The 113631-nt window shown below is 35.7% G+C and overlaps 11 protein-coding genes and 4 long non-coding RNA genes across 21 annotated transcripts; 7 read left to right on the top strand and 8 right to left on the bottom strand.

The window, feature by feature from the left end:
* The first annotated feature begins 2476 nt into the window (after window positions 1-2476).
* Window positions 2477-15129, top strand: e (nonribosomal peptide synthetase ebony). Of its 3 annotated transcripts, none has more exons than XM_069041730.1 (11): window positions 2477-2635; window positions 10065-10203; window positions 10251-10751; window positions 10799-11088; window positions 11138-11348; window positions 11398-11949; window positions 13869-14081; window positions 14131-14266; window positions 14316-14579; window positions 14631-14814; window positions 14864-15129. In XM_069041730.1, exons 2-11 carry the CDS (start codon window positions 10074-10076, stop codon window positions 15005-15007), a joined length of 2625 nt encoding a protein of 874 aa, XP_068897831.1. In that variant the 5' UTR covers window positions 2477-2635; window positions 10065-10073; the 3' UTR covers window positions 15008-15129. The 3 variants fall into 3 exon arrangements, with proteins under 3 accessions (XP_068897831.1, XP_068897832.1, XP_068897833.1); XM_069041731.1 differs by having other exon boundaries at window positions 2515-2604; XM_069041732.1 differs by lacking the exon at window positions 2477-2635 and having other exon boundaries at window positions 10251-10535; window positions 10587-10751.
* Window positions 15130-16326: 1197 nt separating this feature from the next.
* LOC138127034 (uncharacterized) lies at window positions 16327-17411 on the bottom strand. Its single transcript, XR_011158072.1, has 2 exons — window positions 17025-17411; window positions 16327-16371 (listed from the first exon to the last, which is right to left on the bottom strand). It is a non-coding gene; the product is annotated as an uncharacterized lncRNA (long non-coding RNA).
* A 14637-nt stretch (window positions 17412-32048) lies between these two features.
* Nelf-A (Negative elongation factor A) lies at window positions 32049-34500 on the bottom strand. Of its 3 annotated transcripts, none has more exons than XM_069043526.1 (7): window positions 34265-34500; window positions 33864-34118; window positions 33635-33812; window positions 33392-33583; window positions 33188-33334; window positions 32640-32956; window positions 32049-32589 (listed from the first exon to the last, which is right to left on the bottom strand). In XM_069043526.1, exons 1-7 carry the CDS (start codon window positions 34472-34474, stop codon window positions 32263-32265), a joined length of 1626 nt encoding a protein of 541 aa, XP_068899627.1. In that variant the 5' UTR covers window positions 34475-34500; the 3' UTR covers window positions 32049-32262. The 3 variants fall into 3 exon arrangements, with proteins under 3 accessions (XP_068899627.1, XP_068899625.1, XP_068899626.1); XM_069043524.1 differs by having other exon boundaries at window positions 32640-32974; window positions 34265-34499; XM_069043525.1 differs by having other exon boundaries at window positions 32640-32974; window positions 33392-33571; window positions 34265-34499.
* Window positions 34501-36195: 1695 nt separating this feature from the next.
* Vps13B (vacuolar protein sorting 13B) lies at window positions 36196-50562 on the bottom strand. The gene is made up of 30 exons (XM_069043523.1): window positions 50363-50562; window positions 50206-50311; window positions 49983-50160; window positions 49838-49928; window positions 49608-49789; window positions 49348-49558; window positions 49161-49297; window positions 48720-49109; window positions 48429-48669; window positions 48056-48371; window positions 47662-48004; window positions 47477-47614; window positions 47207-47426; window positions 46981-47159; window positions 46764-46933; window positions 46586-46715; window positions 46045-46206; window positions 44520-45990; window positions 44142-44469; window positions 43922-44089; window positions 40430-42848; window positions 40116-40377; window positions 39690-40062; window positions 39479-39640; window positions 39049-39432; window positions 38462-38998; window positions 38162-38413; window positions 37522-38111; window positions 37104-37473; window positions 36196-37056 (listed from the first exon to the last, which is right to left on the bottom strand). Exons 2-30 carry the CDS (start codon window positions 50290-50292, stop codon window positions 36292-36294), a joined length of 11256 nt encoding a protein of 3751 aa, XP_068899624.1. The 5' UTR covers window positions 50293-50311; window positions 50363-50562; the 3' UTR covers window positions 36196-36291.
* A 977-nt stretch (window positions 50563-51539) lies between these two features.
* Window positions 51540-52878, top strand: LOC138125716 (ribosome biogenesis protein BRX1 homolog). The gene is made up of 4 exons (XM_069041168.1): window positions 51540-51789; window positions 51844-52120; window positions 52173-52456; window positions 52510-52878. Exons 1-4 carry the CDS (start codon window positions 51682-51684, stop codon window positions 52834-52836), a joined length of 996 nt encoding a protein of 331 aa, XP_068897269.1. The 5' UTR covers window positions 51540-51681; the 3' UTR covers window positions 52837-52878.
* Ctl1 (choline transporter-like protein 1) lies at window positions 52839-56324 on the bottom strand. The gene is made up of 10 exons (XM_069041167.1): window positions 56077-56324; window positions 55644-56026; window positions 55428-55594; window positions 55147-55376; window positions 54925-55092; window positions 54728-54872; window positions 54256-54541; window positions 54043-54205; window positions 53773-53994; window positions 52839-53722 (listed from the first exon to the last, which is right to left on the bottom strand). Exons 1-10 carry the CDS (start codon window positions 56182-56184, stop codon window positions 53588-53590), a joined length of 2007 nt encoding a protein of 668 aa, XP_068897268.1. The 5' UTR covers window positions 56185-56324; the 3' UTR covers window positions 52839-53587.
* Window positions 56325-56384: 60 nt separating this feature from the next.
* MED19 (mediator complex subunit 19) lies at window positions 56385-57431 on the top strand. Its single transcript, XM_069041169.1, has 3 exons — window positions 56385-56676; window positions 56732-56988; window positions 57040-57431. The coding sequence occupies exons 1-3, from the start codon at window positions 56496-56498 to the stop codon at window positions 57313-57315; spliced, it is 714 nt and encodes a 237-aa protein (XP_068897270.1). The 5' UTR covers window positions 56385-56495; the 3' UTR covers window positions 57316-57431.
* A 518-nt stretch (window positions 57432-57949) lies between these two features.
* On the top strand, window positions 57950-62976 carry LOC138125639 (RNA-binding protein cabeza-like). Of its 2 annotated transcripts, none has more exons than XM_069041071.1 (9): window positions 57950-58091; window positions 58332-58520; window positions 58729-58833; window positions 58887-58944; window positions 59589-59617; window positions 61507-61631; window positions 61847-62120; window positions 62352-62685; window positions 62744-62976. In XM_069041071.1, exons 1-9 carry the CDS (start codon window positions 58082-58084, stop codon window positions 62784-62786), a joined length of 1167 nt encoding a protein of 388 aa, XP_068897172.1. In that variant the 5' UTR covers window positions 57950-58081; the 3' UTR covers window positions 62787-62976. The 2 variants fall into 2 exon arrangements, with proteins under 2 accessions (XP_068897172.1, XP_068897171.1); XM_069041070.1 differs by having other exon boundaries at window positions 58726-58833.
* An 8598-nt stretch (window positions 62977-71574) lies between these two features.
* Window positions 71575-73113, top strand: LOC138125933 (short-chain dehydrogenase/reductase family 16C member 6-like). The gene is made up of 6 exons (XM_069041497.1): window positions 71575-71814; window positions 71876-72038; window positions 72090-72244; window positions 72295-72472; window positions 72523-72893; window positions 72950-73113. The coding sequence occupies exons 1-6, from the start codon at window positions 71804-71806 to the stop codon at window positions 73020-73022; spliced, it is 951 nt and encodes a 316-aa protein (XP_068897598.1). The 5' UTR covers window positions 71575-71803; the 3' UTR covers window positions 73023-73113.
* A 126-nt stretch (window positions 73114-73239) lies between these two features.
* On the top strand, window positions 73240-76984 carry LOC138125932 (sterol O-acyltransferase 1-like). Its single transcript, XM_069041496.1, has 6 exons — window positions 73240-73479; window positions 73531-73701; window positions 73751-73899; window positions 73953-74086; window positions 75920-76354; window positions 76407-76984. The coding sequence occupies exons 1-6, from the start codon at window positions 73454-73456 to the stop codon at window positions 76839-76841; spliced, it is 1350 nt and encodes a 449-aa protein (XP_068897597.1). The 5' UTR covers window positions 73240-73453; the 3' UTR covers window positions 76842-76984.
* A 4447-nt stretch (window positions 76985-81431) lies between these two features.
* LOC138125934 (23 kDa integral membrane protein-like) lies at window positions 81432-83948 on the bottom strand. Its single transcript, XM_069041498.1, has 6 exons — window positions 83625-83948; window positions 83388-83573; window positions 83158-83331; window positions 82924-83106; window positions 82834-82871; window positions 81432-82781 (listed from the first exon to the last, which is right to left on the bottom strand). The coding sequence occupies exons 1-6, from the start codon at window positions 83682-83684 to the stop codon at window positions 82739-82741; spliced, it is 684 nt and encodes a 227-aa protein (XP_068897599.1). The 5' UTR covers window positions 83685-83948; the 3' UTR covers window positions 81432-82738.
* A 1400-nt stretch (window positions 83949-85348) lies between these two features.
* LOC138126203 (uncharacterized) lies at window positions 85349-88635 on the bottom strand. The gene is made up of 3 exons (XR_011157686.1): window positions 87749-88635; window positions 85503-85767; window positions 85349-85412 (listed from the first exon to the last, which is right to left on the bottom strand). It is a non-coding gene; the product is annotated as an uncharacterized lncRNA (long non-coding RNA).
* A 596-nt stretch (window positions 88636-89231) lies between these two features.
* LOC138126204 (uncharacterized) lies at window positions 89232-91702 on the top strand. Its single transcript, XR_011157687.1, has 2 exons — window positions 89232-89595; window positions 89652-91702. It is a non-coding gene; the product is annotated as an uncharacterized lncRNA (long non-coding RNA).
* On the bottom strand, window positions 91468-94225 carry LOC138126202 (23 kDa integral membrane protein-like). 2 transcript variants are annotated; one of them, XM_069041921.1, is made up of 5 exons: window positions 93970-94225; window positions 93572-93697; window positions 93325-93519; window positions 93244-93270; window positions 91468-91701 (listed from the first exon to the last, which is right to left on the bottom strand). In XM_069041921.1, the coding sequence occupies exons 1-5, from the start codon at window positions 94063-94065 to the stop codon at window positions 91633-91635; spliced, it is 513 nt and encodes a 170-aa protein (XP_068898022.1). In that variant the 5' UTR covers window positions 94066-94225; the 3' UTR covers window positions 91468-91632. The 2 variants fall into 2 exon arrangements, with proteins under 2 accessions (XP_068898022.1, XP_068898021.1); XM_069041920.1 differs by having other exon boundaries at window positions 93572-93919; window positions 93970-94211.
* Window positions 94226-100971: 6746 nt separating this feature from the next.
* Window positions 100972-102486, bottom strand: LOC138126867 (uncharacterized). Its single transcript, XR_011157995.1, has 5 exons — window positions 102276-102486; window positions 102026-102211; window positions 101788-101973; window positions 101533-101721; window positions 100972-101136 (listed from the first exon to the last, which is right to left on the bottom strand). It is a non-coding gene; the product is annotated as an uncharacterized lncRNA (long non-coding RNA).
* Window positions 102487-113631: the final 11145 nt, after the last annotated feature.

The raw sequence follows: 113631 nt of genomic DNA, 5'->3' as shown, positions 1-113631 counted from the left end.
TAGGAATTAGTTTGCTTCTATCAATTTAGATATGTAATACAAAAATTTTGCTGGACTTTTTGGGATTCTCAAAAGAACTTAATTTTTTTGTACATGCATTTCAATAACACCTGCAGTCTCACAGGTTAGATTAAGACTTAAGTGTACTTCGACAGATTTGATGAACGATGTTCTGACTTCTGTTGTTAAAAATTAATAATTACTGAGTCCAGTCGGAAAATTTTTAACCCAATTTATAAAGAAGCTGCAAAGAAAAAGGCGATTTTGTCGTTATTTTCACATTCTATTTTGAAGGACTGCAAAGTTGGCGTTGAAGAGTCGATTATGAACGCATCACTCGTCAGTCTGCACAGTAAAAACAGAAACAACGCAAAACGTGAGGTTAGACTTAAACAGTTGATCCGTGATTTGTAATCCGTGGCGCGTTCACAATTGACTCTTCAACGCCTACTTTAAGGATAAATTTAAATGAACACCCGATACAAGTTATGTACTGTAGGGACACTTCCAATGGGTCCACTAAAATTTTATTGCGCTTAAAAGTTAAAAACCCCCCGATTCTATACACCATTGATACCATTGATACCATAATGACTCATAAAATTTTATTGGGTACAATGGAAGTGTTCCTACTATATGCTACTGATCAACAGTAAACATGTTTTCTAGGCGCAATAAGTTCAGGTTAACACGTTCCTGATAATTACAAATATAATAACAAAAAATAATTATAACCTGTAATTTTGAAGATACAATTTCACTCGCACTCACAATTAGCACAATTGTATGGAACCATGCTAATTCTAGGTAAGATTCAACTTTGTTTATTATATTAGATAATTTAATTCATGTATAAAAAATCCCATAAGCCGCGATGCATTTGTCACTTTGACATCGGATAAAGCTAGCCCTAACTTTGCATCTGGATAAAATGTGCTTAAACTTCCATGGCAAACTTTTTCGAACCTGATTATTGTTTGTTGTTATGATAACGAACCAACAATCTTAAACATTGACAGTGCAAAATGGTCAATTCAATTTTTCCTAATTACCTACTGTTGCGAGCAATAAATTTTGGTCATCAATGTCATTTCAAAATTTGGTTAGATTGTCACAAATTTAAAAAATTTCCCTGCCTGATTATGCGCATGTCAACAAAGTGTCAAAAAAAAAAAGAGAAAAAAATGACAATTAATGTCATACAACATGATGATAGACTGTTTTACAATGGAACATTTTCGATTGCGTCAAAGAATGACCTTGACGACCAAAATTTATTGCTCGCGACTGTACCTATTATTATTGTTCATGAAATTATCTCATCGAATTACGCTCGAGGTTTTTTCGTCCAGGATAAAATTTCATTTTTTAAACTCTAATTTGGTTTCTTTTTGATAAATTGACTCCACAAACCACCAGATAAAAAAACTCGTCCTTCGGACTCGTTTTTTTATTGAGTGGTTTGTGTACCAAGCAACCAAATTATCGGAAAAAAATTCAATTTTATCCGGACAAAAAAGACCTCTCGTGTAATTACAGTCGAAAAACAATCACTCCTTCCTAGAGTGAAAAATGTCGAAAATAGTCCTTTAGTTGAACCGACTGTTATTTCCTCTGCATACACGTAAGGTTGTATAAAAATCCTGTCAAGGCCATGGATTGGGAAGATCCAGCTTGGAACTACTTCAGAACCAAAGTTCTAAGGGTTGGCGAGGTCAAAATAAAGGAAGATGTGTTTTTTGCATATCTTTGACGTAGTACTCGTGAATCGAGGAATTCATAAAAAAAATCTAAACTAGACCTAATTACATATGTATTTTTTAACTTTAATTCATAAACTCAAAGTACTTAGTTAAAAAAACAAACAAAAAATCGCTTTCATTAAAGAAACAAATTCAAAGTTAAAATTTGCCGACAAGTCTCTTCAAATCGTATCACAATTCCCAATTATTTGTTAATACATATTCAGTAATACCTAGACCTCGGCATTTTAATATTTTGTGTATCACATGTTGATGCATGTTGAACAGAGAAAATATTTAGAAGGAATATAATAAGGAACGCAGCGCAGATATTATCTCATCTTTCGACGTCCGTAAAAACCACGGAGAACCGTTTCGCCTTTTATGAACAACAGAACTAAAGAAATTTTTTTTTCATCAACCGCAAGAGCCAACTAAACGAGGTTCGGTTCAGTTTTGAAAGCTGCCTCACGTTTGACACGTGCGAATGTGCCCAACAAGTCGAGAAAGTCCAACAAAATGATTGATTAAGATGCAGATTGACGCAAACGAGGCGAACCCGCGGATTTTCCATCCGCGGTGGTGGGTCAAAAACCGGAAGGTGTCCCACGAGTGTGACTTCCCAGTACTGAATGAACACGAACGTAAACAGAAGTCGCATACTGGTGTGGGTTTTTACTATAGAGGGGGACTACACTATATTTATTTAAAATTAAATTGCCTTCCCCCTCTAGTTCCCGTTAAACAATAACCATCTCTTTTTAACGTATGTACAACTTGCATTTATATATTTTGCACATGATCGCCGGCTCTTTTAGTTGACTTTACGACCGTCAATCAACTTGATCGATTCGGTGTTTTGGTGAGTGTCGGATAAGGAACAAAACGAGAAGGTGAGGAGAGCGAGATTTTCAATTTTTGGGCGTGAAAAAAATCGTTCATCTCGCGGATTAATTACGGAAAACGGTGCACAAAGCGTGACCAAGAGGCTTTATAATTGCCGTTGATGTAGGTAAAGGTTAGACGGATTGCGGCATGATTGCTCCTGTATATTGCTTTAAATTACGCGACTCTGATTTGCATACTTTTTAGTTTAATCCCAACGCAGAATGTCATTTCGATAATGAACTAATTTAAATCAACAGATTTTGTTCGCTCGCCTTCCGTTCCGCATTAGTACGGCCCTTTACATGTCGCAGATTAAATTTTAATTAAAGTTAATGTGTTTGGTGGAGTTATAAACAAAATCATTGGCACACCGACTTTTTCTTACAAAATAAATCTCTTAGCCTTTGAATTGAAGGTAAATATCCTGAGGAGCTGTTGCACAATTATTTAAATAAAAATATTTCAATGCTCGATAACATTGAAGTTTATGGAATTATGTATGGAGCAATTCAATTTTTTTCAATAACCTCTGCAAGTAAAAGTATTCTAGATTTCACTGTAATTATAATTGTCTCTGGACGCTATTGATTTTTTCCGTAAGGACAAGGGGCACTAAAGAGAATAAAGCTCGTGTGTTGGCACATTTTACTGTTACTTTACGTTTACGAAATAAACCGTGATGGCAGAATGTCACTCCACTTTTATTAGCTATTAAATCGAAATCGATGGAAAATGTGTCTTTTTATTGCAGCGACGTCGTGAAATGAATTATAATGTCAGTTTGATATAGGTAATTTAACATTAACATTCCCTAATTTCGTGGTATACGGGGTGGGCGCAGCGCGAAGCGTCACCCACATTTGTCACTCGAAATCGCACAATTCATTAAAGAGGTTATAGATGATGAGTTTTAATTAATATTTGAAAGAACGTAATGATTTGCGAACGTGTAATTAACGCAATAACGTCACTGCGGAATTTGGCAAAAATTTAATTATCTTTAATCACTTGATACGTTGGAATGTTTTTACAAGACCGCCAACATAAACGGGAAAAGCGTCAAAGGTACAGTCGTGAACTGAAGTAGCGGCTGAAAGTGCTGAAATAAAAATGGAACTTCACTCTAAATCGATCAGTCTAATTATTTTCCTTCTACTGTCATATTTCATTCTGGTTCGATTGGTTCAACCGTTAATTTATTGACTAATTTTATCGTAACCAATTATGTTCTTATGAACTTTTTTACACCAAATGCAAATTCCATAGAAGTAGCACAACGTGTTTTTTATGTTACAAAAATTCTATTTATAAGCTCGTCAATTTTTTTTTTTTATTTGAAAATTTTGTTTTAAACTACATTTTATATTAAGTACAATTGACAGCTGTCACTGATAGAAGGTTTGAAATTTGCACACATATATTTCCAGAATGATCTCAGACAGTTGCTTATATAGTGACTACATATCGGGTGTTCATTTAAATTTCCGGTCAAAGTTGAGGTTGAAGAGTCGATTGTGAACGCACTACGGATTACGGACCACAGATCAGCTGTTTAAATCTTACGTTTTAACACGAGTGGTGCGTTCACAATGGACTCTTCAACGCCAACTTTGACAGGAAATTTAAATGAACACCCGATACTTGGTTTATTTTATCATAACATTCAAACTATAAATAGTCTGCTTCAACAAAAAAGTACATCACAGTAAGTCCTAAATTACAATATATAATATTTGTTTATTTTGCGAGTCATCCTTACTATTATTAAAAATCAAACTATGTATTGTTACTTTTGATATTAGCGCCAATACTGCGCCGACCTACCTTTAAAAAGTGTGTCATTACTACGATAAAGTAAACTATACATCAGTCTAGGTGTAAATAGATTCCATTTTTAGAATTTGCAAGAAAAATTTAATAATCTTATCGATTTGTTGTAGATTTATGTACATTGTTTTTTTTTATTCTTTGACGGCGGTACTGGTACGGAAATAGTTTCAATCACTTAGTTGCAAATAGATACAAATTAGAATCATGTTGTTGTAATAAATGCCAATTTATTATAATTTACTATGACAGACAAACAATAAAAACAGCCACCGTTTAATTTAATACATTGTATCTTATTTTAACTTTAACTTAAAAATGCCAATTTGTAATTGATTACTAATTATTAATTATTATTAATTACATAAAATTTAGTAAAACATATTTCACAGTTGCATATAAAAAAGTGACAATTTGTTGAAATAAAAATTTTGATATAAGATAATATGCTAGTATATACAGTGCGTTCGTAAAGTTCGGAATAAATTCGATAAAATTGTAAGTATTAATTTTTGAGAAAAATCCTCGAAGAGGTCAACTTTGTTTTTAAATAGTGCATGTTGTACAGTACGTTATTTAAGTTGACAGCTTGCCGTCTCCTAATAATGACGTCATCAATAATTTTTTTAAATGACAACCCTCACTTTTTTCATTTTTTTCTGGTATACCTTCTTAGTACTTAAACGACTATTGAAAAAAATTGATACCTTACATAACAATTTTTTTGAGAAAATGACAAATTTTACTTAAAAAATTGAACTTAATTTTTAATGTAAAAATTTTAATTGACCTCAAACAAAATCAAACAAACATCTCAGGTTAACAATAAAATTTAACGCAAATGTTGAAATTGCCTCCCGCCAACTATTTGACACTCACCGACACTTTGTACACTGCGCTCAATAATGTCAGGGCTTATTTGTTCCGTTTCAGTGCGAATTCTCTACCGCAAATCGTTCTAAATTGTTTGGTCTATTAAAATAAACCTTTCATTGTAACTAAATCTATTAAAAAAAAAAAAAATTAAATTTTTTGAAGTAAAATTTGTCATTTTCTCAAAAAAATTATTATGTAAGGTGTCAATTTTTTTCATTGATCGTTTAGCTAGTACGAAGGCGTGCCAGAAAAATTAGAAAAAAATGGGGGTTGTCATTTTAAAAAAATATTGATGACGTCATTATTAGGAGATGACAAGCTGTCAATATAAGCAAAGTACTGAAGAATATGCACTTTTTAAAAACAAAGTTGACCTGTTAAAGGATCTTTCTCAGAAATTAATACTTACGGTTTTATCGAAATTATTCCGAACTTTACGAACGCACTGTATAATATTTTTGTTGTGAGAAAATGTGTTGAGTTGTGATCAGAACAGAAAGTAGTGAAATATTAAATCCAGTTGAAATAGATTGAATTATTAAAGATTTAAAGAAGCAAGTGACTCCACTCGACAGATTATGTCAAGAATCTATCACAGTTTTCTTGTGAATGATATGCAAATTATGAACTAAATGCTAAGAAAAGGGTTCAAAGAGTAAGTGGTAAAAGTGGAAAACTCTTGGTACTGAGGCAGATCTAAGAATAAGAAGAATAGAAAAAAAAATAGAAACATTATGAACATAATCTTCAAGTAGTCGTATCATATTAGAATGTAAATGAATCTGATTGATGAAAAATATTTAGAACGATATCATAATATCGAGTGAGTAAATTAATCCTCAAAGTTGGTGTTGAGGAGTCGATTGTAAACGTACCACTCGTCAGTCTGCAGAGTAATAACACAAACAACGCAATAAGTGAGGTTAGGTGATCTGTAATCCGTGATGCGTTCACAATCGACTCTTCAACGCCTACTTTGAGGATAAAAAAAACACCCGATACATACATAATACAGAATGATCAACAAGTAAACAAATCAAGAGTGCTACCTGATCTTTTGTTTCATCGAAATGTCTGTCTTAGCTCTATCGTATGTATATTTGCTATAAACATCGTTTTATTGGTTGCCTCCGTCTCGAAAAATCTATTATTAATTAATTCATTCATTATAGTAGTTTATTTTAAAGAGTTCGTGTGTAAATTGGGCTTTTTTCGGCATAAGTGGGCCAGTTTAAAACGCCAGTGGAAACGACCGTTTTAAAGGCCCAATTTACACATGAACGAGTTGAATACAACGTTTTTTTGTTAGACGAGTCCTTTAAAGGTTCCAAATCGATTAAAATCTTTAAAATTAGCTTGACGTTTCGTTTTGACAAGTTGACATTTATTAAAATTCGTGAAAATTCTCAAATTTTGACAGTGCCGAACAAAAATTAATAATTAATGCTTTATCTTCAATGGTAAAACTGATTTTACCACTTTTTCTGGGATCATTGTTGTTTACAAATACAGGAAATGTCGATAAACTTTGCCGAAATCGAAAACTTTTTTTCAAAGTTAACAGCAACACCGTTGCTTTAAAACTAACGTTTCTTTGACATTTCACCGAACAATCTGCATACCAGTGGCGTCGTGTTAGGCAATAAAACTGGTAAATTACCCATTTTTACGATTGTAAACTGTTGCTCTTCTTTATTTTATAAATTTTCTCCATTATCAGATAATAATAAAATGCACAATTATAATTCCAACTTTTAAAATTCATGAGGTTTAGTTTATTACAAAGTAGCGTTTGAGTCCACACGTCCATGCATTGAACGCTTATTTGCATAGGATTCCACTACGACATGACCGATAATTTGCAACGCTTGCTCTGGTTTGTTTTCTTTTTGATCACTTTGTACATGATACACCTGATGCCGTGTCATCCAAAAGGACTAAACATTTTCTGGTTTAAATAATCGAAAGACTCATGATCTTATTATAATATTGTATGGAACAAAATACCACATAGTTTAGTGGAGTTCTTAGCGTTAGCAATAAATAAAAAGAATCTAATGCAGATTATTAAATGTGTACAATTTTCTCTTCTCTACAGGGTGTTTTCGAAGTTGAGGCGTTCCTTTTAACATGTGATAGTATGCGTTGTTCTAAAGAATTTTAGCCAAAATCACCTTAGTAAAATGTGTACGGCAATGAAGATACAATAAGTGAATTTTTTTGAAATTTTTGAAACCGGTCCTGCTCAAATTTGCGCTGATTTGTTAGAAATTGGAATTGGCAAAAAAAAAATCAAATGAGCATGGACGTGAATCAAAACTACTGCCAGAGTTGTCATCTGATTAGTCGAAATGGCTTTATTATTAGGAAAATAATGAGCTCACAGATACGTTGCAAATGCATGGGCAATGTTATCACGTTATCAGAATGCATCTGCAGCGTCCAGACAGTATTGCAAAGCGATTTCCGGAAAGACACCATTCTGGGCCAGGTTAGTTATTACTTATTAATCTAGTACAGCGGAGAAATGGACAGGACCGGACTTAAAATTTTAGAAAACAATAAATATATACAATCAATTATCTCCGTTAATACAAACATTTTACTAAGAAGATTTAGGCTAAAATTCTTAAGAATAATGTGTAGTACCTCGTGTTACAAGGAACGCGTCAACTTCGAGAACACCCTGTATATTACACTTTAAATTAGAATAATATTGCTAAAAACGTTTTGCTTTTTTTCTTTGATTTTTTAATACTGAGGTCAACAAGTTTTCGTGTCTAAATAAAAATCTGATGAAGAGTGCTCTCAGAACGAAAAACCATATTACGTTATATTTAGCTAACTGCCAAACCACTACAACTTTGATCTTGCGTGAATTGCGAAAATAATGTTCTGTCATAAATCCTTCGATCTTAAATAATAATATAGTCCAAGTTTATGAAACGAGTCGCGAAGCGCGAGCTTTTTTATAAAGTACGAATGGAATAAACGTCTTATGAAACGAGTTTTTTTATACTATTTTAAAAAATGAAACACTTGTCGACTTTGGATATTCGCGCGTATTGGCTGACGCTGCCGGAATCCTCTAGATCTAGAGTCTAGACTTTGCTAGAGGATTCTGACAGAGTCTGGCAGTACCACATGATAACCCTAAATTGTACTATCGCCACAGATTACTTATATCTATTATAGTATAAGTAATCTGTGCTATCGCTGTTACAGAACCGCTCTAAGCTGTTACGATACTGTTTTTGGTATCGTAACAGCTTTATTACGAACGCAAAATAGAAAAACTATTTTGCATTATTAGATATCAGTTATTAAAAGAAAAAAACTGGTTTTTAATAAACGCAGAGTACCTACAAAATGCAAAATAAAGACATTTGGAGGTTAAACTTGACAAAGACAGGTTTCTGCAAGCCGCAACATACAAGACATAAATAGAATTTGGAACAATGCACTTTTGATGAGATTTTTATTTAGTATGATAAATTTTAAACGCCAAAAATGATCTTTTTTTCCTCAGTGGGGCAATTTTGACCAACATAGCGGACAAGCTTGAACAAAACATAAAAAAAAAACAATGTTTAAATCAATTAATTGAATGCACATACAGCCACATCCATTATTCATACATCCGATGTCTCATAAAAATACACTACATATTGTGAATTAACTATCGTTAACTTAAAAGAACAATTGTATGAATGAAATGAATGAAATGAAAATATCGTGCGTTCATTTAAATTTATCCTCAAAGTTGGCCCTGAAGAGTCGATTGTGAATGCACCACTCGTGTAAAAACTTAAAACAGCTGATCCCTGATCCGTAATCCGTATAGTGCGTTCACAATCGACTCTTCAACGGCAACTTGGAGGATAAATTTTAATGAACGCACGATATGAAATAAGGCAGAAGAAAGTTTTTATTTAATCTTTAACTTTTCAATTTTTTCTTTTAACAAATTCTATAGTGCAATTTCAGATACAAAAATGGCGAAACTTTGTCATGCTATTCTGTTATGTGATGATTTTAGGCCGGCAATTATAATTCTAGTTTATCCTTGATTTGTCTCTAAAGTATCTGCGAAAATTATATGTTCCATAAATAAAGCGAGTTTTGTTAATCTTGAACTTTAATCTTTAAAGGCGATTCACCCTGTACACAACATCGCTTATGTAACTGATGAAAAAATTTCGTTCAGAGTTTACTCAGTAATTACGCTAAATGTGTGTTTTAGCAAGTTTTTTGCGTAAAACAGCAATTTAAAGAGTGAAGTCGGCGCACCAGGTGGCACGTAAACCTTTAGAAAAACCTTTAACACGCTACGGATACAAGAAAAATGATTTCAAACATAATGCGGCTACAATTATGTAATTAATTATAAAATCAGCTGCGATAGATAATTATCATTGTAATGTAGATCTATTACCTTCAATTCTTTCACACGACGAACTAAAATATATTGAGCAGTTATTATTTCACCACTTCATTATACTTTTTTATTGTTACTGTTCGTATATGTTATCAAGGTTTTTATTCCAACCTTCTATAATACATTCTCAAAACTGAAATCTGGTATTAACATTACTAATGTATTTGCCTTGAATTATACCGCAATAAATTACAGAATTTGTCTTGCTTCTGTTAATAATTTCCTCATTTAATTAAAATGATATTGCACAATTCGATAATTATCTGGCGTTTACAAATTTAATTTATTTGCAGAAGAGAACAATGGGTTCCCTGCCCCAGTTATCAATATTGAAGGGACCAACGAGACCGTTGGTTCCGAACTCGATAAGTCGAATTTTCGAAAAAGTGGCGGCGACCTCGGCGACCAACAACATAGCCCTCATCTTCGAAGGTAACACCTCTTTTATTCAATTTTCGTTTCTTAATCCCGAGTTTTAGAAAATGGCCGAGTCAGCCAGCTCTCCTATCTGCAAGTGGACCAAATAACGAACAGATTAGCGCGAACAATCGTCGAGACAATAAAAGCCAAAAATTTAAAACCGAATTCGGACGGCGATTATATCGTGGCCGTTAACATGCACCCTTCTGATCACTTAATCCTAGTTCTGTTGGCAATTTGGAAAGCGGGGGCCGCTTATTTACCCCTGGATCACTCTTTTCCAGCGTCAAGAATCGACCACATAATCCAAGAGTCGCAACCTGTCATCGTTATTTATGACGAAGGTAAATCCAGCAATCTCGCGTTTCGGCGTAAATTTTTATTTCTCCTAACAGATACGAAAGACTTCTTGGAAACTCCCAAATTAGCATGCGAACATCTGCTCAGCACGAGTGATAACAAATCCGACAAGTGTTTGGAAGAAAAGGAGAGACTGCACCATTTGAAAGACGACCTTGCCATAGTTCTGTACACGTCGGGAAGCACGGGAATCCCCAAAGGTGACGACTGAAAACCGAATAATGTTTGCATTAATGCATGATTTCAGGCGTAAGAATTCCGCATAAAATTATACTGAACAGGCTGCAGTGGCAATTCAAGACTTTCCCGTACTCCTCCAGCGAAAAGTTCTGCGTTTTCAAAACTGCCCTCACGTTTGTCGACAGCGTTTCAGAAATTTGGGGACCGCTGGTGAACGGGCTTTCGGTACTAGTGGTACCAAAAAATGTCACACTCGATCCAGAAAAGCTCGTCGAAAATCTGGATCGCCACAGAGTCGAGAGACTGGTTTTAGTACCTTCGCTGTTGCGGTCATTGTTGATGTGTCTGAAGCTCAAGGTACTGACTCAAAAGTGCAAATAATCAGAAGTGATGTTTGTTTTTTTAGAAAAATACGTCTTTATTGAAATCGTTGAAGTTGTGGGTTTGTTCGGGGGAAACCCTCACCTCGTCCCTGGCCGAGGAATTTTTCGAGTACTTCCCCGAAAACGAGTACAAGTTGTGCAACTTCTACGGAAGCACCGAGATCATGGGCGACGTCACTTTCTACACAATTTCCAGAGTCGAGCAGCTGAAAAACGAGCTCACCGTCCCCATAGGTGCTGTCAAAATTCGAGACGAAACAAAATTGTTACGTGTTTGTTTTAGGCATCCCTGTGGACAACACGATTATTTATTTGTTGGATTCGGAGTTGCGGCCTGTGAAAGCGGGCGACATAGGCGAGCTGTTTGTCAGCGGTGCCAACCTAGCCTCTGGGTACGTGAACGGCCGCGACAAAGACAAATTCCTGAACAACCAGCTCGCCATCGACCCCGTCTTTTCCAAATTGTACCGGACCGGCGACTTTGCGCGCCTCGAGAAAGGGTGTTTGTTGTACGAGGGCCGCACCGACTCTCAGGTGAAAATTCGCGGCCACAGGGTCGACCTGTCGGAGGTCGAGAAGGCCGTCAGCGCCGTCGAAGGAGTGGAAAAGGCGGTCGTCCTCTGTTACCAGCCGGGCGAGATGAATCAGGCGCTTTTGGCATTTGTGAAAAGCGGAGCTTTGATGAACGAAAATCAAATAGAGAACATTTTGAGGAATAAGCTGACTTCGTACATGGTCCCGCAAGTTATATTAGTTGAAAGCATTCCTTTGTTGGTTAATGGGAAAATCGATAGGCAAGCCTTGCTGAAGAGTTATGAAAATACGAACAACAATGGTGCGTAAATGTTTTCATTTTAATATATTTTTATGGGTCGTAAAATTAGTTTTAGTTTTTCTTTGTAAACATTTTTCACAAAAAAGTGGATTACGTCTATAAATTTTTTTTTTATGAAAGACACTTCCATAAAAAATATGTATTTTACACCTTCAACGTGATATGAAAAAACTCGACCCTTTTAGAATGTTTCTGCTTTTTTATTTTTCGCCAGACTATTAATTTTGCCTTTTCAAAAACGAAACAACTTTGCTTTGCTCCTGATTTTTCAACATTTTACACCGAAAGGATTTAACATTAGTATAAAATTAAAACTTAAAATTTCTCAGCGTTTAAAATTTTTTTCTAATATACAGGTGTTCGATATATCTTTTTTAATTTGAATATTAGTTTTAATTTATTTTAATATACAGTGTGAACATAAAATTTGGAACAAAATTCATAATAACGTTATGCGATTTTAAGAAAATCGCTCGGACAGGTCGATTTTATTTCGAAAAATGCCATCCTGTGACGTATAATTTGTTTAAGTGACGTCATGAGTTTTTGCGCAATAACGTCACCATCAATTTTTTTAAATGACAACCCCCATTTTTTCTTCTATTTTTGATAGACCTTCCTACTACTTAAACGATGAATGAAAAAAATTGGTATGAACCTTACATAAAAATTTTTTTTGAGAAAATGGCAAATTTTATTTTAAAAAATTAATTTAATTTTTAATGTAAAATTTTTAATTGACCTTAAACAAATACAAACAACCGTCTAAGGTTAACACTAAAGTTTAACGCAAATGTTGAAATTATTCCCTGCCAACCATTTGGCACTTACCGACACTTTGTACACTGCGCTCAATAATGTCAGGACTTTTCGTTCCATTTTAGAGCGAATTCGCTGCAGTATCTCTTCTAAATTACATTAAAAATTAAATCAAATTTTTAAAATAAAAATTGACAATTTCTCAAAAAAAATTGTTATGTAAGGTACCAATTTTTTTTATTCATCGTTTAGGTAGTAGGAAGGTCTATCAGAAAGAGATGAAAAAAGTGCGGGTTGCCATTTAAAAAAATTAGTGATGACGTAATTGCGCAAAACCCAATGACGTCTTTTAAACAAGTTGTACGTCACAGCTAACCTAAACTTTATAAACAAACATATTTCTGTTTTTTTTTTCTTTACAATGTTTTACATTAAAAATAGAATAACCAACGATTCCTATTCTCGAAACAAATATCTAAGGGACCCATTATTGAAAACAAACATGTTCAGTCATGTGCCAGTTAAACAAAACAAATGCTATTCGTGTCAAACGGCGGGAAATTCAAACTTTACATTGTTCAAAATGGTTTATTTTTGTCAACGCCTACTCAGCCTAGGTTTTCATTTGAATCCATGCTATAGTATAATTCAGAATAAGTGGCATCGCGGTAGGTGTTGTTGATTCGCTAAAGCGAGCTTTATGTTATGTCAAAAAATTTTGCAAACATGTGAAACCGTCCATACTTTATTCTGAGGTTATGCGTTACATAATTTTGACAAGGTTTTCGCCCACAGCAGGGATACCCCCAGAAAAATAATACACTTTTCATAAATGAAAGAAGGAAATTCCAAACAAGAAAATAAACACAAAACTATTCCATTGATAATATCAAGGCCAAATTAAAAGCGAAGGTTACCAACACCATTGAAACTAGGGTATTATTAGCAAGGGTCTTGCTGCCAACGTAAATTTGAATTTCCAACGCCTACCGCGATGCCACTTACTCTGAATTATAATATAGACAGTAACGTGGTATTTGTAAAGATAAACTTGTTTAGCCGGAAATAGTCTTTGTTGTCTTCTGTACTTTTCGAAATTTAATTTTCTTTTGTACCACATGAAAATAAAGGAATCAGTGTAAAAACAGATCTTTTTGTAGATGATTCTTGTTACGAAATCGACATCGACTACTCTGGGGTGAAACCGAGCCAGATGGAGGCGGCGAAAGTCCTCTTCGACACCGTGGCCTCGGTCTTGAACAGATCGGCTCGCTCGGCGATCTCCCCGGAAGCCAACTTCTACGAAATCGGAGGAAACTCCCTCAACTCCATTTACACCATCACCAAATTGAACGACGAAGGCTACCACATAAGTAACTAGAACAGCCTGAAAGAATTGCGGAGTTTAAGTGTCCCTTTTAGGTATCAGCGACTTCTTGTCGGCCATCGACTTGCGCGAGGTCCTTGAACGGATGACCTCCTCGACCAAGATCCAGAGCGCTGCGCCACGGTTCACCGCCGAGCTGCTCAAGAACGAGCACAAAGCTGCCGTCGTAGAGTAAGCAACGAGAATTGTTCCTCCGATTCCACTAACCGGTGCGTTTCAGCATCATAACGACCAGTTTTTACCAGAAAGCCGACTTGGAGCAGTGGCTGATGCCGGACATATTAGAGTCGGACTACGACGAGCTCATAGATGCTCTTTGGGAGCCGTTGGTCGAGAAAGGTCTGAGTTTCGTTACCAAATCCGATTCCGGGAAGATAATCAGCGTGGGGCTGAATTTCGACGCGCGGGATGAGCCCGATGTACAAATTACTTCTAAATTGACTGTGATATTTGATTTCCTCGAGAGCGTGGAAGGTCCCGTCAGGTGAAACACCTCAGCCATAAATCCGAATTGTTCTATTGTTATGTTTTATAGGGATGAGCGCTTGCCGGCGGGCAAAGGGAAGATTCTGCACTCGTTCATGATGGGCACTCATTCAACTTTATCGCCCAAAGAGAACGTCGCTGTTATGCAATTTATGGAGGATGAGGTGCTCAGGCTGGCCACTGAAAGACACTTCGAGGGGATATTTACGACCAATACCAGCCCTCTGACACAGGTAAGAAATATTTTTACTTGTTTTCGATGATTTTATCGAGAGATTTCAGCAACTGGGGACCGATGTCTATCATTACCAAACTTTGCTTGATTATCAAGTTAATCAATATGTCGCTTCCGATAAAACAAAGCCGTTTGGCTTGGCGCCCGATTCTCAGCGAGCGATTGTTCAATGGAAGCCCATCTCTGCCTAAACACTATAACTGTACCTACTTAAGTATTTATTGTAAGCACTCGTGATTATCAACTTCTTATGTTACCTATTATGTTAGAATAGCGTTAGTGTAAATAAAGGCGATTAGTTTAGCAATTCAAATGATAGCCAAGTTATTTTCCGGATCACGTTCGCAAAAAACTGACTGTACAAACACGTTTAAACCTTTCCACCTTTGAAAAGTTTATTTACAACATTATAGACTCCTTACCGCAATCATTTCCACATTGGTAAACAAAAGCATTAGAGGGGATATTCTCTGTTTATTACATTAGACCGAGGTGTTACTCCGATTCGATGTTTCCAAAGTTTGTTATTTTATGCAGCTTCGACTTTAAAAATAAACAAGAGGAAAGCTACAAAGTCTGAGCCTCCAGCTCGCAATGGTGGCGGAGACATAAAGCTTTATGGAATCTAGAGCAATATTTTGAAGGAAAGAACAAATATGTTTGTCGACTACCAGAGCAACAAAAAAAGATTACGAATCGTGTGAACTCCAATATGGAAATGAAACAGAAATAAGACAGTCGCACACTTGGAATAATTTTTTTCAATAATAAACAATCTCGTTTTTTGACGTTATTAAATTTTCGTCGTAGAATGGAATTTATTTTCGCATTTCCTTTATCCTGTCTTTCAGGAAATTTAGATTCCTTTAGATTTCCGTGTCCGTCATTTGCTCTGTGAGGGTGAAACGTCAAAGCAACAGATCGATTTGGTGCTGACGAACAATAACGAACCATCACTTTCGAATTCAGTTATTTATACGCTTTCAATAAAGTAGCGTCAGACATTTTGAAGAAAATATCAAATATTGCGCTTGACGTCTGTAAAAAGTTTCACAATGATCAATAACTGGATAACAGGATCTGTAAAAAAATTGCCGGAAGGTTTAATAAAATCTGTTGCTGCTTTCACAAAAATATACATCGGCTCTTCCATTGACAAATTTGCTCTGCATTCACAAATCATCACTTTTCAGAAAACTTGTAAAACATAAATCGTTTAAATGTAATCTTCTAATACGAACAAAAATAAATACTTATTGTCAGTGTCACGAGGCACACCACAGTAATTCAAAGTAACTAAGATGAGTAGAACCTACCGAAGGAGTTATTATTAAATTCAAAAGAAAACGATTAAAGTGTAAAATACAAAATACTCAAAGTTGGAACAAAATAGCTGTTTGTGTATTAAGAGCGCAAAGTGATACATTGTCGATTGAGAGATTGTTGCCGCGAGACGCAGGAAATCGACAATGTACGCTCGCAACACACACAAGATTTTTTCTACAATCGCAACTATGACTACTACATATTATTTTATTTGGACCAAATCAATGTACTATCGGTGGACATTAAAATCTGGGACATCCAAAATTTGTTCATTGTGTATCAGACTTTTGAATTGTCACTCTAAATAAAAATTATCATTAAAGAACTGAACTTTAACTTAATGTTTCTGACACATGTCATCTCATTAGTATGTCATAATTTTTATAACCTTATTTGTAAAAAGCCAAATTTACACGATATATATGTTTGCTTTTTGACTTTATACAAATTTGATGTTTGTCCCAGTTTTTTATGTCCACCGATAGTACATACAGTCTGTTTTTTAATCAAAGAACCACAACACCGCAATTTACACCTAAAATAGAGCTGACAACATTGTACACTTTTGACCTAGGGTGAAAAATCTCATCATATAGAAATTGAGGTTATTAGAGATATTAGAAGCGCAGCATGTTAATAAAGTTAACAATAACTAATAACAACTAACTTGAAAGTTTAATAAATGTCTTACTTTGCGAGGCATTTTTAATAACACGTTCAAATTTTAGATGCGAGTTTGCGTACTTTCAAGGACATTAAAAGTGACAGGCGTTGGCTGGTATAGCCAACAGATATCATTAAATTTCCTAAATTTAGTAAAATTTTATATTTGCAAACCTAAATCAACAGGTCGTGGTTATTTGATTAAAAAACAAACTATACATAATACCTTCTTAAAATCAGAAACTAATTATTCACAATATTGACATTAAAAGTACAATAATTACGGTTTTTGAAAAGTAATCCATGCTCTGGAAGTGTGCATTCTGGTTCTTTTGCTGCACTTACAATTTCGGGAGGTGTACACGAAAACGCTTCCTCAACAGTTTCTCTTCCTTCTACAGGCTTTTGAGCAATGTTTTTTGTAAAAACACAAAGAACACCGACACAAACTGACACAACACTTCTTTCTGTTTATTCGTTGTCACTAGTTACAATAATCACTGGATATCTGATTTTAACAAAAAATTCGAAGAGCGAGCGTTTTGTACATTTTTTCGCGCGTGAGCGACAAAGTGACAGTCATCGGAAAACGTCAACTTTGCGTTGTCAAATGCAAGTGCAAAGACCTACTTTCTACATCGATTGTAGAAAAAAGTAGATTTTATTTCTTAACAGAGAAATGTGCTGCTCGTAAAAATTCTGCATTATTTACGCAAACTTTAAAAATTTTGGTATGTGCTTTTCTATTTAGTTTCATAATAATTATTATCTTTGTTAAACTTAAGATACAAAACGTTGACATTTTAATATTCACTTCAGATATTCGAAATGATTGTTGTCGCTGGAAATAGTAGTTTATTCAACGAGTTCGTGTGTAATTTGGGATTTTTTTGCATTTGCAGTTGCAGTTTAAAACTCGAGTGAAACGAGAGTTTTAAAGGTCCACGAGTGCTAAAAAAGCTCAATTTACACAAGAACGAGTTGAATACAAGGTTTTTTTGTTCAACGAGCCCCTTAAAGGCTTCAAATCGCTGAAAATGTTTAAAATTAGCTTGACGTTTCGTTTTGACAAGTTGTCAATTTATCAAAATCCGTTCACACAGGCGAAAATTCTCAAATTCTGACAGTGTCGAACAAAAAACAGATTTTTTTTAATGACTAATTTACTTTTTATTGTCGAAAAAAGTTCAACACAACACTTTCTTCCAGAAAAACTAAAATTATTAACTTCTTACATTATATCGGGTGTGAATTTAAATGTACCACTCGTAAGTCTGCAGAGAAAAAGCACAAACAATGCAAAAAGTGAGGTTAGATTTAAACAGCTGATGCGTGATCCGTTATGCGTGGTGTGTTCACAATCGACTCTTCAACGCCTGCTTTGAGGATAAATTTAAATGAACACCCTATATGTATTTATTATTACGTATTTACCTACTGTAAAATCTTTTGGAATTTTAAAGTAAATATCAAAAAATTCATCAAAATTATAGTTTTTAAATTTAAAACAAGATGATAAAAATGAAAATCAGTCTCATTTTGAACTAGCAGAGAAAGATTTCAATTTTGCAACAAATTACTAACAATAACAATATTGTTGTTTTTCCGATAAATCGAAAAACATAATCATAACAGAATAATTTAACTAATTGTGTAACATAATAGGGAAAAGTTTAATCTTTTGAAAATGTGAAATCAAATATCGTAAAGAGAAGGAGCCACATACTTAATACAAAAAAATACCTAATTCAAATTATTTAGGCCCAGTTTCTGGAAACAATTTTATTGGGCCAGTTAATTAACTCTCCCATAATTGCAAAAATCATGTAATGTGATTGGTGACTTTCTAGCGTTTCTATAGCAACGTTTGATTTAACCGGTCGTTAAGTTATCGGGCCGTTCCAGAAACCGAGCATTAATACAGAATACAATTTTAAATTAATTTTTTTAACGTCCGTGAAAAAAAGTTTTTTCATTCGTTTGCGTTCATAAAATATGTGATTTTTGAATCGGTCAAGAAGCGTTAAAAAAAGTGCCATGGCGGTTCATTTTTGCACGCATTTTGCGTTAAAAAAAGTGCCGTAGCGTGTCATTTTTTAACGCAATAATAAAATTTTTCATAATTAGTAGTTTTTTTGGCATGAGTGGGCCACACAGGAGAAAATTTTCAAATTTTGAGTGTCGAAAAAATTGTTATCTAAACTTACGGGCGCCAAAAAAATTTTGTATGCAACTCGTTAGTAAAGTATCCTTTTTACTCGGCGGATTTGCGCACTCGCGTTGTTCGAGCGGCAAATTTTCCTTCTCGTAAAAAAAAGTATTACTTTACTCACTTGTTGCATAAATAACTAGTAGTTAACCGGAAATAACTGGGATTAGTTTTTAAAATTTGAAACAAGATATTGTAGGCTACGTTATTTATGCTTGAATATTTTATATCCCTAATAAATTATGTTACACATTCATCGCATTTTGCATTGTCTTTTGACGCAAATGCCATCATAACATGTCAAATCTGAATTATTTAACTTAGAAACTTAATAGCTGCAACGCACTGTGTCTTGGTACATCGAAACAAACACTTTTTGATGGGTTTAAGTGATATCAAGGGTGAGGTCATATTAAATATCGTTCCAGGAAGGGGAACAAAACGCATCACCGTGAGTCTTCGTGACCACAAAATCGTCAAACAGCGCCCCCATGCGTAAGAGGACTTCTTTAAGAAAATTGGCTCAGGAAAGCGGAATAGTGCGAAAACGTGTTCGCAAGATTGTCAGTCAAGAACTGAGATTTAGACTTTCCAGAGTTCAGTTGTTCACTGAAACACACTTATGCGTTTGGAAAAATATGGCATGTTATTGCCCCGAACTTAGTAACAAATCTTATTTACTGGTAAAAACTTTTGTATTAATAAGAGGATAAAAAACAAGGACTTTCTTCACGTGTCAATGGAGTTAAAGGTCATCTATCCACCTAAGTTGACGCGGCTTGTTTTGTGTTCTATTTACGTCTGGCCTGAGCTAATAAAAATGATGGACAATGGGCAGCTTTCAATGTAAGAAAGTGAAAAATAAAATAAAGAAGATTTTTTTTAAATGTCCCCTTGGCGACAACGTGTTGCTCCGTTAAGTATCTGTCACAATAGTGTTAATGGTAATGTTAATGTTACTGTTAGTCAGTTACTCGTGGTCCACTCATGCCAAAAAGCCCAATTTACACACGAACTCGTTAAATAAACTACTAATTACTTTCTGTTTACATTTTCCAAAACCTCGCTAATGAATCTACCTACAATCCACTTCTTATTGGACAACCTTTTTCTCTGTAATTTCTAATTACATTTTGATTTTGATTTTGTAAAATTACATCCTATGATGCAATTTGTTTCTATACTCCATTCTTTATCTTGGTGAGTGGTCGATGCGATCAAGCAAGCCATGGGTAGCTTTGTAAGTTTTACTTTTTCCACCAAATTTGTGTGTCGTGTAAATCAAATATTAACTGTCATCGCTGTCATTCAGATTCAGAATCTTCGTCAAGCATTCATGTCCAAATCTCGCGATCTTATGTCGCGAAATGTAAATATACAGGGCAAGTCACATAAGGGTTATTTCCGAATTTATTTTGTACGCAACCAAAAATACTAATGACGCTGACTATTTGATACCATTTATAATGTGATTTAATTTAGTAATCAATGTAGGTATGTAATTTGGCTAAAAATGTCACAATGACGTTTTCCTGTTCTGATTAATGAAATCAAAAATTAAATTCATCAACTGTCATTTTGACATTTTTAGCCAAATTACATACCTACGTGGATTACTAAATAAAATCACATTATAAATGGTATCAAGTGGTCAGCGTAATTAGTATTCTTGGTTGCGTACAAAATAAATTCAGAAATAAACCTTATGTGACTTGCCCTGTATAAGCCGTACACATCGATTCTTAAATTTAACCGTTCCCGATATGAAAATTATCGGCGTCCGTCGTCGGTCAGTCCGACCGAACATTATTCCCGTCCCGTGCCGGGCAATATTGCAAAGAAGTGTGTGAGAAATTAACCAGATTCTTAAACCATAAACCGGACCAAACTTGACCGTAAAGTGTGTGGCCGGTCTAGAACATTTTGAAATTCCCAAGCAAGTTATTAAAATTTTAGAAAACGATGCGATAGGAAGATGACACGTTTGAGGTTATGTCTCGGTCGTCTCGGTGCATATCGTGCATATGAATGATGAATAATTTAACCCGGAAAATAATAAATAGAAAGAGTTTGCGGGGTCTCTGTAAGTACATTATTGTAATATTTGAATATTTTTCAACAACTACCAACGCACTTTTCCAGTGGAACTTAAAAAATCCCTAAATTCAACTTGACGGCTGAAAATTTCCCAAACACTAAGATAAAGAATGGAGTAATATTGACTCAATTTGCAAAAAACCACTTTGCCTTTGCAACAGCACTTTTATGGCATCAGTCATTTGAAATTCCTTTAAAACTGTACTTATATGGAAAATATTCAATCCAAACTATGAGTTTCTGGTACCTTTGTGCCTTTGTTTGGTTTAAAAATATTGAAAAAACGCTGTTGCAAATGACAAGTGGTTTTTTGCAACTTGAGTCAACTTTATAATTAGCAATTCTTCTCCTTTGACAAAAATTTTAATTTGATACAATGTTATGTTGTAAGTTAAGTTACTAAAATCAAATACATAAATTACACTTTTGCCTGTTTTAATAAATAGTTAATTTCGATACAGGTGTCTCAAAAATGGCGCCCAATCTCTTAAGTGGTGAAGATATTTGAAGAGTAGAGTTAAATTTCGTTGTCAATTTTTTTTTCTTTGCCTAGTTACCAAATTATACAGAGTTTAAAGAAAGCAAATGTGGCAACATCGGATGGTATGCACAATCAACTAAACCAATTCTCCTTTGAGGTTAGTGTTGCAGCTGTTGTTATTTTAGCGTATTTTGGTCATTACTCTAAAAAGAGGGACTTCCGTGTTGTTCCACTACTCAAAGAGGTCTTGGAAAAATTAAAACAGTAAAGAAATTTATAATTCACCTGTAAAATTTGTTAATAAAGGAGATACATCTCTTTGAAATCAGTATATTTAAGAACACGTTTTACAAAATCTATTGTTCCGATCAAACTTTTGTATTGAGATTTACCTTACCAGACCTCTATTCTTTAAGACCCTTAGGAGATTGGACGCCATTTTTGAGACACCCTGTATAAGTGTGATCACAAAAACTAAAGTCCATTCATTTTGTATTGAACTTTTCAAGGTCAAATAATTTTATTTTTTGGCTCTGTAATTATGTTTTGTAAATAATGACATGCAGGTAAACACCGTAAACGTTGAATTGAGTATTGCTAAATCACATTATGTTGGTTAGATGCATGTCACTATTTACAAACATAATTCAATACAAAATGAATGGACTTTAACATTCCCAAATTTATCGAACACTGCTGCGAATATCCGCTTTGGATTCCGTGTCTGTAAAAATTTTTAGAAGTTATTGATAATAACAAAGTGTGTGAAACCCATGTTAAATTTACAGAATTTACAAAAATCTCGCCCACAAATAGACGGCTTAGGATTACTCTTTGCTAAAATGATCGTATAGATAAGAAAATTTCTACTTAACTGGTTGACAGTTATATCCTTTTATTTATTTTAGTAACAACTGGTGGCGAATGTGTATTGGGCATGAGAAATAGTATAATATCTTTTAAAAACCAATCATCCAACTTTCTCTTTATCTCTTTGTATATAAGTTTTTTGCTTTGTGAACATGAATTAGAGAGGACAAAAGCCGAGTAATCTTTATATAGTATCCCGAAATTTTCCGTCACGACTAACCGAACTAAATTTTCTTTTATCTAAGCGGCGAGTCTCAAAATATTTTATCTGTAATGCGGCCCATAAACCCACCGAACAGAAGTAATCTATTGAAAGTCGTTCGCTTTTCAGAACTGCGGGTCAAACGGCGGCCTAGATTTACTTCTATTAATTCAACGAAATTCCAAGCAACGTCTCTGACTGACTGAACTCGTAAAATTAAACAGCAATCCAGCAAACTGCAATTTAGCGGGGGCTGCAGGAGATATATCGTCCGTAAATCAACATCGCGACAGCTAGGGTCGACTGTGAATTTCCACGTTGCTAAAAACAACCGAACACACAAATTATCGGTTTATTGTCATTTAAATTAGCCGTACTTTACGATCCAGAACCGACTTGCAAAAACACTACAACCATTTTGGATATTCTCCTTGCTCCGCCAGCAGGAAGCGATGTGTCGCAGATTTCGCCCTGGTCTGTGGTTTTCGCAAATTTAGAGGTTCAAGATATGGTGCAGTCTAGACGCACTGAATGCTTTCATAAAGTTTGGGTTCTTGCTCGCTCATGGTGTTGCGCTGGAGATACTGCCAGAACGATACTTGGGAATTAGAGACAAATTGAATTTTATTTACGAATCTGATACCGATCTGAACATAAATACCCAGATGAAGACTTCGTAGTTTTGAACTTTCTGTTCTAAAGTGCGGTAACACTGCCGGAATGGCTGCAACAAAACTTTCATCTCCTTCCTCACAATGTGCTTAACATACTGTTCCTTCGCAATTATTCGTCTCTACTATTTAAGTAATAACATAATACGAAAGCTGCCTAACTGTGAAAGTGACATCAAGAGGTTATTTTTCAAAATATGGAATTTCGTTCAAATCCGTAAATTAAAACGTCATATTGTGACCCTGTTTTAATTTAATTCCAAATAACTTAAGCCACCTAAAATTACTGATTGTTCAAAAGCTTGAGCAATAAAAAAGTCTTTCAATGTAATAATGTAATAAGTCAGATTTATTAAGCTGTTATTCACAAATATGAAAAACACCTCGCTCTGTAAAATAATCTGGAAGCTACTTTAACAAACATAAAAGTTGAAAGTTCTGTTGCTATCCCGGCACCTCCGCCAATATCTCTGTTGAAATCTCCCCGTTTATTTTTCCAATTATTTGGCACAATTCTTACTGAATCGGTATTGTTAGTCCGTTCCAGTTCTTTGAATTTAACTCACGGCTGACGTCACCGTCAGATGGTCCAGTAGTTTACGTGGATTTGTCATTCCGAGCGCTTTTAAATAGAAAGATGGCGAACCAGTTGCAACAATGGGACATAAAACGTTCTTCACTTTAAGCTCGTGTGATTCACAACATCCCCTACATCACGACTGCATATGTTTGCTCTTGCGACGATGTCGGAGGTGAAATTTGAAACGAGCAAAGTGGTTACGTGACGTTGTACGCCGCCAAGGCATCAGTGTTGCCAGACGAAATAACGCCAGATGAGGACCGAGAATCGTTAATGTCTTATACAGAATGGGAAATGAGGATTTAGTTTTTGTGGCCTCAGGTCCCTGGTTGGTCTTTAATTGTTTGCATTGCAGTAAAAATCAACCGACCTTAACGCCGTTCTTTAATTTGTGTTGTGATGGACAAATAAAATTTATGGCCGACCCTTTTCAGACTCTTCCGATTTAAAACCGCAAGCGGGACGGCAATTTTAAATGGGTTTTAATGACGTCGTGGTCTTTTGCGCGACGTGCACGGTCAAAAATGAATTGTTTTTTAAAACGCACAAATGAAAATTATGGAGTGCAGTTATTTACCGCGAACTGGGTCGTAAATTAAGCGCGAAAAAACGAGACAGTACGCACGGGAAATATAGAACACAACAAAAAGTCAAATAAATTGCAGGAATTAGAGAGGGTTAAAAATATGTGCAAAAAGTAATCAAAGGATTCGCCCCATTTTGGATTTAAAAAGTTGATAGCTGTCCGGGAGCTTTAAAATACGAGTATAAAGTTTAGAAATTAAAAAAAATCAAAAACGAATTACAAATTGCTTAAAATAAGAAGTGAAAAATTGCAAAGCAGATAATTATTTAATTTGAAGAACAAAAGAAAAGTACAGGGTTGTTCTAAAGAGTAGTCGAAGCAAGCCATGCCCATGTTATGAAATTTTTGCCGCCTCACTGTGAACTGTCAATTTTTGTCACTGTCATTATCATTTTTTAGGTGAAAAGTGCGGTGATGAGAATTTTGTTTATTTCTTTTTAAATTAACGATTGAATCGAACAATACTGAGTTGTTTAACTCCTATGTGTGAACGATGTGTATTCACTTATTCACATTATTTTGAAAATTTTTATAAGGAGCGGCAACCATAAATTTTACATACAGTTTTTACGCCAACTTGGACTAGAATCATTTAGAATAACCCTGTACAAAGTGCCATATCAGGGCTATGAGATAGATGCTTTGATAAATTTTTCTACTCCTGTTGTGCGATCAGAAAAAAGTAAACTTGGTACCTGAACGTTGTCGTAAGAATGATCTATTACTTCGGTGGGAAAATGTTCCTGAAATTCTCCATAGCAGACAACAAAATGAAATTTAAGAAGACATGAGTACTTTGGTCCATGACTAAACACCCTTCACATTGTTTTGGCATAATGGGAGGCCATGATTTATTTTTTTAACGTTGGGCACACTGTTTGATTTCCGTCACTAAAGTGCCTGACATGCGGACCTATCAAAATGAACATAACATGTTGCTGAATTTCCCGCGATGTCTTGAGTATTCTTCTATTGCAAGCTAGTAAAACTGACAACAATGCACTAGACATTGACGCTATTTATAACCTCAAACCTAAAAAACATAACCTAATTCAACAGACAGCTTTACAACTAAATTAAATGCAAACTTTCCATGGCCTCCCATTATGCCAAAACAACGTGAATATCGTGAAATATCGAGCGTCCAAAAAATGTGTAGTCAAGTGCTTGATGCTTGCTTTTGTTTCCGTTAAAGTATGGGGTAACTTTATCAATTGTCAAATTACAGATGACAAATGTCATTCATTCAGCGAACAAACAATGCTGCGAAGTACACATATTTCTTTTGCAAAAAAAAAACAGTTCTTTTTTCCGGGTTTGCTTAGCGCCGCATGATGGATTTAACTTTAGAAAAGAAATCTTTTATGGTGGAATTTTATTTTCGAATGATTACGAAAGTGCTGATTACAGAGATATGTCGAAGATACCAGCGAGAATTTCCGGAACACGCGGTTGAGTACAAATTATTGCAAGTAAGTGTAGGTCGATGTGAAACAAGAAACGTGGGACAAAATGGTGTAAGTCGACGACAATCAATACATTACTCCAGAAACTGTTCAAAGAGTTAGGGATATAACGGAAAATGAACCGAACACTTCAATTCATCTATTGTCACAACAAATAGAGGTTGCATCTTCAGGAATGTGTCGTGAAATGTTTTACACAAGGATTTGCATCTTTGCCTTTATCGAGTAACTACAGCTCAAGAGCCATTCTCAGATAATCTGCCTCAATGTTTACAGGTCTGTGGGTAATCCTTACACTCTACATAATGATGACAATGTTCTAGAATTAAGTTTTTTACGGATGAAGCATAGTTTTATAAACGATCTGCCAATTCTCAGAACCTGAGATATATTTATTTGAAGGTAATAGATTTATTTTTATTCAAAATATGCTAACTAACTTTTATTAAGGTAATATTAATGTCAAAACACAAGGTAATTTTACTGTGTAATTTTTTTTAAATAAATTACGCAGTGATGAACTCCAGGAAGATTATTTCCAATAACATGGTACAACTCATCATTGCACTTTTCGAACTCTGATGATACTACAAGAATTCTTGTCCTGTGATTTAAAACAGTGCGACTTCTTTTTATACACGGTGAGATTGAAATGCATCACAATATGTAAAGTTCCATTTCACTTAATTCCATCCCAAACGAGACGCTTCTGAAAACTCTAATCAATCGAAACATGAATAGCCACAAAAACGCTTTAAAAACAGAGAGTGACAAAACCTTACTATGAATGAAACACACTTTAGGTATATACACAGCCGCAAAAACGTATAAGAAAATAAGAGTGAAAATCAAGTGAAAGGAAAAGTCAAAGCAAAAACCATAACTAAACAGTAACGTACCGTGAGATCATTTAAATTTATAATTAAAGTAGGCTATAATTAGATTGGCAACACCACTGACATCTTGATTTGGTTGTCAAAGTAACACTTCAAAATTCAATACAAAATATGAAACTGCGAGTTAACAGTTGCATCAAACACCCGGCTTCGATACAACTGTTAACTCACCATTTCATATTTTGTATTGAATTTTGAATCGTCACTTTGACAATTCAAATCAAGGTGTCAACGATGTTGCCAATATAATTTTAAAGTCATAGCCTCTTTTAATTATAAATTTAAATAATCTCACGGTATTTACAATTAGAAAAATTGTTCAAAATGTCGGCCGTGATTTCTTTTACACGCTTGTGCCCTTCGATGCAAAACTTGCTGCGTCGTCCCTGATCTAAGCTGCTGAATATGGGTGTTGTGGCTATTAAAAACTCCGTTACATGTAAAACCCGCTTCATCGGCAAATAAAACTATTAGCAAAAAATCAGGTTGATCGACGCACTTTGAATCGCCAACTCACAAAAATCTTGCCGGCCTGAAACTAACTACTACTTCCGTAACAAAGTACCATATCGATCATTTCACTATTGGTATAATTTTCCATATTAATGACACACTGAGACGCAAAATTCCAAGCAAAGAATAGCCGAAGGTAGCACTGAAATCAACTAATCTGCATGTGGTACTAGCACTTGCAATAACAAAACTTTTTGCACCTTTTTTGGGTTGCACTCGATAACTTTCTAATCTTTGGCCGTTTTCACACACACCGGCAAAACCGGAGCCGGGCATTGAGAGGGTATGGGTGGTTAATTTGTATTAAATTCTTTCTTTGCAATCGACGTCATCTCCTAGGATTGTTGTATCTTAGACGAAAGTACAGAATTCGAAAAGCAAGCAATAGGCGGTAAGTACCGGGTACATCCTATTTTGAAAATAAGGTATTTAGAAGGCACTTTTTACACACTTTTTGGAAAACTTGAAGGTGATGAATCTAAATTCTTTAATTATTTTCAATTCCATAAGAAAACAATGAATCGGACAAGCCGGTGGTGGGTCCGACCACCGGCTTGCCGAGTTCAATCCCGGCTGCATTTGCCGTCGCCGGAAGCCGGACCGGCAAATCTGCCGGACGGAGTATGTGTGAAAGTTTCCATTTGGTTACATTGTAGCCGACTCCGGCTTCGGTTTTGCCGGTGTGTTTGAAAACGACCTTACTATTCGTCCTAACGCGATATCAATAGCGTACTCAACTTTTATTCTTAAACTTTATATGGCATTTCTGCCCTCATGCGGATCTACAGAGTGTAATCAAAATACGCGGAAATATTTTAGACCGTATACCACCAAGACATTTGAAGATGATTTGCACTAGCTGAAATTGTGAGTTTAAAAATTCAAAATTCACCTCATTCCGGCTCGTGGTCGGCGCTAATGAAGAGCAAATGAAAGTGAAATGATAAAAAAGCCACAACGAAAACTATTACCTACCACGCAAGAAATTTGACACTGACACTGAATTGTGTGGAAAAAACGTACAGTCGATGGACAAATAAAACTGGAACAAAAATGACAATCACATAAGTCAACTTTTTCAAATTTGCATCGTTTAATTACGGCTTTATCACAAATAGGTTAACTTTGGTATGACATATTATATAGACACTGACAAATATCGTATGATCAAAAAGTCTTTGGATCGCGATAGCAATGAAATGTAAAAACCATCTATAGAATTATTTACTTCTACTGCCCGTAGTTTTTATTGTACAGTTGCGGCCGTTGAAAACTCAGACACTTTGACAACGCCAAACTTTTGGTATTGAAAGTGACGTTTCCCAAAATGTCACTCAAACATTATCCACATTAATTTCTCTCGCAATGGCTTTTATACTCACACCGTCCCTCAGTCTAACACATTTTTGCAAATCAGATAATTGCGGCATTTCAAAAGTTACGCGCGATTCTGACCTAATATGTATGTCAAATACTGACACTGACTTTATAATCCTTGATGAAAATCCTGTTTACGCTAGGTAATCAAATTTCGGAATTTATACAGAGTGTTTAAATCTTTCCTATCTGAGATTTCAACGGCCGCAACTGTACTTCAAAATAGCGCTAATCTGTCACGGAACTCATTTAAACATAAACGAGACGAATAAACCCAATTACCATTTTCACCACGGTCTCCATTACTGTAGTATGACTTAATAATATAGTAGTTTATTTAACGAGTTTGCGTGTAAATTGGACCTTCTTTGGCATGAGTGGGCCAGTTTAAAACGCGATTGAAACGAGCGTTTTAAAGGCACACGAGTGCCAAAGAAAGGCCCAATTTACACACGAACGAGTTGAATACAACGTTTTTTTGTTCGACGAGCCTCTTAAAGGCTCAAAACCGCTTAAAATCTTTAAAATTAGCTTGACGTTTCGTTTTGACAAGTTGTGACATTTATCAAAATCCGTTCACACAGGAGAAAATTCTCAAATTCTGAGTGTCGAACAAAAAAAAAATGTATGTTCTCTTTGAAACATTTTGAATTATAACCTGCTAACTTGAAAGTTGTCAAGTAAATGTCAAAAATAATTGAAATAAATAATTTCATAGATAGCTTGTTAATTCCACGGCAACCCTGATCCAAAGACTTTTTGATCATACGATATATTGACAATTCAATGGTTTGATTTACATAGATTAAATTTTAAGTGTCCCAGTTTTATTTGTCCACCGACCGTACAAAGCACTTTTAGTTTTACCCCCACCTTAAGCTTGTTTGACACGATGCTAAATTTTGTAGAAAATTGTTAGAAAATGAGAGAGACCCTCGATCAGGACCAATGAACGATCAGTGTCAGCATCGTGTCAAACAAGCTTTATTCACAGTAAATGCTGAAAATGTCCTTGGTGCTTAAAAAACTTCCCGATCTTCCCGAATTTGGGCACTAGGTGCCACGACTCGTTCAGTTAGTTCTTCTACAGAATTTATCGGCTGGCTATAGACCAGCTGTTTTAAATGCCCCAATAAAAAAATCACAAGGATTTAAATCTGGAGATCTTGGCGGCCAAAGTGAATCCTGCTTCATTGGTAAATAAAATAACCCATAATTCTGCAGCACAAAATTGTCGTCGGCGCACGTCATCACCTGGTTGCAGGGGTTATACTTTTTGTACGTGGTAAGGATGAAGGTTGCCCCATACTGCATGGTGTGAGTGAAACCTGTACCTAGAGTGCTAGCCTTCGCGTGTACTTGTTCCAGAATTTGCTTCGATTGCTTCTAAAATCTGGGAATGATCTCTGCCACGATCTCCGATAAAAAAGATGCTTTTTTGTCATACAAAAAGTGCATGAAGCGTGTAAAAAGCGAGAGTTCGATTTTTCTTTACTATTGCTTTTGTGATTTCAACTAGGAAATTGCCACGCCATTTGTTCACGTATCCTTACGTTTTTCAAAAAACGCATATTTTTTCATTGATGTGGGAGTATGTATTCAGTACTTACGTATTTAAATATTTCAGTGTATTTTGATTACAGGCTGTATGGCGCAAAACTGAATGCACGTAATTTTTACAATTTGTCTCAAGATCCTAGTGTTTTAATATTGTGATGTACCTATTTCGATTTCACTCTGTATGTTATTACGTCCGAGATATCCAAAAAATGTCTTATTTGTTGAGCAGTGAGATGAAGTGTTGTCGGTGGTCCAAAAACATCTCACTTTTATGACGCCGTAAACTATAGTTTTCACTTTTGAGAGAGATATTTTCATGCACCATTCTTCACTAACTGTGCATGGTTTCGATGGTTTCCCAAAGAAACAGGTCCAAATTTAAAAAAAAAAAAAGTTTTTTTTCTAGACCGCTTCAACTCGCTTAGAACCTGGTTTTCGTTTTATTTCCTTCAGCCCCATCTGAAACTAACGACCATTATGATGGGCATCGTATCCTGAAGGGATATAAAATATCGAATTCAATTACGTACTACGCTAATCAGCTTCTAGCTAAACATCCCGACGTTCTTAGGCATTTGTCTATGTCCAGTACCACGAGTTCCCACCCAATCGTGGTATATACCAGTAAGTCGATAGATGGGACCTAAATCCACCCAGTTTGAGTCATCATCGACTCAACACTGGTGCGCTAGCTCGGGTATCCGTGGGTTCGCCAAACCCAAAGGCCTCTGCTGGAATCCCCAAGAGTCCCTTATTCGGGTACCCTCGTGTATTCGCCAGCAGACGACCTCCATGCGGAGTGAATTAGAGTTTATGGAAAACATCCCCCAGCCCCACCCTTTTGATATGCTCAATTTTCATCAATCATCACCTATGCTGATATTGCAGACTGCTTTGGAGGAGGTACCTTCTTTATATTTGTTGAGTTCCTTTACATCGTTCGACGAGTTGTTCATTTTGAACATTTTTTAAATCACATCACACTACCAAAATTTTTTGCTGACGCCAAAATAATCAACATCTTTCATCAACCGTCGAATCTTTCTTTTCATCACAACCCGCTTACCAGACCCATCGACCATTCTTTAAATTCTAACGATAACGACTTGTCGGACTCATAATATCGCTGCAATTATTAAAAATTATGTCCCATTTGTGGACGATAAAATGTGACAATTTACACCTGCCCTGCGTCAACTACCCCCAAGTGACAGTTTGTAAGTCTAAACTCACCGCCATCGTCTCAAGAGGCAGCGGCATTTTTAATTGTTCGCACTTCATGTTCGTGCTTTCGTAAATAATTTCCGGAAAAAACGGCACGACTTGTACATAATGTTTCGCAAACTCATTCCCCTTTAAATTCTCTCATCTACACGCTAATGGACGAAAGTTGGGGGCACCGCTAGACGAACGTAATTACGTGTTCACTCCGTTGGCAGTCACATGGGACACCAGTGTTTTCAAATGTGTCGAGCTGATCCAATGGGACGAGAGTCACTTCGCATGTGAAGTGACTTGTCTTATTTATGCATAGTTTTAGTAATGGGAACGTGAAATGGATCACATATATTAAGTTAAATTTATTATAGTTTTCAGGTTAAAGTTAATGGAGTGCCGTGTAACATCCTGACCTTTTGAATTTATTTCCGAGCTTTATTCAGCAATCTTAACTGAACAGTGAACAGTAAATCAGAATATTTTTTTATAGAACTGACATTAAAATAACAAGTGTGTATTTGTGTTTAGTGGTTTATTTTCTATACTATATACAATATATACAAAAAATATGTACAACAAACTCAACGTTCGGTTCATAACAAGCGGACAAAAAGTCAATTCGATTTTATAATATACAAACTGTAAATAAATATTTACTTCTCGTGAATGAATACATAATAAAAATTAGAATTAATATACTTACTTAATACATAACAATCTCACGTTAGCACTTAATTACCTATGACAGTGGGAGTGGGAGCATTCTGAGGCAGTTGTTCAACAACATTTTCAATATGTTTGTACTTCTTAATCCTCTTCCACTCTCCATTATTGTAATTCATCTGGAAATGCGTTTCCGCCATCATCGTCAGATAAGTGTCGTCAGGCTGCAAGACATTTTCTTGATCTTCTGACAACTTTATAGTGACTATATTTCCTAAATGGGGACAGGGATTATCCCTTGATCCTGCCATGAATCCTAAAATCAACGCCTTCTCGGGTCTCGTCACTTTGTTCGCGGTACGGAACATATCCTGAGCTTCCAACATTTGTTCCCTCTGCAAACAAAACTTAGCAAAGCGATTTACGGAATTTTGCGTCGACTCACGGTTAACGCGAGACCTCTTCTCTGTAACGCGTTCGAGGTGGTCTGCGGTTGTATTCTGATGTGAGTTACGGTAGGAGTCGGTTGTGCAGTTCTCTGCGCTATCGCTATGTTGGACACTTGTCCGATGGTCTTCACAGATTGGTCCGTTAAAATCGTACGCTGACCTGTCGGCGTTGTCGCCAACAGGGGAGGTACGGGACGCATTGCTGCCACTGCTGTCAACTGTGTTGTTACCGCTGTTGCCAGTTTTACCGTTGTAGGAGTTGTGACTTGGGTTGTGGTAGCTGTCGAGACAACCGTCGGAGTCGCCTGAGTAACTGTCAAAATGGAAGACGCTGTTGGAATAAAAGTTTAAGAGTACGTGACACCGACAGCAATTAAAAAAGAATAATAAAACGCAACTCGGTTAACAACTAAGAATTCCAATATCCGTAATCTTATAAATTAGACTCAAAAAGGACATTGTTTAAGTTGGTTAAACAAAATAAATTGGAAGTAAACAAACAAATGCCAAATTAACAAACAACAAATATTTGATGTACACTCACTGGTTGGTGTGAGTATAGGTTGTGGGGTAGGTGGGGCATATGCAGGAGTTGAACTTAAGCCAGCAGCATAGTCTGGAGTAGTTCCTGTGACAGGCGGGGGACTCTGTAGAGCTGCACTTTCGGTGTTCTTCTTGGCTTCCTCCATTTCTATTGAATTGGAAAATTTTATCCGTGAACAAACATAATAGAAAAAATAATCAATACCTTGCATCTTTTTCCTCTTTTTCGCTTGTGCATACCCTAAAGGTTGATCTGCAATATCTAACAACTTCACACCACCCTCTTTTCTACCTGCCGGCAGTCTTGCCAAGGGGGGCCTATTATTTATACTATTGTTATGAATTCCTGACCTAAACCCAGATGTGGGTAGTTTACTTGGAATCCCTTTCAAAGGCGCTAGAATAGCAACGGTTCAAAAAATTTAAAACAACAATAACTTATAATTACTTGTATCAGACATTTTTTTGGGCATCCCTCGAGCTCTCGTCGGAATTACAGGTGCCGACGACTTTTTAAGATTAGAGGCTGCGTCTGAAGATTTTTGTAACAAATCAGCTCGCAGAATGGCTGATTTTTGTTTCTTTTTTATGGTGAAGTGTTTAGTAGGCTCAGGTTTATGGCCAACCTAACATAAATTAATTACCCAAATGACATTTTTATGTCTGTCATAACTTACAACTGAAACTAGGGCAGACTTATTCAAATAATGACACTCCATTGGCAACATAATATTCTCAGCTTGTTTGCGAACAAGTTTGCGGAGATCCGATACCAAATCTGTGAATATAGGTCTCACTTCATCTAGATCTGATATTTCCGTATTTAGCGATCCCGTGGTCGGATACGTTTTTAAAGCTTCAGCCAACATCGAAACCCACAATTCTGAATCGGCCACGGCAACGTCTAGAATTTGTTCTAGTTCTAGTTTCCACTGAAAGAATGCAAGGTGAGCAAAATGTAGCATAACCTCAAACGAGGTAAGTTCGAGTTAGTGTCAGTAGGATGCTATTTTATTTCAAATCGGGGTATTATTAACGGAAATTTGTTACAACAACAAGTTTTATTATGTAAACATACTTCTTCGAGATTCCTGCGCGGGATGTGAAAAAAACTTAATAATAGTTTCAATTTCACTTGAGTCTGAAGATCGGGAAAGCAGTCTTTGATGTTTCTCAACACTTCTGCATTCAATTGTGAACATATCGAGCCGCCCGTCCAGGAATCATTTGAAATTCCGAGTTTATTGTGTAACCACAAAGACGTATCACTGTCACGAACATTCGCCATTTTGCAATGAATACAATCTTTAGTTTCAGAGCAAGTACCAACCCTACACGAATTAAGTCCCGGCTTTGGTTCTGGTTGCATCGTGATAGATTACAATCCGCCCGCGGTTTTACTATTTTCAAAACCAGTCACTCAAAACGTTTCATTATTTTTCAGTAAAACCGATAATAATCGAACCCGCACATCTGCACTACAGGACGATTAACAGAAAACAGAAGTTCTGGTAAAAATTAAAGTTTACTTATTAGAGAAGGCGCAAGCAACATGTGGAAGGGATGATAAGTAGGTAAAATTTAATAGAACAAATGGTTACTCATTAGTGCTAATTTAAGCCCTTATACAGTAAGTACCACGAGATAATAGTTCCACTATTCTTTAAATACATTAGGGAACGCATTAACCATACGTACGTAACCAATCGTTTTAGGAAATTCGAAAGTTCTTAAAATTTTGCACTCTCTTTAAAGGAACCCCATTTATATACTTACTACATTCAACAAATACATTTGTTTTTGTTTTTCATTTAATACGCCGAATGAAAATAAAACTAGAATTTCACAAAAATTTAACTACGGCAATCGTCGCTATTTGTCTACAAAATAAAAATGTGACCGATAGTTCTAAAGATATTATTATAATTTTTATTCTAAGCTCTAATTTGAACCAGTTCTTTCCAAAATAAGGTGATAACCTTGATGCGAATTATACTTTTTCTCGAATCGAATCCTGGGCATAAAATTTAATTTAATTAGGACCACTAGCATAAAAAATGCGCTCGCTTGAAACCAGTTTACTTAACCGCTGAAAATAAAACCCGTTATTATGGTGTAAATAAATCAGTTTTGTTAAACCAACCATGTGGTCTTCGTTCCCGACTTCCCCTACTAAACACTGGTGACCTACACCACCGGTATAAGTTTTTGAAGGGACCATTTTTTAGGGGACATTAGGTATAATTTATCATTAGATTTTCTTCAAATTACTTGTTTCCAAAAAATAGTTGGACTATTAGTCATTTATTGTCTTGGTAGGACAATTTATCGGGATAAGAAGTATCGAGGACGGATGATTATGTTTACTGCAAATAATATTCTGACTGGACTACTGGGTAAGCAATTCTATGTATAAGTAAACCCATATAATAACAACAAATTAGTTTAGCCTTAGTGTAAATATGATAAATTACTAGCACTGCAAGATGGAGTGTAAAATCTGCATTTCTCAGAACCTCCGCAAAAATGTAAAGGTTTTTTCTTTAAGCATTTTCCTCGTTTTTCTAAAAATCTTGAATATCTACAAACAAATTTGTAGAACAGAATAAAAACAAATACGTAAATCACAAAGTCTTGTGATTATACACAACGAATAGAGTAGAAGAGGTGTTATTAATTATTTTCATAACGGATATTTAAAGTAAAGTAAAAATATTGTATAATCACAAAATATTGACAATGTGCATTGTGCGAATACAAACCAGAAAAAAAATACCGTACAAGAGCAAGTTGTTATTTTCATAACCAATATTTAAAGAAGTAAAATCGTTATGTATTACTTTAAACGTTTGAATACAGTGAAGACACTGCTTCACTGCTTTTAGCAACTTCCATGTTTTCAAATCGTAATTTTTGTTGTAAAGGTGGTAAAACTAAACTAAGGGCTCTTTGTAGGCTCTCTGCCTCCAACCTCAGAGGTGTAAATTTCCTAAATAATAAACAACTGCATAATTATTTCTTTTGTTCAACACCTGTAACAATCACATAAAAAATTATTACAACTTTAATCTTTACAGCAATGCAACGATTTCACATTTTAAAATTTTATAACACGGGAAAACTATAATTAGTGTTCATATGTCTAGCCAATGACAACAGACAAACAAAATAGTTCCTATTTTGGGGATTCACGTAACAATTAATCTGTTCGTTGTCATCGTGTAAATGCGTTGCACTCATTTCGGAATGATCGTGAGTCACTTCTCCGGGAAGTTGTAACAAACTAGCTGTACTTCTGACATAGTCAGCAACACGAGCTCTACACGCGGGGTCCATCTCCACCACACACTCCTCTTCGGTTTTCTTTGTTATCCTGAAAGACAAATACGTAGGGTCGTGGTCACTCGCGATAGCTTGCACCTGTGATAAACTGATAATTCTTTTAACGATATCGTCGTCTATGTTGACAATAATCAGTGCATCACTCGTCAAAATTAGCCCAATTCCCTTGAAGTCGGTGTCGCTGAAAGTCGTCGCTTCGGTGGCGTACAACACGTTTTTGTAAGAAATGGAATTTAACAACTTCCACTCGTACTTCAACGCCGAATTTGAGTCGACCAGATTTTGGACAGCATCGTTTCTGGGTTGCGGCAAGGGGTTCCAACCCGCGCCTTGCAATAAACCTTGTCCTGTCAGGGCCACCAGTTCCGCAGCTCCACTCAGAGGTTTTGTGATAACACCCACGAGTCCCAAGCCTACGCCAGCAGCTAGAGAACGAGGCGATGCCCCGTCGGCCATTATGGATTGAAGGGGGTGATGAGCGATGCCTCCCACAGCCCCCAACAGACTAATACCCAAACCTGTTAAACCCTGAAATAATCTGTAGTAACCGTGGATGACAAGATCATGTCGCATACCAGCATGAATCCTTGGGTAACTCCTTGAGGCTTCTGCCTCCTCTGCTCCTCCGTCCGCTTCAAGTGTTCTTCGTCCAGGGTGAGTCTATCCAGATTTCTGGCAACACTCGACGCCAGTTTCGTCACAGACTGCAACGTACCAGCGGTCACGTGCTTCATGAGCGACGCAGAACCGTGAGTGACTCCCGTCACAAAAGCCCAGGGTCCCTGAATCAGGCCTCTGTAGGGCAAGTTGATGAAGTCGCGTAGGCCGGTGCCCATGGCTCTAGCCAGACCGCTCGGACTTCCGAGAAGTTCCAACGAACTGACAACCCAGCCAGCTCCAAAAATGGCGCCGGAGAGATAATGCATTGTCATGGCGTGTCCCAGTCTGAAACCGTTTTTGGAACAAAACGTATTAAAATATGACTGGTGGTACCTGTAAGGGGTTGTTAAAAGTCGGCGGCGCTCGAATCGTCCAAATTGTAGAGGCGATTGATCTAGAGCTATGTACATTTTTAGAGAGCAATGGACGGATAAAAGAAGCGACAAAGGCTCGACTGTGATGTTCTTTAAACTCAACGGTTTGGCCATCACCGAAGATTGCCAGAAGACTATTTCGGGGACCTTGACTGACACGGTCTTAGAACCTGCAGCTTTGGTGTCGTATTTTGACCAAACTGCCAATTTCATCGGGAACAAGTTGTTGAAGTAATCCACGAGTTTGTTTATGTACAAGTCCTCCACGTAAAACGACAGAGGATTTAGTTTAATCTTGACCTCTTTGACCCCCGTGACATTCTTCTTTCGCAGACTATCTATCCACGTTTCCATTACCAAGTCCAAAACCAACAACGCATCATCCTTGACGCTTCTTATCAACTCTTTAGCCGATTTCTCTAACACATTGGTAACACTTTTCGACTTAACATCTTGACTTACCAAGACCACAGGAAAGTCATACGATTCTTTGGAATAGAGTTCATTGTCGAACTGCAAGTCCAGTATAAACAGTGACACTTTAAAATCCTAAAATTAGTACATTAAAATAAATAATCACAGAAAGAGTGACGCAAAACCTCGGTTTGACAAGTTTCAAACGCTATGTCATCAAATGTAAAACTGGCAACTCCTTGCTTCTCTAACTCATCGTCGTGATCAGCTAAAAACGTAACGCTGAAAGACTTCACATACGCAAACATCTCGATCAGTTCCCATTCATTCTTGGTCGGTATAGTTGGCGTAAATAACGACTTGTACAATGACGATTTGGAAAAATTGTCACGCAAAGTGTTTGAACCGGTAGCAGGAAAATTCTCGATGCCGATATCCTGGAACTCAGCATTAACAAAACGACTTAAGTCACTCTTTAACATTACTTTGGAGTGACGACTTTCGCTGGGGGAATTCTTGCTGAGGACTGTCTCCATTTCGTGTCGTGACAGACGTCCTCTTATGTCAATGGCGCTGATCTCAACCTCACTCACAGACTCTACAGTTAACAGTGTGGTGTACGTTGTCACCTTCACCACAAGTTTAACATCGCCGAATTTTGGTATCTTGACGAATTGTTCGCAGTCGTTGATTATACTGACAGGAGCTGACCACTCGAAATCGTCACCTTTGGAAGCTTCAACGGCAAAAACAATTTTCTCACTGAAGCAGATTTGTGGCAACTCTGGAAACTTCTCGGAAACGAAAGGCATGGTGTAGTAGACGCTGGTGCCGCACTCCAGTTTGGTGAACCAATTGAAATGTCCCGATTCTTGCATGACCAATCCGCTGTCGTTGATGGCTTGGGCACAGTACAAAGTGACCGAACCTTTGTTTTCTATCAAGGTTTGGGGGCACTCGTCGTGGAACAGAGACAAAAAAGTCTGACCCTTGCGTTCTTGCGACGTCAACACCAGAGGAATCTGATTTGAAAAAGGAGTAGTATCGGTAGTGGAGCATCACACTCACTTACAGATTTCTTCCCGGCTGACGTTACCGACAGACTCCTTCTCGAAACGTTATCGTCGACCCTCACCGGACAAGACCAACCGAACTCGTTTTGGAAACAGAACGATATGTAAAAAGCGTAATTTGTGTTGGCGTCGGCGTTTTCCGAAGCCAGAGCGTACCAGCGTATGACGGAAATCCCCGAATTAGTTTTGTCCAACTGTGGTGCGACAGAGAACGACAGTTTTTCCACATTGGACGGCACTTCGTAGGTCTTGTCGCCTTCGGGGACCGCGAAACACACCACTTGAATCTGATTCAGCATGTAATTGCTGAAGACGTGGGTCGACGACACTTTCAGCAGTCTGATCTGATCTGATAGTTGACTCGTTATGGACACCATCGCAACCTTAAAACAAATTATGCAAAAGAGAAAAACTGACGGAGTGTCTTACGTCTGAACCGCATCTGACAGCGGTCTTGACGCTGCCCTCGGGCTGCAACGTTCCAGAAATCTTCGGCATGTAAAATGTTTGGCTCCAATCGGACGTGGACAGTTGCAGCGGGGGCGAGTAAGACCATCCGTTTCCGGTGTCGATACCGAGATGGAAGTTGTCCTGATTAGAAAGCTTTCAAGATTTTGAAAATGTGGTTTTTCGCACTCACGTCTAATTTTGGTGGCGCCACGATTCCATACTGCGGAATCTTGCACAGTTCCGTTCCGTTCATCAGTAAAGAAATGGGACAACCGAAAGTGTTGACCATCAAGCACCACGGTAACAGCTCAACTGACAGAGCGCTAGAATACAGACAAGCATTTTGGTATCGGACCTGAATGGTAGTTTGCGGCTGCTCGTCTACTATCCAGTCGATATTTTCAAAATCTTCACCGAAATATGGCCACTTCGAAACGTCAAAGTCTCTCAAGCTGTCTATAATCTCGTCGACATTTTCTTTATCCGCTTTCTTGAAAAATTTCTGCTGATCAACTAAACTATAGTTCAGAGGAATGTAGGGGTCAGAAATCGATGTTCCATCACTACAACACAATTTTCCTCAAAATTAATTGTTACTAAACATTTTGTCAATTACTGCAGTTTGAAGGTGAGCTGATGAGAATGGTCGATTGTTCCGGGACAATAGAGCTGTTGCAACTCTCCCTTTCCTTTCACCGTCGAATCGAGGTGCACATTTAGGGTGGGAGTTTCGATGTGGATGTTGGAAGTCATGGGTAAGTTAGATTTTACCATAAATAGGGGCCACAACATCGCCAAAATTCTTTTACCCTTTTGGCAATCTTGCACCACGATTCTGCACCAGATGCTCAAAAACTGGCCACGCTCTTGCAGGGGAACTACAAATGAAGCGCGATTTAGCAAATTACAGTAACATTTGTAGATGCGAACCTTTGACGAGCCAAGGTTGCGCTCCTTTGGTGTGTTCTTTCAACGGTATATCTCCGGTCCAGGCCGACTCCAAGCCGAAAAATCTCAACCGGAAATAGTAGTTTGTCTTGTGGTCGATAAACATCGATGGAGTTATCGTTTTGCCACCCAAAACGTGTACAGGTGCCTTCTTCATTTCCTTGTCGTCCTTCGATTCGGGCAAGATCTTGAACTCGAAGTGTTCGAGCAACATGTTCGCTATCACGAACTGACCACCGATAATAATTTGTTTTTGAGTAGTCGACAACGACTTCACGGTGACGATCACGTTTAAATTATTCTCCAGACTGATTGCAATCAATTGGGTGCCTTCCTCGTCGATTCTGAACGGCTTCGACCAGAGCCACCCTCTCTCTTCGAACGCCACCTTCAGTTTACGTTTGTACTTCGGCGACCTCCAACAGTACAAATGAAAGCATCGACTGGGCAACAAGATGTCTTCATCGGTTCCGACTTGTCCGAATCGCAAGTTGATGTTGGTGTCATTGCACACCACGTATCTGGTGAAAACGACAAACTCGATTTCTTCGGCATCGAGCGACTTCACATTTTGGCCCCACAACTGCGAGTTGACAGTCAAAGTGTGGGCGATCGTGGGGCCGAACATCACGCGAATCGGATTGGAGACGAAACTGCACGACAGCTTCTTCGCCAGGTTGACCTCCAGTTTGAAAGAAAACTGGTCGAAGAGAGTTTGTTCGGTGAGGAACGTATAATCGAGAGCCCAACACCTAGTCGTGCAGCTCAAGTCCAAAAACAACATCTTCATGTCCCAACTTGCCAAGTGCAACTTGAGATTGTTCCAACTCAGCCTGAAGAAGCAGTGGGTCTCCGGCAGCGCCTGATCTGACGAGAACTGTTTCAAGGTCGAGGGTAGCAGAACGGAGGTTCGCTTGTTGAAGCTGCTGATCAGCGACAACTCTAATTTTGACACGTACAAGACCATCGTCAAGCTCGGCACTATGGATTTGTTGAAGTACGAGTCGATGCGCATGCATGCGGCCAGTGCCCTCGGTGAGATCGGGTTCTTGTTCACTTTTTTACCGTTCGAGTCCAAAGTGGTCAGCTCGACCCTCCATATGTAGGCGACGGCTCGCTGAGGCTCGCTTTTGGGCAAATTGAGGTAGCAAACTTCGCTCTCTGACAGGTTGAACTGCGCGTAGGAGATGTAGGCGCAGTGGTAGTCGGACCAGTACTGCAAATTGCAAGTGACTTGGATGGGCTCTGAGTCGATGGAAATTTCAAGAGGGACAGGAAATATTCGTACTTTTGTCAGAGCTCTAGGCTGAGGGTAGCGCCAAGCCATCGCACTGATGTCGTTGTGATTCCAGAACATAACCTGGTACGGTAACGGCAACTCTTCATTGTTACCGTTGCTGGCTTCTATAAACTGGAAAGCTCCGGCTCTTAAGTCGTCTTTGTAGTGTTGATCCTTCTCTGGAATTGCCATTTTCATGTAAAATCTTTCGTCTTTGCCGTTCGAACTGAAATACGACGCAAACTCGGACAGTTCTTTTATAATTTTTTCCAAATAGACTATCTGTTCGGGGCTGACGTCTAACATCAAGCACTCACTATCCACGGCTACGTGAATCTGCGGGTCACTGTCGCTGTTTTGCCAAGATTCCAAAAACGCGCTCACTTCTATAGAAACAGTCCACGGATTCAAAAGCAGTCGCTTTACGTTGTTGTTAGTTACGGAGAAGGTAAGACAGTCAAAAGTTGAAAAACTGTGAATTTTCTCTGGCCGATCGCTCAAAAACAACCGATTTTTTGTCCTGTTTATTACCAAACTTGCCTCCAAATTATTTTCAGTTTCGGCAACAAGAACCAGTTGATCGGTCTTGACTTGTATCATGTCGATCCCCTTCAAGCTCTCTTTCAATTGCCTAAAACTGGAACTTGTTGTGGGTTTACTGTTCTCCATTGCATCCTTGGCCGCTACTGGAAAATTCTCAATGATCTTATTCTTCAAAGTCAACAACGACGTTATCTTGGCCGTCGAACAGGCAACTCTCGTCGGTCGAGAAAGTTCCACATAAAAGTTTGTCGCTTTTCCGTGCTCCTTCGTGTACTTCAACGTGAAGAAAGCTGGGGGAATTCCCGTAATGTAATCGGGATTTCCCGACCGAGTGTTTATTAAGTCGATGGGAAAATCTTGAATTGTGGGGATGGAAGAGATGGGTCCGCACTTGGGGTCGTTCAGTTTGATGCCGAAATCGAAACACGACAAGTGAGTTGTGCTCGCGAATTGTTGCGTAGATGAGTACGCGTTCGGCTGAGATAAGAATACGAATAATAATGGAATGTATTTCTTATGACTTTTAATGGCTTCATCGACGCTTTCCTCTTCTGATGCTTCGTAATTTCTGTCTTCTTCCTAGTTCAAAAATGAGGAGTCATTGATAGAAAAACATTTGATAAGATATTACTCTCGTGTCAAAAATGGATTACTCCCTACGATTTAGGGATATTCGTTACTAGGTTGCCATAAATTTGGTTAGGTTGGAGGCTATGTGGTTTCTGGTGACAAACAAAAGACATCCCAAAAATGTAAGACAGCAAATTAATTGTAACAGTTGCAAATGACTAATTTCTCGCTAAGTGATAGATGATTTTTCGTTTCACAATCAATTTTAGTTACTGGCGGCATATTTATTTGGATTTAATTTCTCAATTCAAAGTAACCAACTTTAGGCATTCAAAATAACTTTTGAAAATTCTAGTTACACACAACATGAAAAACGTTATTTCCCTAAAAGTTCGAATTCTAGGGAGTAATCCATTTTTGGGACCGAGTTGGCTATCATCATCTAGTGATTTTGTTGACAGTACCTCGGTGGCAATTAAATTCCCTAAAGTAAATTGACACTTTTTTGACATCGTTTAATGGAAATTTTTTGTTGTAACAAAATTATTTTGGCAATTTTGACTTTTCTTTTGACGGAAATTATATTTAATTATTTTTACACTCTTAACACACATTTACTTTCTTACAAACACGACCTGCTGTATTATAACCGGCCTGTTCATTTCATTAAAGATGCATTATGAAAATGTTTCCGAGAAAAAGCCAATTTCCGCTGATGACGACGCTTCGCTAAAAATAATAATCAATACGCAATATAAGAAAGAACAATAACAACACTAAACACAAAAACAACGAACAATAAGAAAAGAAATCACAAATTTAATTGCAAAGCAGCAAAAAACAGGGAGTTTTTTGACAACAAATTCAAAATGTCACTTGAACAAGAAAAATTCTTGGTGACAAAAACCTAAGATGAATAATTTCCCCAAAAAGCGCCTGTTTACTAGCGCTCTACGGGGATCACTCAAACTACACTTTTGAAACAGGCCGATTATACGTCGTGGTTTTTCTAAATCCCGGTTGTTCCTTAAGATACTCGTACAAGAAAAAAAAATAGAAAAAGATCGCCTTGGTATACTTACATCGACCAAATACTTTGTCTTCTTGCCTCTGTGGCTTGCCTGAATGGACTGAGTCACGCAAAACTGATACAGGCAACAAGATATTTTCCCGGCTGTAAACAGTACCTCTAGCGGTACTTCGCAGTAAGTATGCGGTATTGAAGACGCCTTATGCACCTCTTTAGTCGGCTACAACGTCAACGATTATTACGTTTTTAAAACAACTTTCTGTATTTGGTACCTGAATCTGAGATTTAGACGACAACACACTTCTAATCTCAGACGTATCGATTCCCGAATCTTTATAAAACTCGGTCAACTCAGTTTCAAGGTCATCCTTGAAAATGTCGAATCTCGTGTATGGGTAAGTAATCTCCGGCCGATTATTTGCCAAACCGCTGTTCACAGGAAACGACAATTCATTCGACAAAGCCGACGCCAATTTCAACTGGTCCAAAGATAAAAATACGGCAATGTCCGAGACAAAATTAATTTCGAACGAACTGCCACAGATTATTATGTCGTTCTTGTAAACCATTGTCGGAGCAGCGATTACGCTTATGTCAAATCTACAATCTCAAAACATTAATATTAGTACGGACAAAATCCGATTTATTACTTGTCGACGACTTGTTTGAGATTGAGAATCGGGACGATACTCAGCTTCCCCTGCTTCAGATTGTTCCATTCCAGCGCCGGATTTTCGTTGATCCCCCTGACAATATTCCCTCGCATGTTCAGAACCTGATCCAGGTCTTTCCAGGTGGTGGTACTGACTGACATCCCTGCCACATCCAACTGGTACTGTCTGTCTTCCAGTTCACTCCCGGGAATGGTCAAAACTCTGGCCTGAGCCGCCTGTCTGTAGATGTCGGGTCTGATGGGAGTGCGACAAATTGGGTTGACCACCGCAGGACTCAGACTGATCTTTTCGACTTGGACGACGAACACGTCGTGATTGTTGCCGCTCCCGGACAACTCCACAGACGGCACGATAATCCTGATTTCGTGGCATTCCAAGTAGGCGAGCGGCAGGGCTTGATTGGTAAATGAAGGCTTCTTTTTTGGTTGCACCACAATGTCTCGACTCTTGTCGATGCCCTCGAGAAAAGGGGCTATGATAGAGTAGAACCCCATCAAGGTTTTGATCGAGATCACCACGTCTATAGGCTGAACACTGATCACAATTTCGGTGATGTATCTCGACGTCGAGACCGGTTGGGTCAATGTTCTTTTCTCTTGTTTTGACGTCTTCTGCAGAGCTCCCCACAAGTTGTGAGTGTGTTGGCTGCTCGCCCTAGTTATAGTGATTCCGATAAAACCACTCTCTTCGGGACTCTTCTCGACAGGAACATCTTCACGTAGTCGCATCACCACTCCAGAAAACGGACCGCGTTGCCACTTATTCTTGTCGGTGGTGCGCTTATAGTGCTGAATCGAAATCGAACCGATCTTGCTCTTCATCTTCAAATAAACACTCTGGTAGTCCAGCGAACTGACTATATCTTCTACGTCTATGACCAGCTTCAGTTGAGTGTTATTAGACTCGTAAGACTGCAATTCTATCGAGAATTTCGTGATGGTCCACTGAATCCACGCAGTCAGTTTCACATTTTCGTTGTTCATTATGTTGTCGCCGATTTCGGGACCGGGAATTGTACCGCTGGTGTTGTCAAGAGTATTTTCTTTAGCCGTTGGGGACAGAGATGGACTGGCCACTGTCATTATCGACGGTAGAGACTCGAGTATTTTTTGCGGCTCAACCGACTTCTTTGGTGTTAGACTGTTGAAAAATTCGCTCAAACCGTAGATAAGACTCGCCAGTAGATACATCTGAGCTTCAGAAACCGAAATCATAATGGGTGTGACGTCGATGTGGACATAAACACCCAAACTTCCGATTGAGCTGCCCTCGGCTGTACTTGGGAAGTCCGGAGCGGCAGTTTTTGTCTCAGTTATAGCTGACTTAGTCGAGAGACCGACAGTGGCGCTAATACCGACCGTCTTCAGAAACGCAATTTCTTTGCCGTGCTCCATAGAGTAACAGTTTAAATCTGATATTGACATCGTCCATGGAAAACTGGACCTCTCTGGTGACCAAATTAGTGTAACTAGACATCTGTTGAACCAATTCTTGTACTTACCAACACTCCAAATTGTTTCTGGAAGCTTGACCGGCAAAGTTTTTAAATATTTCACAACGTTCTGCTTTTGGGCGCTATGAATATTGGCAAATGGCAATGTAATTACCATAACGTTGGGCACCAACTGTTTATTTAATGCTTCTTTCACGGCTTCCTCGACACCTAAACACACAGTTCGAAGGCGAAAAATTTGCGGAAAATATTTTAAATGCATTCACGTTGTTTTGGCATAATGAAAGGCTAGGGAAATTTTGCATTTAATTTGGTAGTAAAGCTGTCTGTTCAATTAGGTTATGTTTTTCTAAGTTTGAGGTTATCAATAGCGCAATGTCTAGTGCATTGTTGTCAGTTTTACTAGCTTGCAATAGAAGAATACTCAGACATCGCGGGAAAATCAGCAACATGTTACATTCAATTCACGGCCTCCTAGATTCAATTTGATGCGTCCACATGTCAGTGACAGAAATCAAACAACGTGTCCAACGTTAAAAAAATAAATCATGGCCTCCCATTATGATAAAACAACCTGAACGGTGTTTACCTTGCGACCCCACTGCCGATATGGACGCCATAGGAAAATACAATATGCACTGCGAAATGTGGCCACTCAGCAACATACTCTTCCACACAGGATGCCACGTTTTCAAAAAGTCATAAATTTGTTCTTGCAACTGCAATATCTAAACTGATCCAATTTTGTAACGAGTGAACACACTTACGTCAACTTGCTCTTCTTTTTCGATTTTTGGAAGCTTGTGGTAAGGCGTGTACAACATGTCTCTGTCAGAACTGCTATGAACTGACTCTATCTGTGCACCGCTCCGTCTGGGAGTTTCGGAGGCACTTCCGTAAACTTCGGAAAAGCTGCGACTTTTGATGTAATGACGTTCTACAACGACACTTTTCATTTATTAACAACTTTACAAACAAACTTACCGTCTTTTCGGTGGACACCGATTTCAATGGGATGGTACAGTAACCATTTGCAGACAAGTGGATCCACACAAACGTTGATTTCTTGCAAGTTAAAAATCACGAGAGACGGGTGCGCTTGTAAGTCAGGTTTCAAAGGGTATTGTATAGTTGCCATGAAGAGAGGTAGATCTTCAGAAAAACTAATTTTCCTTGTTATACTTGCAAACATCGATACAAACCAGCTTACCTACTGACAGGTTTTTTGTTTGCTTTAGGTTCAGGCCCGGACAGAAACAAAACCTGCTGGATCTCAGATCTCGAAGTAATATTCTTTCCGCTCAAATTTTCGTTGGATTCAAAAATAAACGCTTTTATGGATTCTAACGCTACATCGATCGAAACCGTCGAACTCGTGCACACTTTTTTAAATCTGACGCCCTCCACGTATAGTTCTAAGTAAGGCATCGCTGAAAATTCCTGTAATAAGTGAAAAACTTCTATTTTGAAGAACTTTTACCGTAGTCTTTGCTGGCATCGTAGAGAAGGGACGTATACCTTAGACTCTTAAGTCCGTTTGTGTCTTTTTTAAGTATATTATTAATCAGGTGGGAGACAACAATTAATTTTGCTTTCGTACAATTGAACGTCAAGTTTTCTACAAAAAAATTTTAGTCTTCATCAAACAAAAAGTCAAAGACGTACCCGAGTGAAAATTGACTTCACTGTGCATAACATCTGCGTTAACCCAATACTGGGGGCTCAGAATACTCTTACTTTGGTAAGACAAGTTGAAGGGAACTATAAGAGTAGTGTAATTGTTTTGTTTTAAAATTAAACGACTGCTGAACCCCACAACGTTCACGTCCAATTTAGTAAAGCAAGCTTCAAACATTTTTTGAGGTGGTTCTGGTAGCTGACAGGTTGTATGTACCAAACGGTTTACATACATCGGATTAAACATACTGATTTCGATCACTTTACACTCTAGTGTGACTTTGGGGAGCTTTTGTAGCTGTATGTTGGGTACATTTGTTGTTGAATGTTTCTTAAATAATCAATAATAATAACAAGTTGTGGGATACTGTACTGGTTCTACCTTCGTCTTTTTGAACAAATTTCCTTTAACGGGTTCAAAAAATGGATGATCCATGAATTGTAATTCTATCACAGGTTCATACAACATAATCCTGACAGTTCTAGACGGTATGAACTCGTTTAAGGCGTCGAAATCCTCCTCGGAGGGTGGCAACAACTCTTGCAGTAGTGGTTCAGACTTCGGTACGTAATACGGGGGGTAATCGTAAGTTGACGCCGCAACTTGCAAACTGCTAGTTCGATGGAAAAAGCCCGAACAGACACGAAACTTCAAAGGACCAACGTATATCCTCACATTTCCTTTTTCAGCCATATTACTGATTTTAACATAACAATAAAAAACCAATATCAAATTGTGGATTTTTTTTCTGTACCTGTACTCCAAATTGCTCCCCAGTTCTGAAAGAATGTCGCTAGTCGAGTCCTCTGGGATTTCCATCTGGTATACGTAATCGCAAGCAAATGCTGGACTCCGTTCCAGAAGGACCATCTCTGTGTTGGTGAACATATGAAAATCCCAGTTGGTATTGTATTGTCTGTATTGTCCCTGTCCGTTGTTTTCTACCGCTTCAGCGTCAAAAAGAGAATTGCTCTTGTGATTGGAGGATTTAGAACCTTTAATCGTTTAAGTGAAACAAGTTTATTGAAACAATGACAGAAAATACCTATCGCCAAATATGGAAAAGAACCGTCTGAAGTTTCTGGATAGGAGCAGCTGCAAGATCCGATGGGGAGTAGGAGTACTTCGCTAATACCAAACGTTACGTTAGACCACTTTCTACCAACGGAAATCATTTCAGAGTAAATGCCTTGGAACTGAAGAGTAAGCAGAGGATAATAACGAATCTTCTTTTGACTGTAATATCCCTTGTCACTAGTCTCGGAAACTTTGAACGTAAGAGAGGCATTGTCAACGTAAAATCCGATTTGCACAATGTGCCCTGACTGATTCAAAAATTGTTGACTTTCTAAATTCTCATCCCATTGGGTAGGCAGAACTGACGAAACATATGACCACGCCCACCCTGTCCAGGTTTCAGTATTGTTTCCATTTTCTAAGCAACATTTTAATTAAGCTGACTGTAAACATAATGACTGACAAAAACCTTTATTTTCAAGTGTTGCTGATGAATTATCCTGAGCTTCGTTATTTGATCTCAACTGCTTTTGTTGTAACGCTGATAACAAGACAAGGAGCCGTATAAACATGGGAACTTGTTGTTCAGTCATACTAAACTCCATACTGTCAAAAACGAAATAAAAGTCAAGGAATCAAAAGTAAGACATTTCTACCTATTGCAATAAACGTCAAGACGCGTTAAAGACGTTTTGTTAGAGGTTGATGAATGATAGGTCCTCAATAAATGCATTGTCATGGAACACCTGTACAACATAGGTTCTTGGTAAAAATCTATTTTTCCTGAAGCATTTCTTTTGTCCAAACATACTGTTAAATCGTTAACATCAATAACTTTTCTCATTATGACTTGGGTGGGTGAAATATCTACAATGATATGATAAAATTTTAAAAAGTGGAATCAATTGTGTAAAACCTGAATATGCAGATTCCCATTTTTCATTGCATGACTCTACTTTTAAGTGTTTTACATTCATAGAAAGTACAATATCTTCTTCTACATACTTTAAAATTAGATTATTACAAAATATCCTAATGTTGCTCACTATTTTATTTATCAGTAATTGAACATAATTAGGTGGAGCTTCAACTTCTTGCCTACAAAAACATTTTTGTTATTTTAAAATATACCTACATAACATTTACTTGTGGCTGGTGCTTTTTTTATGTTTATCTCTTGTTGGAGATGTGTCTGAAGCAACACCATCATTTGCATCTTTTAGTTTTAAAACACATTCTACAACAATTTCATGTCAAACATTTTTACAAGTTTATAATTTTGTAAATTCACCTATGGTGTTTATGGTGATTGTAATTGGTTCTGAGGTCAATTTGGTCCATGGCACATGTATTAAAAGCTCTCGAATATGTCCAGAAATAAAACTAAAAGGTGACTGTAACTCTTGTTCAAGCACTTCTAATCTTAAATCTAAATTATGGAAAGATGCGTCACCGCCCCATAATGAAACCTGAAATAGACTTTTACTTTCATCACTTCAAATTTACTGTCTCACCTGAGAGTCTTCCAGCCGGAAGTTTTTGATGTACTTATCAACATAACTAAGCAATATTGGTGCAATGTATGATTCTAATTTGAACATATTGAAGATTATTTGTCACCTAGAACATCATCAATCATTTATGATATTTGAAAATGTAATAAATCCCTACAAAATAGTGAAACATCAATAACACTCATGACGAATCACTATTAAATATTGTCCGACTACTCCATTATGTAAATATGTACAATAATCCACCCAAAGCGATAACCAAATTGATAATTTTGTGTTAAACATGCAATAGTACAAAAAGTTTTGTCAAAATGTCAAGAGGATTCAGTTTATTTGACGTTTAAGCAGGGGATTGTCATTTGTCACAGAGCAATTTGTCAGTTAAGTACAGACAACAACCGCGTTTGGTTCCTTTAGTCAAATTAAGATGTCGCCGCAGTTCTTATAAAAAAAAGTGATAATTGATTGATATACGCTTAAATGAAATATTTGATCGTTTACAATTGGTTCTTTTACTTATTCAAACGTTTTAAAGGTAATTTCACACCTTATACGATACGATATAGAAATTTCGCAAATTAATACCTGTAAAGTCCATTCACGTTGGTTTTCCTCTCAAGGTCAAATAATTAAATTTTTTGGCTCTGTAATTATATATGTTTTGTAAATAGTGACATGCAGGTAAACACCGTACAGGTTGGATTGAGCATTGCTGAATCACATTATGTTGGTTGGCTGCATGTCACTATTTACAAAACATAATTACAGAGACAAAAAATTAAATTATTTGACCTTGAGAGGAGAATCCAACGGGAATGGACTTTAGTTCATGTTGTAAAGAACTATGGTGGTGCAAATCGCACACATTTCGGAGTCAGTCATTTGCACCACAGTGGTTCTTTAGAACGTGAACGTGTTCTGTGCGTGAACCCGTGAAGTCGTGAACAGGTATACAGGCTGGTGAAAAAAAAATGCCCACGACTGAAACTTAAATGTCCTTTTCTGTCGACGGATTGTGAAAATCAACACAAAAATGGTCTAAAAACATTCTTTTAAAAGTTAAACAGCTTTCCTAACAGTACAAATTGGCAATATTGCACTTTTTTCTTCTAAAAAATATTATATTCACGTACTTCGCCGTATCTAAGAAACCAATACTGATGACAGATACGGTCACCTGCATAAAAATAAAGCTGTCATGTGGATATGAATCATTCTAATATTTCTAATCCTAATCTAATGTGTCCATCCAGTGATTGATAGTCCTACAAAAAACAAATCACTGGATTTGATTCGACCAATCAAGAAGCAGCGTCGGCGTTATTTAAACCTGTCATGAATACCAACTGCCAGAGCAACTAGCAACTACCAACATTACAAAATAAATAAATTGTGTTTTCTAAGATTTGATGTTTGTGGTTATGTGTAGCTGTCGCTAAGTTTGAATACACGTGGTTTTTGTCGAATTTGATAGTCATGAAGAAATTGAATAAACGGCGCCGTAATGCAAGTGAAACTGAGACTAAAAAGTTACCAGAAACTTTGCCTGCTGTGCGACATTCGGATGAGCCCGTAGCAAAAAAGGTAAAAACTCATTGACTAAAAAACGTACGTACCCTACTTAATGTGGCATTTTAGACGAAATGGACAAATAGGCAACGAATTCTTGTGTTTTCTACACGAGGAATTAGCCACAGAGATCGGCATTTAATGGAAGACATTAAGAAATTAATGCCACATCACAAACCTGAGGCAAAAATGGAGCGCTCAAAAACTTTAACTGTAGTAAATGAAGTTTGTGAAATGAAGAATTGCAATAAAGCTGTGATGTTTGAAGGCCGAAAAAAAATGGATTTGTACATGTGGTTATCAAATGTCCCAAATGGACCGAGTGTGAAATGTCTTGTTGAAAACAGTGAGATTTTTTTCCATATAAAAACCATGATAATTTGTGTCATATTTTTTAGTTTACACAATGAACGAGTTAAAATTGACTGGGAACTGTTTGAGGGGTTCAAGACCTTTGTTAAGTTTTGATCCAAGTTTTACTGAAAAACCTCATTATACTTTACTTAAAGAACTATTAAGTCAAATTTTTGGTGTGCCTAATCACCACCCCAAAAGCCAACCATTTTTTGACCATGTTTATACTTTTACCATATTAGACAACAGGATTTGGTTCAGAAACTTTCAGATTTTATCTGAAGATGGTGCTTTAGCTGAAGTGGGTCCAAGATTTGTGTTAAATCCGGTAAAACTGAATAAATTATTTATGTAATAGATCATTACTTCTGTTTATTTCAGGTTAAAATATTTTCTGGTAGTTTTGGAGGTGCAGCATTATGGGAAAATCCGTTGTACATAAGCCCATCAAGATATCGCCAACAAATTCGTTTATCTGCCAAAAATAAATACTTGAATCGTTTGCAGCAGAAAGTTCACGCTAGTACTCTTAACTCAGCAGAGGGTTACAAGATGACGCCTCTGGATGACATTTTTCAAGGTGATCCGCTAGAGAAAGCTCAAGAAATCCAGCAGAATGTGTCAAATGATGAAGCTGGAGAAGAAAAGACTAAAGTAAAACTGAAAACTGTTAAAAGGAAAAAAAAGATCATTAAAAAGAAAAAGTAATGTGTAGGTAAATGTTTATTTTCCATTAAAAAATTATAGCTACACGGTTTTTAATTCAACATATAAAAATATTTTCGTATATAAATACAGTGGGAATGAGCAATCTAAAACTATTAAATAAGACAGTTATCAAAAGTACAAAAAATCTTGACAACTAGCTGATGAGTATTACGTCTGAACAGTGGAAAATTGGACCATTCAAAATAAGGCGAAAAGCCTTAAAAGTAGTTTAACATCAATTTTCCTTGATGCAGAAGTAACAATTATTAGCTACAAATAACTGTTAGTAAAAATCACAACCTTGTTCCCATTAATGTAACAATAAAACCAACAGTAAAAATAATACTTGAAAATAAATGGTTACATTTTGTTATTGTCTGTAGGTGCGTCATCTATTTGTGTTTGAGTACAGTAAAGTTTCAGTATGATCAAGAAAATTTGAAATTGCGTATCCTTCACGCCATTAAGATTATACCATAAGTTGATGCTAGACAACAGTACACATCAGGAATTTGAATGTAAGTAATTTGCATATATTTTGTGCAAGTTAATTAAAGCAACATTTATAAACATATTAATATATGAACATGTAATTTTAACACAGACCGAGTCAAATGCCAATTTTTGATTGCTTGCTGTTTAAGAACCAATCAGAAGTTGGCGCATTCTATTCCGTCCTCCTGCTTTAAAAATTCACACAACAGTCCTCTGTAACAAACGTTATAACCGTTTTAATTATTTAATATAACCTCTATTTTATCGGTTCCAATTCATTGGGTTGGGCATTAAGGTTACTAATATTTGTAACACCAAGATTTTCCATCTGAATACCCTCAACACTCTCTCCATTTTGACATATGCACAAATAAACAGTATCCAGCACCATCTGAAATTAAAATTCTTAAAAGTCTTACTTATCGGTTTCCGTAAGTTCACCTCGTATAAGGAGAGTATACAGTGTGCGACCAAAAAGGCGAATACGCAGACTAGTAACGTCGGGGCTGCATAAAACTCCAAGTCAGGATTGCTTCTAAATATGAACAGACCGACACACCCAGTGATCACGGTCACGAGACATTTGCCCAAAAACAAAATAAAGTCGCCCAATCCGTTTATTGTAGCTACCTGTAGGGCATGCGACGATAACACTTGGAACGCCTAAAATATATTATGAGAAAAAAAAGTGCTACATTGGGACAATTTTACCGTTCCTGCTGCTGAACAAAAATTAACGCCATCAATCGCGATTACGGTGTAGGCGTTGTGATTTAAGTACCGTATGAATTTTTCCAAGCAATAAAAACAACAAATGCAACATTTTAAGCAACAGGCAGCACATTCGCTACCCTTATCTGAATTCGTTTTAAGCCTAAAAGTGTGTCATTTTATTAAACAGTTTGGCAGGTAAGTCGCAATTACTTCTCGTGTAAATACATCATTATCAATCGTGGTACTTTAAATATCGTGATCAGGAGAGATCCAATGGCGACTGAACCGAGATGATATTTGATTAGTTTGCAGATGGAGTAAGAAACATGCGAGTTGTCTTTGTATTTGTGGCGGTAGAACCAATGGGCTACGGCACCAGCGATCACCATTTGCTGGCAGCCCATTATAAATTCGCAAGTCCAAATCAAACCGATGAAGTAAACCCACCACATGTACTTGACCCACGTTGGGTCAGTAAACTCCACAACGGTCATTTCTGGAATTAGAGTTTTGAGTTGCAATCGTTATTTATAAGTGAAAGAGTGAAAGTGATTTGTTTTAGTATTTTTAAATTGTGTTTTGGATGGATGGGAGTAAGTAAGTTCTGACAGCTGACGAAAATGAGATGAATTAAGCTAAGATATGCTTTGAATTGTCTCCATCAAAATGATGAATTTCATACTTTCAATTATTTTTTCTGTCAATGAAATGTCTCCTAATGGCGCTACAGTTTCAGTGTGACTGACGGGTGTTGTAAAAGATGATTCATTATAAAAACGTAAATTAATTCCTGAGGTTCCTGGATAATACGCAGTTGCCAAACAGAGCTAGAAAATTACATAATTAAATTATGTAGAAATAAAATGTGAGAAATCATACCACAACAAATATCCAAAACATAAAGAAGGCAACTAATACAATGAATGTAAAAATTGGTTGGAAAAATAAAGCTGGCAGATGCAATAAACATTTGGAAGTTTCTTTAAATAAATCAGCTAGAAAACTGACCTGTTTCCTCATTACAATCACAATTATCAAGATTATGACCTACAATATTTTTATAATTATTTTTCTTGTAAATGTATGTTTACTTTTACTTACAGTAATGACTGTAGCAATAATTGAGTACCATAAAAATGCAGTCTCATTTCGTATAGACTCAATTAGTAAAATGTTTTTATCTTTTCTGTCTAGATCATATTTGATATCAAAGTATGTGTACCACAGAAAAATTGTACCTAAAATGCTAGCAACCGTGAACAAAATCATGATTATATAAGCAACCAAATGAGCCAGCAAGTGTAAAATTGAGATTGTCACCAGAGAAATAACTGAAAAAGTAAAGCTGAAATAGTGTTACATCTATTTTAAAAAAGGCTTACATAAAGACAAAAAGGTCAGATATAAAATTTCTTTCCAGGTGCTATATATGTCACCCAGAACTTGCTCTAAAGTGTCCCAGTTATTCAGTAAGTCATAAAAATTATTTAAAACTCCTTCTGTAAGATCACGGAAAGATTGTGGAACACAACGGTTTAAAACAGGTTTGCTTAAAAATTAAGATTAATATGAAACACTCAACCATCTTTTAATGTTACCTCTCATAAATAGGAAGAGCAGGGCAAGGCCCTAAGTAACTGCTGAAAATATTCTTATTTGAAATGCTCTTATTTTTGAAGTCATTATAGTCAAAATCATATCTACACAAATTAACTCTTGTTTTTAAATAATAATCATTTATATCTTCTACTTTTTTCAGTGTTTCCTTTGGACATTCTTTTACACAAATTTTTAATGATTGTTTCAATTCCTTTATATCATAAAAGAGCAAATATGGCTTATCTGAAGTGTCCAGCCCTGACAATTCTAAATTGCTCATTTTCTTATTGTATTTTGTTCCACAAGTATTGCCAAATGAATCATATCCATTGATGATTCTGATGGGGTTGCCATATACAAAGGAAAATGCAGCTATTAATACCTACAAGTCTTCAATTAAAAAATTATCTGATGGAAATCAAGGTTATTCACCATCAACAACAAAAAAGCGATGTAAACACACAACCAAAAGACGTCCGTACACCCGCGTGGGGTGTTTTCTTCCCTTTCGGGTTCTTTCCTAGATTCGCAACAACCCATTTCCGTAACTATCGTCTTTGATGTATTAAATAATAACCATGTTTTCAATCTTCGCGTAATCGGTGATGTTTTGGGGGCGGCGGCTTTGACGCGGTATCTTAGCAACAACAATGTTATTAAATACTTGCACCAACACAACGGCGTCAAAGTCCCAAGAATGGGAGTAACCAGTTGTTAAAAAAACCACTAGTTTCGGACTCGGAGCCGAGTTTTGTCAATTTTTATTTGCGTTGGGTTGGCGGTCGGCGGTGTGACATTTACAGTTTTGCCAGTTTTGCTCCATCGTTGTTGCAAAACGATGAAGTTGTAAAATGATGGGCGATCAGTTTCGTAAAGTAGAACAATATTCGCCAAAATCTTCACCTAGAGGGGCTCGTTCCCCTGTCGTCTCACGTCAGGATTCATCGGGAACATTAAAAACGACAATTTTGTTAGGAAAGAACCCTTCCATCGTCCCTAGTGGACCTTTCTATTTGATGAAAGAGCCACCAGGTATGTTCAGTTTTTATAAAAATAGAGCGTATCCCAGAACGGTTCAGTGTTTCAGCGGAATCAGAATTGACGGGTGCGACGAATTTGATGGCCTATTATGGTCTCGAACATTCTTACAGTAAATTCAGCGGAAAGAAACTTAAAGAACAATTGTCTTCATTTTTACCTGCACTACCTGGAGTAATTGACTCCCCTGGACAGCAGGATAATAGTTCACTCAGGTCCGTAATTGAAAAGCCGCCAATTGGAGGGAAAGAGTTGTTACCGTTAACCAGCATCCAGCTAGATGGATTTCGACTTCACCCTGGCGCAGTTAGTGTTTTATTATTTATGATTATGCGTGAGTTGAGTGTGTTGTTTTAGTTGCCAGAGCAATATAGATATGCCAATGCGGCTCCCATAAAGAAACACAAAAATAAGCATAAGAAACACAAGCACAAAGATGGTGGGCTTCCCAGTCAAGAGACAACTATTACTGATGCTGGAAGTGATACTCACGAGAAGAAGCATAAAAAGCAGAAGCGCCACGATGAAGATAAAGAGAGGAAGAAGAGGAAAAAGGAGAAGAAAAGAAAGAAACAAAAACACAGTCCTGAACACAGTGGAGGCCTAACACCTAGCCAACATTCAAATTCTTGAGTACCTTGAATACTGCATAATTTTTGAAAATATGTGAATAATTCCAACTAAGTATAGATTTAAGATGTATTATTTATTGTTTACTATTCTCGCAAATAAACAGACTGTTATTTTTATGTACATTGTTTATCTCCAAAATGTAAATACATTTAATTAAGTTTATTTTGAATGGCTAGTCCAGACAATGTCAAAGTGTCATCACAGCGTAATATGATACACTTTTCTACGATAATCTCCAAAATTAACGTAAACAAACATGATAAAGGATTTCTAATTGAATTATGAAATGATAGGTATTATTCGATAGAAAGTAGCCAGATTATTATTTTACCAATTGCAAAAAAATATGTTTAAAAAATTGTTTCATAAGAAATAATGAAAATATCGTTGTTAATAATAGCTAATAAGCTTTAAGTAATGCTTTATTTTTGCGCTACGGGCTTTCAGATTCCTTACATTTCCAAAATTTCCCAACATAACATTTTCAATTCCTATCTCCACCTCTTTCCTTCTCTATCCTTTCTTTCCTCTTCCATAATAAGCTTTAAATGGTTTACTAAATTTTTAAATACAGCTTTTAGTGTTTTTTTAAAATTGCCGCCTAAACTGAATGTTCTTCGTTGTAGATGGCGCCAGCGAAACTACTTTAAAAGCTTGTTACCAATCGCAAATCAGCATTTTCTGTTGGTAGCGCATGTCGTTATCTCGCATTTATCTCATTTCGTTGGCGTCCATTTTTGTTTGTTGGGCCGGCCGTTAACGTAAAATGGGTGACAGTAAGTTAATTTCAATTTTTATATTACTCATCCTAGCTTTAATTTATTTAATTCATTATCACCTGTACGCTAAAATATCGTATTCTTGTATCGTAGATAAAATTTTTGCATTTTAGTTTGTACCTAAGTAGTTATTGATTTTTTTAACACAAGAACCGCGTCCATTTATATCTTGCTTTTATACATATTACTTTATTTATGTTTTATGTATTATATAGTAACGATTATAAATCTTGATAGGGTCGTACAGTGATTACTCTCAACCGCCGCCAAGCACGGCATATCCAAATACCTACGGCACACCGGCGTCAGGCGGGTATAACGCTCAAGGGAGTGGAAGCGGAGGAGGTGGCGGCGGCGGCGGCGGTGGCGGAGGAGGTTCCTGGAATCAAAATCGTGGTTCCGGTGGCGGCTATGGGGGCAACCAAGGTAGATTATCTATCATTCGAAGTTGATAACGACATAGGCATGGTTTCAAACATTTTTTGATAATTTGTAAACCTCCTACTATGTCGTATAGTAATTGGGGAACTGATAGTCCCTTCTTTTATTTAATATTGGAAGGGGTAGAAATTCACCTGCACAGTTTTTCACATTAAAATTGTGCCATTTTTTTAAGTAATTGGTATTCCAGGAGGTGGCGGAGGTTACAATCAAGGAGGCAATTACAACTCTGGCGGCGGAGGCGGAGGCTACGGCAATAGCGGAGGTTACGGAGGCGGCGGCGGTGGCGGTTACGGAGGTAGCACAGTTATTTTACACAATTGTTCACATTAAAATGACTGAATTGAATAGGTGGCCGAGATCGCGGGGATTTTGATAAGAGAAGCCTAGATCGACGTGATTCTTACGGGTAAGTTATCAAGTCTTTTTCGTTATAATTTACATCATAGGCGAGTGGGAGGGAAAATTTTTAGAAAAAAATAAAATAAAAGGGTTTTTGTTTTGTGTCAAAGAATCATGTGAAACTATTAATATCAGTTTGCTTGCAGAGTTTAACTTGTGTAAGTATTTTGTTGTAATACACACGTCTGTGTTTGTTGTTCGTTGCCCCACAATTTAAATGATTGGCCAAAATTTTCAAAGCCATTTTTTTAATATTGTGAAGAGTAATCATTAGATTGGTAATTTTGAAAGTATTTTGTTGAGGTAACTAGCCAGTCTCGATTGAGGTTGGTGGTTTGACGTTTAAAAGGTGTTTTGGTATATTACCTGAAAGGTTTAAGAGGTTTACTTTGAACAAATGGTACAATAGAGTTAACTGGTATTGTTGTTTGTTGTTATTGACAAGGTATAAGTAAGATGCTTTAATGGTTTGAGAGTTTAAAAGTAAGGTAAACATCGTACATAGACGTGACAACAGCTAGAAATAGGTGATCTTCCTGGACGAAGAAACATAGACAATGTGTATGTGATGCCAACATTATGGTTGGTGAAGTGTGTATTTCACCCCCCTCCATTCTCTCGACAACTACTGATGTTTTACTTCTGTTTTAGAGGCGGCAACAGGGGTGGTTATAACAAAGGTAAAAGCACTGAGTCGGTATGACCAGTGCATTTTTGTACACTTTTTAATTGGTATTTTTTAATGGTTTTGGAAGAGCTGTGTTGGTTTTTATTTGCACATGTTTTGTTTCTGCTCATTTAATTTGATTATTTAGTTTCTCATTGTGCTTTTTAGATAATTACCACCTTAGTTCCGCGATAGTAATGTGAACTGAATAATCAAAAATTAAAAAAAAGAAAGAATGAACAGCTCTTCCACTATTCACCTGCGACTGTTAGGATTGCGTTGTTACTAATGTGTTTGCGAGAAATGTTTTTTGACATCGAGCAAAAATTTGCCATAAAAAGAGTCAAGTGTATAAATCTGGTTACATATTTAGTGCTGTGTAACAAGTAATTTGAAAAGTCTGAAGTACAAATAAATGCTTTTACTACAAACAGATGACAATCATTGAGTTATGAAATCGGTTTTATTATTATTTTTTAAGTTTATATTCGATAATGATGAACGTTTACTTTCGAAGGTTGTAACAAATATTAAGAAAAAATATGAAATCTAAGTGCTTGTTCACAATGGACATAAGAGATACCTAAGAATAATTTATAAATTTGGGCAATTGGAAAATAATTTATGTGTTCATATAACTCGAATATGATCTCCATGCCTTTTTGTACACAACAATAATGTTCACTGAGGTCGCTTCTCATAAGTTACATTAAAATTAATAGTATATACACTGCATGTATCATGAATTTCTTATGCCTTATGTCAAGCTTATGTCCATTGTGAACAAGGACTAAAATGATTTGTCGGCGGTCTTTTTCGTTGGAATAGAAGAGAATGTTTAGAAGCAGAATATAATGTTGGAAATAAAAAATAAAAAGAATGAAATATTGCAGAGAACTTTTCATTCTAAGTTTGCGGAGGTATTTTAATAAGTTTTTGAGTACAACTTGTTACAGAATTTATTACACTCTGACTTTTAACCACATCCAATTTTTCAAATTAACGCTTTACTATGGCATAATTTTGTCATAGCAAACGGTTTTTCTAAGAGATTTCCAAGGTATTATTCGAAAACATTTTATCTTTTCGTTTGTAATGCAGGATAGTACACTTAGTATTTTCTGTTTGATTATATTATTCTTTGCCACCAATTCGTGCTGTAATGCGGTATGAAATATATGGTATTATAAAATAAAGTTCAAACATGCATTAACATAAATGCTCATTTTTAAATCCTGTTTGGGTTAAAAAATATCGGCGTTTATTTGAAGTGGAAAATACATGAATGGAACATCAACTGTTAATTCAAATTTGATAACAAAAGTTTTATAAACCGGATAAGATTATGTCGTTCATGAGCTGCAATAGTAGCACGACTCAAAAACGGCTATCAAATCCCAACATAAGAAACTAATCCTTAATTCAATATTGGATCTCCAAAGCATTTATCTCAAAAACGAGTTTTCGAGCTATGGCACTATTGCATCCCACAAGCGGTGTCCCAAGTACATAGATTACTTAAGTCTGTAACGTCTTATTAGAATATTTTGTCCTGAGTAATAGTTTTATAAGATGGATTTACGCAACGATGGATGCTAGATTGAGCACTATGAGGGTACTTATTTTTTTAAAATTGACTCGGGTTTAACTTTCAAGGTAGACTGCCAAGTTGCGAAAGGTTTGAAATATTAACTGTTCAGTAGGCGGTTAAAGAAGTTGATTAATCGATAACTTCAACAAAGAGGATGAAGTAAAATATTTTGAATGGGTAGTAAATACGGTGTGATTTGTTAACAAAACTCAGTTGACTCTAATTAAAATCACAGAGGTTAATAAAATAGATAATTTTAGTGAAATTTTATTATTAAGAGCTGTGTAGTCAATGTTACTGTTAATTTACAGATAATGGCGGCGGCGGCGGCAGTAATTTGGTGGTACAAGTGGACACGATATTCGTGTCGGGAATGAATCCTGAATTAACTGAAGATGAGATCGCTCAGCACTTCGGTTCTATTGGTGTTATTAAGGTAAAAATGCTTTACAGATAAAGTACAACTTTGTGCGGTCAGCACTCTGTGCTTGGACTCTTTTCTTTGACCAAGTTCAATTTTGTAACGCCGCTATATCATCACAGATACTATTCCTTGGTTGCAAAAACTTCACTGCAAACAAGTGTATTCAATCTGTTACAATAAAACACAAAATATCGTTCAATTTAACCATTCACATCTTTGCTAAACAGATGGATAAGAAAACACAGAAACGGAAGATTTGGTTGTACAAGGATAAGCAGACGGGCATGTCGAAGGGGGAAGCAACAGTGACGTACGACGACGCAAACGCAGCGCAGTCTGCAATATCTTGGTTCGACGGTAAAGAATTCGGCGGTACTCAGATCAAAGTACAGCTTGCCACCAAAAAAGATAATTGGAGTAGCGGTCGAGGAGGAGGAGGCGGAAGAGGAATGGGCCGCGGAGGAGGTGGCGGCTTCGGAGGACCCAGAGGTCGAGACGGAGGTAGGTTTTTTACTCTCGACGCAAATAACACCCCTTTCCGACCTCAGAGTTGCTACTAAAGAGCGACCTCTGAGTTTTTTAAAGGGGGAAAGTATACTCCCCATTAAACACACAGTATGCAGTATCGTTGCTTCTGATGTATCCTGTCTAGGGAAACAGACATTCATTTTGTTTCGTATTAGTCGTCGATGCTTGTTGAAATTTGAAGTATTAAGAATTAACTTACTTTAGGTTATGGCGGTGGTGGCGGCGGCGGCGGAGGTGGAGGAGGCGGTGGCAGTAGAGACCGCGAGAGCCGCGACGGTGATTGGAAGTGTCCCAACCCCGACTGTGGAAATACAAATTTTGCCTGGAGAAATCAGTGCAATCGATGTAGTGAAGACAAACCTGAAGGTGCGGGTTCAGGTGGTGAAGATCGACGAGGAGGTCGCGACAGTCGCGATGGCGGTAGAGATAGAAGAGGCGGGGGCGGAGGATTCCGCGGTGGCGATAGAGGCGGGGGCCGCGGTGGATTTGGCGGTGGTCGAGGACGAGGAGGTTTCGGCGGAGGCCGAGGGGGTGGCAGGTATTAACTGGTTCATTTGACATGCAATTCGGGAGATGAACAACTCTTTATTTCTTAGAGATCGTGGCGGTCGTGATGGAGGACGACCTAGACCCTATTAAATAAGCCATTTTCGTAGGTTAGGTTCCATGAGTGTTTTAATTTCATGATCCAACATTCTCTTGTTTTGACTTTATATAAGAATTAATTATTTTGTATTATATCTATAAACACAGATTCAAGAGTGTATTCGCAATTTTGACGTATGTTTTAGTGATGATTAATTTTCTGTTTAATAAATTTTTTTATGTACAGTTTGGTATTATTTTCTTATCTTTAACATCACAGATTACAATTCACATGTTACCATTTAAAAACTTAAATGTAGTAATGTACTAAGCACATTTTTGATAACTCAATGATGAAAACCACCTACAAATCTTGATAGTGTAATTTCTTTAGGTATACTCTGTCCACTTGAGATGTACGGGTGAGTCGGGAGGAACGGCTGAAACTGCATAAGAGTATTTTTATTTTTCACTTTAGTATAATTGCATAACTCCTAGGATACGAAATACGTAAACCTGTCCATAACAACCGGGGACAATAGGGCGTAATAAATTCATAACGCCCTCATCAATTCATAATTGCAAAGATGCCAGTTTTTTTTTAAAGAACGTATAGTGAAAAATAAAATCTTGTATGTACCACGGCGTCACCGAATGATTACGCCCATCGAACGATATCCATTTCTCGGGCTAAAGCCCTCTAGCTGGATTCATGGTTCTCCGGGCGTAATCATTGTTGTAATGCCCTTGGTGCATAAATAGCTAATTTGTGCGATTCTGTTTTAAAATTTACCAATATGGCTATATAACAAGGTTGTAGTTGCTATGATATGAAGCTGTTGATTGGTTGTATCTATGCAAAATCAATGTTGTTCAATAACAATGTTGCTACATTTTGAAACAGAATCGCACTAATTATCTACTTTGAGTTACAAATAGGCTCGTTATTATACCGAAACCAGTTTAATAATGAAGCATATTATTAAACTGTTTTCGGTAACGTTTAGCTTTTGTTATATTGGCAAAATCAGTCGTTTGACGTCAGGCGTCAAGATAACCAGTGGAACTACGAAGCACAGACATTTTTTTAACATTGAACATAGTCCATACTTATTCCCTATGTTCAGTTTTAAAAAACACAGGTCAATGCATGTATATAATCACGTAACCAAGGTAACGAAAATAAGTACTTGACAGTTTAACAAAATGGTCAAGTTGCTTGACGAAGAAATACACATAATGCAGTTATTCTATGCCAATCAGAGCATTAGAAATGTGCGTGACATTTCCGATGCAACACATGATAGACCAATTCCATCAATCGGAACAATCTTTAACATTATTTCAAAATCTCTGGTGTTCGGTATAGTTGGTTGCATAGCAACTCACAATGCATTGACCTGTGTTTTTTAAAATTGAACATAGGGAATAAGTATGGACTATGTTCAGAGTTAAAAAAAATGTCCCGGTATATTGGCTATATGCTACGAAGTAAATTTAGTAAAATAACCTTACATTTTTGTGAAAAATATCTGTTACCAACCCACGCGAAAGTCCCTAGTCTAATATGAAAACTGAACAGCTGAAATTTCAGGAATTAGTAAAGCAAAGTAGATAAAATAGTATATGATGCTCGTTTAATAAGACGTATTATCACATTCGTTCCATTAAAGCACTTCTCGCTACACTCGTCGTGCTTTAAACAGTGTCTTATTAAACTCGTTCGATTCCGACCCAGGGCGAAAAAAAAAGGCTATATTCTATCTCGTGATTCGGAAGTCACGTTAAGCCATTGGTCCCGGTCTATTGAGTTGGTCATCCCGCCCCTCATAGATTTGTAAAACCAGTCCTAGACTGTGTAACAACATTACTATTACATTTGAAAATAATGTTAAAAAAATAGTATATTAAAGTATAAGTGGATAAAAAGGTCTTTAAAACACGCGCGATTTTTCGGGCACGACGGCGCAGCCGGAGTGTTCGAAATAGAGCAAGTGTTTTAAAGACCAGTTATCCACGAATACTTTACGCAGTTTTTTTTTTATTGGTACACTTTGAAATCATAAATATTACAAAAAATGGAAATAAGAACGTGAATACATTAATGATGTGACATGTGACAGCTATACCCATAGTTCTCTTTGTTTTGTTTTATAGCCTGTAATTCTGTTTGAATAAAATTAATTGAAGAAAACATATTTTTTTTTTCACTGTTAAAAAAATTGTTTTTTTTTGTCATGTTAAAAAACAGTGTCCTTTGCAACTTGCTAGCGATGAAAAAATGTCACGTTTTTTTGACGGCTGTAGAAATTTTTTTTTTTATTATACCTGAATCAGAATCCCTGTTTTTGACACTAAAATGCGTGCGAAAAAGGGCCCTTAAAACACTAAAGCTTTAAGGTCGCTTAGGTAACAACAAATTCACCTATATTTTGAACAATGGTAAATAGACATTTATACACAATTTATGTTAGCAACGAAACAACAATTGACCATTTCTATATCATCGATTACTTCGGATAAGGTATTTCAATTTACTTTTTTTGTTATAATTTTCAAATTGTAGTGCAGGTATAATAAAAAATAGCGTATGATACACGTTTATAAGGCCCTTTAAAGCACTTGCGACGTTAAAAGCACTCCGCTACGCGTCGTGCTCTTAAACTCATCGCGCGTGCTTTAAAGGCTTCCTTATAAACTTGTATCATAATATACTATTTTGCATATCGTAATGAAAGTGGCACTTTTTTACACGCAAAATCGTAGTGAAAGCCGCTTGGATAAAAATCGATGAAAGAGATTATAAGCGTGGCGTCGCCGTCGTGGCGAACTTATTACGACGACAATGGTAATGAGTTCGCCTGGTTTGTTTATCATTCCTGCTAAGCTTCCTAACGTCATATCGTAATGAAACAAAGTGCAGAACACAATTAAGAATTTTCTCTTTCCAGCAAATTTTGTATAAAGAATAGTATATAGTATAGTAATATCGGGCCTTCAAATAAATATATATTTACAGTAGGCGTAGGCGACATTGTAATTCTGTTAACAGTGTAAAGTAATTTTTGTAGGTAACCAATTATTCTCCGGAGTTACACAGGTTACGTATTAAGCTTTTTCCATCTTTTTCCCAATTTCACATTGTCATATTCTGTGGAGGGGGAATAGGGAGAATGCACTACAAAAATTAAAAATATTTTCTAACCTAATTTTATTTCGTTAAAATGTCAAGACATTTCTTGTGTAATTTTCTACGCTGGAAAAATGTTGCAAACAATTGAATCCCCATAGGTTGCTCTAAATATAAATTTATTTGAAGGCCCGTTAGTATATAAAAATGGTAACGATGTCTTCTGTATCGCGTAAACAATCCAAAAAGTGGTCGTTTTATTGAAGAAAAAGATTCCACGAAAGATCTTGGAGTAATATTTTATCCGGAATTGACATTTCACCCGCACCTGGAAGCTATTTGTACATTTGTATAAAATATTTGTCATATAAACTTCATGGAGTTTATCCTCAGATTGGTATCAATCAGTTAGATTACCTAATCTTTAAATAAAAGTTGAGTACATATTTCTAAATTTTACTTTAGTACGTAGGAATTGTAAATCTGCGAATTACGGTAACCACGTTCCGAATCGAAATTCAGTAAATAAGTTTACAATATTTTATCTTTACGAAATTTGACACAATTATTCTGAAAAATTATCTGTTTAAAAATAAAAAAAATTACAACTTCCTTTTTTTCATTCACGTAATTGGAACAAGACCCACATTGATTGTCAACGAATAAACAATAAAAAGGTATTTTAAAAATTTCATGATTGAGCGTATTTTTTCGTGAACAATCAAGATAAACGGACTCAAAGATCAAGAATAGAGCAAAGGTTTGATGTTGGATAATTCTTTTGAATAATTAATTAAACTGGAAATTATTGAATACTGAATAATACCTTCAGTAAATTGAACTACGATTTATGTAAATGAAAATTTTTCTTACCCTTTAGTTATACTAAGACTTGGCGCGACCTTGACGCAACCTTGAAACACAACAAAAGAGAAAAAAAAAGGCATTTGCACAAGGTTTGAATGGTGGGACACGATCTAGGAGGACGCCCTGAGGCTGTCTAGCCAGAAAAAAACGCGAAAATTCTAGAAGTAGTTAAAGTGAACAATTACCGATTTTTTCAACAAAAACTATTTTAGAACAAGCGGTAATTAATATTGGCCCGGTTGAGTATTGCAGTTAATAAAATATAATTAAGCTGCAAAGAAAATTTCTCTTCAAGTGTATGGGCGAGGGTTCAGATCAATTTTACGTCAAGAGTGAGAGGCTGAGGGTCAAACTGACTTTGTAGTTAAAAATTAGAATAAACAAAATCTGAAAACGAAGCATATTTTGTACAATACAACGAACTAGGTGTGTGATGTGTGAAGATGGAGGAGAAGATTCACCCATCTTGTCTCCGCTATTCTTTTTCAATATTTGTTGCCAACATAACTACTTAAATTATAAATTCTTTTTTAAACATTTAAAGTGATTGTGGGATATTATTACAACCTTTTGTGCCCCCTGGATTGGTTGCCAACTTTTAATGGGAAATTTTAGTAACCATGGAGTAACAATCCGTCGTGCTAACATCAGATAGGTGCACTGACTATGTTGTCCCCTAATTCCAACTGTTAAAGTGAAGATTTAATTAATAATTTTAAATCCAAATGACACTACATCTTTCATTTCTTTAAATCTCAACCTCTTCAAAGCAATGAGTTGTACATCCAAAATAAATACATATTTTTGTAAGAACTTCGACCATACAATACAATTGTATTGTATGGTGGAAGGTAAGAACTAAGTTCGTTTTCTTCTAAATTTGGTCCTTGATTGTGGAGTCTTTAGTGTCCCATTTCTTCAAAAATAAAAGATATTGATTTTTTTAAATATTTTTCAACACCACATGACACTTCTAGATGAGGAAATGCGGTACTTTTAGTACAACCTGTATATATAGTTGCCCAACTAAAAGTATCCTTGCGGAATATCTTAAAAACTATAGATCTAAGTACGTCAAATTGCCGAAACAAGTCAATTTTGATTTCGGGAGGACACATAACAGTGGCAAATTCAGAAGCGCAAATTCGCTAGAAACAGTGGCCGAATGACATATTATTTAAAAAAAATTTAAATTCTCTTTACAACAATACCATATAATTTCATTGTTGCTTATGCTTTTTGCTGAGTTTATTAAATTCTACAAAAATCTACAAAAGATGATTCTGTTGCTAATAATAAAAGTACTACACCGAGAATGGTAGAGAAAAACTTGAATTTTTCATATAACAATGGTCTAATTTTTTCCGACAAAATTTGTCATTTAAGACATGAGTAGCTTTTGCAACGAAAATTACACGAGTCGACGAAGAAGACGAGTGTAATTTTCCAAATCAAAAACTACAAATGTCTTAAATGAAAACATTTTGCAGAAAAAAATAGATCACGAATTGTATTTGACTTGACAATCCATCGAGAAAATTTTTATAGAGTTGATGCATAAAAGTACGCAACCATTTGTACCAGCAATTATTATAGTAAAGAATAATGTTGAATGTAATACTAATCATAACGGGTGTTTTTTTAAATTTGGCGTTGAAGTGTCGTTTGTGAACGCGCTATACAGATTACGGATCAGGGATCAGCTGTTTAAATCGTACGCTTTTACACGAGTGGAGTGGTGCGATATCAATCGACTCTCCAACGCCTACTTCGACGCCAAATTTAAAAAAACACCTTTATACTCGTATTTAGGGCCTTGTTTGTCACACATGTGTATCGAATTAATATTAATTTAATAAAAATTTGACACTTCATTTTGACCTAATAAATTTGACGTTTCATTTTGACATAAATTTTGTCGCTGAAAAACTCCTACTGCAGTAGGGTGTTTTTTCACTTATAATTACACGAGAGCTTTTTTTGGCGAAGTAAACTTGACATTTCAATGAGAATTTTGTTGCAGTTTTTTGAGTTTAATTGCAGGCAACAAAATTCGAATTATAAATGTCAAGTTTACTTCGACCCCCAAAAAAAACTTGAGTGTAATTCGATAAGACAATTTAATGAATACGGAAAAGTACGATGATGCAGACCTACTAGAATCAGACGCTTTCAAAAGTTAGGTTCCGTTTTGTTGCTGGAAAAGTTAGGGCAAACTTTTTTCGCTGTCATAGTGACAAAAACACCGCTGCGTACGGGATTTTTATCACAATCAATTTTTTCCATATCGTAATGAAAGTGGCACTTTTTTACACGCAAAATCGTAGTGAAAGTAGCACTTTTTTACACGAAAAATCGTAGTGAAAGTTGTACTTTTTTGCATCATTTTATTCCATTTCCTTGGAGATGATTGTCAAAGCATACCTATTTTTTTTTTTTTTTGTAATTTGTCAGAAATCCTTTTGTACCAAATTTTTCAACTTACATTGATATGCAAAAAAATAGTGTGACGTTATGAAAGTCCCTTTTTTCCGTTATTTGCTTGATTCAATCTGCAAATTCGTGAAAAAAAGTGTGACTTTCATAACTGTAGTGGTACAAATAATTATTGATTAGTCCAGATTTGAAAAATTCTGGAATTTAATTGGTTAAAAATGTTTGAGTTGGATTGTCAAAAGAAAAACAGTTCCTACAATTTATAAAAAAATTATAATCTGCAACAACTCAGCTATTATTGAAACACTTATCCCATGGTTTATAGTTTTGACTTGGGACCTCGTGATTTCTCCTTTTTTTCTAGTTTGAAAGACAAGATGCGTGGTTTGCGATTTTCAAGTCACGATGGCGCTGTTGAAAGTTTTAGAAACCCTATTTCTCAAGAAATTTAGAAAGAGTGGAAGTTTATTCTAATGACTAGGATCAAAAATGTTCTTTGAAAAATAAAATGTTTCTTCGATTGTATACTGATGCAGCACATATTTCAGATAAATTACCAACTTATGTAATCTTCTCTGACAAATACATATTTAATCCAATTTGTTTTTTTATATTTTGTCCTTTAATAATACCTGTCACAATCTGTTCAAATGTAACAATAATTTGATTACATTGTTTGTTTACTTACTATATATCTAGGTGTGTACTACCCACTTAGTATTGTGTTCCAGAGTGCTTTATCTTTTCTTGTAAGTACCTATGCTCAAATTTCGATACATCTCAGGAAAAGCTGTTTTATAAATACTTATGTATAAAAGGTGTTTTTTTTAATTTGGCGTAGAATTTGGCGTTAGAGAGTCGATTGAGAACGCACCACTCCACTCGTGTACTGTTTTATCAAAATTGTTCTAGGTCGTAAAATTTTATTGTATATTGTGAGCGATTAACAGGTACAATGGTTTGGTTTGAAAAGGTTGAGAAGCGGCGCGTGCCATTTGCCGTACAACGCAAATCTGCAAAATGTACAATACTACACGCCTGCTTAAAATAAACTAGGCCAAAATAAATAGGGAATTTTTCCTTTTTTGAATTTTTTATAACTACAGTTTATAATTTGTAATGAAATGTATTACAAATATGTATATAAATATACACATTAAATGTAATGTTTCAAGTACCTGTAACATTTTAAATTTATCAAGTGTTTAAGGATGAACTGGAGTAACATTGAAAAATGGCGAAAATTGCTCAAAATTGGTACAATAGTTCTTCTATCAATGCTAAAGTATTGTGCCAAATTTAAAAAAAATTGATCGAGGAATTTTAAAGTTATTAGTTATTACCTTTTAAAGTTTCGGGATATTTTACACGCGTTCTTATGAGAAATCGATCAATGCTCGTATATAAATTGATAAAAAATATAGTTCAAAATGGCCAATTTTTCTTAAATTTTTCACACACAAAGTATCGATATCGTAGAATTTTCTAATGAATTTACAAAGAAAGTTGGTCGAGGATTTTCCATGTAATCGCTAATTATATGTGGAAAAACACGGTTTTTGAGGTTATGTACCTGTTTTAATTTCAATAAAAAGTGAACAAAATGCATATAATTGACGTCGGTATGCAATATTACACTCATATCGCACGTTTTACTACAGTTACGTTAAGAACTTTAACAGAAATGCAATGAAAATTGAATTCAATGTGCTTATGTTTACTTTTACGTACAATCTTAGTCAAAAGATTGTAAAATCACATGTAAGTAATTATCTAAATATCAAGAAAATAAACACAAAATTTACTTGCAACTGATTACAATTCGTTTCCAAAAATTAAAAACTTTTTTTTTCAAATATTGATTCCTCGTAATAAACGTTTCATAGCATTATAAGAATTCCGCAACTTTTTGCTGAGATTGTTACTCCAGTTCACCCTTAAGAATACATGGGAGGATTGGGGCAATTATTTGCTTTTCAAGAAAAATTTTTGCCTAGTTTATTACCTGCTAAGATTTATAAGCCCTGCAAGATTTTTAACTTCAAGTACCATACAATTTTACGACCTACAACCAAATTGAGAAAACAGTAAAAGCGTAAAATGTAAACAGCTGATCCGTGATCCGTTATCTGTATAGTGCATTCACAATCGACTCTTCAACGCCAACTTCGACGCCGAATTTTAAAAACACCCGTTATATCTAGAAAGAAGTTCCAAAGGTGGAATAAGTACAGATTTTTGCCATCAAAAATATGCGTAGTTTGTATTTGATTTGTTAGATAAGTACTGAGTAAATATATCTGGGAGATAATCTTATCTTTTAGCAGATGTGCAATTTTTGCATATAGGTAATTTATCCTAACTGGGAACTACATGATGTACCGAGCAGCTTTATTAATTTATAATTAAACTGTTATATGTAAATATTTTCACTATAACGTGGTAGTTACGTCTAAGTGGAAATGACGTGTCCGATCTTTACTAAAGGTCGATTTAAAAAAATATAAGTGTACCAATCAACAAGATAGCGTTCCAATATTATCTAACAAAATGTGACTTGACAGTCTTAAAACATACAAAACGGGGTTCCCGCGTTAGTCGTTGTGATATCAATCGTGGAACGGACAACTTTTTAAATATGTCTACACCGTGAGTATTTCAATTTTATTGTGTTTTTTTTTTTTTTGTAAACTGCGTATATTTGTCTAAGGAATCAAGCCCAACAAGATATAGGTACACTGCTGGTACAAGTGACTCAAACCACTGCAGATGTGATTGTGCTGATTATTCAGATATTGTATGCCTTTATTTTGAGTATAGGACGTTTAGCAATACGAAAACAACCCAGATCGGTCAGGGGTGACATTGTTTTGGTAAGAATTTGCCCAAAAACACCAAATAAATTTTTACCGTGCAAATTAAAGGTGACTGGAGCGGGTCACGGAATCGGCAAAGAACTTGCTCTTCTGTACGCTTCTGAAGGGGCGACCGTTGTCATCTGGGACATCAACGAAAAGAATGGAAGTCAGACCGTTAAAGAAATCGCTCAACTCGGATACCCCAAAGCACACTTCTTCGTGTGGGTAAAATTCTTCAGAACAAACTCCCCAATAAACCGACCACTTGCAGATGCGACGTTTCAAGTCGAGACGATGTATTGCGAGTCGCCGAAGAAGTGCGACACAAGGTAGGAGACGTAACCATTTTGATCAACAATGCTGGAATCATGCCCACTCACCCGTTCTTGGAACACACCACAGATGAAATCCAAAGAATCATGAACATCAACGTGATGGCGCACTTTTGGGTAAAGCAAAACTGCAAAATTGAAAATCGATTGTAAGTAATTCTTCGCAGACTTTGGAAGCTTTCCTCCCTGCCATGAAGAGGCACAACTACGGGCATATAGTGTCGCTTTCTTCAACAGCAGGCTTGTTCGGAATTCCCAACTTGGTGCCTTATTGCTGTTCAAAATACGCCGTTAGAGGCTTGATGGAAGCCCTGTATCAAGAATGCAGAACTGATAAGAAGAATTACATTAAATTCACTTCCATCTACCCTTACATGGTGGACACTGGTTTGTGCAAGAAGCCCAAGATTAGGTTTGAGAACCTTATGCCTCTCGTCAAGCCCAAAGAGGCAGCTTTGGAAATTATGAACGCTCAAAGAACGGAGACCAACGAAGTTACAATTCCGCGTTACCTCTTCGGTGCTCATAATCTCTGCAGGTAATGTGGAGAGCTGCGACATGCAGGAATCGTGCGAATAATTTTCTTTTTCGCAGGATGCTTCCGCTGAAAGCACAGTTGTACATCATGGACTTCATCGGCGTCGGGTTGGAATCTGACCTTATATGAAAAATACAAATAATGTTGCTTGGTCATTGTATTTTATCTGTGACACGTTGCGAAACAGAGTTGTTTTACAAATAAAAATTTGGAAGAGTTATTGGCGTATTTAAAAATATACTGTTCATAACACGACCCATCTTGAACATACGTTGAGATAAGTCAGTGTCAACGATAAAGGAATTATTAATAGATATCTCTTCGGCCTAACGGAACCGTATCTGTATTAGTTATCGTTAGAAAACACAAAAAACAAAGAAATGCCGCCGCAAGATGATTGTTTTTTGTTCCTAGTAACGTTTTATCAGCTCTTCTTTACCCAGTCCGATGGCACGGCGAGTCTGCCTTGCTCGTTACAATAGACCGCATGTGTTGGTAGTCAGTTCTGTGCCCAAAAACAAACACCTATTTGGTGGTTCTAAGAATCGCCCAAAGTTATCATGCCTTCCGATCGAAACAATAAAAAGTGATTAATCGATATAGGTTGTCTGTTGATACTTCTTGAGATGTTTTTTAGTGACCAAACAAGAAGAAAACCGTTCGAGAAGGAATTCAAAGTAAGAGACGCTCCATTGACCGAGCGTTTCGAAAACAGCAACGATATCAAAACCATTTATAATTTGTTTGCGATAATATTAATTAGTTTATTGACAAACACCATCATTTCTGATTACTCGAAAACAGGACAGTGAGTTGGAGTGCGCTTTTAAAAAACGAAACAAACTAACTATTCGTAGATTGTACTTCGGACAGAGATTGATTGTGATCGGTTTCAACAAGTTCCACTTGGTCATCCTGACCTGGTGCGGCTTCAATATCTTGGCTTGTCTGTCGTACTGTTGTTTCAAATTCTGGGCACAAACTCGCACGCTATTGAAGCCTAGAAGTGAGTGTTCGCCGTTCGGTAATGTTAGGCACTAAACGGATGCTCCTTTTCAGCTGCAAAATTCTGGGACAAAATATGGGTAACGATTTTGATTTTTTATTATGGTATCTCTTTGTACGGTTTGCAAAAAACAGTCAACGGTCTAGATTTCGCCGCAGGCTCCGCCACAGTTCTCTTCTTGGAGGAGGTAAGTAGCCTCAAAATAGGTGTTTCCCGGTTATCTTCGAAACCTGCGATGTTTTTTACTTTGCAACAGAAACTATACTAGGTCAAATTGCTGTGTAAGGTTGGTATTAAATGACTGACGGAAACGCGAATTCACTTTAAATAAAATGAGCGTTTAATTATTATTAATTTTTTACAAGTTAGAGAATCAGCGAAAAAAACAGTATCAAATTTTATTCTCTAATTTCAGATGGTGACGAAATACGTACTTTTGGCAGACTCGCTCATTTTGACAACTAAAATAGAAAAAAATATAAACCAAGATTAAACCGACACCACCGACTCGTTAAATTTTAATAATCAAGGCGCGGAAAGTGCTACCAACCCATAGTACCTACAAAAGTTGCTATAGCATATTTTTTCCTGGTGGATGGTTGCACGCGCATTTACAAAATCCTGCAACGAAATGCAACCTCCCTATTGGTTACTCTATTCCACTAACCAATAGGGAGGTCGCATTTCGTTGCAGGATTTAGTAAATGCGCGCGCAACCGCTTACCAAGGAAAAATATGCTATACTCCGTACGGTGATAGATTGCACGTTTTTAAATTCTAGTTCCAAAACATAAAGCAGTGAAAAATACTAAACTCTCCATCTCAATTGTTTCACGTTATGTAGAAAACCGTTGTATCCCTGCAGATTAATTCCCGCCAAACCAGTTTCTGTGTCTGTCTTCTGTCAAAAAACGTGCAATCTATCAGAGTACGGAGTATATAATGTTATAGTATATTTTTTCCTAGTAGGCGGTTGCGCGCGCCATTTACAAAATCCTGCAACGAAATGCAACCTCCCTGTTGGTTACTCTATTCCATTAACCAATAGGGAGGACGCATTTTGTTGTAGGATTTTGTAAATTGCGCGCAACCGCCTACCAGGAAAAAATGTACTATAAATTACTTACTTTTTTAATTTTGATTTTAAATGTTTTTGAGTCATTCCTTACAAAAATACAGGGTATTTCGCGAGTGATAATGAGCCCCATGGAATTGAAAATGCAACCCACAATACATTTCCAAAGTTAACGTGGATATGTATTTGTTGTTTGATTTAAAAAACGTAGAACATGGTTTATTGTGCAGTTTCGTAAATTTTGACACAAATGTCATTTGCTGGGTTAAATGAAATTGTGAAAATACGAGGAGTTTTTGGGAAAATACAGGGTATTTCACAAGTGATAATGAGCCCGACGGAATTCAAAATGCAACCCACAATACATTTACAATGCTAACGTGGATATGTATTTGTTTTTTGATTTAAAAATACGTAGTTCATAGTTTACTGTGCAGTTTCGTAAATTTTGACATAAATGTCATATTCGCTTGGTTAAATGAAAATGAAATTGTGAAAAAACAAAGAGTTTTTGGAAAAATGTTTATTGTGTGCACAAACGCGCAACGGCAGAAGCATTTTCATTACATTCGCCTTAAATCATGATCATGTCTCTTTTCTCATCGTTCGAACACATTTTAATCGTCGTATTTTAACTTTTTCGTAAATGTCAGTTGTGACAAATACAATTATTGGAAGCAAAGCTATCATGGATTCATGATTTCATTTTAAAACAATGCGATATTTGAAATATCGACGTTAGCGTTGGTTTAGCGTAATTTGGCATTTGATGTTTGACATTTAAAGTTACCAACCTTGAAAAAGTAAATTGTAGTGGTCTATTACTATTACAGCACTTAAATCAGCTATTAACGCACTTTTTAGCGTGTTGTAATAACTCTATTATAAACGCAAAATAGAAAATAACTATTGCAAAATTATTCCGACTGATAAGTTTTCTTTTAGGTGAGACTCCTGATGAAGCAACATGCGTTTGTACGCACCAACGTTCCTCGAGTCACAAGCTACAAACCTCACAGCGACAAGACTTTGTCGCTTCCAAATTTCCAAAAATTCATCTACTTTATTTTTGCACCCACTTTCATATACAGAGATGAATATCCCCGGACTCAATCTATTAGATGGAAATTTGTGTTTTACAATTTCGGGGAAGTCCTCGGCATAATATGGCTCTTGAGTCTGGTGGTGGAGAGGTTTTTGATACCCCATTTCGAAGATATTTGCCTGCGCAAGTACACTCTTAGCGAAGTTATGGTTCCGGTCGTGGCCAACTCTCTTCCAGGAATATTGTTTATGTTGTGCGGTTTTTACTCTGTTTTGCACTCGTTTCAAAACGCCTTTGCAGAAATGTTGACATTCGGAGATAGGATGTTTTACAAAGTAAAATGTCTCTAATTTCGCTGCTAAATATTGAAATGGATTTATGTTTCAGGAGTGGTGGACATCCAGATCCCTCTCGGAGTATTACAGAACTTGGAATGTAGTTGTGCATGACTGGTTGTTTACTTACATTTACAAAGACATGTACGAAATTGTTGTTCCTAAGAGCAAAGTAGTCGCTAAATTGGCAGTATTTTTGATATCTGCCGTAATACACGAATGGATTCTGAGCAATGTCTTGAAACTGTTTCTACCAATACAGTTCACACAATTTTTTATAGCGGGAGCTGTTTTAGCTTTACTAAACATGCTCGATCTTCCAGTTGGTAACTTACTTGTTTGGTATCTTATAGTTTTTGGATCTGGAATACAAGTTAATCTCTACACACTCGAATTTTATGCGCGTGGGAATTGCCCATTAGATGCAAATTCCACGACTTTGGAGTTTTTCAAGCCTCGTTTTGTCAGTTGCGGTTGCATACAGTGAACACCTCAGTGAATTTGTTTGTCTTTGTTACAATACAATTGGTTAATTGTTGACTAGTTCTTGTGTTTTTTTGTTGCTTGTGAAACTCAAAGTACTTTAAAATGTTAAAATAAAATTTACAATTTCCTTTGCAATTCTCCAGACTTCTGAATTTTTTTACGTCTGTAATCTGTATGCATTTAGCATTTGTTGAAGTTGTTGTTGTCAAAGTTAGGCAGCACTCAATACACGAATGAAAATCTGGCGCCTCCTTTCTCGTCCACCTCTTGTTCCTTCTACTACCCTGATAGCTGGGAGCGTTTTGAAAGTCCGTTTGACGACGTTGTCGGTGTATGATGGGGGGCCCAATAATAGTGATCCGATTTTTCCTCCTTTTTTAAATTTTCTCTTTCTACACTGACCGTAGGGGTCAGTCTAATGGTCAAAGCAAATCCGACGGTCTCTCTCAAACGCATTCGTTTTAAAGCGATAGCCTGTGTCCGGTCTTGAAACGGACTCGATTAAATTCCCTCGCTCACACCAACAACGACTATTATTTGAAATAGAAAACGTGTTCGGGAGCGGCATGTGGGGGAAAATCCAGTTTTGTGTGTTGGGGTGGAAACGAATTATCTCAGTAAAAAAGAGGGATGTTTGTACTGTCGTAAAGAATCGTTTAAATATGCTTAGGAGGAAGCCCGAGGACAATTAGATCCAGGGATTTATAAATAAAATGATGTTTGCAATAAAAATGTGTACTGGAATACTGTAGAATGGATTATTAATAATGCATTGTCTTATTTTTGGTACAGGTATAAATAATGTACACGAAAGAAAAAGAAAAGAAATTGCCAGAGAAATAAATAGTGAGTGTAAAATTGTGGTGACTGAAATTTATTTCTGCGTACCTGTTACTTGTATTACAATATGTGTGGTTAACATTTCTTGTGTTAGAGACCACTGGTGTGCGTGCAAAAGAGAAAGAAAGCTCGTTTGGCTGATATTTTGAATACAAATCTGGAATTAAAATGCGTTAGTTATAAAAAAAAATAGACATGGTTTTTGACTGACTATTTTATTAATTTATATTTCGGCCAATAGCATCTCGTCATTCAACAATGAGTAAAAAATTTCAGTCGTTAAAATTAATTAAACCAAAATTTTCTCGCCTTCACCTCATATTTAGAGCCAACAAAACAAAATCGAAAAACCAAGCCAGTTTCCAAGTGATAAAATTTTACATCTATGGCAACTGTCTAAACAACTTCTGTCGTTTTAAATACCGGGTGGGGCATCGTATTTGAGAATTTTTTTAAATTTTTTTGTTAATAAATAAGGCAGTAACAGTTTTATTAGTTTTCTGAAATTAATTGTTAATTTACCTATAAAGTTTTTACACTAAATGAATCTGTATCTGCTAGCCCATCAAACCCTGGTGGCACAATTACAAATTTTGACTTGGTTAGCTAAATAATTCGCTTTTTTATTTAAACGTAAACCAGACGGGTGATTTACGGCACAATGGTATAATTTCCCAACAAAGGTATAGCCGACCGTTTTAAACCTTTTTGCCATAAAATTGACAGTTTCCATTGTCACCTAAATTTACGACAGCACAAGTAGCAGGTCATAAATAAAAATGATTTTGAAAGTTTAAATGTAAAACTGCGTTTAATTCAAAATCTAATTGGTATTTTTTTCCGTCGATTTCGTAAATAATTATAGGAAGTGAATCTGGGTAGGTTGGTATAAAAATCAGAATTTGACTTTTTGGTTGAAATTTACATTTTAATTTTTTTTGGCTTTGTTTGTAAGTGAAAAATTATCAAAAAATTATGAAATGTACCTTACCAATAGCCAGGTAAGTCTGAAAAATTTCGACAATTTTATTTAATTAGAAGTCGCGATTTCTCGCGTGCGCGTATACGATGCCCCACCCGGTATTTTAACAGGTATTTCATTTAATTTGAAAATAGTTTTTTCATGAATTAGTCAACCGAATATCATCATGGTAAAATTTTGTCTGGCAAAATTTTGCGATTGATTTACTCCACGAAATTTCACCACTTATGGATATTATACCGGGTGTATTATGAAAAATCTTTGGTGCTGTAACTTCCTTGTTTTTCATATGATTTTAATAAATGATGTGTCAAACAAAACCGTTTTAAATGGGTACAATTTGAATTGATCCAATATTTGTTCTTGAATTCTGCTTTTGACAGATGCGCCAGCCGAGGCTGGCTGAATTCTAAAAATTCTTTAATTGAATGTTTAGTCCATTTATTTCAGTCTTTTGTTTTAAATTTAAATTAAGGGAAAATTTCCGATATAATTTCCCTAGGGAAAAAGCTTTTTCGGACAATTCTCTTCCGAATATGCCTCAGGACAGATATATTGGGTGTATCAAAAAGGTCGGATAAGCTTTTAAGCATAGCCTGGGGGGTATTTCAGAGATCACTAATTTGAAGGAAATTTTTGTGTGCAGACATTGTGCAGCCAGTAATTCTTTAAAAAGTAATGACCAAAGCGGCAACATTGCGCTGTTACCTCAATAGTGATAGTCGAAATTAGCATCAAGTACAAATGTTTCCTTGGAAACCAGAAATAGCTATTTATACAATTAAAAGGAAACCATAGAAATATTACAATGTTGTCATATGCTACTGCACATTTAAAGCACTTTTAACTTTAACTTGATTAAAACCAAACTATTCTTTTAGATAGAACACAAAAATTCAATAAAATACTTTTATGACAATGTAAACCATACAACTAATACCATACTTAAGTGATCTAACAAAGGATCAAAGGAATTTTTAGTTTCAAGTCTTTTTTCTGTAACTGTTAAAGAGGCCATTATACCATTAAAAAAAGATAGTACCAATGTTTTTATTATTTTTTTCGGTATCTATGAATAGTACTTAATACATATGTGCTAAAAAGTTTATCCGACCTTTTTGACACACCCGATATATCGCCAGAAATTTTTTCTTGAAGTCCAACACTCGTGTGTCAGTACTGCTCCAAAAAATTTCCGGCAATATATCTATCTATCTGTTCCTTGGGTATATTATATATGACAATTCAACTCGCATTCTCTTGACTAATCAGATTTACGAAATTGGTCGGTACCGACCAATCACGCTTGTTTTAAAAAAATTGCCGCGGAAATTTTCACTATTTATTGACGAATTGCTATAACAACCTTTTTTAAATTACAAACTACTATTCAAGTATTTGTTTCAAGAATTTTTCAATCTTCGCTCGGTGAATTGTCACTTATAATATCCCAAGTGCATTGATTATTTTCGGAAATCTTTTCGAATGCATTTCCAAAACGTATTAATTAGCCCGAGTGTCGTGTCGTAAGAACGTCAATGACACTGTTCGTTTTCTCGTGGAACACTATCCAAATGTAGGCTTTACAAAATTTAAGGTTCAGAGAGTCATCAATTTATTTGAAGACACAGGAAACGTACAGTCGATGGACAAATAAAACTGGGGCAAAAATGACAATCATATAAGTCAAAATTTACAAATTTGCATCGTTTAATTACGGCTTTATCACAAATAGGTTAACTTTGGTATGACATATTATATAGACACTGACAAATATATTGACAATTCAATGGTCTGATTTATATAGATTAAATTTTAAGTGTCCCAGTTTTATTTGTCCACCGACCGTACATGAACTAAATTACCTTGCTAAAATATCCCGATCGTGTTTTGTGTTTTAGTCCTTTATGGAAGCATCCAGTGTAATAAATTACGTCCAAATGTTGTTTTTAACTTTGTAAGTGTTTGTAAGGTTAGAGAGATAAACGTCAAATATGTCATCTGGATTTGTGCGAAAAGGGGTGACCAAAATTCGGCGATGGCTCGCGTTTGTTTCATACGCGTCTACGTTTTTGCATCTGCAGCCACGTTTAACACAGTTTTCTTCTTTTTTCTTGCAAACCAGACGTCTTTCAAGGACGAGTTTCTCCTTACAGCATTTTTTATTGACGATCAATTTTTTGATACAAATCTTAAGTGATTCAACATTTTAAAAAGCATGTAAAAATTACGTTTTTAAGACTTGAGTTATTGCATTAACTTCACCGTCGAAAATATCTGCGTTTTAAATTTCACAAAAATTCGTTGGAAAATAACCGAGATATTAGGCTAGAAAGTCTTAGCTGAGACACCTGTATATACATACATAAATAATAATAAACAATGGGTGTTTTTTTTAAATTTCATCTCAAAATTGGCTTGAAAAGTTGATTGTGATCGCACCACTCCTGTAAAAACGTAAGATTACAACAACTGATCCGTCATCCGTAATCCGTAGTGCGTTCACAATCGACTCGTCAACGCCAACTTTATTAACACTTTGAGGTGAAATTTAAAAAAACAACAAATGTCGGATCAAGATCAAAGAATGCTTTGGATTGTCGTCATTCGACACATAGAAGTGGAACAAATGGCATTCTAACACTCTTAATCTGAAATTTATTTGATCACATGATATATTTACAGATGGATAGGCTGCGTGAAAGAGGGGAATGACTCTGCCCTTTCAAATACACCCTTACCCTTTTTTATCTAGTAACAGAGACCATCTGGTATAAAATATATAAATGTTTTATTTTAGTTTTTAAACGTATTTGTTCTTTACAGTCATATTTTTGACAAAATATACTCAAAATAACAATTATTTTGTATGTAAAATGACTCTTGTAACAAATAATAAATAATCAACACTTAACAGGTAACATCAATTAGCAAATATTTTTTCTAAAAAATGTTCAGTGGTAACATCTTTGCCGGTGAACATTCCCATTATAAATCTATCGTCCGTTAACGTTTCACCAATTATAACATCGAACAGATTGTTTCTCATTAAGCTTCAAATTCCCGCGCACCTACCTGCTTCCATTTTCAGAATGCGTATCTGTATCGTTCTAGCCAACCAACGCAGCGCCGACAAAAATTATGAAGTATTAAAATATGTACACACCTACCGCTTATATTCTCCATCACTCTCCACACTTCTTCGCATTTATGATGCCTTGTGAATTAAGCCCTCTTAGTTATGAATTATGAGAAATAGTAATAAATCCAACATGGCTGCCGTAATATTAATAGATAATCCAAACGGCTAACGTGAACATTATACCTCACATATTTTACTCGTTTCTCTTTTCTGCTTTATTAGAAGATTACTGACATCTACGAACTTTGATCGACAATTAGCGCTACCTCACATTTAGCTCCAACTCAAAACTGAATAATTAAATTCGTATTTTCGATTACGTTACCGTCATTATTACTATTTATTACTGCTCAAACGAAACGGTAAATTGTAACGGAGCGGCGATTTTACCTTGAATAAATAAATAAAACAAATGGTTCGAACTAGAGCAATGGGTACCGTGCTTAAAGCAACACATTAGGTACGTCAAATTATTTATTTATTTATTCATTCATAATTTTATTTTGTTTGCAATTGTGAAAATCATATAGGATTGATTTGTGGTTGGGTGTCACGCAGCCAACACCACCTGTGCCTCTTAATGCGTTAAGTTATCAAACGAGAGCCCCAGCTTCCAGGAGGCCATGAAAGACGACGGGTCTCGGAGACAAACGAACGGTGCGTTTCGAACGAACCGCTTTGTCCTCCGCTACCACTCTCCTCTTCTGCGATCCTGTCAATAAGACCGCCAATTTTGCGCCTAAACAGACAGAGAATGCGATGGAGGCCATTTTAGTTTGGATGGCTGAGACGTTTGTAGAGGGCGCTGTTGCAACAACGTGGATTCGAGTTTCGAGTTTTGTAGGAAGAGCTGACCCGGCGGCTGACCGTGTTGTGATGGATGCATTGTTGTCAAATATTCTGCCGAATAAAGACTAACAGGTTGCACTATTAGTTAGTCAGGAGGATCCTCAGGTGTCTCTTCGAGTCTCTGCACTCTGAAACGATTTATTTGTCGTTGTAAGCGACAGTAATCTTGGAGCATCTCACCTCTTCCTTAGAGCTAAAGCTAGCCAAGCTCCAAATATCTGCGCCACAAAGAGGCATTATGCACTGTACATATTTCTTACTCATACTTACTTCGTTTATTGCGAAGACAAGAGATACATATCCAATTGTTTTGATTTCGTTTTCACATTCGAGGGTAATTGGCTTGATGCAACCGACTATGTAAGGATAAATGCATGGTTCTTTTTGTTTTTCGCAGCAACTGGCAGGAAGGCCTTTGTAATCCTGGGGTCCTTCTATTCCACAACAACGAAACTTGAAATCAGACTTGAATTTTTGATAAATCGTGTGTCGTAGGTTAATTACATGGATTTGAAACTTATGCAGATGTTTTAGAAAATCCGTGTTATTGCTTTTGAAAGTCGTATTCAGTTGTTTTTGTACTTTGTCTTCGAATTCTTCGTGAGAATAGACTGTGATGGATGCGAATAAGCCAAGACTGACTTGCACTGCGAACAGTCCCAGTAGAAATGCAGCGTACTTAAAAGAATTATTTGTGGCTTATACTTATTTTTTTTGTTTTGAGAAAATGTTACCACAACAAGAAGACCTTTGCTTTTCTTAAATGTTGCGTAAGATCCGAAAGCAACACTCAAAATTATTCCAATTGCTAAACACATAGCCCAGCTTCCAACCGATAAGTATTTTTTTACAACAATCGTGAAATTTAGCTCATTTCTACGCAAAATACATCCGACAATAAACAAAGTTATGCCGTTAATCTACAAAATTTAAATTTTACAGGGCATTACATAAAAATGGTCTGATATTACCGCCAGAAAACTGTTACATATGTAAATAATGCATCTTGATACTTCTGCGAAAAAGGGCATTTAGGACAAATTTATATTTTTGACATTTAAAAACTGACATTCTTGACATGCAACAACAACAAACTGAAATTCTTCATTTTGGTTTTATTTTTAATTTCAAGCATTATCACATATACAGCATGAGTCAATTGTGGCGTATTTCTGAAATGGTCTTAGATGCAACTATAATTAAAATAATTAAAAATAGTAATTTCAGCATTCACTATTTGTAAAAAAAAAAAAAATTAAAACATTAATCCACGATTGCATTGTTCTGGGAATTGTCGCCTTTGTCTTGACAGTTTTGCTATAGTCCATGTACAGTTGGCTTCAAAAAAAAAACGGGAAATGAAATTTGACCTAATGTGAATTGGAAACTTAATTTGTCAATTTATGTCAATTTGTGTCTGTTTGACAGTAGTATTTCTGACACATAAATGCAATTTTGTATCCTAAATTCTAAAAGGCCGTTTCAAACTATAAAAATTTAATAAAATCTGACAGAATTTTTTCTGACAGTTCCCGTTTTTTTTTGGAGCCAACCGTAATACCCCAAGTCAGTAAAATGAAAGCTTATATTTTTAACTATAAAATTCATGTGCATGAAATTATGTTATGCATGATATTCTATAAAACAACAAGATTCAATTAATCAACAGAGATACGTTTTTTTATTGTAGTTGTCCGTTTTGTCCAAAATTTTTATGTTAGAAAAGGATATTTTAATGACTTGGGGTATTACATGGACTTTAAAACTTATAGGGTGTGATCAAGAATCTGTTGGTAACAATGAAATTTGGCAAATTTGAAATTTGCCATGAACGATTCATTTTTGTAATAACATAAATACTGGGTGATCAAGAAGGACTGTTTAAGTTGGCAATACAATTAAGAACTTTTTTTTTCAGCTATTTACAACACTGCAACCGGATATGTTTTGTGGGTTTATTTGACAGATATCTGACGTAGCATTAATAACGACAAAATGATAGGTTATGAGAGTAAAAATTAACGGCAAAATGAAATCAAAGTCGGAATTCGGAAAAATAATCTAAAAATTAACTAAAGGAAATTCTCGAAGTGCTCCCCATTTTGCTCTAAACATAAATTAACTCTTCTCTCGAACGATTCACCAGCATTTTATTTGAAATATCAAATTTGACTTGTCACTGATGCGACTGTCAGTGTGAAGCCGTCAACAACCGGAAGTTACTCCAGTTGTACCATTTAAAAATAAAATTCAACATTACCAACTTAAACAGTCCTTCTTGATCACCCCGTATAACTGACATAACCAAAAGTGTTTTCAATGTCGTCTCAAGTTAAAAAATCCCTTCGAATGCAAAAAAATAGACAAAAATGCATTATTTTATTTTATAAATGTGGCTTTTCTAATACCGACAACTTCTCCTCACTATTTTCGCATTCGGCTAGGCAATCAAGAATACAGTAGTAGTCAGTTGCCAACCAAAATGGAAAAACTGGAAGACTGGACCAAGCAGCCGAAAGCTTCTTGTCTACTTTATTTGTATTCGACTGTACGAGACAAAAAACACCAGTACTTTTCAATTGTTTCATTGTCAACAGACTCAGTCATTGTTGATCACGGTGTAGTTAATTGGTAATAGAACTCGTCAAAAGGAACAACTTTTCTATCTACCATTTTGCCGAAAAACGATGTTTAATTCCAAAAAAAAATTGGAGTGGTGACTTGGTAGCAGTCAAATGGAGCGGGCACTATACCCATCACTAATCAAGGAAGAATATTAACAATTTGTCGAGAATTATTAGATACTGGAAGTGTGGAAAACGAAATTGAAGGAAAAATGAGACAATTACCAGTTTGAAGAAATTTAAGTTTTTTGTAGATTCCCTCATTGTTCGTAATTGTTACTCCCATGATAACGTCGGTATGACCGTTTATGTACTTCGAGATGGAATGTATAACGAGGTCGGCACCAAAGTTGAGAGGTCGCTGGAAATAAGGTGTCACGAAAGTACTGTCAACAGCCAATAAAATCTTGTTTTTATGGGCAATTTCAGCGATTGATTTGATATCAAACACTTTCATTGTTGGGTTGGTCAGACTTTCTACCCATATTAGCTGAAAATAAATTCAGTGATGAGTTTATTACAAACAGAAAATATTTTCTCAAAAAATAGTGTTTCATTTTAAATGTAAAAAATATTGGAAAACATTATTGGGAAGAAAGCAAGCTAAATATACAACGTGTAACAGAAATAAGTACATTAATTTTAACTGGTAATAGAACTCGTCAAAAGGAACAACTTTTCTATCTACCATTTTGCCGAAAAACGATGTTTAATTCCAAAAAAAAATTGGAGAGATTTTTCACTAAAATAACCCTACGCCACTAAACGGCTAATTGAGATCAGCGCTAATTTGAAAAAAACGTCCATTTTCACCCAGAGAACCTGTTTTAACGCAGAAATCGAAATTCAAAGAAATCTACCCGTATAGCAAAAAATCCACTTCGTAAGAATCTGGTTGTTTCAGGTTTTTAGGTAGCTTAGTTTTGGAGATATGAACGGTTTTAGGAAAATCTTTCCTATTTTTTTAAGCCACTACGCAACGTTTTTTGCCAAAATGGCAGAGAGAAAAGTTGTTCCTTTTGATGAGTTCTATTACCAGTTAAAATTAATGTACTTATTTCACAAACAGCCTGTATGTTGTCCAGCGAAAGATTGGTTGACATAAAAATCACTAAATTCTACGTAGAGAAAGTATTGGGTGATTCAAAATGATTGTGGATAAGTATGGCAACTATGTACAACTATGTACGAAAATTTATGTGGCAACTGTGTTTTGAACAATTTTTACGTTAGTTTTCTTTTTACGTTGTTATTTTGCTGATTCCTACATTGTCATTTTGACGTTTGTAGCCAAAAACGCAATTTTAATTTAATTTATTATTGTATTATATCTACTTTGAGTTACAAATAGGCTCATTATTATACCGAAAACAGTTTAATAATGAAGCATATTATGAAACTGTTTTTGGTAACTTTTAGCTTTTCTTATACTTATTGGTAACATCAGCCGTTTGACGTCAGGCGTCAAGGTAACGAATGAACCTACGAGGTAAATTTAGTATCCCTCCGCCACCCGGCGGCACGGCAATTTTGCCGGAGTACATACACTATTACTGATATTACTATCAAGTAATAGTGCAATGCTTATCAACATAATTACCGGCGTCTCGCCTCCGCATTTTGACTTTGTTGTGTATTATGTTCTGTGTCAATGTTAAGGAATTTTCTCACGATATGACATGAGTACAATAATATACCTTTTTGAATTTCAAATTAGTAAATATAACCTTACATTTTAATGAAAAATGTCTATTACCAACCCACACGAAAGTCCCTAGTCTAATATGAAAGCTTGAGTAGCCGAAATTTCAGGGATTAGTAAAGCAAAGTAGATAAAATAGTATATATAATATATAAAATTCTCGTGTCACAGTTTTAGTTATCATACTCCTCCGAAACGGCTTGACCGATTTTGATGAAATTTTATATGTATGTTCAGTAGGTCTGAGAATAGGTTGTTATCTATTTTTTATACCCCTAAGTGATAAGGGTGGTCCACCCCAAAAAAAATTATTTTTATTTTTTGGACAAAATTGTTTATTTTTATTTTTTTATGATGTGGCATTAAAAAATACATACAACCCTAAATTTTCATATTTCTACCATCAACCCCTATTTTTTAATAACGATATTAGTAATTCAATAATTTTAAACCCCGGTCGATAACTTGATCGTTCAGTTAATTCTGTGATTTCACATAACCTCAAAAGTACTCGACATGTGTCATGAGCTTACACCAATGATTTTTATTGTGTTACACATTGTTGGATTTGTCTCCGCTCCGATTAGCAGAATAACTATTAAAACATCGAATAACTAACGAAAAAAAAATTATGAAGAAAATTCATTTTGAAAGGTTATGTCATCTGTCATTGTGCGCGCATTGACAATTTGAACTTAATTGAGATTTAACGTCAGCTGAGTTTTGACACTAAGTGTGATCAATGGTGATCAACACGTATCACTCTTACCTATTTTTGCATTGTACAGGTTGCGACAACATAACTTCCTTTTTTGAAATGCGCGCCATTCAGACTGTAATGGGGCGGGAGTGGTCTCATTCGGAAGCCGTGGTCCCGTGGTTTTAAAGATGTGTTCTCTATCCTGTCAGCTGCCATCATGCACTATTTGAAAAAAGCGGAAATGCCGAGTAAATGCGCACTGCCATAAAGTGGTACTAAATGCAGAGCGCACCATGTGGAAAGATCTCAGCAGAGGGCCAGCAGTGTCACTAACGCTTGCGCGTAGTTTGAGAAGAGTCATAAAGTGGTACCAGAGAGTGGCCAACTGATAACGCATCTAAAGCATTGACGGTATAGGGCTATAGGGAATGCTCCCTCCTGTTAATACTACCTCCATGGTTGGAAGAGTGGAGATGGAGACCCTGCGTTTGCCGTCGAGGTCTACTTTTCAAACTGATATTCTGTGATCGCAACCCTTCCAAAATTGCTTCAATGTTGGGTCGTGTCCCGAACCAGAAATCAATTGTTACATGGGTCACTACGTTCAGACAAACCGGGAGTGCGACAAGACGAAGAACTGGAGTTTCACTTCAATAGGGGGCAATTTGTAGTAGAGAACTCGCTCGCCAGATTTGGCCCCTTGCGATTTTGTTTATGGGTTTTTTTGAAATCTCGCGTTTATATCAACCATCTAAGGACCCTACAAGACCTGAAGGCCAACATCCGTGCAGAAATTGCACATCACGTGACGTGAATACGAATGAATAATCTCCGTCGGAGGGCGTAGTCCTTAGCATTAAATTAAGGTACAGTTGGTTGCAAAAAAAAACGGGAACTGTCAGAATAAAATTGACACATTTTTACAATTTTTTCATAGTGTGAAACCTTCTTACGAGAGAATTAGAGTCAAAATTCAGACATTTTTAGAAATTATTTGATAGGTATTGTCGAGTAGACAATTAATTGATAAATGGACAAAACCAAATTTACATTAGAAAAATTTTCGTTTCCCGTTTTTTTTTGCAACCAACTGTATTAAATTTGTGTATGCATTAAATCATTAAATTTCAATTCATTTTAATTATTCATTTTATATTAATAAAAAAACTTAATTTAATTCACCTAATAAGTTAACACAACATTTATTGATTCTGAGGCGGTACGAAGTTCGCCGGGTCAGCTAGTTATACTATAAATTAAACACAGTATCAAGTGGTAAATCAAATTAATATTTTGGGTTGCATCTAAGAAAATTTCAGAAAAACACCACAATTGACTCATACCATATGTTGTTTGAATGGACAATGGTGGAAAAAAATCATAGGTGCATGTTATTTTAGGAATCATACTTTGTTCTGGACTATTGCATTTAAGTATACAGGGTACTTCAGGAGTGATAATGAGCCCGACGGAATTGAAATTGCAACCCACAATACATTTCCGAAAACAGGTGGTTGCTGAAATTAATATATCCGGCTTTTTTGAAAATGTATTGTGGGTTGCATTTTTAATTCCGTCGGGCTCATTATCACTCGTGAAATACCCTGTATAGGTAGAAGAAGGCATTTTACTATCAGAGTATTTATTTTTGGATAAACTTTTAATCTTTCGTATCATTTAAAAACAATGCATCTTTTCACATGTTTATCAAGTCAAAGAGATAACAACCTGGCAATTGGTCTTAAATTTATCAGCATAAAATTGATTGCTGGTCTCGACGATACTGTCGATTTACATTTCAATGGGTTGGAAAAAAAAAAATAAAATGAATCAGAGATAAGATTGGCCTATTATTTTTTATCAAAAGAATGTTCTCATTGTAAACTAAACCTTATAAAATGATTAAGGTTTTAAGAGTAAGTAGAACAATAATGTCAGATTTTTTTTATTAGCAAGAACAAATTTATTGTAGTTGTCATCCAAGGAAGAAATTTTAATTTTTAAGCAACATGTGAAGGCTTGAGTTTAATAAAATAACGTATGTTTAATTTGTTTCAAAATGACGTCTTGAGGAAACCATTCGAGAAGAAATACGTACACTCTGTGCAATAAAATTAAGTCTTATGACTAATTTTCACAGTATTTTAAAGTCCATTCACGTTGGATTTTCCTCTCAAGATCAAATAATTACATTTTTTGGCTCTGTAATTATGTTTTGTAAATAGTGACATGCAGGTAAACACCGTACAGGTTGGATTAAGCATTGCCAAATCGCATTATGTTGGTTAGCTGCATGTCACTATTTACAAAACATAATTACAGAGCCAAAAAATTTAATTATTTGACCTTGAGAGGAAAATCCAACGTGAATTGACTTTAGTTGTATAATACGGATCTATGGTAATTTATAAAACATTTGAAAACACTTCTGAATTGTTGTCTAAATGACGCGGCGTTTTGATATTCCCAAAAAAAACATAAATATTTTTATTTTTCACTTTAGTATAATTGCATGATAACTCCTAGGATACGAAATACGTAAACATGTCTATAACAACCGGGGAATAATACAGGGCGTAATAAGAATAAGCGGGCGTAATAAATTCATAACGCCCTCATCAATTCAAAATTGCAAAGATGCAAAATTTTTTTTTTGAAGAACACGTATAGTGAAAAATAAAATCTTGTATGCACCACGGCGTCACCGAATGATTACGCCCATCGAACGATATCCATCTCTCGGGCTAAGGCCCTTGAGCTGGATTCATCGTTCTCCGGGCGTAATCATCGTTGTAACGCCCTTGGTGCATAAATAGCTATTGTTGCAAGGAATTTCGTCATGTCCCGTTTAAACTATAAAGTATTTGGTGTGCTTAATTTTATTGCACAGAAGTGTACAACATTGAATAAGGCGGGTCGTCAGTCAATTCAAAACCAATTTCATCAAGTTTTTGCAGTGCAATGAACGACTTCTGAGAAGGAGCGTTGTCTTGCAAAAAGAGTACATCTTTGGCCAGTTTTCCACGACGGTTTTTCATAATCTTCTCGCAATTTAGTTAGCAACTCACTCCATGCTTCCACTCTTTGGATTGCTCTTTAGTCTCTGGATCATAGTGAAGGACCCATGTTTCTTCCATAGTGACAAGGCGATCCAAAAAGTTTGAAGAATCCTCTTCAAAATGGTGGCACATTAACTTCGACACTGTCAAACGAACGCGCTTCTGATCATCGTTCAAGCATTTCGGAACCGATTTGGCCACAAGTTTTCTCATTCTCATTCTCAACTCATGATGAACAATGTGAAAGTGTTTGATTTAAGTGTCATAAAAATGTCTATTGTCCGTTTATTAAACTCCCGCACTGTCAAAGTGTTTGTAAGTTGCCGCACTGCCGTTCTGAAACTAGTAATTTTTACTTTAACGTCGGCATAAAAATTAACTTTAACATTACCTACATCTTATTTTTGTTCATTGTTGGTGTTCAGTTTTGTTTGATGAGTTTGATGTTTTATAAATTGTTTCACATAAGTTTTTATTTAATCGGTGTTATTTAACGCTCGCAAAAATGATAAAAAAGAACGGTAGCTCATAACCATCTATGACATAACCAAACTTTTCTTGTTGACGTTTTTATAATTAGATTTTGTGTACAGGCAACTGAAAAGGTATGTTACTATAGGTACACTCCAAAAAAAACTCAAAAATTTGATATTGACAGTGCGGGAGTTTAATAAACGGATAGTACCTACTTATTATCAAAGGAAAGAATTTCATATTCATAGAATAAAATAAATAATAAAATTGTATTATAACTAACTAATATTAACATACTCTCTATAAAATGTCTTTGTTCATTTCATTCAATTTCTTCCACGGACGTATCAGGTGTATTGCTTTTCGAAGACACGTGCGAATCTTCTCGTTATTTCGTAGTATAAATAAATTCAGAAACACCTATATGGAAGTTTCATCTTCTAAAGGTTCTTTCATCTTAAATGTATGATGTGTATTTGTCCTCCGAACCTGTGAAATTCCAGAATAGCTTATTAGTTAAAAAAAACATAAATTTAATTTTGTCAGTTAAGACTTGCTCAGAGTGTCAAAACCCACAGAACTTTCTTGCGTTTCCACATAAAGACATCAAAAACAAACTACGAGTGCATCGTAAAAATTGCATTAAACTAGCATTTATGAGATTATTATATCCAACTTTCAAGATTTCAAGATATTACAAGAGTACTACATTATCCTCATAAACCACTATAAATATAATAACTAGGTATACAGGGTATTTCACCAGTGATAACGATAATGAGCCCGGCGGAATTGAAAATGCAACCCACAATACATTTCCAAAGTTAACGTGGATATTTTAAATATCGTATTGTTTTAAAATGAAATTATGAATCTACGATGGCTTTGCTTCCAATAATTTTATTTGTCACAACTGACATTTACGAAAAAGTTAAAATATGAGGATTAAAATTTTGATTTATGGCGAATGTAATAAAAATACTTCTGCCGTTGCGCGTTTATGCAGACAATAAACATTTTCCCAAAAACCTTTCGTTTTTTCACAATTTCATTTAACCAAGCACATGACATTTATGTCAAAACTTACGAAACTGCACAGCTAACCATGTTTTATGTTTTTTAATTCAAAAAACAAATATCCACGTCAACTTTGGAAATGTATTGTGGGTTGCATTTTCAATTCCGTCGGGCTCATTATCACTCCTGAAATACCTTGTATAGGGAAATAACATGATCACTGTTATTATTTTGGTTTTTGGTTTCTGTGCTGCACTGCTGCACAACTAATAAAATTGTCGCTGTAAACTTGCTTAACATTAAAAGAACGTGAAACATTCAAGTAAAATTCCGTCTTGTGTAGTTAAATAATTAACACTAGTAAACTGGTTGTTGAATAATGCTTCCTTAAATTCCGAGAATGGTCATCTTCATAGCTACGGTTTTTAAATGGGGTAATAACAAAACACGAATGTAATGGTTTTACTGAGGGCAATAAAATTATAGGAGTTGCTCTTACACTACGGTTGCCATCTTAATTAAATTCGAGAAATTATCGTGTAGCATTTTTTTATACATTGGTTTCATGGGATCGATAAAAAATACACAAGATCAAAATAAATAAATAAATACTTAGGTACCCGTATTACTATAAAAAACCTTTTTGGGGATTGTACCACCACGGCGGGTCAGATAAATATGTAATAACTCTGAATATTAATTAGTATTGAAAGATTAGAGGTTGTGAGCACAAATTAGCGTTGTTAATAATACACAAAGTGGAATATTTTAATTATAGAGATAAGTATCATAATGAAAAACTGAATTGTATAGATTATTTATTAATATAATAACTGAGCAGATGGCAGCTTGCACTGACGTAAATTTACTAAGGATAAATTTTGGAAATTGTTCTTTTAAACACTCAAAGGTAATGTAAACATTTGAATACGTTGTAATTCAAATGTACTCAAAGATTTGTCTCAATATTATTTAGATGGTAATAAATGATAAATTCAAAAGTGTTTTACTTACCAAGAAAGCGAAAATGATACTTATAACCTGCAAAGAAAACGTCTTTGCTTCACTATTACATCTTTTTAAATAGGTACTTACTTCGACACCGGCGACACCAATAGCCACAAAACTGACTATCTCAACATATTGTTTAATCACACCTGAAAATACTGAAGCGCATCCTTCTTCAATCGGATGAAAACAAGGATAATTTCCCTTTGCACAACAACTTACAGGATAACCGTCTACCGTAAGTGTGTAATCATTAGATCCGTTAACTCCACAACATCCATACTGAAAATGCCACAAATTAACCACACAAATCAATTTGAGAAAGAAGATTTACTTGTGCTTGAAGAGTGTACATAGGCTCTTTATCTTTGGAATCGAATAATTCTCTAATTAGGGTTCCAGTTTCAGCGACGAAATCTTCTGGTTCGATTTTGAGTATCCCTAGTGTACCCAGAGCGACCTGGAGGAGAAGGAGAATGACCAAAAGGCCCATGTAGAGTGTAAGAAGGCAGTTGTCTCTGTGAAGTTGTCCAAACCATGCGAGTGATGTTACGAACAGAATGATGACTCCAATAGCCATCGATACAATACCAAATGAATAAATTTCTTGAAAAACATTGACACCGTTGATTTCTGTTATTAGGTAGATTATTCCAAAAACTATTAACACTACCGCACAAAGCTGAAAACTTCACTGATACACAAGACGTATTTCAAGAAGTGGATACTCACTGTAACGATGAGATTGAATATAAAAATCACATATCTGGCAAACTGAGAAATGCAAAGCATTTTCCCTGTCAACCTTGATTGTTGCTTGTCCCCCATGAAATAATAACTACGGTATCAGATAAAAACAAAAGGTAGCATTGTAATTTTCGATAACGAAAACAGCTTTGGAAAATCAAACACGCGTTTCAGAGGAGAGTGGAATCTCAACTATTGGAATGTTGAAGGATGAATGAGCCGATCTGTAGAAAATAATTAATAATTTGACGGATCGCGATTAGATAAAAATGTGTTTATCGTTCTTTTCGCATTGAAAAGATGTCTACAATTAAGAAAAATTTTACTTGTTCGTTAGAGACAATAGGACTTTGATTTTGCGTTTAGTAGTCAAATTTTGGAGTTTACATATTTTCTCATTGTTTTCAACGTGGCAAAAACAATTATGGCTAAAACAAACTGAAACGAAATTTTCACAGCGTACTGATTCAATTTAAGTTACCATTACGATAGCAGAAACAGCGTAGATGTAACCTAAATACAAAAAATCTTCTATAACTTCACCCGAGATCACCGCAGCGCAACCGTCTGCATAATTGTTGTTACAAAATTCGTCTCTAAATGTTGTGAAGTTTCCTTCGACGAGCACACGAACTTCTCCGGGTCCATAAATCCCACAACATTTCCCCTGCAAATTATATTGAATGATGGAGAATAATCATAATCCAAACAATGTTACTTTTCGTTGCAGGTCTTCCATTGTCTCTGGAGTTTGTGCCGTTTTATTGGTGAAACCGTCAAGAAGTAGAAAGGAAAGCAGTGTCTGTAAATCGTCTGGACGTCTGATGAATTCCATTACGTTCTTTGCAATATATGTATTTACGAAAACGAATACGAGAAGGAAAGACGCGTACTAGAAAAGTTTTGATTTAGTATTTGATCCGTGTTTGCTAATGAGTTGTACGATCGCTAGTAGAATTATGTTTTCATGAAGTACTCCGTAACAACCCAAGGTGGAGAGTAGAAGGATCAGTAATCCAATGAGAAAGGCAGGAGCTCCTTGGACGGCTATTAGACTCCAAAAAATATCCACTTTTTCGCAACGTATCAAAAGCAGGATACCATAAATGTACAACAGCACCCCACAAACCTGGATAAGGATAAAAGATTTAATAAATTTTGTAAATGTTAATTGGTAGTATAGGTACAGCTGCAAAAACAGTGCAGGTCCATATTAAACAGTACAAGATGAAAATGACAGTTTTCATAGTTGGTTTGACTTAATTGTGTCAGAAAAGTTGTGATAAACACCGTTCACGTTGTTTTGGCATAATGGGAGGCCATGATTTATTTTTTTAATTTAACGTTGGACATACTGTTTGATTTCCGTCACTAAAGTGCCCGATATGCGGACCTATCAAAATGTTGCTGAATTTCCCACGATGTCTGAGTATTCTTTTATTGCAAACTAGCTAAACTGACGACAATGAATAATGATGCTATTTATAACTTCAAACTTAAAAAAACATAACCTAATTCAACAGAGCTTTACTACCAAATTAAATGAAAAATTTTCATGGCCTCCTAGTATGCCAAAACAAGGTGAATGCATTTTATGTATGCTTCCTAATGTACTCTCCGTTTATTAAACTCCCGCACTGTCAGTGTCAAATTTTTGACTTTTTTTGGAGTGTACCTATGGTGACATACAGTTTCAGTTGCCTGTACACAAAATCTAGTTATAAAAACGTCAACAAGAAAAGTTTGGTTATGTTAATGGAGTTAATTCTCTTCTCTCCAAACAATATTTAACAATACCGTGCTCCTCTCTGGTCGTTAACAGTATTCTTTTATGTTTCATATCTTTTTCTTGTTCAGTCATTTCGTGTAAGTAATTCTTTGAATGAAAGAATATGAATTTATTAAACTTAACTTCAAATTTGAAGTTTCAAATTTTTGCGCCAACGTTAAAGTGAAAATTACTAGCCTCAGAACGGCAGTGCATAGTGGCAGTGCGGCAACTTGCAAACACTTTGACAGTGCGGGAGTTTAGTAAATGGATAGTAAATTTTGCAAAGGTGAGTTGTATTAATTATGTTTTGGAGAGAATCGTCCTCAAATGTCACATGATTTATATTGACAAATCACAACTACGAATTGTTTGAATAGCAACCAATCACAAATTAATTAAGCGGAAATTTTCCCCAGGGAAAATTTCCGATATAATTTACCTAGGGAAAAGTTTTTTCGGGCGATTCTCTTTCGAATATACCTCGGGACAGATATATATCGCCAGAAATTTTTTCTTGCAGTCCAACACTCGTGTTTGTCGCTCAAAATTATCCTCGGGCTGGCGCCCTCGTGTTATTTTCTTGCTACAAACACTCATGTGTCAGGACTGCTCGAAAAAATTTCCGGCAATATACATATCTGTCCCTTGGTATATTATACATGAAAATCGCATTCATGAATCTACTATCCAATGAGAAACCTACGTTTATTGTTATAACCATGGATTCATGGATACATAACATATTTCCGGAAAAAAATTTGACATCTCTAGGTGGAAAGAATACTACCTATAGTTTGTCCAGCGAGAGATTGGTTAACATCAAAATCACTAAATTCTACGCGGAGAAAGTACTACCTAGGGTAAATGATTTATTTATTTACCTTCAAGCAGTAACATTATTTGCCATGAAATTATGCTCTAATTAATGTATTCTAATGCATTTTGTAGTGTTGGGTTACAAGTCTACAATTTAAAATCTCCCAATCTCTCGCTGGACGAAGTATAGTTTATTTAACTAGTTCATATGTAAATTGGTTTTTCTTGGCATGAGTGGCCAGTTCCTCATTAAATTCACCCGGTTCCCGGTATACATATGTATATAGGTGGACACTGATTCACATAACTTTCTGACCCTAACGAAAGTTAAATGCAGCCAGTAATATACCTATACGTTATTCAGTGATAACTTGATACCTTTATTTACTATGAAATAATTTTTCTTAATTACAATGTGCTCCAAAGACGAAAGGATCGATATGATATTGATATAATATGATGAGTCAATTTCTTAAATAAAATTAAATATTATTTTAAATTTTTTATAATTGAGACTTTTGTGAGGGAAGTCCAAACCATACAAAAGTTTTAAATAATCCATGTTTTTGGATCAAGTTATGAATGAAAAGCGTATTGCTGGCTGTATTTAAATTTCGTTATGGTCGGAAAGTTATGTGAATCAGTCGGTATTTTCCTTTGGTAGTAGTAAATAGTACGTCAAAACTCAAAAGTACTGTTACATTTTAAAAAAATGCAAAGTTTTCTCCATGATTTGATCATCGTGCGCACGACGTTTTCCGCCAAAAATAATAATAACCCGAATTGAGAGGGGCGAAACTATAAAAGACAGGAAAGACTGAAAGAGTGCGGGGATGGGCTTTTTGTCTTTGGTCTTTGGTCAGGGAGGTCAGATCGGTGCGGGACTGTGAAAGGGGCTGAAACGGCGAGTGGTTGAACGGCGAGAAAAGGGTGTGGGACGTCGAGGGTCCGAAGAGGGTGAGACTGGAAGAAGAATCCAGGATGTCCAAACCCAGACGCCGAAGAGCGGATTTACGGGTCCCCGACGGAAGGTTCGTGAAGAACCAAACGCCGGAGTGCGGAGTCAAATTCCACGCCCGGATTTCGTCGTCCACCGTAGGCCCGAGGAAATTCCCCAGCATAGACTAGATTCTCCAGGAACGTCTCCAGAGACGTCGACCGCCCCGTGACGATCAAGGCCAGGGTGATAGAAACATTTTTTAGTTTTCGCGAAGCCAGCGCGTCGTTTCAAACAGAACGTTTTTTTTTGTTCGGGTTAAGTTATCGGTCTGCTGGTGACCTCGCCTGCAAACGGCCGGTCAGGCCGATAACAGTTTTTTTTTTGTAAGAGTTCTTGTTTATTTCATTTCTTTATCTTTTGTGTCCTCGTCCGCCGCGCGACTTCCTTTGCTATTTTGAATTTAGCTTTTTTTGGGAAACGAGGTGAGGCCCGAGGGAACGGTCCCGCCGATCGTGGGCGGCGTAGAAGAATAGCGTCGAGGACGATATCGGGCTTCACTTTCGGCTCTCCCCTTTTTTTTTAATTTAGTTTTTGCTTTCAATTTACTTTTCGAGAGTTTTCCTTTTTTTTTTCGTTGCGGCGAGGGCACAGCCCTTCATTCTTGTACATAATTATTGAGCATGAGAAAATAGAGTCATTTCGTTTAAACCATTCGGAGTTTTCTTTCTTCCGATTATTACCACCCACCCCCACATTTGGGTTGTACTCTCGAGCAGTCTCCAGTGCATCTCGACCCGAAGTCTGTAACTGTTAAATCGTTATTTTGGGAAAATTTCACCATCAGGGAAAATAAATAACGTAACAGTACCTACCCGTCAATACGTTGTACGGAAAAAATTACGGCACCCAGAAGTGTCACAAATATAGGTTCTACGACTAAATAAACAGTTATTATCAAATTTATAAATTAGGAAATTTCCCCCAAGAAAATCCTATAGGTACTTTTTTCGTACAAGCACAGTATTACAAAATCAGTTTCTTTGAGGAAAATGTTATTTTGGTGAGTATGAATAAGTTACTTTTATTAGAGCTTGTACTAAAGTAGTGAGCAATAAACTTTGGTCATCAATGTCGTTTTAAAATTTAGTCATATTGTCCCAAATTAAAATTTTTATGTCTAGTGTTAATAAAGTGTCTGTGATTCATTTTACTGTTGTTGTATAGTTATTTTTGTATTGAGTGCGCAAAATGATTGTTTTTTATTGGGGTATGAGAATGAGTTTTTGGTCGAGACAGTCAGGTCGAGACTTCAAACTCATTCGAATGCGCCAACAAAACAATCATCTTGTGCACGAAATACAAACACTATTTTTTCTACAACCGCATTTGAGAATTTTTGATTTTTTTAATTTTTGTAAAATTTTCCTTGGATGCTAAAATATTTGTGAAAAAGTTTACTTGGATGCTAAAATATAACTATTTTAGCATCCAAGGAAACTTTTTGACAAATATTTTTTCACTATCAAAAATGACATACTTTGCGACTTGATAACGATGAATAAATGTCACGTTTTTTTGACGGTTGTAGAAAAAATTGTTTTTCTGAAAACTATTCAAAAACATTTCATTAATTAAGTACATATATAGGTATATTAATTTTGTATTTTTGTTCCAATATAACGTGTGTTCAAAAACTTTTTTTAGTTAAGTGGTCTGGTATTTGCCTTTGTTTTTGTAAAGCGTATCTTCATCACTTGTCAAACATTTCGCAAAGCGGGAAGTGTAGAAGGAAAGAGTGGAAGTGAACGACCATCAATGCATATTTCAGAAACCGTTTTACAAGTTTGAGGAAATAATTTAAAATGAACCGAAAATTTCAATTGTCATTTATTATAACAAATCATGATACTCGTATGATCAAAATGAGAATATGCATCTGAAGGATTTGTTAACTAAAAGACAACCTACGTTTGGAATAGGAAGAGAAACACACCGCCTGCTTGTTCACAAATTTATATGAGCACTCGTTACCTGATGTTTCATTTTATCAATAAAATTTGACAAAGAGAACATAATGACACTTAATGTTATACAATTTTTTTTATGTTATGCTCGTTTCACACTAGAGTGTCAATGAAAGTTATTGACGACCAAAATTTATTGTGCGCCATTGTAGTACTTACAGTTAATTTCAAAATTATAGAGTACACCTAATTTACTACAGTGTGAAATGCACTTACATTTTTTCTCAATGTCACTTTTGACAAATAAAATGCTTAATCTAACCGAAAACGCGAAAGTGATCATTCTTTCCAAATTAGAAGAAGGGTGGTCGATCCGGAGGGTAGCCCAGCATTATGCAGAGGATAAAAAAGACAATACCTAACCTATATAAAAAATATGACGTTCAAATTTCAAAAAGGCATCTTTACATCGGGAAAAACTATAGTAAATCGACTTCTTGATTTTTGTGGTGTACTCTATAATTTTGAAATCAACTGTACATGAGTCATGAGTCAATTTTTTGTTAAAGACTTGAAAGAAAATAACTTTATCGTTTTAAAGTTAGAAATGAAAATTTTGTGTGAGCAATTTCTACATTTAATACTTATAGACTTCAACTATTATTGTACCTAAGTACTTACAAAAAACATGATTCTCGTATCACGGCATCATCAGTCAAAGATACATAATGCTGATAAGATTAGATAACTAATTACATGTGTATTAATTTTTGCATATAATAAATCCAAAAGAATTTTAAAGGATAAGATCCAAATGAAATTTTAATTGTTTTCGTTTTTATAATTTATCTTTAACTAGTACGGTTGTAAGAGTAATAATAATAGATATGATTTTTTAAGTTATTTTTATTACCGACATACTCACATAATCATCCACTACCTATTCTCTCAGTTGAGAGACAAAATATTCAACAGATAAAAAGCTGTATGTAGCGCAACCATTACTTACAATTAGTATTTTATTACTTTTCATCGGCATTTATAGTAGGTATAATTATCCAGTAAAACTTCAAAATTGGTAGAAGTGTTGTGGACATTTAATTATTGTAAATTTTTATTGTTCTAGGAATAAATTATAATAAAAATGTTACTTTGTGGATGCATATGCAACCAGCTATACATATTACTTTCATTTCTTCGAAACGTGCTTTGTGGTTGTATAATGTCGGAGAGTAAGTAAGAAACTGTAATAAGTATTTTGACTTGATCTCAAGAAGTTTTATTTGCCATATAAATCACTCTGAAACCTCCCGTTGTTTTTTCTTTTCTTTTTACTTACTTGTGTGTAAACAGTTTTTGTTTTTTATTCCCTACTTGTTTCTAAATAATTAATTTTATTATGTTTTCGCGGGTTTAATTCTAATATCACATTTTAGTGAATTTCATTATCGACTTCCATTACTTTGGAAGTAAGATAAATAAAACATTAATAGCACAAAGTTTCTACAACGTGTACAGCGATAATTCTGCAATTCTTTATTTTGCTTTTTATAAATAATACATTATTTTATTTGTGAGTGTAAACGCTCTCAAGGTTTCTACAGTCCGAGCTCTTGTAATTTCTTTTGAATTGTTTTGTAGACCAATACACAATCAATAATCTATAAAATAAAAACAATATATTAGTTATTTAAATTTTATTTAGGTGCTGGATTACTGAGGAATTTGTTATTGCTTTTACTAAATTCACCACAGATAAAAAATATCTCGATTACATTGCTGGATTTATGTAAACACTTGTAGCATACATGCTAATTAACTTTAGATAAGTACGTGACGAAATATAGGTATCTATTTGAACTGCATCATCATGATATTATAGATATATTTTAATCCACTTTAGATTATCTCGATCACACGTCTTTGGATGTGATCTGTAACAATCCTCTGGGAATAAATTTTTACCAAGTGTTCACCAAATGAATCGAATATTTTTGCACTTAAATTGACTACCTTAATACCCTTCATTTGAGTGTTAACTGGGTCATATTGCTTACAGATAAAACAGAAATAATGGCGGATAACGCTCCGATTGTTTCTAGGTATCCTTTGGTTCCATCTGTTAATGCCCGAGCACAACCAGCTTTGAAAGGATTTGAACAGGGTGCCTGATCATTTTCGCAACAACTTTGAGGTAAGACGGTTCCGGCATAATCCTCAAATCCATAAGTTCCACAACATTTCAACTGCAATAGTTGGTGCGTGATTCCTTAATCTCTCAAATCTAACAACTTATCGATTGATCTACCCACTTGCGATTGTAAATTATCTAACGTATTTTTGAACTTTTGATTTTTGTTCACGTAAGCGTTATGGATTGCGTTATCGATTATCTCTGCAAATTTGGACAATGCGTCTTCTGTTTTTGCTACATCTACGAAAGTATAAATTCCGCAACAAAAATGCACCACTGACATCGAAAACAAAACAGCTCCAAACTGTAAAGAATTGTGTGAGGTGGCGAGTTGAGTCTGACAAAAGATGTGATACTAAAACCAAAAGGAATATGTTTTTGCCAAACACGGCGTAAGATCCAAATACAGCTGTCAGAATCACGAAACTTGCAGTGAATATCGTAAGCGATCCGTTTGTCGTCATTGCACCTGTCAGAATTCCCGGTTTTTCGACAGTCACTAACCAATTTATACCAATACCTAACATCACCAAACCAAAGATCTAAAATGCAGCATTTCTAGAGTCTTGTTAACATATTCAGTGGTAATTTACGTATGATACTTACGGATAAAATTACATTAATTGTGAAAATAATGTGTTTTAACTGACGTAAATTTAAATTCATTTTTTCTACCCATCTGTATCATTCATCGAAATTCTAAACGTGAAGAAGCTTCTGTCATTATCTTGTTTTTGTTTTTGACACTAAATGTCATTAAATAATCATTATTTTCGTGCAAATTCATACTTAATTATTTGAACATAGACATCGTGCATAGGCAACCAAATATACACCTCGGTAATGTTTGAGAACCGAGATATAAATTGTTTTAAGAGTTTGTTATTTTCTTTTTCGTCAGCTATTATAGTCAACATAAAACATAGAATTTATAAGACCTGGGTAGATCTGGGTTTTATCTCTGTATGCGGTAACTTTGATTAAAGTGTGAATTGCAATGATCAGGTTTTGAGAAGCTGTGAAGAATGTGTAATTTAGCGGTGAATACGGAGCTGAGTTTCGCAGAACACCAGTGGGATACCATCGGAAGAAGAAGAAGAAGAAGAAGAAGAAGAAGAAGAAGCATTCCTTTCAGGTAATATTGATGAAACAAGATATTTAATTTAATAATTATCGACATTTTTTATTTTATTTATTTATATATTCTTAGATTTCTTCACAGATAACAGTGATGCAATTGGAAAAGGTAAGTGCTTTGGCTTAATCAATTCACATAATAAATTTTCTTGGACATTAATAACTGAAAATAAATTTTACATAGCATTACTTCAGGTAATAACTGCAATGATAAAGATCGTAATGAAATAAAGTTAAATTTCCCGATATGTCAATGGGATCAATGTGCTTTGAGGAAGTTGAAGAGTTTAACACAGTAAAAGTCATAAAACTGATACCACACGTCCTGTTTTATATTCAATGAAATATTATCGAGACAAACATCCGTTTCCAAAGTTGCTTTTGACAAAATTTTCGATATTTCTAAGAACTTGGCTTATGTTTATTTAAACTGAAGGAGCAACGCTTTACATTTCTTCAAAAAGCTATAAATGTGGTGCTTGTGCATATAAAGTGGCAAATGTAATAAAATTTGCGTCATCGTATATGTTGTACGGTTTGTGTAAAATCATTCCAGGAAGGGTCAAGGCTGCACTTAAGAATTTCTACGATCGGATTTTAAAGTATCAAAATATAATATGCATAATTTCCAAAGAGCACAAGGATACAAGTCCTGATTAACAATAACGAAGCATGAAATTTTCTCAACCTTGGAGCTCATTTCATTATTTTGTGACTTCCACCAAAATGAGTTTTTTCTTGAAAGACGCCCACCGTCAAGTCAAATTTAACATTAGCAGCAATATTCTGGTAATGCAGAAAATTAATGTTATTTGTGAAATTTCTGTTAATTGGTGGTTTGTGCTCACCTATTGCCACAATATCGCAAGGTAACACTTGCATAAGTGGGCAATGTCGAGTGGGAACTTCCTTCGCAACCGATGAATCAAACGAAATTTCGCTAGGAATTCTTCGTAGAGTAGGTGGGACTGTTTGAACTTCACTATGATCAAGGCCCATCAGTTTGATGTTCTTTTAAGAGAAAAGCAAATTGCTCTGTGTTGTGTGGGCGTCGAACGTTTAGAAACGTTTCTTCGCGGCCTTCTTCACTGTCATCTCCCATAATGCCCGCAATCCACCACTCGTAATTAACTTCGAGAGCGTTTTGACGCTGTGCAAATTTATTTCCAGTCCTTATGATTTAAGACTCTCCGGTTATTGTTGTCGATTTCAGCACAACGTTATCATTATTTTTCTATCTGCAATAATAACGACAACAATAATAATTACGTTGATAGGTATGGTGAAATTGATGCTTTGTGATCATTACTCCGGCTGAAAAAAATCTAAATCACTGCTATTCCAGTCTTGTGTTTTGCATGCGTTTAATAGGATGAAAATTACGTACATTTTACTGGACTAGACTCATTTTGCTGAAACGCTGCCAACCAGATAAGGACTAGATGTGTCATTAAACTATCTTATTAAATAATTTCGTATCTATCTGAGAATCCATAATCTAACGGCGGTCAGTTCTTGCCATTTGCCAGTCTCCACAAGAATCCACAAATGCTCATTATTAATTCCAACGTTGGTTTTTTCTCGATTGCAAAAAATTTCATTCCCATGGGGTCAACAAGAGGTCCCTCACTAAGCAAAAACACTATAAAATATAGGGTGGCTAGCTTGTTACACAGGCAAATTGTAGTCGAATTTTTTTCATCATATCGATGCATGTCTTAAAATTACATTAATTTTTTTGTTTTGTTTTGCAAAGTTGTACATTTCGGAAAAGCTTATTGACCGTACCGGTTCGCTTATGCAATTCTAGCACAAGAAAAAAAAAGGACGTACATTCACCACCTACCTGAACCACATCTTAATCAGCATCTTCTTTTTTGTTTCACCACTTTTTCGCGGTTTTGAACATCGTGGATGGAATTTCAATGCGTTTTATAAATAAACATGAGATCTGCCGCATTGAAACTTCTAAAAATATTCATGCATGAGCGGCGTACTGCATTTTTATATTTATTGGTTTTTACCACAATAAAACTTCAATGACGACGGTTGACACAGAGATGTGCAATATACTGACATCATAAAAGCAAACAACAATCATTGCAAAAAACAAGGATTCACCACAAATATGATAATTATTAGTTATATTTTTATATGCATCGCCGTGCTGGATAAATGAATGTGTTAAGTAGTAAGATGGAGAGTCTAGGACATGTGGTAAATATTTATGAAGTTACTCACGTCAACGTCGGTGTACTCTTAAAAATTTCTTATTTCAATGTTCCGGTGAAAGAGATTTTATACTGATTTATTCAAGCTATGGGACACAATCTAATCAGAAATAAATAATTCGACGTAACTGCGTCTTAATTACGTTAACTTTATACAAACTAATTCAAGTCGTTCCAGCGAGTTCTTGTCGCAGGATGTAACTAACGTGTTTCGATAATTTGCAAAAATGGAAGCTTTAAAAATTAAATGGCTGCAAGTTACGGCTCACTCCGCCGCAAGATCAGTTAAGACAAAAAAAAAACGAAAAGAAAAAATTTTGCAAGAAAATAACTTTGAACAAATTCCCTGCTTATTATACACGCTGTATTTTCCATTTTGTGATTAAGTTTTTATATTAAAAATATTTAAAAATATAAACATCTTTTTAAAGTATAGTTAATTTTATTATGTGGAAACAATGTTCTAACTGTTAACTTTGCCAAGTATGAACATTTTTATTTTTACGTTAAATTTTATTTAAAACCTAGCCTTCAAAGTGATAATTTGAAAGACGCTAATTACAAGCTTTCGAGGTTTAAGTTTTACTCAACCTAGTTTGCAAGCTCTGGAATATGAATATTTTGAAAAATGAAAATATTGCAACATCCTCTTTACATAATTTTTATCAATAGTAATGTTGAATATTATTACAAGGCAATAATATTTTCTATATTATTGAATATAGGAATTATTGCATACTACCTTAGTAGACAACCAACCACTGAATGGAGAGTTTGGCTACTTGCTGTTGTTGCGTTCAGTGGCGGCGAGAGGTCAAAGTGAGCGGTAAAAATTGCAAATAATAAATATTTAAAGAAAATAAATATTTCCATAGATTATTACTAAATTCTGATTTATGTGCATGTACTATGTATGACCTTTGAACTGATAATTACTGAAATATCGCTTTTTTTACATAAAAATTTCCACAAATAAATGTGAAAACGATGTCATTCGATTGAATTTCGATATTTCAATACTCATCACTCATCAGTCATCACCAATGAAATTTTGACAACAATAAACTAATGGTTATTTACAACATAACTGGGATATAGACATTATTAATGCACGTATTGTGAAGAATTGCTCCAGGAGGCCGTAGCCCGAGTTGGGGTAATCTAATCACATAGTCCGTTAATAATGTAGTATCCCACGAATATCTTACGAAGTTTTATCTATCACCGCTAAAATTGTCTTAAATAGCCCCACTTTGATACAATAATAAATTATTCAAGGCGATGATCCGATCTATTTTTTTCAATATGACAGCAACGCGTAGAAGTCTATGCTCGTGTCAAAGTTCTAACAACAATCTTGAATTTTTCGGAGGTGAAACAATGGTTTTGTGTTGGTTTCTTGGGTTTGTGAGTTGTCAGTTTCATAATAATTTCATTACCGCATTCATTGGGATAAGGAGACTATTACAGTTCTAAAATGAATGCGATATGGTATAACTTATCCTATGGTAATAGATAAAATAATAAAGTTTAATAATGTGAAAGGGTCATTCACGAAACCTGGTAAGGCTCGATAAGGCATTGCAAATTCAAAACCATGACTACTGATATTGTTGAGGCATTGTATTTGCCGTTTCGTTAACGATTTGCAAATTATCTGAGTTTCGTGAATAACCCTCTTAGATTCTACATAAAGTAGACTCAGGTTGCATAAATCCACTTGTCGTAAATAAAGGCACAAAGGGACCAGAAAATCATTGTTTGGATTGAATATTATCCATATAAGTACAGTTTTAAAGTACATAATTTCAAATGACTAATGCCATAAAAGTGCTGTTGCAAAGGCAAACGGGTTTTTGCAACTTGAGTCAACTATACAGCGTGTATCTGAAATACGTGTGTTCATTTTAACCAGAGAAAGAGCTCGCTAATTCATTAAACTTTTCTCTATAACATTTTTACGAAAAAGCATTACAAATTGATTTAAAATTTGGAATCAATTAGTCATCAAAGTGTATACCCGTCTGTGGGTAAGGGCGAAAATGTTCTGTTAAAATTCAACTACATTTATTTTTCTTTAAGCGTAAGATCGCGTTTTTTTTTGGTTGCGACATGTTTACTTCGTCGAGTAAAACTACTGCACGCAGTTGTTAGACCGTTCCGTTTCCACCCGTCAGCAGACTTCAGGGAAACTCCCGATGTTTTTACATTTTTACAACACTGACTGTCCGCATAAGAGAGGTTCCTGAGACGTTAAACACCGAAATTGAGCGTCCGTGTCCGGTTAATAGGGAGTCCGCTTCAGAGGAAAAATTTTATTAGCAAAGCCATACATGTTTTGTCGGTCCCTCAAAAAGTGTCCGTTTAAGGGAGATGTCTGCTTATGAGGAGTGTCCGCAAAGAGAGAGTACACTGTATATCATTCTGACAGATCAAGTTGAATGTTGAATAGCGTAGTATCTAAAAATACATAAAACCAATCGATTGAAGTAAACCTTGGTTTTGATATAACTCCATCAAAAAACTTATTGGGGTAAGATTGACAGCCTCTACAGACAAGTCAACCTTCTACCAGTCTTTAATTGTGCACTAATTTAGGAAGTTTTTAGTTTAAAACATGTGCATTTTAAAATTTAAACCTTCTTTTAATTTGTTATTTTATTAGTTGATATCAAAATTACTTTGTCCAAAGTAATTGAAATTTCGAAATTGAGTCATGTGAGTATCATTTTCTTGTTAAATAATCTATAAAGTTGGAATTTCACAATCGCTCTATTTCCACCTTTAAAAATGGATACTCAGGAACTATCGTCCAAAATTGATAAGCATAAATCGAAATTTAATGATCTATCCAAATCTGCAAGAATGAGTGGTTGTTATACATACTTCAAGATCAACAATTACTTAGATAAGGGGCGGCTATGATTTTGACAGTCTCAGATTTTTCGTATCCTTGCTAGCTCAACTAATAAACGTCAAACAACTGTCACTATTAATCAAATTTTAACGAAAAAAAGGTTTTTATGTACAATGGCCGGCAAAAAAAATTAGCCATCATTTAAATGTCAGTGTCAAAAAAGCATTAATTACACATTTGGATTTTGACGTAACACAAAAGTGATGGCTAATTTTTTTTGCCGGCCATTGTACTTCGAAAAATAAAAAATTCATTTTACTTTCGTAATGCTCTTTTCAATAACGGAGAATGCACATACAGCGCTGTTGCCTGTTTGAGCGAGTTTCGGCAAAAAAAATTTCAAATTGAAATTGAAATAGGTATATGCAACCAGAAATACTTCCATGCATTCCAGAGAATCTGTCGACAAACGTTCAAAATCTCGAAGCCTTCGTTGATCTAAATTGTGATGATGTCATTGCGCCGAAACGGGAAGGGGAGGAAAAATAAGAATTATATTTTGCTTCCGTTGTACAATTTTTTTTCGCTCGTTTTGCACCCTCGCCGCCACTGAGTAAGAGTAACAAGCAGCCAGACTCTCCATTTGGTGGTAATCAACTAAAGTACTATGCAATTATGTAGGAACTATACATGATGAAATGACGTACAGTAAAACACTGCTAGTTCACGGACTATTATGATATGGCAAGAGATATAATTATGTTTTGTTATTATCTAACTATAGATTTCTTGGAAAATTATTCTTCAGAGGGTTGGCTCTATCTGCATGGGAGGCGTTCTTTTCTGAGTTATTCCCTATTGAATTCTCAACGCAGCTCTGTCTCGATGACCCACACCCTTTAAAACTTAGGTCAGTTTGGAACAGGTACAGAAATAATTTACTACAACCGGACGTTAGTCGCATACTTCTAGCAAAATTTTCTTATAAGAAACTCTTAGGTCAAATCTTTTGTATTTTGATCTCATATGGAAGTGTTTGTTCGAAACGAGAAACAAAAAAAAATCCTGTATGTGAATTTTTAAGTGTTCAACTAAATTCAATAATTTAAATCTTCTAGCTTCATTTATTCTTTTTCTACTTATTCTTTTCTAATTATTTGCCGTTCTAGTTCTTAAATTATCATTAAGTGATTATCATTAAAATCGTTTCTACCAGATTGTTGTTAAATTAGTGTGTAGTAAAGATTAAACGTTTGAAATTAAAACAGTGATTTCACTTTTTGTGAAACTAATGTGTTAACACGTTTTCTTCAATTTATCGAGAATTTCTGTTAACTGTTTGACTTCTCGTGGTTGCAGTTCTGTTTTCAGCGATGAAGATAACGATGACTCATTCGGCTGGACAGTGTTTTATGAGCCGATTTCCAGTTTGCCCTTATATGTTTCAGTTCAGTGTTTCTTTCTGGGAATCGCTGAACCCACGATTCCTGAAAGTTTTCCAAAATTTCCAGTAATTGCAGTTGCGGTTATTTTTTTGTTACGTCCAGATAGCTCGACTCGAATAAAAACGGAATTACTGTATTGCTGTAAGTGATTGGATATTGGGAAACCACCGGCATTCTTCTAAGAACATTAAATCGAAGATAATCCGCCGCAAAATTACCATGTAGGAGCAATTTAGTTGGTATCATTAAACAATTTTTTCGCACATTTCAATCCGCCGGCAATGTTACAAAACAATATCTTTCGGTTGTGGAAAGCATCTTCCTCCGCAACGAAATCACGTCCATTCCTTATAATTATAGCGAGATGTTACTGGGTGGGTGTAACATCCACCAACAACACCAGCTGTACTCGTCTTCATCATGTATCTTATACACAAAGCAGATCTAAGAGTAGAGTTCAGTGTTCTTCAAGGTCCATCAAGGACGACTTTACCCACTTGCCTGACGTCATCCTTGTGGACGCTCAAGAGATCATCGTTTCACGATAACTATCCGAGCAAGGTTTTTTCGAAGCTTATGCAACGGTTTCACTTCTGCTATTGGCTCCTGCAGCAATTAAGCTGATTAATATTGATAACACTCATAGTTAGTTGCTAATCGTCATGAAAACGACATAATTACCGCAATTACTGTTCAAATCGGGTTGGAAAAAAGTGTTTTTCTGTTCTCAGAGCCGCCCGACAGTGGGACTGATTTTATTGATGGGTTTTTGCTTGTCCTTCAGACGAAATCAAAGACCGAAGTCATGGAACACGGTTTTATTAGTCTGCGTGGAAGACTGTTTAGGGCCAAAGGTCATGGCTTGAACTCCCTCGCCAATGATTGAATTATTACGGCATGTTTGCTGGCGCAACGCACCGTATGGCTCTCCACTTCTTGCAAATGCAATAAGGAAAAGAAACAAAGTTAACAGATTGCCGATGTTTGCCACCTAGATACGCGCTTCTATCCAACGAAATGTTTGTATTCCCACGACGACGAAGAGTAAACAAAAAGCGACAGCCCGACGGCGTTAATTGCGCCGTATTTGGCTAGGTCCGGAGATTTCGTCTTTCGAAAAGTGAGGTTGGTTGACCGGCAAAAAACACGTCTATAGAGGTAAACACCCACCCGCTACCAAAAGGGTTTCGTTTTCTCGAAGCGGATCTGTGCAGTGTGGGTTAAACCCGAAAGTGGGTGGTGAACTTTTACTTTCAGCGGTAGGATCAGCTATTAGAGATGAAATACCGTTGCGTGTACGTGCATTTCATACTTTGTTGTTTATTACTCGAGCAAAACTATTCCCACGTACACACTCGCATGATGTATGGACTGTTTTCAAACTGCAGTACTTCACCGAGGTTTTGCTATTGTGAATTCCACAACTCAAAAGGCAAAGACGTAATGACTGTAATTAAATTAAAAGAGTCAAAAGGATATTTTAGGAAAACGTTGAGTTACGAGTTCTCTTATGCATATCTTGTGTTGGTGGTTTCGCTGTGTTGAATAAGATCTCTCTAAATATTCAAGTTCTGTCGAATTTGCTTGAGCAGTCACGAAGTGAGAATTTCACTTTTAATAAACGGACATGTATTGACCTATTTCCGTGATATATGGTAGCACTTCTAAAGAAGAATATAACTTATTGTGATATAATTGTATTTGTTCACATTTAAGTGTGTAACAAACAAAATGTTGGAATGAATCCAAGGATGCAGTTGGTATCCATTAAAAACACATTTTGCACGTTAAGGTCGCAAAGTATAATGGAAATTAATTTATCGGCAGCGACTTAATAAATTTGGTTCGTCTTGAATTTAAATTGGTTTTCTTGCAAGTGTTAAGCATGACATTAAGAATAAACTACGTGTTAGTTTGTCGCAAGTGAAGAAGGTGAATGGGTAACGAGTACATTTTTGACTGAACAAGATTTAAATTAAACAGTAATGGCTTTGTTAAATATAATAATCTACATATTGATAGAACGATTACCTTAAAGTAATGAGAATGCATGTTTTAATTAAAATGTAATGTAGTGTGACACGTTTCTTATTTAATATGATCAACAAAAAACTTCTGAAATCTTGTGGCGTAGTTTCAACCATCCTAACATATACAGGGTGATTCAGGAGTAATACTGACCCTAACGAAATTTGTGATGCAGCCAACATTTGCACCGATTATGTGGATTTAAAAAATATACATTTTAATTATATGCAACATAGTTAACATGCCCAACATTACATTTGTCAAATTTAATCAAAATCATTACGTGGAATAATTAATTAAATAAATAATTAAATTAACACAAACTAAAAGCTACAGAGGACATGCATTGTTGGTTGCATCACAAATTTTGGTAGGCTTATTATTACTCGTGAATCACCTTATATGTATGATGAAGAGAGGTTTTGCCGAAACTTCAACAAATAAGATTGTATATGGTAAACCCAATCACCATTTTCTTGGTCCTCATTTTAAAATGAGGAGTCTGTTTTGTCAAATTAACAAGTGACAGCTTATTAAGTTACGCCTCACATTTGTAAAAAATTTGTTTTCCATAGCCACCCTTTATCTCTTCTTTTGTTTATCATATTGTATAAATGAGTAAATGTGCAAATATTTGTACCAACATTTTGAAATGGTTTCTTTATTATAGTTTTAAACTATTTGTGCTTTTTATTCATTGTAGTAAAACAATTATGATAAAATTAATTAAAATTTAACATTTTTAATTGGATCTGTATTTTGTATATTAATAAATTTTCTAATTTCCTAGTTCTTAAGACCATAGGCCGCTTTATGCTGATCACTTGGAGGGATATTCGAATTCACGTCTAACGTTCCGCATATTGTAACAATAATTTAAAATAACCCTGTATGCTGTATATTTGTTTTTATTTTTTGGTCCTTTGCAAAATATATACATAGATTTTTTTAACAGCTCTCCTTTGGAAAATTAGAATTGACTAATTTAAGAAAAAAAAATTGAAATTCAAACTCTTTAAAAACTTTATCATTTATTTTACTGACACATTCTACCAACCAAGTTGATATCATCTGGGTGATTAATAAATTGGTGTATGTTTTTGAATTAAAAGTGTATAATCCAAGGTCTTGTTGATATAATAAAAAATACTGAATTAAATAGTATCAAAACAAAAATATTAGCTGCGGTTTTAGAACATACTGCCATTAGTTTAATGGAATATAATTTTTTGTTTTGAAAAGAATTATATTTAATCAGTTGTGCAACCAGGAACCGAGCGGAAAGTAACTGGGATAAAACTAAAATGATTCAAAGCATGTTGGTTGTTGGTGGACCACAAACGAGAAAAAATATCGATTGCTCTATAATGCTTTGACGTCTCAAACAAATTGCTCTTATATAATTTTATTTCTGTAAAATATTTACTGTGTTCTGTAGGTGTTGCTTATTCTATATTTAATAAACACGCAAACTGAGTTGAAATTAACTATTTTAGATGAAAAATAGACTAGGAAAAGTTAAAGTTACCATATGCTACACGTATGCATGGTGCTCACAGTCTAGCCTCTAGCAGCATTATAAGGTTGCGAAAAACAATTAGAAATTGTTAATAATTCAAATACTAAAGGTTCCCTCATACATTTTTATAATATTTTAGTTGTACAAACCCAATAATAATTTAAGGACACGTCTTCACATGTTTATAAGTAAATAAATTTCAATTTTATACAGTGGGTGCCCCAAAATTCGCGGAACAACTTCGCAGTACGTCGTTAAGTAGTCATTAAAATAGCAGGTAAAAATGTTTATCTAATCCCGTGGGATAAATGATACTCATCCCACTAATTTTGAGTGGGATAAGAACTTCATTACCTCACGCATTTTCATTACCTCACTCAGTGAGGTAACGAGTTTCATTACCGCACTCAGTGGGATAAATGAGTTTCATTACCTCACTCAGTGGGATAAGTAAATTCTGCGGTAATGAAACTTATTTATTTCACTGGCGAAAATCAATAGATAACATTTATTTTTTTAATTTGGGGTGGTCTTAGATAAAATTTTGTACATAACACGTGGGCTAAAGCATATTACAGGAAACTCGTGTGATTACAGATGAACTCGGGCTAACGTCCTCGTCATCTGCAATCTTCACACTCGAGTCCTGTAATATTGGACTAATTATGTAAATAACTATTAAAAAATCAATCTTTTTTTGTAGAAGATATGGACCTATTTGTTACTCTAAATGTGCCAACATTTA

The sequence above is a fragment of the Tenebrio molitor genome, chromosome 3 (assembly GCF_963966145.1).
Source record: "Tenebrio molitor chromosome 3, icTenMoli1.1, whole genome shotgun sequence".
Classification (NCBI taxonomy): domain Eukaryota; kingdom Metazoa; phylum Arthropoda; class Insecta; order Coleoptera; family Tenebrionidae; genus Tenebrio; species Tenebrio molitor.
This window is presented reverse-complemented; position numbering and strand designations above follow the sequence as displayed.

What these genes read in the sequence shown, in the direction of transcription:
- LOC138125639 (XM_069041070.1), top strand. An exon ending in CAGGGGTGGTTATAACAAAG is followed by an intron (nt 59,618 to 61,506) that starts GTAAAAGCACTG and finishes GTTAATTTACAG; the next exon opens with ATAATGGCGGCGGCGGCGGC. An exon ending in ACCCAGAGGTCGAGACGGAG is followed by an intron (nt 62,121 to 62,351) that starts GTAGGTTTTTTA and finishes AACTTACTTTAG; the next exon opens with GTTATGGCGGTGGTGGCGGC.
- LOC138125716 (XM_069041168.1), top strand. Translation starts at nt 51,682, where the DNA reads ATGAAGAAATTGAATAAACGGCGCCGTAATGCAAGTGAAACTGAGACT. An exon ending in ATGAGCCCGTAGCAAAAAAG is followed by an intron (nt 51,790 to 51,843) that starts GTAAAAACTCAT and finishes GTGGCATTTTAG; the next exon opens with ACGAAATGGACAAATAGGCA. An exon ending in GAAATGTCTTGTTGAAAACA is followed by an intron (nt 52,121 to 52,172) that starts GTGAGATTTTTT and finishes CATATTTTTTAG; the next exon opens with TTTACACAATGAACGAGTTA.
- LOC138125932 (XM_069041496.1), top strand. Translation starts at nt 73,454, where the DNA reads ATGCCTTCCGATCGAAACAATAAAAA. An exon ending in CAGTTCTCTTCTTGGAGGAG is followed by an intron (nt 74,087 to 75,919) that starts GTAAGTAGCCTC and finishes GTTTTCTTTTAG; the next exon opens with GTGAGACTCCTGATGAAGCA. An exon ending in GAGATAGGATGTTTTACAAA is followed by an intron (nt 76,355 to 76,406) that starts GTAAAATGTCTC and finishes TTTATGTTTCAG; the next exon opens with GAGTGGTGGACATCCAGATC.
- LOC138126202 (XM_069041920.1), bottom strand. Translation starts at nt 94,065, where the DNA reads ATGGGGGACAAGCAACAATCAAGGTTGACAGGGAAAATGCTTTGCATT. An exon ending in TATTCAATCTCATCGTTACA is followed by an intron (nt 93,920 to 93,969) that starts GTGAGTATCCAC and finishes TGAAGTTTTCAG; the next exon opens with CTTTGTGCGGTAGTGTTAAT. An exon ending in GTATCATTTTCGCTTTCTTG is followed by an intron (nt 91,702 to 93,243) that starts GTAAGTAAAACA and finishes GGAATTTCACAG; the next exon opens with GTTCGGAGGACAAATACACA.
- LOC138125934 (XM_069041498.1), bottom strand. Translation starts at nt 83,684, where the DNA reads ATGCCCTTTTTCGCAGAAGTATCAAGATGCATTATTTACATATGTAAC. An exon ending in TATGTAACAGTTTTCTGGCG is followed by an intron (nt 83,574 to 83,624) that starts GTAATATCAGAC and finishes TAAATTTTGTAG; the next exon opens with ATTAACGGCATAACTTTGTT. An exon ending in GCAAAGGTCTTCTTGTTGTG is followed by an intron (nt 83,332 to 83,387) that starts GTAACATTTTCT and finishes AATTCTTTTAAG; the next exon opens with TACGCTGCATTTCTACTGGG.
- Ctl1 (XM_069041167.1), bottom strand. Translation starts at nt 56,184, where the DNA reads ATGGGTTGTTGCGAATCTAGGAAAGAACCCGAAAGGGAAGAAAACACC. An exon ending in GACAGAAAAAATAATTGAAA is followed by an intron (nt 54,542 to 54,727) that starts GTATGAAATTCA and finishes CTCTAATTCCAG; the next exon opens with AAATGACCGTTGTGGAGTTT. An exon ending in ATGATGTATTTACACGAGAA is followed by an intron (nt 54,206 to 54,255) that starts GTAATTGCGACT and finishes ACACACTTTTAG; the next exon opens with GCTTAAAACGAATTCAGATA.
- MED19 (XM_069041169.1), top strand. Translation starts at nt 56,496, where the DNA reads ATGATGGGCGATCAGTTTCGTAAAGTAGAACAATATTCGCCAAAATCT. An exon ending in TTTGATGAAAGAGCCACCAG is followed by an intron (nt 56,677 to 56,731) that starts GTATGTTCAGTT and finishes TCAGTGTTTCAG; the next exon opens with CGGAATCAGAATTGACGGGT. An exon ending in TTCGACTTCACCCTGGCGCA is followed by an intron (nt 56,989 to 57,039) that starts GTTAGTGTTTTA and finishes GTGTTGTTTTAG; the next exon opens with TTGCCAGAGCAATATAGATA.
- e (XM_069041730.1), top strand. Translation starts at nt 10,074, where the DNA reads ATGGGTTCCCTGCCCCAGTTATCAATATTGAAGGGACCAACGAGACCG. An exon ending in CGACGAAGGCTACCACATAA is followed by an intron (nt 14,082 to 14,130) that starts GTAACTAGAACA and finishes TGTCCCTTTTAG; the next exon opens with GTATCAGCGACTTCTTGTCG. An exon ending in AGCGTGGAAGGTCCCGTCAG is followed by an intron (nt 14,580 to 14,630) that starts GTGAAACACCTC and finishes TATGTTTTATAG; the next exon opens with GGATGAGCGCTTGCCGGCGG.
- Nelf-A (XM_069043524.1), bottom strand. Translation starts at nt 34,474, where the DNA reads ATGGCGAATGTTCGTGACAGTGATACGTCTTTGTGGTTACACAATAAA. An exon ending in CGCGCAGGAATCTCGAAGAA is followed by an intron (nt 34,119 to 34,264) that starts GTATGTTTACAT and finishes GCATTCTTTCAG; the next exon opens with TGGAAACTAGAACTAGAACA. An exon ending in AAAGAGGAAAAAGATGCAAG is followed by an intron (nt 33,335 to 33,391) that starts GTATTGATTATT and finishes CCAATTCAATAG; the next exon opens with AAATGGAGGAAGCCAAGAAG.
- LOC138125933 (XM_069041497.1), top strand. An exon ending in TCAGGGGTGACATTGTTTTG is followed by an intron (nt 72,039 to 72,089) that starts GTAAGAATTTGC and finishes TGCAAATTAAAG; the next exon opens with GTGACTGGAGCGGGTCACGG. An exon ending in GGTGCTCATAATCTCTGCAG is followed by an intron (nt 72,894 to 72,949) that starts GTAATGTGGAGA and finishes TCTTTTTCGCAG; the next exon opens with GATGCTTCCGCTGAAAGCAC.
- Vps13B (XM_069043523.1), bottom strand. Translation starts at nt 50,292, where the DNA reads ATGTTCAAATTAGAATCATACATTGCACCAATATTGCTTAGTTATGTT. An exon ending in GGGAGCAATTTGGAGTACAG is followed by an intron (nt 48,372 to 48,428) that starts GTACAGAAAAAA and finishes TGTTAAAATCAG; the next exon opens with TAATATGGCTGAAAAAGGAA. An exon ending in TGAAGTCAATTTTCACTCGG is followed by an intron (nt 47,615 to 47,661) that starts GTACGTCTTTGA and finishes ATTTTTTTGTAG; the next exon opens with AAAACTTGACGTTCAATTGT.